This window comes from Sander lucioperca, chromosome 5 (genome assembly GCF_008315115.2).
Source record: "Sander lucioperca isolate FBNREF2018 chromosome 5, SLUC_FBN_1.2, whole genome shotgun sequence".
Lineage (NCBI taxonomy): Eukaryota > Metazoa > Chordata > Actinopteri > Perciformes > Percidae > Sander > Sander lucioperca.
Genome location: NC_050177.1, coordinates 941,666 through 1,064,009, shown reverse-complemented (window position 1 = coordinate 1,064,009; position 122,344 = coordinate 941,666). Strand labels below are relative to the sequence as shown.

General features: G+C 40.2%; 3 protein-coding genes and 1 long non-coding RNA gene across 12 annotated transcripts; 2 read left to right on the top strand and 2 right to left on the bottom strand.

Moving 5' to 3' along the window:
• Positions 1-15,399: 15,399 nt before the first annotated feature.
• Positions 15,400-56,082, top strand: pak4 (p21 protein (Cdc42/Rac)-activated kinase 4). Of its 3 annotated transcripts, none has more exons than XM_036001031.1 (11): positions 15,400-15,554; positions 41,676-41,912; positions 44,552-44,754; positions 44,995-45,208; positions 45,551-45,769; positions 46,528-46,986; positions 47,964-48,097; positions 48,855-48,981; positions 53,016-53,141; positions 53,239-53,373; positions 54,979-56,082. In XM_036001031.1, the coding sequence occupies exons 2-11, from the start codon at positions 41,712-41,714 to the stop codon at positions 55,132-55,134; spliced, it is 1,974 nt and encodes a 657-aa protein (XP_035856924.1). In that variant the 5' UTR covers positions 15,400-15,554; positions 41,676-41,711; the 3' UTR covers positions 55,135-56,082. The 3 variants fall into 3 exon arrangements, with proteins under 3 accessions (XP_035856924.1, XP_031160058.1, XP_031160059.1); XM_031304198.2 differs by lacking the exon at positions 15,400-15,554 and adding an exon at positions 31,451-31,743; XM_031304199.2 differs by lacking the exon at positions 15,400-15,554 and adding an exon at positions 40,844-41,014.
• LOC116053229 lies at positions 48,895-49,761 on the bottom strand. The gene is made up of 2 exons (XR_004105778.2): positions 49,634-49,761; positions 48,895-49,005 (listed from the first exon to the last, which is right to left on the bottom strand). It is a non-coding gene; the product is annotated as an uncharacterized LOC116053229 (long non-coding RNA).
• A 7,417-nt stretch (positions 56,083-63,499) lies between the features above and the next one.
• Positions 63,500-79,930, top strand: zgc:152863 (uncharacterized protein LOC562658 homolog). Of its 6 annotated transcripts, XM_031304221.2 has the most exons (6): positions 63,500-63,814; positions 71,390-71,496; positions 73,962-74,165; positions 75,705-75,707; positions 77,208-77,349; positions 77,937-79,930. In XM_031304221.2, exons 2-6 carry the CDS (start codon positions 71,403-71,405, stop codon positions 78,238-78,240), a joined length of 747 nt encoding a protein of 248 aa, XP_031160081.1. In that variant the 5' UTR covers positions 63,500-63,814; positions 71,390-71,402; the 3' UTR covers positions 78,241-79,930. The 6 variants fall into 6 exon arrangements, with proteins under 6 accessions (XP_031160081.1, XP_035856935.1, XP_031160085.1 ...); XM_036001042.1 differs by lacking the exon at positions 75,705-75,707 and having other exon boundaries at positions 71,394-71,496; positions 77,205-77,349; XM_031304225.2 differs by lacking the exon at positions 75,705-75,707.
• Positions 79,931-87,236: 7,306 nt separating this feature from the next.
• On the bottom strand, positions 87,237-115,781 carry hif1al (hypoxia inducible factor 1 subunit alpha, like). Of its 2 annotated transcripts, none has more exons than XM_031304192.2 (15): positions 115,632-115,781; positions 103,896-104,086; positions 102,665-102,825; positions 101,897-101,981; positions 99,568-99,683; positions 98,893-99,077; positions 98,608-98,714; positions 96,244-96,391; positions 95,835-96,121; positions 93,545-93,726; positions 93,318-93,419; positions 92,628-92,788; positions 91,454-91,565; positions 90,898-91,021; positions 87,237-89,387 (listed from the first exon to the last, which is right to left on the bottom strand). In XM_031304192.2, exons 1-15 carry the CDS (start codon positions 115,664-115,666, stop codon positions 89,320-89,322), a joined length of 2,064 nt encoding a protein of 687 aa, XP_031160052.1. In that variant the 5' UTR covers positions 115,667-115,781; the 3' UTR covers positions 87,237-89,319. The 2 variants fall into 2 exon arrangements, with proteins under 2 accessions (XP_031160052.1, XP_031160051.1); XM_031304191.2 differs by having other exon boundaries at positions 93,318-93,422; positions 93,548-93,726.
• Positions 115,782-122,344: the final 6,563 nt, after the last annotated feature.

Genomic DNA, 122,344 nt, shown 5'->3' with positions numbered 1-122,344 from the left:
CCTGATGGGCTCAGGTTGGGTATCCATCCTCTAATTGATAACACCCCTAAACCAAGCAGGTGCCTGCTGAGCCAGGCCAGTCCACACTGAATGAAGCAGGATATGTGGGCAGGTTTTGCATTGAACTTGTACTGTATGTAGAAAACTCACAACACCAAGCCCTACCTGACCTGAGATCATTATATAGAAGCTTTCAGAGGACCAGTTTGGAGGTCCACGCTCAGCTGTCTCAGGAACAGGACAGACGTGGATTTCTGTGTTTTGGCTGGAAAATAATCACTTCATTAACGATTGATTGGATTAATTCAGCCTCTTAACTAGTGCCAGCTTGTTAACCATAGCATGTGGCGACCTTCTGTCTTGTTGTAAACACGTCTAACATATTTAATAGAAGCCTGTGTTAATAGCTGCTACTACTGTAGGTATATTTTTAAAGAGTACTCCACCGATTTAGCGCTGAACGGCAGTAACGTTACCCACAATGCAATTTGACCACTGATAAGCGGTATCACAGATTATCAGATTTCGTGCAGCTCCCCCCGGAGCCAAAAAAGGCTTTATAAAGCTTTTTTTCCACATCCCCAACATCTGTAAACAGACTTTGATGTGTAATATCGGGGGAATACCTTCATTATTAATTACGTTGCCAGTTTTTGTCTGTTGGTTAATTAGCTAGATTACAAATCCCAGTGTTGGATTAGAGACTAAAACAAGACAGCGTGTAGTCACTCAGTTTGGCCTAATGCACCAGTTTTAAACCTAACGTAATGAAAGACCTCACATCCTGGTTAGCTATCGAAGGTAGATGTTTTCTTAATTTGTCGATGCAGACAGACAATCACTCGTAGGAACCAGCATACTAGCAGCATAACTAAATGCTACTGTAGCACCTAGGAAACAGTGAATGCAGCATTGGTGTTCATGATGCAGAGATGGGACTCCAGCCTACATTGCTCTTTGGTTTTATTTTGTGGCTCATACTTATTGGGACATGGAAATACTTTTTTATATCAGACCCACTGACACTCATATTTTTACTTCTAAAGACATCTGGACACACTAAAGCTCTTTCAAAAATAAGAATCTTCAGCCTGACTGTTTACATGAGCTTCGCAGCAGGTATATCCTGATGTTTTAAGTGTAATTTATTTGTCAATGTTTTGCATTAGAGCCAGCTGTGCAGGCCTGCTGTTGTTGAATAACTGACTTCAATGATCAGACGTTCATCAGAGATGTTCTCACCCAGATTAACTGATTAAGATGTGTTGCTTGAGGGCACTTTGCTACAACATCCCCCTCGTCTCAAATCTATCAAAATACCTATTATGTACTTAGAGGCGGCGGTCCATTTGCTGTTTTTAAATTATTATTTAATTCACAATCATGATTACTAAAAACGTGACTTTGATTTTCTGTGACGCAGACTGCGCTGTCATTTTGTGAATCATCAGTTCTAGAGAGAAATCTGTTCATATCCGTCTGGGAAGAGTTCCCCTCTCTCTATAGGGGACACACTGCCTTTTTAATTGTTTTTAAAATCAAGGATCTAGCTTTACGTTATGAGTGTTTTGGGCTTTACGTTAAATATATACATTTTTATTTAACAGCCATGTTTTGAGGAGATAACTGTCTCTTATTTAGAAAGACAGGCTTGCGTTAAATTAAAGTGCAGTAACATGAATTACTACTTGAGTAATGAGCCGTTTATTTTGGTATGAAAGCCTTTACTCATACCTCAGCAGACCAAGGGCTTTTAGGTTGGTTTGTTTTTGAGTGTGTGCTTGGTTTCTGCAAAGTCTTTGAATCATGCCTGTGGACACTGGGATAAATGGGTTGCTTTTAATGTTTTTATGTTCTGTATCGGAGGAATAAAAATGATGCATTTGGATCAAAAGGAACGGCAATATGTACAGTTTGTAAATGGAAATGAACATTCCACCTTTGGGGCAAAGTGTAGCCTGTGAGCTATAAAAACATTTAGTTTTTTCATATGGATATTTGTCTTTCTGAGCTTCGATGACTGATTGTAACTACGTCTTCCTGTTTGATACATGAAATTGCTGAGAACTAACAAGGTGGCTGTTTTCAGAAAGATTATCAGGACAAGCATGATTCCAAAATTTTAGCTTTTCAATGTTATCAAAGCCATTGATTAAATAAATGTCCCCAATATCACATCAGAGAGAGCCCTAATGTTTTTACCCACATGAAATGTAAAGCACGCAGTTGCTTTAGCAGTTTTTGTTTCTCTTATTTAGCCAATAAATGTATTTCTCTGATGTCTGAAGTCTGGTCTGATTTCTTCTGTAGCTGTGAGACCAGTGGCGGACTCAGGCTGTCTGAGGGGCGAGAAAAATAAAAATAGCACCAGTTGCCTGCAGTGGGGCACCAATGTGCAGCTGTTCTAGCATGAAGGGCAGCCTATATAACCTGACACGCCAGATGTTTTTTGCACAGAACCATCTAAGAAGCTGCATTGAAAACGGTCATGCACTTTGAAAAAAACACTTGGCTGGAGATTTGATGAACCGCCTGTTAAACTCTGGCCGAAGCCAGTCGGGAGAAGAACAAAAACATCTTTTCCATCAAGAAAAGCCTTTAGCCCCGTTCATTGCTCTTATTTCAATGAAGAAATTATTTCCACTTCTAATATAACTGATGCTATTGTAGCATCTACGCTAACCTCTTTAGGAGCTGCTGTTGTGAACGAAACGGTTGCCTCTCTATGTCGCCACACACACCGAAACCCCGCAGTAGTTGCCAGTAGCTCCTCACAGGATGCTGATTGATCCGAGCCACGGTTGATTTGACACAAACGCATTACCTGAAGCCTGACAAGATGGATCTTTGTGTGATATCGTAAGAATCCAGCTGCCATGCAAGGTAACAGCCTATGTGGCATTGCGTTATGTTTTCTCCACTAGAAAGGCGCTGTATAGGGCTCGTCATCACGTTTTCTCCACTAGAAAGGTGCCGTATAGGGCACGTCAAGACGTTTTCTCCACTAGAAGGGCGCCGTATAGGGCACGTCAAGACGTTTTCTCCACTAGAAGGGCGCCGTATAGGGCACGTCAAGACGTTTTCTCCACTAGAAGGCCGCCGTATAGGGCACGTCATCACGTTTTATCCACTAGAAGGCCGCTGTATAGGGCACGTCATCACGTTTTATCCACTAGAAGGGTGCCGTATAGGGCACGTCATCACGTTTTATCCACTAGAAGGGCGCTGTATAGGGCACGTCATCACGTTTTCTCCACTAGAAGGGCGCCGTATAGGGCACGTCATGTTTTCTCCACTAGAAGGGCGCTGTATAGGGCACGTCATGTTTTCTCCACTAGAAGGGCACCCTAGACCAGGCACTGCATGACATTTTCTCCACTGTGAAGACAGTTCAGAGGGCACATGATTACGTTTTTTCCACTAAGGGCATCCTAGACGGTGCACTGACGGTGCGCCATATGGCACATCATCACATTTTCTCCACTAAGGGCACCTCTTTCCCCCACAGGTTGTGTCAAATGGCAGCCCACCAAGTGGCAGGGTCTGCCTGAGGTTTCTCCCTGTTAAAAAGGAAGTTTTTGCTTGCTCTTGGGGGAAGTGTTGGGTCTTTGTAAATAATAGTGTGGTCTAGACATACTGGTTCTGTAAAGTGTCCTGAGATAATGTCTGTTATGATTTGACACAAAATGAAATGTAATTGAATTGACTCGTAGAGGGTACATCATCATATTTTCTCCACTGGAAGGGCATCCAAGAGGGCACTTTTGCAGCATTATTTTTTTTAACATGGTGGGCTCCAGTGTGTGAGCCACTCATTGTCAGGTGGAAGGTTTTTAAAAGCTAGCATGCATCCATGTTGGATTACAAATGCCTACAAATGATTACATTCACTATGTGTGCTGATAACCTTGCTGCTTCTCTTTTCATCCATTTCACAGAGACACATGAATTTATGTCCTGCTCACCAGGCAAGTGTGTCAGTATAAAACCATTCTGCCTCATGCACATATTGAATATGTGAATTCTGACCTTGCAGGCTGCTGCAGGACAAGAAGAAGAATGGCCCCATAGCTCTTCTTTCAATCCTGTGAACAGCGCTCAATGCACACCCTAGCCTACATTTTATGGCTGCAGCCGGTGACTCATCTGTGTAGGGAAAGCTTTTTTTGGGGTTTTGATGTCTCGTTTATGGGCTCTCGCGGCCCGCTGCTGTGCAGATTTAGCAGGCTGGAGAAGAAATCAGAGGCAGTGATAATTTGTGGATGAAGACTGCATCTCTCCAATCTTCTGCTGCGGGACGTTTCTCTCAAACTATGACCCAATCGTTAGGTGTTGCGCACTTTCAGCCCCTCCTCGTCCGAAGCTGCGTCAAGTGAGACGGAGACACGATGAGCGGCGCCGGAAACATGGTGAGTTTGCCTTCAGAATAAGAGTGGTTTTCCATTTCCTCCCCCATACCACTTAAGTAAAGTACAAGTCCCTTAAAATTGTACGTGAGCACAGATCATTAAATGCCATTATTAGTGCACTTTACGTTTGTGTTGACAGATACTTTTTCTCCAGGAATGTAAGGACTGAACATGATCATACTGCATTCTGTGTTTTATGTCTTTTTTTAAGCACTGCTATAAAGAATAAAACACTTTTAATGATTGCACTACTGGTTATATGTAACACTGCATTTCGTTGTACTGGTTGTCTTTACTTGTGCAATGAAAACAAAGTTGAATCTAATCTAATGTAACAGTTGAATGTGAATCGGTTAAAATCAATGTAAATGTGTAAAGATTACCACCGGTTGAGATAAAAAAAACTGAATCGCGATTCAATGTTTAAACGGCCTAGGGCGTAATCTACTTTTGATTACACTTGTTTGGCTTCAGACTTGGCTACGTGTTTTTTAGTTTATTTATTTGAAGAGATTTCTATTATTTAGTAATTGTGATGTGGGATTTGTTTTAAAAATCAAATTATAAATTTGTTATTATATTTTTGTTATTTAAGATTAAAAACAATTTCAGTTGCACTTTTGATAAGAGGACACATCTGTTGTTTTGTTTTGCACAATTTAGATGAATAAAGGAATATTTTTCAGTCATTTGTCTGCAGCTCATTCTGTTAAATTGTGAGAATATCATATTGAATCATGAGTTGAGTGTATCGTTACACCCCTAATAATTTTCTATTTATGTTTTTCTATTCTTATTTGAGCTTTATACACATATATTACCTTTTTATTTCTTATCTACATAAATAATACTTTTAGTTCATCCTGCACTAATCTATTCAGTCTCTTTTTCTATTTTTTTCTGAATGTAAAATAGTTATATGTATGCTATTTGTTTCTATATTTATTGTTTGTTTATTTCATACTAATATTTATGTATGCACCAACAACCAAGGCAGTTTTGTAAGTGCTACTTACTTGGCAATAAATCCTTTTCTGATTCTGATTTCTGATTCTGATCATTTGTGTTCTTGTAGTTACAGTTCGTTTTATTTTGAAAAGTCCCACCGGAAACAGCCTCTCTAACCGTGGCTAGCTTGACAGCGGTCCCATCCAGCTGATGCCGGAGACAGCCTCCTTGAGTTCAGTTTGTCCGGTGCGCACGGAGGACTCAAGAGGGCTCAGCGATCTAACAGTCCTGCGGACACGGAACCGGAGGAGGCTGCGGGACCCGAGTGGCTGCCCTGCGGTTTAGACCGCATCCTATTCCCGGACCGGAGGAGAGGAGAGCCGTGGAGGGGAGAGGGGGGGCATCTGGCTCTGCTGTCCGGACTCAAATGAACACACAACACTCCGCAGAGGAAAATCGTTGGATAAGGTTATAGCGGCAGTACCAAGATGAAAGCGGCCGGCAGGAAAGCGACCGCGACCGCGGAGAAGCTGAACGGGGATATGAAGCGGAGGCCGAGCTATCCCGGGGAGCTGCGAGCCAAACACGTCAACATGTCAACTAAAATTTGGGTGAAAGTGGCGATGGCAATCGCCTATTTCCTCTGCGTGTCAGTGGCTGCGTTCTTCCTGGTGATTTACTATGTGTTTTTCTGGACACCGAACCCGGTGTCCAACATCACAAGCACCGAGGCACCGAACCGCACCGACTGCTTGTTGACGACGTTAGGACACTAACTACAGTCATCTGCACACGTTATGTAGGAGACTGCACACACACACACGCACGCACACAGCTGGCATGCGGCTGCAGCAGGGACGGATCGGAGCGGACAGGGACATGACTGCATCCAGAGTTTGGGCTGCTGACTGAGGACAGAGGGGGCAGGTGCTGCCGGGATGCATCAGTGTTCTGCAGGATGCAGATGGGGAGGGGGAGAGACTGTTGTTAAATGTTGCCAGCTTTACCCAAACGTCCTGAGGGGGTTTATATGTTTTTAGTGTGTTCTTGGCACCAGAGCTGAAGAACATTTTTTGCTTCCCTATCCAGTAAGAGACCTCCTTAAAGCAATGGTTTTTTTTTTTTGGTCTTGACTTAATGTTTGAATATATGTGTGTGTGAGGGATAAAATGGTGGTTCTTCTGAAAGTCATACATCCTTTAACTCATGCACTTTTCCAGTGATTTAAAAAAAGCCTAGGCTATAATTTCTGCCTCCTCAAGAAACCCAGTTGGTGTCTCCTGTGAACCCACACAAGAACAACTTAATACACTTAAACCCCCCTTAAGAACCCCTGATCCCCCCCACCCCACCCCTTAAAACCTCAAGGAACATCCCCTGGAACTCTCTCAAGAACTATTGAACCCTTTCAAGTACTTCATAGAACCTTAAGAGCACCCGTATGGAGGTCTATAGCCATTGCAACCCCTCAAGAACTCTCAAACCCCCAAATAAATCATGTAACCCCTGAAGAATCTCTTACGACCCCAAAGATCCTACTGCACCACTGAGACCCCTCGAGGACGCCCCCCCACTCCCTATTTTTTAAATATGCCTATAGATGAATGGTTGACTTTTCTTTTGTTTCCACAGCAGGATGCTGTTTTTATTCAGGTATCTAGAGGAACTTAAAGCGATACTGTACTGTAGCAGAAGTAGCCTAAAATTGTGATCTCTGGTAGCTAGCTGTATGAAATGCAAGGCGATCACTCAGTATACTCTCGGTAGTTGCAGCAATTTAACCTTTCTAGAGCAACTTTTGTCTTGCAGCTCCTCACAGAATGAGCATAAATATTCAATGCAACGTCACGTTTGTACCTCTTCTTGATGACACGGTTTGTCCACCTCACTTCCTGTTCATAATTTAGGCTACACTCCCTCAATCTACTAGACTGTTTTATTTACAATGTAGCCTTGAGAATTTATTGTTATGATATGATAAACTATGCATTTATTCCCATGTGTGGGTGTCGTCATTCTGACTGCTGTCAGCAGATGAGGCGGTGCAGGCCGTGTGATGTTATTCTGTGCTGAAATACCAGACGGGCATTTCACTGGAAAGGCCACGCTGACATCAGGTTTACATACTTCTAGTGACAGATTTTCATCCCCTTCCTGTCCAGTGAAAACCATGTATCTCCAGATGTGTTGATGTTGAATGTTTGTGATAAACTGAAGGATGAAGTGTTTATTTACGTGTTGAGAAAGTTCTCCTACTTCTTAAACTAAATAAAGTCTTTCAAAAGCCTTGTGGATCAGCTGGAAAATGCATCGTCACAAAGCTGGAAACAGGGCCGTTTTTCTGACAAGTTTTAAAACATTTTAGAGATACGTGGCTCTCACAGGACAGCAACGCTACAAACATATGATGATTATAGAATATGATGCATTGCTGCAGATTAAAGTACCCAACAGTAAAGGAGTTAAAATGAGCACAACCTTTAACATCTACAGCAGTAAAATGCAACATACACATTAATGCAGCAGGAATATTAAAGGTGCAGTAGGTAAGACTTATAAAACTATCTTTCTGTCATATTTGCTGAAGCTGACCCTATGTTCTAGTAGAACTGTATGAAGCAGGTATTTAAAAAAAAAATCCAGCTCCTCTGGCACCACCTACAGCCTGTAGTGTGATTTGCAAAAATCCACAGCTCCCTGTTCAGATGCACCAATCAGGGCCAGGGGGCGTGTCTAACTGCGTGTCAATCACTGCTCATGCACACACATTCATTCTCCCTTGTGGGGGGGAGGGGCTTAGGAGACCGTGTTGGGCTTTAGCAGAAAGGGGGGGAGGGACTGAGAAGTTGTTGATGTTCACATTTTTTGGCTAAATCCTGGATCTTCACAATCCTACCTACAGCACCTTTAATCCAGAAACATCAGATATAACAGGAAAACAATGGCAGGGGACATTTACATTTTACTGCACAAGGGGTACTCTTACTTGAAGCCCTTTGAGTACATGTTACTGATAATACTTGCATACTTTTACTTAAGTAAGGTTTTGAATGCAGGACTTTTGCTTGTAATGGAGTATTTTCAGTATGGGATTAGTACTTTTATTAAGTTTAAGTAAATGATCTGAATGATTCTACCAGCACTGAGCTGCAGCTCTTCTGTCCGACAGAAACCTGCTCTGCACCTGAAACAGTTGCAGTTCGGAGGCCCTGAAAATGGAAATCAGCTTTGTGTTGATTCAGCCACTTTACTGCCGCTACTGCCTCAGATGAGTCCATGCATCTGCAGCGCAGGAGATCAGCTCGATGACATCTGGTGCTCTTGCACTAGATGTCATCAATGCACAGTTCACAAAAGAGTCAATCCACTGCTGCTGTAATGTTACTAATTATCATAAATTATTCGATTTATTTTTACGAATAAAAAAAAAGAGAGAGAGAGAGAAAGTTCCATGTTCTCTGGTGGTAGAAAGAAATGACTGCAGGATGACCTGAGACTAATGAAGCTTAGCGTAAGTTCATTCAGGAAGACTCCTGAAAAAGTAACTAAAGCTGTCAGACAAATGTAGTGGAGTAAAAAGTACAATATTTACCTCTGAGATGTATCGGAGTGAAAGTGTAAAGCAGCACAAAATGGAAATACTTAAAAAAATCAAGAGTCAAGTTTATAAAAAATAGTCTTTAAAGGGGACAGATGTTTTAGCCAGCTGTTTTATAAAACGTACAGCCTCCAACAACACACTGTAATGCTTCATCTTTGACCTTTAACGTGACCTAAATTCAGTTCACATCCAAACAAATTCATATTTACAATAATAGCTTTTGGGAAAGATTAACTATGTTCAATCACACAAAACAACTTTCTGCAGTGAAGAGAAATGAACTCCCAAGAAATCAAACATGAACAGGCAGAAACATGCACACAATGTTAAAGGACAAACATGATCCACAGTGTTAAAACAGCAAAGTAAACACGACAGGGACATAAAGCTGGAAAAGAGCAAGCGTGCTCAGCAAAAAACATCTCCACGGACAAATAAACTTTGAGAATGTACACAAGGAATTAGCTGCTTCAGCACATTCAGACAATATTGATCTTCATTCCCATGGTGATAAGAAGAAAGTCGCTGATACTTGAGAATCGGCAAATTTGCATCCACTGCAGGATCAATTGAAATGAAGCCAGACAATTAAAGGGCTCATTCTCAAATTGTTTTATACCCAAATATACTCAGTAATGATCTATATGAGAACATTTACATGTACAATTTCAAAATAAAACTCTTTTAAGGTTGTAAGAATGCATTTTAAAGTTAGTATCAGGTTTTTGTCTCCAGATGTTTTTTGGGTACTATTTTCTGAACTTTTTCATGTTAATGAATACACTTAAGACTGCAATAATCATATAGTTAAGGGACCTGATCTAAAATTTGGTTCAGTATCAGTGAGGAAAGAAACGTATGATCAGAATAGTTTTAAGTTACAAACATCTCCACAAAACCAAATGTGGAAGTGAAGTTTGAATACCATGTCAAAAAATTGACATATTGAGGATTTATTATTTATAAATTATATTATTATTATATTAGTTATAAATGTACAAAATGAAAGTAAGAAATGTGTTGGCTTTTTTTTTTTAAAGCATTCTTATGCTTTAAAAAAAAAAAGCCTGAGTGTTGTAGAAACATTAATTATGAAGTTATGTGAATGTCATCAAGACTTTGGTTGATGTTCAGAAGCCTTCATGTATGTGAGCAGAGGCCTTCACTGCCTGCAAAGCATGCGTGTGAGGAGGCTGTGGGTGTCTCGAGGTTAAGATAAGACGTGGACGTAGATTTTCCTGACTCCAGCAGTGTGAGCCAAGGGTTACAAACAGCTTTGTTATGTTTCCTCCAAGGTGGCGTGATTACACGTGATTTGGTAAGGCGTGGCACACGCACACACACACTATGAGGCTGAAATGATTGTTCTGTACTTGGTATGACTGTATCTGTGCATGCTGTACCAAGATCTCTTCTCTGGCCACATTTGTGTTGTACTAAACTTATATATTCAAGTAGGGACAACTGACTCTGAAAAGACTAAAGTCTGACTTCATCTCACATCTAAAGACAATCTGTCATAATGTCAAAGACTGGGGATCTTGCAGGTTCACAATTTGCAAGACTACTATGTAACTTAACTACAAAGACTTCAAATAATAATATCAAACATGTTTGATTTTGCCAGAACATCAAGACGGGAATAAAGACTAACTTAAGACAACTCGGAATGACTTTTATCACCACCTTAAACCAAACGATTGAGATGACGGGAGCGCACCCTAACTTTAGCAAGACTCTCATGATTTCATTCTGATATCAGAAATATGTCCGCGACAGTGGAATCGCTTAAAAAGTCGTTTGGTGTAATGTCGGCATTATGAAGACTGACCAACTGTACACATTTCTATAGAAAACAGAGGATAAAAATAGGTTATGATATATAAAATCCTTGTCATTTTACTTTAAATAGTTTACAGACTATTCATTTGTAAACAGACACAAACATACATGTGACATAAACTGGTGCATACATTTTGAGATTATTTGTTTATATTTGTATATTATTTTTATATTCATTTAAGGCTGTGTATTTATTTCATTTGGATATCTCCTGAGACATTATATGTCCTAATCATATTTGTATGAGATCAGTATATTGTGCTGTCTAAATAATTCACTTCTAATGACATATTTCTTTCTTTGAAAGATGTCATCCTGCACACACTCTCTTTAACCTCCTCCCCTCTGGCAGGCGCTACAGATCCCTGCGCACAAAAACAACCAGACATAAGAACAGCTTCTTTCCCACTGCCATCACTCTCCTGAACTGATAAGTGGGGTCATCCCCACTTTAGCCACTTACCCACTTCTCTACACTTTACATACTTATCATTCCAATATGCATCTTGCACATTACTTTTCACTATTACTTTTTGCACTTTACATCCCACTCCATGTGTACTTGTCTTGATATTTTTGTCTTATTTGTATTTTTGTATATTATGTTGATATGTGCCTATATGTATATTGTTGTCTCTATTGTACAGTATTACTACTACATGTCTATTTGTTCAATGTATAGAGAGTTAACACCTACCAAAGTCAAATTCCTTGTGTATGTAAGTATACTTGGCCAATAAATCTGATTCTGATTCTGATCTTTCTTACTTTGAGACAAATGATGTCTTGAATAAACTATACGTCCTTAAAAAGTATGCATTTTCCTATGGTATTCAAACTACATTTCCACATTTGTTTTCTGGAGATCATGTTTGCATTCTGATATATTCCCTACTCACTGATACAAAACCTAAAAAAATCAAATTAAACATAGGTGGATTGGAATATTTATTAACATGAAAACAAATCTAATAACCTGACAAAGAGTTTTATTTTGAAATTAAAACCATTCATTCATTTATACACATTCCCTCATTGGGCCAATAGAGAACATTAGTGTGAAACACTGAGCCCCTGGATGTGTCTGTATCTCTGTTTGGAAACTACGGGGTCCTTCTGGCATTACAGAGCAGGTATACCAACCCCTTTTTACTCTGTCATACAAGTTTGAAGGCCTATTAAGATTGTTGCTTGTTTGTTGTTTATTTTCTCCTTTGTCTTTTTGTCTGGCGAAGACTCTAAGCCATGTCACATGGTGTTGGTGTATACGTGCATGTATCATGAATCAGTGTTCTTGATGTGTGTGTGAAATTATCGATAGATAAATTGTGTATATTGCATTGGCGTGATTATTTTCTGTATAATGCTGCCTGGAGAATGCCACTTCTCAAGCCCCTGGAGGGTTTTTAGGCAATTCTCCTTCACATTCCCTTGCAAATTATTTAATATATCTTTTGATTTTTGATTTTTTTTTTATATTAGTAAATAAAGAAACAAAATGAAACAAAACAGTACGTGTATTTGATCACTAGAGGTCAGTGTTGCACAGATTAAACTCTGCAGTAAGACTAAAAGCTGTTATATACAGTTATATTGGCAGTGGCGGAAAGCAACTAAGTACATTTGCTCAAGTCCTTGTACTTGTATTTTAGGGTACTTGCACTTTACTTGAGTATTTCTATTTTGTGCCACTTATATTTCTACTCCGCTACATCTCGGAGGGAAATGTACGTTTTACTCCACTACAAAAATAACTAAAGCTGTATTATGATTGTAGTGCAGTAAGAAGTAAAAATATTTCGCTCTGAAATGTAGTAGAGTAGAAGTATAAAGTGGCATGACATAAGTCAAGTACCTCAAATTTATATAGGCTATGTGGCCGGGTTGGATCAGCGGGTAGAGCAGGCTCACATATACTTAGAGGTTAATGCCTAAACGCAGAGGTCCAGGGTTCGAATCCGACCTGTGACGATTTCCTGCATGTCTTCCCCCCTCTCTCTCTCCTTTCTCACCTAGCTGTCCTGTCAAATAAAGGTGAAAAAGCACCCCCCAAAAAAAATGTATAGGCTACAAATTTGAGGTATACTTGACTTATGTTAAGTTACTTGGACACAAATCAAATATGTTTTTATGCCTAAATTATTTGATAAATAAACTCAAATGGTTCAAGGCAACTGGTTTCCTCAAACAGTTTGAGTTGAACTAACTCATCAGTACTGCTGTGCTGCCTTTGCAGTGTGATTAGAGTGATTATTTGTGTGTCTTGACATGTGTGACACTTCAATTTGAAATCACAAGCAGAGTTTACGAGCAGCACTGAAGGCAGCACTATTTCCCACTGCCCATCACTGTATTGATCCAGTCAACCAGGAAACAGGCAATTAAATTAAAGCCGTCCTGTTGACCTACAAAGGCAAAAAAGAGTAGGGAAAGGGGGGCGAGGGGTGTCGTTGGGTTGTTTTTTAACCCACATGTGGCCGGGATCCAAAAGCCAGATGGCAAGTGAATGTTCAAATTTGACCAGCCACTCAATAGATCACCATTGATTTTTGGCTGGTGAGTGAAGCAAATCTACCAGCCACTTGCATATTTTACCAGCATTGGGCAGGTAGATGGTGCTAATTTTGGATCCTGCATGTGGCATTAGCAATAACTACACTCACCTAAGATTACTAGATTATATTTCCCTTTAAAACTGTTTAATTTGTGCAGGCTGCATACTTTTTTTTACCAAATACAACTGCTCTGAAACAATCACTCAAACTCACACAGCACCCCTTGCCATCACCTTCATCCTCAACCAGCAGTTCCTCCAGATCGGAGTCTGATTCTTCCCCAAAGTGGAGTCTCAGTTCAAGAGCGGTGTGACAATAAAGAGCCCTGCATATGTTCCAGGAGCCTGGTGTCCTATCTCCATCTCTGTTATTCTCACCTCCTCTGACTTACTGGCTTGTATCAGAGAGCAGGGCTTAGACTGGACTCCAAGAAAGGTCTCCCAACTTCTCTGCCCTTATGTGGCGACATAAATTCTCCATCATCCAGGAAACTGGATCCTGATCCACCCTGGAGCAGCAGATGTCTGAGAGTCAACCACCTCCAGAAACCACTGAGAGGTTTCTTGGTTGATTCGTTGGAGTTTGTAATAATTTTAGAGATTTTCATAGATAGATATTTCCTCTTTATCCTTCTTCTCCAGACTGTTCTGACTCGGCAGCATGAGTGGAGAGTCAGGGTGCAGCGTGGTGTCATCGCTTTCTGCTTATTGCAGGATGGTAAGCATGCTGTTGCAGCCCTCCTCCTCTTCCTCATCCTGGCAGAGCAGCAGAGCGTTTGGCATGACTTGTTTTGTCAAGAGAATGGATAAAGAGACAGGAAGCAACTGGAGGAGAGGTAGTATGATTCCTCCAGGTCTCCTCACTCTCACTTTGCCACTCTCACTATCTGCCGCCGTCAATTTTAGGGGCGTAGTAGGGGTTACAGATCAGATGCTCGGCCCAAAGCAGGTAACAGCCTGAATGATCTGATTCAGGGAGAGATTGTTGTCCACACCCAGGTTTTACAAACTGACCCAGAATTGTTCCTCTCTCGTCCCCAGTCTCAGAGGGCCTTGCATCTCTATCTGATCATGGATTGTCAAGCTACTTCTGCCCCTTCTCATCTCTCCTGCCACCTCCTCTCTGCTCTAACCCAGCTCCTGCAGGAGAACCTGCTCTACAGCGCTGTGTTTCCTGGCCGGGCAGCATGTAGGCCTACCAGAGGGGTGATGCCACCATGACGGCAGTGTACATCAGCAGCATCTGACCCTTCGCTGTCTCTTCTGGTGAAACAATAACCAGCCCTACATTTTTTTTTCAGCTGAGCTGTTGCGTGTTTGACTTATTGAAAGTAGAATATAATCTACTATCTGAACTTTCTCTCGTCACGGTCTGGAGAAACTCATGCAGTCTTTGGACCAGTTTGGTCCTTCTGCCTAAGGAAGAGAAAGGATTAATTGTCCTTATGACAACATGTGTATTTAGCCTTTGTGTAGGCTATTTGAATTAAACACGGAGAAAATGTATCAAATAGCCTACTTTCATTAGGATAACAAAAGATGCCTGGACAGTTTAACAGAGCTTCAACACTAATGATTTAAGTAGCCTAGCCTACACTGGGATAAAATCAAAATCAGGAACAGGTTAATTACCAAGTAGGTTTTCACCTTTATGTTTTGGTGCATTACAATAAACATAATACAAGAAAATAAAAAAGTAGTCTAGTTAGCAGCCCTGTGTTGAAGATTAGCACCGTGAATGTGTGTGAGAGGAGCAGGGCAAATCTATCATGGGACCATTGATTAGAAGGAAAAAGCTCCCCAGGCGTATACTGACCTCTAATCCCCATTACCCTCCTTATTGACCTGTTTAATGACTGTTAGCGCCTAATGGTCAGGTGACACAAAATAGCCTAGTAAACCACGTCTGTGTTGTTTTTTGAGAATGGTAGGCTTCAATGCTAAGTGGGATTGCACTCGTCTCCGTAGGGTAGCGGTAGCGACCCGTCACTCGGTTGCCATGGTGCTTTGCTGCAGTTTCCCGGATGTAGTATTATTATTTTTTTTTTTTTTCCTCGTTCAATATGGCGTCGGGGAAGTGAGACTTCGGCTAATGTTATTCAGTTTGCCCAAAGTTAGCGCGCGTCTGCTCTTTTAAACAGAGGAAAGTTTGTTCCCATACCGCGGTGGCAGCAGAAAAAGTTTTCCTGTGAGTTTCGGGGTGAGTAAGAACATTTGTGTTTAATAATCGTAGTTTGTTGTGTCTGTGCGTTAGCTTGTGGCGCGTCTCTGAGTTGCTAACAGCGGCTAATGTTAGCTGCTTTCAAGTCTGGGTTCGAGGTGACCAGAGAAAGCTCCTTTGGTGTGGTCTCAGTGTGTGTGTGTTGTTTGAATAATACCTTACCGTGAGGTGGAAAGCTTGACGTTTCCACGGTATGGCCAAGGTACAAGGCGGAGAGTCACTTGTGAAAGTTTTTAAACAATTAAAAGCCGCAGCTCTGGGAACAAGCCAAGCTAATTTTACGTTAGGACTGTGTTTCTTTGCGAAGACCCTAAGCTCGCTGGACGGCTTAATGGTAAATCCAGGAGAAAAGCTGGTTCTATTAACATTGACTATTCTTATCTATTCTTAGTCTGCCAGCGTGTGTTTCATGATAACACCGCAGCCAACTTGTCTTCATAACAGTGGTGCAGTGTAACCACTTATTATTAAAGTATTTTCCATGTTATGCAACTTTATACTTCTACTCCACTACATCTCAGAGGTAAATAATAAACTTTCTACTCCACTACATTTGTCTGACAGCTTTAGTTACCTTTTAGATGACAGTTTTGTATCCCCTCCCTGTCCAGTGAAAACCATGTATCTCCAGATGTATTGATGTTGAATGTTTGTGATAAACTGAAGGATGAAGTGTTTATTTACGTGTTGAGAAAGTTCTCCTACTTCTTAAGCTAATTAAAGTCTTTCAAAAGCCTCTTGGATCAGCTGGAAAATGCATCGTCACAAAGCTGAAAACAGGGCTGTTTTTCTGACACCATGAAAACTTTTAAAACTTTTTAGAGATACGTGGCTCTCACAGGACAGCGACGCTACAAACAGATGATGATTATAGAATATGATGCATTTGCCAAACTACCCAACAGTAAAGGAGTTAAAATGAGCACGACATTAAACATCTACAGCCGTAAAATGCAACATACACATTTGTGTGTGTGTGTGTGTGTGTGTGTGTGTGTGTGTGTGTGTGTGTGTGTGTGTGTGTGAGAGCCATGCTGTCTGGCCAGGCTGAAGGAGGAAAGAGGATATTGTCTGTCTGAGATTCGTTGCTCTCTCCCCTCCTTAACCCCACTTTTTATTGCAAGTCATTTCTCCTATCCTTTGGTCTTTAATTGTGTTCCCTCCCATTCCTTTTTCTCTAAGCTGACAGATATGTATGTGTGTTGTTCATATTTGTGCAGTGTGACTGCGTGCATGAGTGAGTGAAGAAGAGATTTTGCATGCAGTTAGTCAGCAAGGTTGTGCGATTAGTGCTGGGCACACCACACATTCCTGGGATGCCAGAGCTGTATGGAGGGGTCACTCTTCTCTCTCTTATATACAGACCATACCCCAGCAGTGAGTACTGAGTACTTATTATTAATGAATCCCCTTCTCTACATCATGCTCTGCAAGTTAATCAGCATCAGCAAGGATAACTGTGTCAGGAAGTAACTGGGTGTCAGGTTGAAAAATCACCGGGGCTAGCTACAGGTCAGATGAAAAAAGTTGCACTGGTAGATCAGCAGCATACTATCTGTATCAGCAGATTGCAGCTTTAAAAAGTTATGTATTTGTAAGGTAATATTATTTGTACTGCTGATATTTATCTCATTGGGAAACCGATGCTTTTGTGACCTTTTTCTGCTGTGTAGTGTAGAAAGAGTGGCTAACAGAGGTATAGAAACCTGCACAATCAAACAGGAAAAACAGGCTGACAGGTTAAACACTCCTCTATATACATATATAACTATATATTTGTATTTATGAGAATGGGCAAATAGTCTGGTGGGGTGCTGGCTAACCCTTCTAAATACATTGGTTAATTGGGCTGCGTGCTGCTGTTTTTTGTTTGACTTTATATTGCTCAGGGCACTGTGTGGTGTTTTGCATTAACTAGGGCTTCAATAGCAATATTCTCCTTTCTCTCCTCTTGACAGGAGGCTTTAATTATCTTTCTGTACCCCTCCCTGCTGTCTAGTAACAGTATTAACAGTGTAGGGGTCTGTGATACACTTGAGGCTGCAGAATGGACCTGAATGAAAACTGCTTTCTCCACTCTCAACACTTCAGCTGGTCCTTTTTTTAAAAAGAAGTTTAGTTGCGACTTGTCATGCTACCTGACAGGATAGACATTTAGCAACAGCTGATTTGAGTATTCCAAAAAACATTTCTTGTGGCTTATTGGCTAAGACACCGACTATGAACGGTTTGAGTCCGGATGGGGACTTTTGTTTCATCTCTGTCTCCCTCGTTTACTGTTATCTCTCGGCTGGCACTATGTACAAATGGCATACAAATGGCAAAAACAAACGGAGTAATACAAGTTAGACAGCCCTGCTAATTTTAGACAGTGACTAACTTCACTTTCTGAAATGACACCTTTTGCTGGCGGGTCTTAACACGTAGCTTCTGCAAATAACAGAATTGACAATAAATACCACGAAATGTCTGTCACTTTTTATTCAAAATTCAAGCAGGTCTGTGTTACATATATGGTTGGCTAAAGTCACTTGTATCAAATTTGATGACTCACATAGATATATAAAAGGAAAGAATAGGTCGTGCCTTGATCAGTTGCTACATGCAGTCCTATTTGATTTGTTTTACATTGAATGTGTTTAGATTCAGGATTCATGCACATAGAAGTAATCAACAGCAACACCTGGAATCCACTCGGGTTAAAGACACCCATCGAAGCAGGTTTTGGGGTTTTGTTCTTGATAGTAACTGAGTCCAGATTTGGAGGAGGGGGCGTTCATGGTGGATCACAGTAGGGAACTTGAGTCATTAAAGCAGAGACAATCAGGAAGTGTTGATGACTGTTGATAGACGTGTCCAGCAGGGGGCAGAGCTGAAGGCAGGACAGATGTTGTCGTTAGGTGACCTGAGGGTCCCTCAGAGAGAGAGAGACAAACACAGCTGCTGTTTAGGCGTCTTCCATGAACTCCAAACAGCTTTCACATCGCCATACGAGCCTAGGTGGAAGCTAGGCAAAAGCTGTGAAGGATCAATAAGCATGGAAAGCCAGGGACATCACCCAGCGCATTTAAGGCACCGTGTGACATTTTATTATTAAATTGTTAGTCTCATTTTCTGAGTCGTTATTGTTTTGTCCTCTTTGTGTCCTCCTCGCTGGTGGAGTTATGCTGTAGTGGATGAGCAAGCATGGGATCGTTAAAAGTCTCGTCTTTCTCCTGGTATCAGGTTGCATAGAAAAAGATGGCTTGAAGGGTGAGACAAATGGAGTGATATGGGAGAACGTGAAGAGAAAGAGGGAGAGAGAGCAGTGGATAGTTTTGATCTATGTGCAGGTTCTGGGTGTTTGTGAAGAGTCCAGAGAAGGAGAGGGCATGAAGAGGGGAGGCGAGGTGCAGAGCCAGCACTGGGCCAGATTCAGCTAAAGGCTCACAGCCAAACAACCAGATCTGTGGAGATACACTGCAAAAAAAAACCCAACCCTGACTCCACCTTATATCAGGGGAGAAAAAGGTTTTTATGTGGAGGAACTTTCATTCTTAGTTTTTCTCTGTTTTTCTGTGCTTTATTTTTGATTATTGTGTGGTTAGTTTCTTGATTTGTTTTCCTCAATTTCTATTTTTTTTGACAGGACCATACACATTAACATATCTTTTGTCCACAAGAGAAATCATTGGAAAATGGCTACAATTGCTTGTTGACTTTTGACCCGCAAAAAGAAAAACGTTTAAAAGTGTCTAGAAACAGAGGATCAAGCTAAGCTGACTGGTAACAGATTAAATAAGCCCTGGGTGGGTCAGGTCAGACCCTACATTATGATTCTTCTCTGTAACGGGGAGAAAGAGCCAGGCTTACTGCCTTAGAGGAAAGAAAATCCTCTCAGGAATGACTGCTGCAGCCAACATCAACACAGCCCTCTAGGTGCTCGAGAACACTGGACGAGTAGGGTTGGGTATCGTTTGGGTTTTTTCTGATACCGGTGCTAAAACTATACTTTTAAAACGGTCCCGGTGCCTAAACGGTGCCTGAACCGATACTTTTGAAAAGATTAAAAAAAAATATGTATGTATCCGAGCATATGAGCGGAGTGGAGTGGTGAGAATCTCAGCTCATTGCTCACGGGACTGTTCACCCCTCCGCTCCCCCGATCAAAGCTACATCAGGCCGTTCCGCTCATTATCACTCAGCGCTCAACGCAGTTTGCTTCGCACTCCACTCAAATCGCCCCCCGCTCGCTCCAAAAAAGGAAAAAAATCTACATGTATATCACTTTTAGCTTGGACCACAAGACAGATGGATTCTGGGTCAGGCTTGACTGAGCATGCTTCAGACTCGTGGTGTGAGCGGAGCGAAATTGGAGCGGGAAATAGAGCGATGCTCCGTCCTTTTAAAAATGCCGCTCTGCGCTCTGTCTAAGACCCGCCCGCTTGCACTCCCCGCTCGCTCCCGCTCCACTCCGCTCACATGCTCTGGTATGTATTTAAAAAAGAAAAAAGGACACATTTAAGAACGGCTTGTTTATTGCTAAGGCCGTATGGTCAAAATGAAATGATTTATTAAAAATGTAATAACAATAACTTCTAACAATAACCTATTTCACCAGTAAATTGCTGGTAAACGACAAAAACAACCACTAGATGGAAAAAGGGTATTTTACAATAACTTTGAATGCACCACGAGGCTGGCGAGTTTCAAGTAAACGCACCGTCTGTGTTGTTTTTCCGACAACGGCAGCTGCGGACTGTTACGTCTCGGTGTTGGAATCCTCTACAGTGAAATACAGTCGCACCGTTTAACGTTAGCTGTCAGCATTTTAACCGTTCTTAATTTATCCATGGTTTAATCCATGGCGATGTTTCAGTTGCCTCTAACGTCCGCTTCGGAGCGTCAGAGGGCAGCGCTGGCATTTCAGTAGCACCGAAATGAGGCACCGAAATCCGCGTTACTATTCGGTCCGGTAGATACCGGTTGTTAAGGCACCGGTGCCGTATTAACACCAGATGTCGGTACCCAACCCTATGTACGAGTAAAAGAAATATTCAACATCACAACAATAACCTATTTCTAAGACTTTACTTAGTTTCAGCCATCAGGTCGGGGTTTAGGCCAGCATTGTGTAGAAAAGAAAATTGAGGAAGAATTTCTTGCTCAAACATTTCTTTTGTTTCTGTGTCATCATACTTTGATTCAGACCAAACTTTCCAGTTATGTTTATATTTAGCTGTTATAGTTCAATTCATCCGTTGCCTTAAAATAATTTCATGAATGCGCAAAAAATATATATAACACAAATATAAGTCTCTCTCTTCTTTCCTTTTTTCGGTAAATACTTTCCTGGTTATTTTAGTTAATCAAGCTATAGCGTGTTTGTAAAATAGAGACTCTACTGACAGAGATGCTGTAACGACTTTCCCTTATACGGAAATGTTTTAAATCATTAGTATTCAATGGAGATATTATTATTCATCTTCTGTTCTGACAGAGATCAACGATTAGTCGATAAACCGGTAACTATTTTGATAATGAATTAATCGTTTAACGTTCTCTGGTTCCAGCTTGATTGATGATTTTCTTCTTTTCTCTTGTTTATATTACAGTAAACTGAATAGCTTTCTGTTTTGGACTGATGGTCGGACAAAACAAGCTCTAAAGACGTCACTTTGCAAAGTTGTGATGACATCTGGCACTATTTTCTGACATTTGATAGATTATTTGATGAATCAAAAAGTAACTGTCAGATTCATCTACAAGGGAAGTTGCTTCCACTGCTGATAATTGTTTAAATTGTACATACTGCTCTGTTTGTTCAGGGTAAACTCTGTGCTCTTGTGGTGTGTTTGCCCTCACAGCAACAGAGTGAGGAGTTTTGTTCTTGTGTTTGCATGTTTAGTTTTAATCTCGCCCGAAAAATCAAGCTTGGGCCTGCGTGTTCCCAATTGATATGGAGGTTTTACAAGCACACACACAATACAAAGAGAGTTCTGGATGTTGGCCGCATTTTACCCTTTTCATCTTAGTTGTACTGCTGTTGCAATGCCAGTGAATGGCAGTATGTTATAGTGGGGCTGCTTTTTTGTTAATGTTTTTTTGCACTCCCATAACTGTGGAATAGTCTGGATGACACAGGCAGCACTTTTGTTGCAGTGATCTCTCTGTAAATAAGTACGTTCTTTCTCAGGATCCTGCTGTTAAATCAGGAGCCAGTGCTGTGCAATGTTTAAGATGAACAAAACTACATTTAGAAATGTTTCTCTTAATTAACGTTTTATAGACTAGTGTAGATTTCCACAGTTTGTTCCAAGAACGAATTTCTGAAGGAACCACTGAGTGCAACTGGAATGTTTTTTTTTTTTGGCATGAAAATGTCCAAACTTACAACACAAAATACTTGTTGTAACTAGCCTTAATTTGCTCATGGACAGCCAACACATTCTCACTCCCATCGCATAAAGTACGGACGCTTGCTTGTGTGCCTTTGGCGTTGTTATTGACGCTAAAACTCTCCTTTAGCGTCAGATCGAAACGCTCTTTATCTAAACGCGCTGGGTCAGGACTATTGTCGTCACTTTTGACGCAGTTAGGTTTAGGAAAAGATCGTGGGTGGGCTTATAAAAGGTACGTTTATGTGACATTCGGGACAATAACGGGACAGTTGGGTTTAGGAAAAGAAGAACGGGACAGTTGTGTTTAGAAAAAGATTGTGGGTGGGGTTAGTTTCAGTGACACATGGGACACGAACCCTGGTCTCTGGGGCGAAAGTCCTGTGTTGTTTGACCCAGCCGTAGTTAGTTAAGCATTAGTTAGCAATAATTAGCCTGTGCCTATGTTATCTCCTTACATATACCTACGCTCTCCGTCTCTGCAAGATTGGGAATGATTGAGATTTCTCTTGGCACAGCTACCAGAAGACTTACAACTTTCAGACACGTTGCTCACGTCACATCTACGTCTTCAAGCTCAGTTGGAGGCTGCTCAGTAACGCTCAGCCATCACCGGAAAAGTGCTTCTAATATCCTTCACTGGTCTCCGTCCAGAGCAACAGGATCTGTTGGTCCATTTATTTTACTGTCTGTTGGAATTTCGGGCTATCATACTACTCACTACCGTTGTCGCTCTTAATACTACTTAATGCTGCTCTGCCCGGTGCGTTCCATACACACGCTGAGTGGTGCTTATTGCGTCGTATCTGACGCTGACAGCCACTGACCAAGCGTCCGTATTTTACAACTTGGTAGTGAGAACGGGTTGGGATAGCACTTATGGAAGGAGAAAAGTGTTTACGATCATATATATTTTCACAGATATGGTTTTTAACCAGCATCTGATTGATTTTATAACGATATCTTACCTCTACCCGTGTCTGTAGTCTGAATAACCTTTACTCTTCTGCTGTATGTGGCTGAACTTCCTTGCAGAGAGCAAATGACAAATATTGACAGGGGAGATTGATGCCATGTTTGACCTCTTCACAATGACATCACCTCATTGTGTCTGTTGTTGACAACATGCCAGCACCATGTAATGATGGTACTACACTGAGTCATGTGTTTCACAGTATGTTTGATGTTAAACATGACACTAACGTTGTGCAATAGCACCAACAAGTTATGATGAGAGTAGTTGAGTACAAGATGATGTCATTTTCTTTTTTGGCTGTTAACTGAAATCAGATTTTACTGATCAGCTTGTCTGCTGCTCTTGATTTAAAAAAAATCCGGATGTATTGGCTGAAAAGATCACGGGTACATTCAGATGAAACATTCAGGATTTTACTTGTCTCAACATGATGCTTAGGCAATATGTAATGTGGTGAGTGGGCGGCAACAACTAGACACCGTCTTGCTTACGTTGATTATTTATTTCGGAAGTTGGAGCTTTGCCTAAACTCCAAAAAATGCCTGCAGCTTCTTGTCTCACCTCTTAGCTACTCTTAGCTACATTGGTGGCCGGGTTGGTTCAGTGGGTAGAGCAGGCGCACATGTACTGAGAGGTTTATGCCTCGACGCAGAGGTCCAGGGTTCCAACCTGTGACGATTTCCTGCATGTCTTCCCCCTCTCCCTCCTCTTTCTCACCTAGCTGTCCTTGTCAAAAATTAAAGGCGGAAAAGCCCAAAAAATAATCTTTAACAAAAACATTGAACTAGCTAGCTACATTGAACTCTGTGGCTGTTAAGCTCACTGCTTTGGGCAGCCTTAGTCAGTTGGTTAGTAGTTTAGCACTCCAGATGTGCACTGCTGGGATAAAGCCTGACATGTCCCTCCCATCCCGCCATCTCCGCTATGTATTTTGCAACGGCAGCGTCGCTGCATCTGGGGCTTAGCATCACCCAGGACGGTTGTGATTAGTTTAAAGAATTCCAAACCAGCCAGATCGTTTTATTTCCCCCTATCCCAGAACAGATAAGCGGTGTAGCCGGACCATACTCCAGGGCTGACGCAACGCTGTGGAGATAGGTCTGATGATGCAAGACCAGTTGGTTAGTGACCAAGCCAATTTATAAATTATTTGCAAATATATCGATTTGAAATGTCGCAGAAGGGAAGAATGAAAATAATGCAGTCAGAATAAGATAAGTTAAATCAACACTTAGGGCTGGGGTAAAATAATCAATTATAAAATCGATCTTTGTTCGAGTGATCTGATATTGATTAATGAAACCACCAAATATGTGTTTTAATATGTTAAATCTGTTAATATAATGTTAGTCCTGTTAAGTTAAAGTGACTATATGTAACCTTTAAATGTTTCTGAAACTGTGTAATGTTTCATCTGATGATTGTAAATGACCTGTAACAGCAAACGAGACTAACAGTGAAAAGAACACTCTTTTATATAGTTTTTATTAATGCCCCTGCCCGGGTCAGATTTTTCCCTCAAAGTGACAGAATGATTTACGGCAGGTAGACGGCGCTATAGAGCACACATTCTGACGGGGCGCAGATTTTGGCTGAACACCGGAAAAGCCGGTAATGTTGTACTCAGCCAGGTAAAAGGTAGCAGGAGATTTCTTTATATAGACCTAATTGTATTTAAATTTTATTTTAGAAGCTATCTGCTGTAGTTATGGCTGATACTGGGGCAGGACCATCACAGAAAAGAAGGAAATTAAACGAAGAACAACTAAAAGCTAAAAGGGAAAGTGAAAGATAACGGACGAAATCCGAGTCACACACCCCTCAAGTACGTTTTATTCCTTTTACTCTGTGTTTGTGTTGGCCTACTATTTTCTTTTCACTTGTCCCCCTGTACCTGTGTAAAGGGCCCTTGGGTTTCATGAAATGCGCCATATCAGTCTAAGTTATTACTACGTTGGTTGCTACAACAAACTCTTAAATGTCCCATGGCATGAAAATGTCACTTTATGAGGTTTTTTAACATTAATATGAGTTCCCCCAGCCTGCCTATGGTCCCCCAGTGGCTAGAAATGGTGATAGGTGTAAACCGAGCCCTGGGTATCCTGCTCTGCCTTTGAGAAAATGAAAGCTCAGATGGGCCGATCTGGAATCTGCACCTTATGAGGTCATAAGGAGGAAGGTTACCTCCCCTTTCTCTGCTTTGCCCACCCAGAGAATTTGGCCCGCCCATGAGAGAGAGACATCGTGGCTTTCAAACGAGCAAAGTGGCAGTTGGTCAAGGCCACACCCCCACCCTCCACCTTGCCCCCCCCCCCCCTCTCCTCCTCAATAGCTACAGACACAGAAATGGCACATACTAAGGAAAGCTCATTGTGGGACTGGCTCTAGTGGCTGTAATTCTGCACCAAGGCTGAATTTCAGGAAAGAGACTTCAGATACAGTATTAGGGGACCACTAAGGTCTATATAAAAGAGACTTCAGATACAGTATTAGGGGACCACTAAGGCCTATATAAAAGAGACTTCAGATACAGTATTAGGGGACCACTAAGGTCTATATAAAAGATACTTCAGATACAGTATTAGGAGACCACTAAGGTCTATATAAAAGAGACTTCAGATACAGTATTAGGGGACCACTAAGGTCTATATAAAAGAGACTTCAGATACAGTATTAGGAGACCACTAAGGTCTATATAAAGAGACTTCAGATACAGTATTAGGGAACCACTAAGGTCTATATAAAAGAGACTTCAGATACAGTATTAGGGGACCACTAAGGTCTATATAAAAGAGACTTCAGATACAGTATTAGGGGACCACTAAGGTCTATATAAAAGAGACTTCAGATACAGTATTAGGGGACCACTAAGGTCTATATAAAAGAGACTTCAGATACAGTATTAGGGGACCACTAAGGTCTATATAAAAGAGGCTTCAGATACAGTATTAGGGGACCACTAAGGTCTATATAAAAGAGACTTCAGATACAGTATTAGGGGACCACTAAGGTCTATATAAAAGAGACTTCAGATACAGTATTAGGGGACCACTAAGGTCTATATAAAGAGACTTCAGATACAGTATTAGGGGACCACTAAGGTCTATATAAAAGAGACTTCAGATACAGTATTAGGGGACCACTAAGGTCTATATAAAAGAGACTTCAGATACAGTATTAGGGGAACCACTAAGGTCTATATAAAAGAGACTTCAGATACAGTATTAGGGGACCACTAAGGTCTATATAAAAGAGACTTCAGATACAGTATTAGGGGACCACTAAGGTCTATATAAAAGAGACTTCAGATACAGTATTAGGGGACCACTAAGGTCTATATAAAAGAGACTTCAGATACAGTATTAGGGGACCACTAAGGTCTATATAAAAGAGACTTCAGATACAGTATTAGGGGACCACTAAGGTCTATATAAAGAGACTTCAGATACAGTATTAGGGGACCACTAAGGTCTATATAAAAGAGACTTCAGATACAGTATTAGGGGACCACTAAGGTCTATATAAAAGAGACTTCAGATACAGTATTAGGGGACCACTAAGGTCTATATAAAAGAGACTTCAGATACAGTATTAGGGGACCACTAAGGTCTATATAAAAGAGACTTCAGATACAGTATTAGGGGACCACTAAGGTCTATATAAAAGAGACTTCAGATACAGTATTAGGGGACCACTAAGGTCTATATAAAAGAGACTTCAGATACAGTATTAGGGGACCACTAAGGCCTATATAAAAGAGACTTCAGATACAGTATTAGGGGACCACTAAGGTCTATATAAAAGAGACTTCAGATACAGTATTAGGAGACCACTAAGGTCTATATAAAAGAGACTTCAGATACAGTATTAGGGGACCACTAAGGTCTATATAAAAGAGACTTCAGATACAGTATTAGGAGACCACTAAGGTCTATATAAAGAGACTTCAGATACAGTATTAGGGAACCACTAAGGTCTATATAAAAGAGACTTCAGATACAGTATTAGGGGACCACTAAGGTCTATATAAAAGAGACTTCAGATACAGTATTAGGGGACCACTAAGGTCTATATAAAAGAGATTTCAGATACAGTATTAGGGGACCACTAAGGTCTATATAAAAGAGACTTCAGATACAGTATTAGGGGACCACTAAGGTCTATATAAAAGAGACTTCAGATACAGTATTAGGAAACCACTAAGGTCTATATAAAAGCATCCAAAGAGCACCATGTCATGGGACCTTTACAGCTTTGGCTCGTGACACAGTGACAGTGATACCTGGTTTAGCTCATATACATCCAAAGTAGGCTAAGTTACCGTATAAAACACTTGAAATGCAACGATGCATCTTAGGGCTGCAACTAACGATTATTTTCTGCTGCTAAAATCTGCTGCTGGATATTTAATTTCCTTCAATAAAGAAAAGTCTAAGTCTAAGTCTCTCTTTCATAGTGGATTAATCTGTTGATTATTTTCTCAATTAATCGATTAGTTGTTTGGTCTCTAAAATGTCAGAAAAATGTGGATCAGTGTTTCCCAAACGCCCAAGATGACATCCTCAAATGTCTTGTTTTGTCCACAACTCAAAGATGTTCAGTTTACTGTCACAGAGGAGAGAAGAAACTAGAACATATTCACATTTAACAAGCTGGAATCAGAGAAATTTTACTTTTCTCTTAAAGAATTACTCAAACCGACTAATCGATTATCAAAATAGTTGGCGATTAATTTAAAAGTTGACAACTAATAGATTAATCGATTAATCTTTGCAGCTCTAATGCATCTGTAAACGTATTATCTTATTGTAAATTAATTATTATCTGTCTGAGCAAAACATTCATCGCAACTATATGACCTCCCGGTAACGCTAACTCCTAGGCCTTTACGACAGCAAGTGTGGTAAAAACACTTCCGCTTTTGTCCGAAGGGGGCGCTGAAATCAACACAAACTGAAAGTTACATAGAGCCACTTTAAACAAACTTTTTTTGGGGTCAATTCTTAATGTAAACATCAACCCGTTGCACTCTAAAAAATAGTGCTTCTTGCTTGTACAATTTACAGCATAAAGTTCTCTGAGAATCTTTTTTATATATCCAAACTAAATAGGTATTGTGAAATGTCTAAAGACAAGCGTAAAAGACTGTCAAACTGCCGTCTGTATTTTGGATGCTTTGTCTTGGCTGTAGACTCAAAATCCGTCTTGTTGGTTCTTTTTTTCAGGCTGCACCCTTATGCATACATTGTCGTTTTGTATGCCTGATCTCTCTTTCTCTTTATATGTTTTGTGTGTGGTGAGATTCATACTTGAACTTGTAGTAGGTAGCTCATAAACTCCTATAGCCTTGATATTTCTAAGTGTGTGTGTGTGTGTGTGTGTGTGTGTGTGTGTGTGTGTGTGTGTGTGTGTGCATGCTTGTTTTACTATATTGGTGGGGTCCAAAAACCGGGGAATACAGTATACTTGTGGGGTCTGCACAGCCTTGTGGGGCTCAAAATGCTGGACCCCACAAGGTTAAAGGGCTGTTGAGGGTTAAGACTTGGTTTTAGGGTTAGAATTAGGTTATGGTTAGGGTGAGGGTTAAGGTTAGGCATTTAGTTGTGATGGTTAAGGTTAGGGTAAGGAGCGAGGGAATGCATTATGTCAATGACGTGTCCCCACAAAGAGTGAAACAAACTTATGCGTGTGTAAGTGCAGGGCAAACAAAGGTCTGTCTGTGTATGTGTGCCGAAATATGTGTACGCTAGCTTGTGTGATCTATGTAGCGCTCTCTTTATCATTGACCTTTCCACATTCCACAACCTGCTTCTGGAAGTCAGCCCTCATTGGCTGCAACACTGCTTTATTTGAACTCAGCCTTGGGATTGGCAGGTTTGTGTGTTGTCTTGCTCTGATACGTTGAGTGGACCTGTTCCTGCTGTATTTTTACTCTCAAAGGAATGCCAACAGGCCTTTTCCTTATTGAGACTGACACCTTTCTGTCTGTTAGATGATAGATAATGAAACAAGTACTCTTAGCCTGGCTTTGATAAGGGACACAAATTATAAACTGTGTTTTTATGTATGTTTTGATAAGTTTTCTGATGAAAGTAGAAAGAATATATAGGGTTATCATTAAGATTTTAAAGCAGCAAGTGTATTCGTTCAGTGACTAATTCCCGTAGATTAGGCTGAAACAACTTCTGTGATGTTTGTTTTAGACATTATGGCAACAGGACATTACAAACAACTAGTATACTACATTTTAGGAGAATAGGTCTGTCTAATCTTCTAAAACTTATTAAGTATCCCTCTAAAATAGGTGTTTAATCACCTGTTTTGATATGTGGTAAACTATGCAGCTATTTGTTTAGATTGGCAAAATATTGTTATACCTTACATATATTTTATATAGTTTTTGAGCAGCATTTACTGTAAGTATGTGATAAAAACAACAATACTGACACCATTCCTTGGCCAGTGTTGCCCAAAGTGTTGTTGTGTTTTGGCATTTAGCCTTGACTTACTATCTGTGTGTCCTTTTTAATGTCTTTGGTGATGGATCTGTTTATATTAGCACACAGACATGGTATTTCACAGTAGCCTGCCTTAATCAGACTGCTATAACTGGCAATATTTTAAGCCATACTGTCAGAGTCTGTTGTGCCACAAAGTGAATCGTATTGTCATCTGATGTCATGTAAAAGCTAATCTGTAAAAAATAATATAGATCCTCATGAACCTAAATTATTGATTAGAGATGCAACAAATAGGAATGTTTCACCATCCACCCTCTTAATGTTTCCCAGTTGATGTTTCATAGAGTAAATAATCACTCAATTAATGCAAATATTCACTTAATATTTGATTAAAAATTGATTAATTGGTTTGAGTAATTCTTTATGAAAATAAAATAAAAATGCTGTGATTCCAACAACTAATCGATTAATCGAGAAAATAATCGGACAATGAAAATATTCGTTAGTTGCAGTTACATGCAAGGGGGTAAGCTTCTCCTCGGACCGCGAACCTCCTATTGCGCCATTTTAATGCTACAAAGCGATCACCCCCCGTTAGCATCCCATTGACTGCCATTCATTTTGACGTCACTTGAATAATAATAACATCTGAATATAAGAATAACTTTACATCTGAAGCGTTTAAAGACTTTATTTGTCCGTTGTTTATTTCTAAAGAAACACGACAATGTATAAAAGGCTCCATTACCTTGTACCTCACGTTATGACTCCGTAGCAGTCGTTTTTGTAAAAATAGGCTAAAGATTGTGTCATAACCACGCGACTTACTGTCGCATAGTAGAGGAATTACCATATAGTACAGGAGAAGCGCGCAGGCAGTTTCGTCTCACATTAGCTGTTTAAGTGTAATTACTAATGTTAACTATCATTTTAGTTAGCAGTAATTAGCCTGTGCCTATGTTATCTCCTTACATATACCTACACTCTCCGTCTCTGCTAGATTGGGAATGATTGAGATTTTTCTTGGCACAGCTACCAGAAGACTTACAACTTTCAGACACGTTGCTCACGTCACATCTACGTCGTCTCTCTCAGTTGGAGGCTGCTCAGTAACGCTCAGCCATCACCGGAAAAGAGCTTCTAATAAACTTCACTGGTCTCCGTCCAGAGCAACGGGATCTGTTGGTCCACTCTTATATACAGTCTATGGTTACATGTCACCACTGTTTCTTATAACTACTGACATTGACCATTTTACTGCAGAGGTATAGGTATTTTTACTTCTAGTCAATTTTACTGATACATACTTTGACTTGAGTAAGCTTTTGAATTCAGGACTTTTACTTGTAGTGGCGTATTTATAAGTGTGGTATTTGCTACTTTTACTTTACTAAAGGATCTGAATGATGCCTATTGACAACTGGCCGGCGACTACAGCTGGAAGTTAGCCTTAGAGGCTAAAGCGGCTCCTTTTACTGTATAGTTAATTAAATAGGATTCTCCACGACATTATAAACTAATAAACTAAACAACGAATACTTACATACAGGTAACTGTCTAAACGTCTACACCTGTGACAGGCAGATGTATTATATGTAACAGGAAGGAAGGAAGAGCGAATAAAAAGATTTTAGCTTCTATTTGACAGGACACAAGGTTGCTAATAAACACGTTCATATTTTTCTCCCTCTCTCTCTCTCTCTCTCTCTCTCTCTCGCTCTCGCTCTCGCTCTCGCTCTCTCTCTCTCTCTCTCTCTCGCTCTCTCTCTCTCTCTCTCTCGCTCTCTCTCTCGCGCTCTCTCTCTCTCTCTCTCTCTCTCTCTCTCTCTCTCGCTCTCTCTCTCTCTCTCTCTCTCTCTCTCTCGCTCTCTCTCTCGCTCTCTCTCTCTCTCTCTCTCTCGCTCTCTCTCGCTCCTCTCTCTCTCTCTCTCTCTCTCTCTCTCTCTCTCTCTCTCTCTCTCTCTCTCTCTCTCTCTCTCTCTCTCTCTCTCTCTCGCTCTCTCTCTCTCTCTGTCTCTCTCCCTCCCTCCCTCCCTCCCTGCGGTGACGTCATGATACTGGGCCGCGTTTTGCTGAAACCATAGGAATGCGACACACTTTGTATTTACAGACCAAAGCTGCAGCACTTTTATATATAAATACATATACATATATTTTAAACGCCAACAGTCGTTATCTGTCACCGGGTCCGCTTCAGGCTTTTTTTTTTTTAATGACGACGTAACGACGGTTTAATTTCTTTCACGGAAACAACTTTGTTGCTGCAGGGAGTCTTTTTTTTCCCCCCTTCGTCCTCAGCTGCGTTTCCGACATGAGATCAGGTGGATAGTGTGGTACCGTACCTGTGACTAAAAGTGAGTACTCCCGACTATAAACAGAGAGCTTTATACACGCCTGTGTCACTGTATTATATTGTAACTCCCTAGTTTTGTCCTGAGTATAGCAAGTTAAAACTTCTGGTAGGCTGCTATGACTGAGCGAAAGTTAATCTGGGCCACACAACAACATTCTCACAGCATGGATTAACTGTGAGTCGGGGAAAAAGCATAATAACTTTATTGTTTGCCTTGTGTGAAGGGAGGGAGTGGATGATCTGTGTAGACAGCCCCGTTGGGCTGCTGGGAACTGACTGTCTGTTTTAACTCTCCACTGACTATAACCATTCAAACCTGTTACTACATACCGACTGCTCATATCTGTGACTGTCAAGGCAGCTGTTGGACTCCTGGTCATCTGTCTTTTTTTGCACAAGTGTTGCTGACACATGAAGATGAGGGGAGGACAGATTTTGGTAGAGATTTGTTGTTCGTCTTTGTGTTAAGGTTAAATCTTGGTAGGAAGTTGTAAGTATATTTTTCAGTAGTTCTGGCATTTTTTTTTAGCTTTGCTATCTTATTTTATGTTATCTTATTTTGTATCTTATTTATTATTTCTAGTATATTTGTGTGTTTGTATGTGAGTGAGTATATGTGTATGTCCTTGGTAACTTGTACTTGCTGCTTGTAACAGAGTAATTTCCCAATTTGGGATTAATAAAGTCTATCTATCTATCTATCTATCTATCTATCTATCTATCTATCTATCTGTCTGTCTGTCTGTCTGTCTGTCTGTCTGTCTATCTGTGCTCTTTTTATGCAGGAAGTTTGTTTCATGCATTTTATGTTATTTATCAAGAGGGAGTAGTTTGGAGTTCCAAGTCTGAGATATGCACATAGAGGGTGGTTTTGCCACTGCTTGATGCATTTTATGCATTTTTTTTAGTAGGGCTGCAACTAACTAATAGTAGTTTGGTCTATAAAATGGTGAAACATGTGGATCAGTGTTTCCCAAAGCCCAAGATGATGTCCTCAAACGTCTTGTTTTGTCCACAACTCAAAGATGTTCAGTTTACTGTCACAGAGGAGAGAAGAAACAAGACCATATTCACATTTAAGAAGCTGGAATCAGGATTTTTCACTCAGATTATCAAAATAGTTAGTAATTAATTTGATAGTTGACAACTAATCAATGAATATTTGCAGCTGTAGTTATGATGAGTGTTGAAAGGATAGAAATCTCTAGTTTAGGGATTTCTAGACATATTTGTTATGGATCCAATACCACGTTGATAAAATTCACAGATTCTGTAAAGTCTCACAAATCCTTTGTCCTAATGTGCTCTAATGAAATGACTGAAATCTGCTACCTGTTACCTGTTGTCGCATTTGAGATCTTATCATGTTAACGTCAGCTGCTCTTTGCAGCTTCATGTCATGGGAACTTGTGTAAGTGTAACCCCCAGTTCTGTATCTTAACTACCTAATTTACTTTAATAGTTAACAGATGTTAGCAGGCCCACTCAGTCTTGTATTGAAGCTGAGGCTGCCCCACTTACAGTGTTGTGAACCTGCGGTGGAAGAAGTATTCAGATCTTTTACTCAAGTAACGATACAACAATATAAAAATACTCCATCACATCCCACAAAAAACACAAGTATTATCAGGAAAAATATACATACTTAAAGTATTAGAAGTGCTCATTATGCAGTAAAATGTCCCCTGTAACTGATATTTATATCATTAGATCAATTACTGATCCGCAATTATGTAAGAAGTATGTTATTGTTGTAGTGGTTCGAGGGGGAGCTAGTTTTATTTATATACAGCCAGTGTCTAGTCCAGTGGAGTACAAATATATGGAAATAAATACTCAAGTAAAGTGGGAGTACCTTAAAATTGTACTTAAGTACAGTACTTGTGTACTTTACACCACTGTTGTGAGCAGTCAGTAGCTCCAAGGTCACACAATGTACAGTGTGTTTGCACAGTACTTTATAAATCTGGGAAACGCTGGGAGAAAGAGGTGCTATCATTAGATTGATTGATTGATTGATAGATAGATAGATAGATAGATAGATAGATAGATAGATAATTTATTGATCCCCAAAAATGGGAAATTACAGTGTTACAGCAGCAAAATATCAGTCACACAGCACAGAATATACATTAAATACTAGGATAAAATATACATACATACAATATACATTAAATAATAATAGGATAGAATACAAGAACAAATATTTAAAATATATACAAGTTGGGAATACAAAATGTACAACTGCTTAACTAGTAATGATGAAGATGTAGATAAACCTATTGTGCAAGTTGCACTTAGTGCAGATGTGATGTCTAAGAGTCTTATCTAGCACCCAGTGATGAGGTGTTAAAGTGTTATTGCCTGTGGTAGGAATGATTTCCTGTAGCGGTCCGTGCGACATTGAAGCTGTCGGAGCCTCTTAGAGAAGGTGCTCCTCTGTTGGACCAGTGTGGGGTTAGCCATGATAGATAACAGTTTGTTCAGTGACCTCCTCTCCACCACAGCTTTGTGTGTGTGTGTGTGTGTCTGTGTGAGACTGTGTGAGACTGTGTGAGATTGTGTGAGATTGTGTGTGTTTGCAGTAGTGAGAGAACAGGCTATTAATTACCACCCCTGATTTAGCACCAGCAAGCTAATGTAAGAACACCACAACAACAATGGTAAACTGAATACGGCTGACTGCTTTTTGGCATCTTACTTTTTGAATCAGTGTCTTTGTCTCAGTGAAGAGCTAGTACCTGTGTATTCATTTCTTAGCTTTAAAAATACTCTTAAATAAAAATCTAGCGTGAGAAATGCATGCCTGGTTATGTTTTTTTTGTGTGCCTTTGCTGATAACTTTGTGTACTATATTAGTTGTTCTGGCAGGTAAGCAGCCATCATTCAGAGCAGGGGTGTCAAAACATACAGCCCTTGGGTCAGAACCGGCCCACCAAAGGGTCTAATCTGGCCCACTGGATGACTTTGCAAAGTGTGAAATTTGTAGAGAAGTCATAAAGTCCAAATGATCAATATTCCTATTTGTCTACTGGGGTTCGCTTTCTGCTGCATGCAGGTGCCGCTGGTGGAAAATGTCCTTGTCAAAAAGGAGAAAAACACAATTGATCAGTTCCTATTTCTTCACAGAGGTAGACTAAATGGGAAGCCAGTGTGCTTGGTGTGTTCACAGCACCTTTCAGTGCTCAAGGAATACATCGGACTCATTTCCTTTTCCATCCTGACCAGAATACAGTTGAAAACGGAAACATTTTGTTGAAATTGCACTTATGTTCCTAAAGATTTCTCAGGCTGTTCATCATCTGTTCTGTAAATGATTGTTCATTATGTACTTGTACCCCTTTACAGTAAATAAAAGGGACACATTTGGAGTTGTTATTAATCGGTTATTGTGCAATGGTTTTTAGTGGTCCGGACCACTCGAGATCAAATTGGGCTGTATGTGGCCCATGAACTAGAGTGAGTTTGACACCCCTGATATAGAGGCTATTTATTGCCTCAATTCTGGAAATGTGGTCAGCTGTTAAAAAAAAAAAAAAAAAAAAAAGGGGGATTTATCACTGGACCTGGTCAGCAACATTTATTATGGCCTCCAACTTGTGGTAACTGAATAAAAGTGTTCGTAAAACTTAAAAATACTAAAGTTAAGCGTCATTATTCAGCCCATGAACTTGTAGGTATTTTGTAATTATTTGTTTTTATACAGAGTACATTTATGCTTAACAAGAGCAGGATTGGATGGTCGTCTTCACAGATTTGGTTTTTGCTTATTATATTTTATCATTAATCAACTGCAAGCTAACAAGTAATTAAATGAGTTTATTTGCCGTGTTACAAGTTGGTATTAAGGTCAAATCTTCTACACCATCTCTGAAATGAATTATCTGGTGCCATAAAGATTTTTTTGGACTCTTTGAAGTGTGTTTACATTGGCTGAGTTTTGTCATTGTCTTTTTAGGAAGATGGTTATGCAAGGTAGACCTATGTCTCAATGGAACAACAGACAGAAAATCATTAGAGCGGAGGGAGAAAATGTGTGATGCATGCTCTCTCTGTTGTGGTCGATGCTGATGAGGTGTTTGCAAAGTGATGGTGTTTCACTTATTGATCCGAGGGGTCGATAATACATTTTGTAATGTTCAGTTTTGTGTCCTGATTTGAGCAATAAAGATGAAATTCATCTGCCGTGCACTGAAAAGCTCCAATTACATTTAATATGTCGACATCTTTACTGCTAAAACAATACATTGGAGAGAACTAAGATTTTGCTCATGTAAAGTAGGCTATGTACTGAAAACATCTCCAGTGTAAAAGGGTTGTAGAAGGTGATATTATTTTTGTTTTATTCGTAGTAGTTACTTTTTTTTTTTTTTTTTTTTTAAGTGTATATCAGTGTTGGAAAATCATTTCTGTTGTACTTATGATTTCAACCATATCACCCATCTCTCGTTTGAGGTGTTAAAACATCTTTTATATTTGTTTTTAAATGACATCATTTTTGTGCGACATTTTTTGTTCTCATCGAAACAATTCTGGCCATATTTGAGCAAGAAAAGAACCCAAATTATGTTGAATATTTAAAAACACCCCAGGGTTTCCCGCAGCACTTTGCAGCTTGGGCGGCCGCCTAAGCTGGGGAACCCTACCGCCTTAACTAGGTCGTCAAAAAAAAAAAAGTCCGCTGCACAAAAGGCCGTCAAGTGCATCTCGGACAATAGCGCGGACGCGCTTCACACCGCGAGCGGGCAAGCGCCCCACCCACCCGTCAGACGGCAAACCTACCACCTTAACTAACACATTTTCTGCGGGAAACCCTGCACCCTTATGAATTTAGTTCTGGTTTCACTTTAGAACTGTTTCATCCCTAACTGTATAATTGCAGCTACAGAAGGCTGTTGTTGTGACTGACGGAGTCTTTTTCCGAGTGTCGACCACCCATGCACAATACTTGAATCAGGCCAGAGGACAGCAGCTTCATCCATGCGTGCGTGGAGAGCATCAGTATGGACACTGTTTGAGTAGGTGGCAGGGTGCAGCAGTGTGGCTCTTTTACTGTTTTTATCCTCAAGTTAAGATTTGTCTGTCCAAAGCCATGTCCTATTTGCAGAACATGATTTATATTGAGATCAGTGGCCACACATTTATATTTGAGCTGTCTGTGTGGACCTTTGTTAGACATTTGGACAAACACTGCTGTCTTAAAGGAACAACGTATTTTTGTATTTTTTTGTTTTTAAGTCCTTGTTCTACTTCATAGTGGTTGGGAACAGGGTGGCTGCATGTCTTGATAGGTCTCAAAAGTATTACATACATTTCAATTCATCCTGTAAAAAGGGTGCAAATATGACTACATTTTTTATTCTTACAAATTTACATTTTCATCAGTACAATAATTTTTTTATATGAAAAATCTGTTTGCATTGTCACATCTCACTATTTTATGTTCGGATGATATTTCTGTGAAATTTTAGTTGAAGATCTTAACAGGCATTAAAAGAATATGTATATACCGAACATGCAGAGAACTGTAATTAATGCTGAGAGAAATAGGGTAGTTTAGTCAGCTCCAGAAAAAGGGATTGGTGAGTACATGATTTGTGTGTTTTGGTGTCTGACATTAAATGAAACCAATCATCTAGTGGTCAGGGAGAGCAGACACCTGTTTTAGCTATAAATCACTGTCCTTGGCTGTATGGTTGGAGTTCACCTGTTCCCCTAACACCTGTCTGACTCTCTGTCTGTCTCTGTCTGTCTGCCGGTGCAAGGCTTGTAAGTATGGGAAAATATATATATATATATATATATATATATATATATATATATATATATATATATATATATATATATATATATATATATATATATATATATATATGCTTTGTGTATTTTAATAATGCATATATTTGACAACTAAAGTAGTAATGATTTTCAGGCACAAATAATAAACATTACTTTAGTAATCTTTCTTCTTCATTCTCATTTTAATAGTGTGCAAAGGAGATTGTATAACCGAGTTATTAACATCACATCTCCGTTCTTATGATATCCTGACACTGCATGCATTTTATCAACCACAGAATTACATCCCTCACATTGCCGTGTAAAGGCCTCCCACACAGTTATGTTTATTCTAGTACAAACAAATACGTGCCACCTAGTGAATAAAGTTCTCTCTCAAATCAAACTCTTTTGAGGACAGAGCTCTGTAATTCTCTTTGCCGCACGGCATTGGTTACATTTTAACTTCGTCGTGTCTTGGCTCCTGACAGCAGCAGTAAAAATCTTGTTTTTCACCAACAACCACTCTAGCTAAGAGTCCAACATATCTCAAGATGGAGCAAAAAAGCTCAGGATTTGAAAGCCACAATCCTCCATGATTCACAGCCAGACCACTGGCTGTGACTATGAGACCCTCATTGTCATTCTCAATCCTCACATGACTGTTTTTCAAACTGATTTACAGTTTGTTGAAGCTCCTTTTGCTTTCAATAAGATATTATCACTCAAGCCATTTACTGACAGTCCTAGCTATTCCTGTCTTTCCGGTAATAGATCTAATCATCAGGTGCATGCATATTGGTTTATGTTATTGTACTCTATAGGTAATATGATTTATCCAGCCACCTCCTCCAGTCTTCATTAATTTTATCCTTCCTTAAGGCAGTAATTATGTGAGTTCAGATGCAATGATTGACTGTGTTGCTGTCTCAGTTTTACACTGATGATAGGCCTCTGCAGTGATTTACATGCCTCCTCTCTGTTGTCACCAGCCTCATTATGACTGGAATGAGGCATGTATCACCAGTGTTGTAACCACGCTGTTATGAGATACTTTTGCTAATGGTTATAAAATCCAGAGTTGTTCGTTGGGTGGAGTAATTGAACATGTATCGTAATGTGGTACTGTAGTGTGGATGACAGCATTATATGAAATCACTTTTCCACTTTAAGAATACTGCCACTACATCAAAAGTAAAAAATCTGATTTGATGTATTTGAAAAAGGTCTAATTAATGTGATAAAAGATGCTTAAAAGTAGCTTTATTCACCAAACATTCGAGAGTAAATGTGACGGCACGATCTGGTAACGTAAACGGTAAATGTATGGGAATGCTCTGTCACTTTTAAAAATTAGATTGGGATTCATGTTCTCATTCTATGTTGTCATTAAAAAGCTATGACATTAGATAGTAAATTATAAGGAAAGCTAACAATTAAGCTACACGATAGGCACATCATGTCCGAGGATGTGAGTTGTGTTCTTCTATCCTAATCAGTTTGATTTGTGTGAAAACAAAGTGGAAAAAGGGCACTTGTGCATAACAAGTGGATTGGTGTGTAGAATACTGTCCTGCTGTCTTTGCACAATGTAATTACAATTATTCAGTATCCATATTAGCAATGTATCTAGGGCTGGGTTAAAATAATCAAATCTCTGAGTGATCTGATATTGATTTATAAAATTCTAAAATCAGTCTTTTATTATACACTCACCTAAAGGATTATTAGGAACAACATACTAATACCGTGTTTGACCCTATCCTATCAATATGGGCCAACATTTCTCCAGAATGCTTCCAGCACCTTGTTGAATCAATGACACAAAGAATTAAGAAAGTTCTGAAGGCGAAAGGGATCCCCCACACCATTACACCACCACCACCAGCCTGCACAGTGGTAACAAGGCATGACGGATCCATGTTCTCATTCTGTTTACGCCAAATGACTTTACCATCTGAATGTCTCAACAGAAATCGAGACTAATCAGACCAGGCAACATTTTTCCAGTCTTCAACTGTCCAATTTTGGTGCGCTCGTGCAAATTGTAGCCTCATTTTCCTATTTTTAGTGGAGATGAGTGGTACCCGGTGGGGTCTTCTGCTGGTGTAGCCCATCCACCTCAAGGTTGTGCGTGTTGTTGCTTCACACAAGGTGGTGATGGCGCAGTGGATATGACACATACCTTTGGTGTGGGAGACCCGGGTTCGATTCCCACTGCGATACATCAACCAATGTGTCCCTGAGCAAGACACATAACCCCTAGTTGCTCCAGAGGCGTGTAACCTCTGACATATATAGCAATTGTAAGTCGCTTTGGATAAAAGCGTCAGCTAAATGACATGTAATGTAATGTAACAAATGCTTTACTGCATGCCTCGGTTGTAACGAGTGGTTATTTACTTCTATCAGCTTGAATCACTCGGCCCATTCTCCTCTGACATCTAGCATCAACAAGGCATTTTCGCCGCATACTGGATGTTTTTCCTTTTTCAGACCATTCTTTGTAAACCCTAGAAATGTGCGTGAAAATCCCAGTAACTGAGCAGATTGTGAAATACTCAGACCAGCCCGTCTGGCACCAACAACCATGCCACGCTCAGCGTTGCTTAGATCACCTTTCTTTCCCATTCTGACATTCAGTTTGGAGTTCAGGAGATTGTCTAGACCTGGACCACATCCATAAATGCATTGAAGCAGCTGCCATGTGATTGGTTGAATAGATACTTTCCTTAATGTGAAATTTAACAGGTGTTCCTAATAATCCTTTAGGTGAGTGTATGCCTTTTCAATCACTGTCATCACTGTTGATGGTTTCTTCTTGCTTGTACAGTTTACAGCATAAGTTCTCTGAGAAAATCCAAGCAAAATTGGTGTTGTAACTGAAATTTCCCTAACCTAATTGATATTGAATTGGAAATGTAAATCGAATTGGGACCTTGTAAATCGGAATCGATTTTGGGGAAATCATTGGCGAAACCCAGCCCTAAATGTATCCTGATTCCTTTGTTTTTAGTGTTGCGTTGAAGCTCTGTGTTGGTGCTGTGAACCTCACTTTTTTCAGTGTGTTCCTGGGCGGGTCCTGCTAGACTTCAAGCTTCAAACGCTCCTGCTGGGAAAGGCTTTATTAACGCTGCAGACTGTAAGCTCAGCAGCATGACTCATGCCCTCTAACCCATGACCGGCCCAGATTGCCCTTGCACCCCTATCATAGCCCTGCATCTTTTTCATTGTTTTTTTTTTTTTTACTTCCCCTGTTTTTTGTTCTTTGGTACAGTGTTTTGTAGAAAAACAAGAAGTGAAGAATCTGGCAGAATTTAACAGGCCCCCAGCATTCCTGTAGCCCCTCTGGTCAGCTGCCCAGCAGGGCCTGTCCCGCTTTATAACACACTGATCAACGAGCCTCTGTTTGACTACTGGGAGTGTCTCTTTTGATACCCACTGAGAAAGCAGCAAGGTTGAGAGAGAGACTATTCAGACCAAAGCCAAACATGGTGAGCAGTGCTTCGCAGGATAGTTAGTAAATTCAGAAATATTCCACAACTACTCCTACAAGTTTTTATTGCAGCCAACCACAGTAGATGTTAATGTTTTTACGATGGGACGTCTGTGATGATGCACTTAGTGCTTCTCTTTCTACTCATGCAGTTGAAAAAACTGCATTTGAGAATGCAATACTGGAAACTTGCAATGGTAAAATTGAAAATCAAACTCAAAAATCCAGTGACGACAACAATACCAATAGAACAACATATCCAATACAACAGAGTTTTGCGAAAAAGGACTTTTTTATTTATTTAATCTACCCCAGTTTGGTTGCTGCTTCATAAGCTGTCAGTCAGTAACTGAGAATTTTGCAATATGTGGTTTAAATAGTTTTATTCTGTGTCAAACATTTGGTTGCATTTGATATGGAAACACACACCAGCCTTTCCAAGCTTATTTTAAATGTTGATCAATATATTTTATATACTGTTTGGACAAGGTGTATTTCAATGTTCCCTCGAATGGATTTTTAAAAAGTAAAGACAGTAATTGAGTGTTTTCAGAAGTTGCTTTCTATGCCTGTCTACATGCATGTGTGGTATGTTTGACATACGCCACTTTGAAGTCTTTCCTGCTAACCCTCCTCTCTTTCCTCCTTCCTCCCTGCAGGTCTGATGCTAGGCTACAGCTGCCACAGCCGCCATCATGTTCACCAAAAAGAAGAAGTCTCGTATCCAGATCTCCGCTCCATCCAACTTTGAGCATCGCGTACATACAGACTTTGACGAGCATGAGCAGAAGTTTGTCGGGTTGCCGCGGCAATGGCAGTCGCTCATCGAAGACACAGCCAAAAGGCCCAAACCCTTCATCGATGTGACTGTCATCACTACTGTAGAGCCACGCAAGGTGGGATAAGCGAAAATCTAACATTATTTTTATTAACAATCAAGTTGTTAGCTAAGGAAAATAATGAAAATCAATGTTGTGAATTATTATTTTGTGAATTTAAAACAAGCTGCTCGTTGACTCTGAATTATAACTTAAAGTGCTCATATTGTGCTTTTTGGCTTTTCCCCTTTCCTTTATTGGGTTATATATCTTTTTTGTGCACATTATAGGTTTACATAGTGAAAAAGACCAAAGTCCACCCCAAAGGGACTTACCATCTCCAACAGAAAACACTGTTCACAAACTGCTCCAAACAGCTCTATTGTAGTCCAGCCTTTACTTCCGTGACGAACGTGCGTCACTTTGTAACACACGTTATAATGCTCGCTAGCTAGGGCTGTGTATTGGCAAGAATCTGGCGATACGATACGTATCACGATACATGGGTCACAATTCAATATATTGCAATAAATTTCAATACTTGGGCGATATATTGGGATTTTTTTAAAGTATGATTTTAGAAAAACTAATATTTAAAAACAGACATGATGTGCATAAAAGTCAAAGAAGTTTACTATAGGTAAACAATTCAGTACACAGAAAATCAAACTGCCAGTTTGGGATTGTGGTTCACAGGTTCTTAGTGAGCTAATTTGTATATGCTAAAGCAGGCCAAAGTTCAGCCATAGCTACATTGTTAGCTTCTAGCAAAAAGTCAGGCACTGCTAGGCACTGCTAGACACTGTTAGGCACTGTTAGGCACTGCTAGACACTGTTAGGCACTGTTAGGCAAGGACACTAGTGGTGCGTCTCAGCATAGCCATCTAGCGCTAGGGGGTTTAAACACAACATAAACGTGAACCACTGTCTTACATGAATATTTTTGCACGTAAACTTAAAAAAAAATATATATATATGTTTTTGAAAATCTATACAGTATTGCAAAATAAAATATCGCGATACTCAAGTGTATCGATTTTTTTCTTACACCCCTATTGCTAGCGTGGCACGCCCTCATACTCTGCAACTGACAAGCTAGCAGTCCTTACTGCGCATGTGCGACTCCCAACAAAGATGGAACAGAAGTGAGAGGTCTCACTCTGTAGCTAAAACAGAGAGCTCAACACACAGGGTGAAAAGAGGAGCTGCAGCAATGTGCAGTACAACAAAAATATGGTGTTTTCTGAAAATCATACCACATAAACCTATTCTGGTACAACCTCTAAATACAATTATGAACCTGAAAGTGAGCATAATATGAGCACTTTCATATACTGATGTGTGTAGCTACCCAAGACTCACTAGAGCAGGGGTGGCCAACCTGTTAGGTATAAAGAGCCACAAAAAAAAAAACGCACCATAGCAAAAAGCCACACAACACATGCACGTCCACACTACAACAGCAACAGTGTCTTCCAGATCTAAAGACAGTCATAATACATAGCAGTTTTCATAGTTTTTTTTCTCACTTAGATTGACTCAGTGGGAAACCTGACAGTCTTTGTTATCCACAATCCTTTTCAGGTCTTGCTTGAACTCGGTTGTGGCCACTCGAAGCAACTTTCTCAGTCATTTGTCACTAAAGGGGCTTTCAAACAATCGGATTCAGCAGTGAAAGGGTTAACGAGGAAGGTGATCTGTGGCCGCTGTTTTTCCTCAGGTTGCAGAATCTGTCCTCAAAACTCTGCTGCATTGTTTTCCATTTTAGAATAATTGGCAAATGTATTGGCAGATGCATTCAAATGTGTTTTTTTTTTACTTATCTGAAATACTGTATGTTTCAGAAAAGTTAAAAACAACAATCAACCAATGACACAGCCTCCAGCCACACAATAAGAGCCTCACAGGAGCAGGCAAAGAGCCGCATACGGCTCAAGAGCCACAGGTTCGCCACCCCTGCACTGGAGCATGTGAATGGCGTGGAGCGGAGAGAATTTCCGCTCCCCCTCTCAATATCGCACCGCGCTCAACTCAGATGTTACCTCGCTCCATTCAACTCGCTCACCATTCGCTCCAAAACAAGAAAAAAAGCTGTGTTTATTCATTAGATGAGTGGCACTCACCCTTCCTTCATGCCCGGAGCTCCGCCAGCAAAAAGTCTGCTGGATGACTGGCACTAAAGGGAGAGCGGGCGCCGTTCATCTGCATGTACTTTGTTGCAGTAACACAGGGACAGGCTCGGGCATGCTTTGAACTCATGTTGCGGAAATGGAGCGGGAGAGAATGCAACGCTCCAACATTTTAAAAATCCATTCTGCAGTCCATCAAAATCTTCCCACTTGTGCCCCCCTTGCTCGCACTTTGCCCCACTCACAGCAGTGACTTCATCTTCACAAGCCACATTTCTTTCTTTCTTTGTCACTAATAAACTTGGTGGCACTGATTGAAAGTCCTAGCTGGATTAGCTGGACAAGGTGATTCTGTAACTAAGTTGAAATTGAATGATAATATAACTACTGATAATTGACTAAAGACAAAAACTAAATATTTCAAGTACCCAACAATTTATAAGCACATTCACACTTTTACAAGCACTTTTAAATGAATAAATGATTTGGTTAGCAAAGCGGCCGATTGGTATGACAAGCTTTGTATGTGTGGGCGTCTTATCTTGTTCAGTATCTACTATAGTCCACCTTTTTCTTGTTAATCTCCAGACAATTGTACGAGGCAGCAAGCTTGGAGTGGATGGCTCTCTGACCTGGCTGTTGGATGAATTTGACACAATGTCTGTGACTCGCTCCAACTCCCTGCGACGAGGCAGCCCTCCCACCCAGCCTCGCAAGGACTCTAGCTCTTCAGGAGGAGGAGGGCAGGAGAACGGAGATCCTCACCACAGACACTACTCACTCTCAGACAGGTAAGTAGTTAACCTTCAGCTGCAGGTGGCATAAGAGCACAGATTTTTGAACAAAAATAAGATTTAAAGCGGTTGATAGTTATGCATTTACTCTCTGCTTGTTTCTGCAGCAGCAGCATGTTACACAGATGTTGTAGCATCATTATTTTATGATGGACACAGGAAAAAAAGCAGAGATGTTGTCAATACAAGCCAATGAGCTGTTCTCTTTTCTGATCTTTGCATCGCTCTGCTTCCCAGAGACCGACCCAGACCAGACCTCCAAAAGAGTGGAGGGGACCCCCGCCAGAGTCAGCATGAGCACCGTCCTCCTCAGTGGGACGAGGGAGTCCAGGGTCGGCCCCAGCAGCAACCCCGGGGCCAAGAGCCCAGCAGGGCCCACAAGGACAGACCAGGCTCCGTCCCTCCTCCTCCTCCCCCTCACAGAGACAGAGAGCCTCGTGACCGGGGCCAGGTATGGACTGAAGATGTAGCCTGAACCCACTCTCTCAGTTTCATATTTATTAATGATGAGATCTATTATTTGGACATTGCTGTTCACAGGAGTCTCTTTCCTGCAGTCGTTATCTCATGGACCAATGAATTAAGTTGTAGCCTTGTTTGTATTTACCACATTGATATATCCTTACAGTAAACAAAATGGCAGCTAATGTTAAGGTTTTGATGTCATTTTAGTTCATTGTAAAAAAAGTTTGAGTATCATTGATTGGCTTTAGCCACCTTTCTTCTATCCATTTTTCCTTTTATACTTCCCAATAATCCCTCCATCTCTCACCCAAACCCTGCCTGTCTTCAGGTGGATCAACCCAGTGACCACAGGCCAAAGTCCAGCTACATTGTGCGGGATGGCAGCCCTCAGTCTCCCAGGGACAAGAGGCCTCTCTCTGGGCCCAACATCCGCACCCCAAATCTGCCAGTAACAGAGGGGGTGATGAAGACTGCCCAACAGACCACACGGCCGTTTAACACCTACCCAAGGACGGACAGCGAGGGAGGACGCAGTCCCACAGGACAGGTAGGGACAACAGCATAAACAGAGAGACAGGCAGGCTTTTGCTAGGACAGGCAGAAGGAGAGATGCTGTCTTGCTCTAAGGGAAACTATTGACTGAGAGAAAAAGGCAGACCGGTGCAAATTGAATCGCTGGCTGATGGATGATAGCTGTTATCACCTTGCTCCTTGTTCTCCAGGTCAGATTTAGCCGATTCTGTCCTCTGAAAGCTGTAACCATAATGTCGAGCAGTTATTAAAAAATAGATCAACTTTGTGCCAAAGTGCTTTGCAGAATCATGTAATGAAAAGGTCCAGGCTTGGATTTCTGTTTTGTTTGTATTATTGATGTACAGTAAATCAAAGATTTTCCCACACCATTTATAGTGCAATAACCTACCCCTTTAATATCTCTGTATATTAGGCCGTTGCAGGCAATTTTGCAAATCATTGAGAAGGACTGCTTTATGGTATTATTGGATTTTGATCATTTTTGCATTAATGTGATGAAATACTTTTTATTTGCTACATTAGGCAGAAACTTACTTTTCTATCTGGTAATTTGATCCAGAAACACTTTCCCAAAGGATTTTGCTGAGTGAAATAAAATGACATATTCTGTGATAGAGAATTTATTCCATATTGCCCCCTCCTACTATATAAATGTGGAAAAAATATTTTTTATGGTGTTAATTATTAATACATAACTTGTTGCAGCTCCAACCCTGAAGAGATAGTTTGCTCTAGATTTATTAAACGTTCTGACGACGCTCTTTCTTCCAGCCGGTTCGACACCATGAATCCTCTCCTCAAAACGGGCCCTCTAGTGGCTCCAGCCGAGGTTCCTCCAGCTCCAAGCCCCCTATAAGCCACCCACACCCTCATCACACTTCCCACCCCATTCTGACCCCTGAGGCCACACAGCACCCACACACCCCTCACCCCAGCGTTCCAGCCCCGCGACCCCCGGTGCCCTCTGGGCCCCCAGCGTCAGTTGCGCCGACCCAGGGCCGCTCACCGCAAAGGGAGCCCCAGAGGGTTTCCCATGAGCAGTTTAGAGCGGCACTACAGATGGTGGTGGATCCTGGGGATCCACGGACCTACCTGGACCACTACATTAAGATAGGGGAGGGGTCCACAGGGATCGTGTGTATCGCCACAGTGAAGACCACCGGGAAACTGGTCGCTGTGAAGAAGATGGACCTGAGGAAACAACAGCGCAGAGAACTCCTCTTCAATGAGGTAAGAGTTCATGATCTAGTAAAGGCTGTGATTCAAAGCCACTTCATGACTGTACTAACGTTACAGCTGTAGCGCGCTGGGTTTATGTTTTTACAGGTAACGTTATATCTGGCAACCCGGCCTGGCTGTCAAACTGGGCAGTTGATAACAACACACAGGCCAAAACACAAACAGAAATTCCATCACAAAACGGAAATTTCAAAAGGAGAAAGTACTTGCATACACCTTTACCTGTTTTTGAGAGGCTGCGAGTCGAGCTGCCTACTCCTGATTTGCATAGCCTGGATTCAACTTTATGTAAATAAGGAGCGGGCGACTCAACGCCCCGCTTCTCCAAAGTTCCTGCGATGCTACCAGAATGCATTGCATGGTTGCTCACATAGACAATGAATGGGAAGCGGGGAAATGACGCTTTATGGTGGACAGGTACCATAATGCAATCAAATCAAACGGCTCTGCCATAAATTTGACCTTTTTAAGGAGTTATTGAACGTCAGAAAAATGTGTAAATTATTATTTAGGTCATAGTTGAAGGTGGTTGTAACCTTCACAAGTCTAAAAAGTACATTCACACTTTCCTGACACTAGCAAATTTTGCAAATATAGATTTCACATATAAAGACAGCAGAGCAGCAAAACAAGGTATCACACTCATCACACTATTAAACACCTCTCATAGAACGAGTCCAGACTGCTGTCAGTATAAATGAAAGACTTCGACTTTTATGTAAGTGGTAAAGCACCCAGCTTCATTTCACACTGCCATTAGTTGCTATTTGTCACTTTATATTTCAGACACTAGAATCCGCTTATGAGTAATGAGGCAGGACCGTGTGTCCAGCTGCGTTAACGGTTGTTGATGGATCACAGCATTGACTCTACAGACACACGATCGTCTCTTTACCTGCAGTTCTTTTGAGTCCAGTGAGTCAAGTAATTATACCGTCTGTGTCCTTCTGATTCCGTGATAACTACAGGTTGTGATCATGCGGGACTATCACCATGAGAACGTGGTGGAGATGTACAACAGCTACTTGGTGGGAGACGAGCTCTGGGTCGTCATGGAGTTCCTGGAGGGAGGAGCTCTCACTGACATCGTGACACACACCAGGTGTGAGAAAAGCTTTTATGTCTATCAATAGGGATGGGAATTGATAAGATTGTATAGATAGATACCAATGCCATTATCGATTCTGCTTATTTACCTGATTCTTTATTAATTCCTGATCAACTTTCTGTGTGGAAAAAAATCCTCTGATTCCAGCTTGTTAAATGTGAATATTTTCTAGTTTCTTTACTTCTCTCTGACAGTAAACTGAACATCTTTGAGTTGTGGACAAAACGTTTGAGGATGTCATCTTGGGCTTTGGGAAACTCTGATCCACATTTTTCACCATGTTCTGACATTTTTAGACCAAACAACTAATCGATTAATTAAGAACAAAAAACGACTAGATTAATGGACAGTGAAAAGAATTGTTAGTTGCAGCTCTAGTATATGACCTTGTATTCCATGAAATCAATATATTTCCATGTGATTTAATGTCTAGAGTCCTTTTTATTATTACTGACTTTTATTAAAATTTCCATTATTAAACCCTCACCCACCAAAACTCCTTTTTTTCCACAAGGGGGCAGTGTTACCTAATGTGCACAGAGAGATATACCACCATGGCCTGTGTCATTTCAATTCTCTTTTTTTATTAATTTATATGGCAGTTTTTTTAGATTCTTGCAACATTTTTGTATGACTATCTGTATGAAACATAGACACAAAGCTTTAACCAGAAAAAAGCAGTACTAATACAACCGCAAAAACAGAAGTGGTGAAAAGTCTAAATCCCTCTGGTGTCTTCTTCCCTCTGCAGGATGAACGAGGAGCAGATAGCCACGGTGTGTCTGTCTGTCCTGAAGGCGTTGTCTGTCCTCCACACACAGGGTGTGATCCACAGAGACATCAAGAGTGACTCCATCCTCCTCACTCACGATGGCCGCGTATGTACCACAAACCACACATTGCTTTTTTTCAACACAACACCAGAAAAAATAACTTTAGTGCTTTTTAGGGAGGAAGGGCAATTAAGAAAAAAACAACTAAACCTTAAAGCTGTCAAAAAGCATTCCATTTTAAAATGTCAGAGTGCAGAACATTTGCTTGTGAGCTGACCAGTCACAAGAGACAGGTGTTCAGTATGTGGTTTCACAGAAACAAAGTGAATAATGTAGTTCACTTTTCAAATTAGTAGCAGCACACATCTTTTAAATGTCAAACCACAGCACTGTGGCTGAGGCAGCACTTTAGCAGCATAAAAGCATTTTCTCTTGGCAGACATCTTGAGTCATAGCAGGACAAGCACAGGTGTCACTAATAACATTAATTATTTGTGTCCATTTAAATGATCCAGTAGGCCATCATTATTATGCAGTGCTCATTAATGTTATTAGCTACATCACCTATTTCCTTTCATGACATGTCTGTTGTGAGAAAGGCTTATGGTATGCATTTGTTTCACCGGATGCACAAACTCAGCACAGCACTGCAGCCACTGGCAGAACTTCACCCAGTGTCACAAGAATAAAAGTACATGTATCGTCAACTTAATGCCTCTCTATCAACCACTGCTACCCATGCCAAATCACTTCCTACCTGTGTTGATAAACACGTTTCTCCTTTCTACAGTAAATGAAACCAACATGGTTGCACAGCGAGACCAGGGAAAAAGGGAACTTGACTTGAGTCACAGTCAACACCCACATAAGTGGCTGATAAGTTGAGGCAAGCCTTCTGCTAAATGTTGTGAGTGCTTTGGTCTACCTTGTGACTTAGTCCACATTGATCATATTATAAAGATCACATATTTTGTAAACGATTTGGTGGATTGAAAGGCCTTGAACACCCACACAGGTGTTTTCAGTTAATGTGGCTGATTAGAGCTCTACCCAGAACTGTGTGGGTGTGTATAGACTGGTAGAGTGACTCAGCCTCCTGTGTTGTTGCACCTGATAGGGCAGGACAAATGACAGGTAAAAAGAATTTGTGACCTTACAAGTTCGCATCTAAGCTCTGGCCCACATTCAACATGAGCAGAGGTCTAATCAGCCATAATTACTGAAAACACCTGTGTGGGTGTTCAGAGGATCAAACAAACATCAAACAGAGGTCATTTTCTGCCTACAAACGACATCCCTTGTTTAATTTCCTTATTTTAATGTAAACTAAATCATCCTGCGGCTTGATGCAGTTTTTTTTTTTTGCTGCGTCACTTGCACAAACACTCAGCCATTATACGGCTTAAGCAGTGTGCCTAGGCCATGTAATGGCTGAGTCGTCCCCCCCTCCTTTTAATGCAAATGGCAATTCATATGAACGTATGAAGTCATTTGCACCCAAGTGCTTTTAACAACCCAGGAAAAAACCTTGCAACATATCCTGTATATGCAAAGTCACACATGTGATGCTAAGATGAGCTAACACATCAGCCACAGCGTCTCTGATAACAGCTGACTGTGAGTGTATGTGGTATGTATTTATGAGCTGTGGTCTGAAGCGGTATGCATGGCCAGCCATTGACACTGAAGTGCTTCTTCTGCATGGTCTGCTCTGTGAGGCAGAAAAAAAGCACCTGCAGGGTCTGATTCATAACGCTCATACTTCTGCCAGTGAGTTTCTCAGACGACACTCAGTGTCATTCTGCTCTACGATAAAGTGATTTCAGTGAAGCTGTACGGACAGAAATGATTAAATCAGACTATTTTGGTAGATATAATGATCTTTATCACTCTGGATGATGTGGGAAGGTTTGTTTTATTTTTGTTTCCCATCAAAGGTGTATCAACTCGTTGACTTTTCCAATCAAATTAAGTATTTTCAGATGCAGACTAGGGGTGTGAATCCCAATGCATCACAATGCGTCACCTCCTCAATATTATTATATATTGCTACACATGGTTTTCATCAACAAATTCAAGCAGTCAGATTTTATATATATATATATATACAGTCATGTGAAAAAATTAGGACACCCATGCTAAAGTTGACTAAAAAAAGGAATAAAAAAATCATCTTTTGCAAATTGGCCTTTGGAATTAAAATAGCCCCACATCATCACATCCCCTTCACCATACCTAGAGAGTGGCATGGGGTACTTTCCATAAGATCATCTCTCAATGTAAATCAAACCAGCTATTAGGATAACTGAAATAAAACCATGCCAGTCTCTAGGTATGGTGAAGGGGATGTGATGATGAGGGGCTATTTTAATTCCAAAGGCCAAGGGAACTTTATCAGGATGCATAGTATCCTGGATCCATGAAATAACTGGCCTTTAAAAATAAACATCTGCCTGCCTCTATGGGAATTTAACATAGGGGTGTACTTACTTATGCCCCCTGTATTTTAAGGAAGAACATTTATTTATTTACAATACATTATTCATTCACAAACAAAATTGGTGTCCTTAAAGGTTGGATTTTCCTCTTTTTTTTTTTAATCAATTTCCAAAAGATGCTTTTTTTTTATTCCTCTTTTTAGTCAACTTTAGCATGGGTGTCCTAATTTTTTCACGACTGTGTATATATATATATTACTGTGTGTATATATCACGATGCATCAATGCAATGATTAATTTCAACACCCCTATTGCAGACACAGCATGAGTCTAATGATAAAGTCAAATATACACAAGCTTTAAAGATGGTAATCTCACAGCATGTAAGAGTGATATGTGTCAATGATTACATATTGAATAAAAGGAATTATCTGTGTGCACCAAAGAGTTAAAATTCCTTAACACTTTACACTGCAGCTCACAGTGTTTCTTTATGTCCTTATGTGTTCATACAACTTCTGGATGTGCATTCATTTTAATTTGATCAGAAATGAAGACCTCTGAGTGGTCACACGCTCACACAGAAAGCTTCCTGCTAGTGTTTTAGCGCTGGGTTAGGTTTGAGTTGCTGCTTTCGGTTTGGCCTGGCAGGGGAAGCAGACTCGACCAAGCCTGAAGTGTTTCTTGTCAGTAGGGTGTGTTTGTTGTATCTGAATGCAACTGTGTGCTGGGTAAAGCTTTTGCTGTTGTCTATGAAGCCCGGTCCAGTGGCTGTCATCACGTTACATGTCTATGTAATTGTTTATACGCATGTGTGCACCGGTTCTCATAGCAAGTTTGTTTCATTTCTCTCTCCGAGCCATCTGAGGCTGGCAGTCGGCCCTGTGGGCAACATGAAAGGCTGCTTCTCTGTCTAGATACCCAGCCATGCACAAACTTTCTCAAAAAGACGGGTGGATGATAGCGAGGAGGACTGTCATGAATCACAAATTTCATGGACTGGATTACTCGACTATTGAAGTATAAGCTGTGCTTCAGATCCCCAATTTGAATATAAATTTTTGGGCTGCTGCTTTTTTAAAATGTTTTTTATTTACTTTACTTCATCTGTCTATAATCAAATGTGAAATGTACTATACTGAAAGAATTTATGATAGTATACATTATGAATAAACTCGTGTCGAACCACCTGCACTGCACATTACTCCACACTTTGGACCATTTAGCATCCTATTCTTCATATGACGTTTACAGACAACTGTCTATACTGCAATTTTACTGTGTTGGTTATTCTGTAAACATGACATCTATTTCCTGTCTGTACGTCCTGCGAGAGGGATCCCTACTTTCCTGAGGTTTCTAACATTTAAGTTTTTTTAAGGGACTTTTTTTTTTAATCTGAATTAAGGGTCTAAGGGCAAAGGGTGCTGTATGCTGTACCGATTGTAAAGCCCCTTGACGCAAATCTGTGATTTGTGCTATTAGACTACATGAAATGTACATGACTTTGTTTTTTAGCGGTGTAACAGCATCAGGAACAGCTTCTGACTGCTTCACAAATAAAGTAGATGGAGAGAGTAATTGCATTTCTCGATCCTTGCAAACACAAATGTAATGTTAAAAACTCTTTGTCACTATGTTTTGTACTTTCTGTGAAAAATAATCTTGCGGCTTTTTTCATCTATCTCTTTCTGTCTCCAGGTGAAGCTGTCGGACTTTGGTTTCTGTGCCCAGGTGTCTAAGGAAGTGCAAAGAAGGAAGTCTCTGGTGGGAACACCATACTGGATGGCACCAGAGCTCATATCCAGACTGCCTTATGGACCAGAGGTAACACTCACACTTCCCTCCGGATTTAACTGTCATTTGTTATTTGGACATCTAAACAAGCACATCCCTTCTTGTTGTTGACTGTCTCTGTGTCCAGGTGGACATCTGGTCTCTGGGTATCATGGTAATAGAGATGGTGGACGGGGAGCCGCCGTACTTCAACGAGCCGCCGCTCAAAGCCATGAAAATGATCCGAGACAACCTGCCTCCCAAACTGAAGAACCTGCACAAGGTACAAAGAAAAAGAACTTGAGTTTTACCGAGCAGTTTGTGTGAAGCACCATTAGCAGATGTCAGTTATCTTTTAGGAATACTAACGATTATTTTCATAATTTCATTCAGTTGTCTATAGTCTATAAAATGTTAGAAAATAGTTTTTTTAAAAGTCGATCAGTGTTTCCCAAAAAGCCCAAGATGACGTCCTCCAATGTCTTGATTTGTCCACAACTCAAAGATATACAGCGTACTGTCCAGAGGAGAGAAGAAACTATTCACAGCTGCAATCAGAGAATTCTTTTTTCTTCATAAAAAAATCACTCAAAGCGATTAATCGATTATCTAAATAGTTGTAGATTAATTTTATAGTTGACAACTAATCGACTAATCCAATCTTACCTAAAACAACAAAATCAAATTCATATAAAATCACGATTGTTGTCTATTACAACATGAATCCCTTGCTTCTACAAGAGGAAAAGACAACTTGCACTTTAGGTGCCTGGTGTTGAGAAGTGACACACTACATTAAAGGAGTGTTGAGTAATCTATGACTTTTTATTAACTTCTTCTTTATAGGTTTCTTTGAGCAACAGTGACGGAGGTTATCTCCACCCTGGCACAGATCCCAGCACTACTGCCACCATCTTGACTACTGATAACTTATTACTGATTTAATTCACAAAGGCACCAAGATAGCTAAATAAAGCCGTGGTCAAGGGGAAATGTGTGGCATTAAGACCAATCAGTCAATTTTATTTGTCACATGCAATTGTGAGGCACAGTTCCAGTGAAATCTAACACCATCCGCTCCTTCAGCTTGTGCATGATTCATCATAAAGCAGAATATGGCCGCCAGATCGGCACGCAGAAAAAGAGTCACCCGGTTGAATGGCGCCAGCACTCCAGGATCCAGCCAAGTCTCGGTGACACCACAGCTCAGAGTCAGCCCAGTCACTGGTGTTTGCTCGCCAAACAAAATGATTATAAGTAGTGTTAGTTTAGACCTGAATTTATTTATAGCTTTCAACAATTGCCTTATTTCTTAAATAGAAACAAAATGTCTGATTCCATTTCTTAGTGTAACACAGATTAAGACGAAAATGGTCAACACAGCAAGAAATGTGGTGGAGAAATGTGGTTTATATCATGTGCACAGACATCATTATTCAGAATGATTCTATCTAAAGCCAGACTAGAACTGATACTAACATTTATATTATATAACACATGCACACAAAGTCTGTGTTCCTTTCTACTTTAGTCCAAATTCTCTGACTAGAAAAGAAAGTTATTTATAGTCTGCACCGTCATATTTCACTGTAGTCGAGAAATCTGATCACTGATTAAAGAATTTTACGGGACCTCCGGTTTTACAGCAATCTCACTCATGTGGAGCTCATGTGAAACTGTTATCCACAATCACCCGGTTGGTAAAACCCAACCATCTGGTTGATTGTGTACATGTGATTTGATTGATTCACAACGTTGTCATTTCCCCATTTTGTGCCAAAGAGCAATACAAACGTGACTGATTGCTCCTTTACGAGCCTGCATGGTGGTATCATTAACACCTGACTGACTGGATGCTTTCTCTCTCTCACTTCTCGCCCTCTCCCAGGTCTCCCCTCTGCTCAAGGGCTTCCTGGACAGGATGTTGGTGCGGGACCCGGCTCAGAGGGCCTCGGCCAGCGAGCTTCTCAAACACCCCTTCCTGACGAAGGCGGGTCCGCCGTCCTGCATCGTCCCACTGATGAGGCAGAACAGGATGAGATGAGACATGTAACAATAAGATCTCCAGACTGTGGAGGCCAGCGTGTGCAGGTTCAGATGGAATAGAATACTCCTGCACACAGAGAGGCGGCCCTAAGAGGTCAGAGGTCATAGATGAGAGGTGTGTGTTTCGGGCAAAACTCTCAGAAAGAGCTGTGAGCTGCAAAGTGCGAAGCAGGTGTGCAGGAGTATTCTTTTTTTCTTATGTGAATCACTGAACTCTGGGGAGTGTTCTCCCTTAATAAGAGGCAATAAGGCTGTGTGTGTGTGTGTGTGTGTGTGTGTGTGTGTGTGTGTGTGTGTGTAAGTAAACATGTTGGCAACACTGTTATTGACAGTGTTTCATGGCATGTGTGGGAGAAGAGAACACAACTTGCCCTGTCGAGTGATTTTAGCCAATTTCATATGAACATTTTGTTTTAATTGAATACCTGGAAAGATTGTTGCTGTTTTTATATTTCCATTTGGACCTCGACTGGATTTTAAGCGTGAAGGTGGGGTTTTGCACACCAAATGGATGCTTTTGAAGGAGCCGTGAGCCCATTGGCTGAGAGTGGCGGAGCGACATTTTAATCCCACTCTTTGACGGTTTGGAAGCCGAATTTTCTCACTACAAAGACTTGTCCCGCGGACAGATCCAAGACTTGGACGCTATCCTCATCACAGCCAGAACTTACTACTGAGGGAGGAAGTCTTTTGACTCCGAAATGAGTCGGACGGACTTTATTTTGTAGCCATATAAATACTAGCTTCCTGTTGTAAACAAGCAAACATACACATACACTAAGTCAAAAGGTAAACACTGGAGTTGTGGTCTTTTTAACAAATGAATTTTCTCTTATTTCCTCCTTATTTTCCTGTGTAAGTACAATGAACATAGAGAGATATATATCAGTTTGATGTTTTGCTATCTCTATTTTGTGATTGTTTTATTATAATTATTATGATGATGTGTTTTCTGGTTTATTTTAGAGAAAGATGTGATGATTTTTGAAGCACTGTCGACGAGAGATAGAAGCTGCACTCCCGGTTGATTCCAGCATAGACACTAGACATATTACTTTGGTTTTGTTCTAAACTCGACCAGATCGGACTTGTTGACCATAAACTTTAGTGGTCAAGATGTCGATCTGACGAGCAGGAAATGTTTTGCAGAAACATGAAAAGACAACAATACATCTTGTTTAAACTAAATGGGTATAAAATCTTGCCGAAACATAAAAATCATACCCATGTTTTAGCATATTTTTCTTTTTTTCATTTTACCATAGTGTTTTTAGAAGAGTAGACTTTTCCACATCCTGTTTTTTTTCTTTATTTAACTAACTCACTTCACAAACTAATGGTTGTTCTTTGGTAGAAAATGAACATGAGCTGCTTTTTAGGCAATTAGCGGGTTGTTTTTATTCCGTGTTGCACGTCAGCTTCCTCATCGTCATCGCTTTCCTTCAACAAACACATGACGGCTGCTGTTTTCAGTAAGCATCCTGCTGCTGAGCGGACGAGTGCTCATTGTGTTCTACTATTGAATTGATTCATGTTTGATTTCCTAGCAAATGCATCGGGCAGATGGCTCTTAACTGCTCCTCATAGTGCGTGTGGTTTATAAACGATAAAGGAAAACACTACTCGGCCCGACACACAGAAAAGAGTGTTACAGATAGGCAAGGAAAGCGCCTTTGTTTAGATTTATAGCTCCCATTAATAGAGCTCTTCGAGCTCTTAATGTATGTCTGAAGTAATGCTATTTTTTTGAGTGTTTGCATTTTTGTCAGTGTGTACGTGTGCTCTGGGAAAGTGGACCATTGAGCAGATGACAGAAAGATAACAGAAGTACTTTGAAGGCAGGAAACACTTTCATGAAAATCCACTCTGTACACTAGTGAGTAACAGCTGCTGATAATGCGCACACACACACACACGCAAGAGCTAAAGTAATTATCAGACCTGTGTTGTTATGTTCTGGGCAGCACTGAGCGGGAACAGTTTTCCCTACAAACATACTCTTAAGATTTGGCATCAGGCCTTAGTTAATTTCATCACGATGTTTAACAATAGCAGCATTCTGTTGGTTGTCAGACACAAGTTCTCTAAATGGGCTGAAAACAGCTTTCATGTTGGACTTAACTCGTGTAACTCGTTTTTTTCACATTAGGACATTCAGATCAGCCACTGCAAATTAAATTCACTTTCAAATACCCAAAGGCCGCCTCAGCAGGCTGAATGAAACCATAAATAATTAATTACAGTTCAGGTCTGGTTATTATACACTCACTTTGGCCCTTCGGTCTTTATCAGCAGACATCTGTAGTTTCACACTGTACCTTGTAGCAATGAACAGTCATTTATACAGAAGATGACATTCGAGATAAGGCTCTGTTATGCGACACAGGGATGCACATAAACACAGCCTGCAGACACATTCTCCTCTCTCGGCCAAGGCTGCTGTTTCCATGTTGTATGTCTTCCAGTTCAGCTCCATCTCATCAGTCAAGTTTTTTACGACGTGTTTTCTTGAATACTTCCCGCTGACCTGGTGCTCCTTAAAAATGAACACAATCTTTTAGATGCTGTCTTCTGTCACTTTTTCCCCCCACAAAAAAAAGTCAAGACTGCAAATAAACAAAGGGAGGGTTGGGTGCCGTAGCACACTCGCTGTTTGTCATGAACTTTTCTACATGCATATATACATACTATACTGCAGCTGTATATTATACTGCAGATGCACTGTACTCCTGCTGATTCAGTGAACATTTTGCTGGTTCTTCATGTGCGAACCCAACAACTGTGAGGCCTTGTACGAAGACTTATAGAGTTTGTTTTCTAACATTGTTAATAATTCCTGCAAATAACAGCTAGCTAGCTAGTCAGTGAAAATGCTTCTTCCCAGGCATCGTTGTCTTTAACTTCAAGCTGTAGTCATGTTCTGGACTTGTCTTAATGCCCTCCTGCTGTTTTAGAACCAGCATAGGAAATGTAGTTTCCACTTCCTAATGTCCATGTCCCCGGGCTGGAGCAGGTTTGAGACACTGCAGGCTGAAGTTGGTTCACCATAAACTTGCCACTTTGTTTTCTTCAGAAACATTCACTCAGAAGAAATATCTGGTAGGCGTTTTTGTACTTTGTCTCCTCGGCTGCTTACCAGAGAGGACATTGTCAGCTAATGTGTCTGTTTTTGTCTGAGTAAGGGACAGACTGATAATGACTCACAGATTACGAAATGTGTTGTGATGTTTCATGTTTATAATCATCGGAGACATGGCGGCTGAGCTGAATGACAATCAGGTGTAGTCGAGCTAATTCAGTTTGGGCTGTGATATTTTAAGACACTTTGAATTTTTCAATATTTTTTCACAGTCAGAATCTCAAATTACAATAATCAGTCGGCACATTGATTCATCACTTACTATGTTTTGAATAATTACAAACGTTGTTGGGGATTGAGTACAAATAGACTTTATAATGAAGGCAAAAACCTGCCTCCTGCTCAATGCTGGTAAATTGCATCTGGTTTGTTACCTGGTGTAGTTTTTGAGAGGCCCCAAGGCGGCCGGTGACATGGTTAAAATGACCGGCTGATATTGTGATTTATATGTTTGACAGAGTATTGGGGTCACTGTTTTGGAAAAAAAATAATAGTAATCTTAAAGGTATAATATCTAGTGAGTATCGCTTACTGTTTGTAAACAGCATTTAAAGTTGGCCCCTCCTCCCCAGTTCAGAGCCAGAGAGAGAGTGCACCAGTGGTCGAGTGAGCTAGAGAGTGAATGAAGAGAGGGAGCACAGAACAAGTCAGTAAATCAGAGGAATAAAACATTATTTTCTGGTTGTTTCACGGCAGAAGACCTTGTCTCCGTCACGTCACCCATAGGTTTCTAAAGAGACAAAATTAAGCTCAAAGTCAGCAGCTCCCGGTGGCTCCGGCCATCGCCATCTTGGCAGTGCCTAATCCAAAAATGAGCAAAGAGGTGGAGCGTTGATGGAGCTAAGGCGGGCTGATATATATATATATATATATATATATATATATATATATATATATATATATATATATATATATATATATATATATATATATATATATTAAAAAGTAACCTCCTAACCATGAATTTAGCTACAGAGCACAAAACTGTTTTTTTTTGTACCAGGCTGTAAACATGTTTAATTCTGCTGTTAAATTGGGCATTTTAACATGGGTGTCTAAGGGGATAAACTCCCTTTTGGAGCCAGCCTTAAGTGGCCACTCAATGAACTGCAGTTTTTGGCACTTTTGCATTGGCCTCATTGTTCAGCACGGGAGGTTGTCGCTTGGTTCTAAAGCACAATTGAACACACACCTCTAGCAGGAAGGTTCCACATTTTCGGATTATGAGTGAATGCAGAACTGTTTCTATTGTTGACAGTTAAACTTGTGGGTCGATATGAGATGCTGAGAAGCAAAGCGGTTGGGAATGAGAACAGGCTGCACAACCTGCACGCTGTTATTTACTGGGGGTTACACAGCCATGTGGGGCCAAAGGCTCTTTGCTGATGCCCATTAATGTCCTGCACTCAGAAAAATAAGAAGAAAAGAGAAAATACAGGCAGAGGACAGGGTGTCTGCAGATACAGACACCACTACACACTTCTAAGTGATGTAGATTATTTGTGCGTGTGTTTGGACCCCGCTGTGCTCCAGCTGCTGCTTCCAAACAAATCCAGTTATTTGATTCATATAACATTCACCCTAAAACTTTATACCCTGCAACTTCAGGTTATCAAAATCACTCATTTGACACATAAAGCTGAGACAACTTTCAGCAGTTTTTTTCTCAAAATATGAATTTTCTCGTAAATTTCTTTTTACTTTATTCTCCAAATGTTGCAACTTTTGTCTTGAAATATTTCGACTTTATTCTCAGATTTAGTTTCCTTATTGTGGCCCTAATACTCTGTTGTATATAAGTTCCTTTCAGTGTGTTGACCTTTGTCCTACCTGCCTTAGTCCAGGTGTGAACAAACACACTATCTGTGGTATTACAGACTTGATTATCAATGTGAAAATCCCAAATCTGTTAACTAGTGGACTGATTGGTTATCTGGTGGACTGCAACTATATTTTTATGGACCGGATTCGTGTGTGTCTGTGTGTACATTCATGAGTTCTTGCCTTAACATCATCTTCCAATCACTACTTGATGGATTATTATGGTTCTGAATCGACACTACGAGTGTGAGAGATGGAGAATGCAGACTTCCATGACGCTTCTCATCTCACAGATCTGAAGAAAAGTCTGTTTCTTTGGATCTTTTTGGCCGATGCGTTAAAAAGTTGACGGTTTTGATTAACATTTCTGCTGAGACTAATTATTATTCGCTAATGAGCAGCTCCAGTGCTGCTGTTCAGGGTTTAGTGCCTTGCTTTGTGGCATCTTGACAGACATTTCTGGGGATTGTCTGGTTAAGTGAGGAGTCCTGCAGGACTTGTATCTGGTTTCCACTGAGATCCTGTGGTTACGGAAGCTCATTGACCACAACTGACCAACCTGCCTGCGCTATAAAACAGATTGTCATAATTATCATTGACTGGCTTCTTTTCCTCTAAAAATTGATTTTGTTGCAATGTTGACATGTTTTGTCAAACATCGGGTCCCAACAACCGTTCCCGCACCATCTTATTTTTGTAAATTTCACTGGTATTGTAAAAAAAAAAAAAAAAAAAAAACATAGACTTCACTTTTGCAAAATTTTTTTGTTTTTGCAAATACAGATTTTGTAAAAGTCAATCATGGTGTCTGTTTTCTGTTCTACTTGTGTGTTTTGAAATAACGTTGCTCTCAAAAGAGGCCAGCAGACAGAAGAGGTGTAGCGACAATGTTTTTGTTCTTGAAGAAGTAAATAGTGTGGTCACACATTAACAGGCGCATGCAGAAAAAGAGACTCTAATGAGAAAAATGTCCAAAAATAGCATTTCATTGCCGCTCTAATGCTCATCACACACTAAAAAAAAAAAAAAACATTGTGGGATGGTTTAAAATGTGTTAAACCTGAGGCTGATGCCAGAGGAATAACAAGTCCTCCAACCCATATGATGATGTACAGTAGGTTGTTTATTCCTGCGCTCTAATTCGACCCACCGGAGCGTTTCATAGATTAGCTTCCCTAGCGGTGGCAGGAATACGACCCAGAGGAAAAGTTATCCTGTAAATCAAGAGGGTTTATTCTCCGTACGGTGGCCTTTTGGGACATCTCGGTCTCAGTCTGAGCTGCACTCATGCTCAGAATTGAATGCTAATGCTGATTTGCAGACAGGTAACATCTGTTGGATGTCAACATGAAACCATCTAGCATAACATTTAGCATGTTGTATCTGACTCTCTGATGTGTTTCTCTCTGTTTGATTGCTGGATGCCCGTGCAAAATGCAAAGCAGCCGTTTCCTCTTAGATTGTGAAGGATAAACCACTAAATAAATAAATGATGTTTCAGATCACAAATCAGATCTAAAACAACATATTGACAAATATTGTTGCTGCCTTGTATTCTTTTAACACCAAGCCAAATGGTACACAAGAGATGTTTTTGTTAAATTTCATTTACATCTACCAACCCACCTCTTCCTTTAGAAATACAGATGCACCGTCATCATCAGCATCCTGTACTGAATGCTGTGTTCAGAAAATCCTGCAATGCTCTTTGCGAGGACTTAAACTCAGTTTTTAAGCAAGAAGATGTTTAGCAACATGAATTCATGTGTTTAAAAAAATAAGCCTGACTGACTTAGAATGATAATGATTTGTGTGGCATGCACTATGATATTGAAATGTTCAGATCAGAGTCAATTGTGGTGCCTGGTGTTGTTGTTTTGTATCCACTGTTATTAACAACAACAACAGGCCTAGAAATGCAAAAAACTATTTTGATACTTAATTTATCGGTTTGAGTCATTTTTTGTGAAAAAAGGTCATAATTCTTTGATTGCAGCTTGTTAAATGTGAATATGTTCTAGTTTCTTCTCTGTGACAGTAATCTGAATATATTTGAGTTATACAAAACGAGACATTTGAGGACGTCATCTTGGGCGTTTGGGAAACACTGATCGACATTTTTCAACGTTTTCTGACATTTTATAGACCAAACAACTAATCCATTAATTGAGAAAACTAATGGACAGATTAATTGACAAAGAAAGAGATGTTGAGGCCTAAATCAAGTGTCATCGACTAATTCCAGCTCTGATAAAGTTGCCACATGCTGCCAGTGAGCTGCTGTATTTTAACCATTAGGGGAAACCCTGAATAAACTCTTTTCTCTGCTGTATCACTGAAGCACTCAGCGCGTTTGTATTTTTAGCACTTCCGTCGAGTCAGTGGTGAGCAGCAGCTCTGCAGCTTTTACCGTAAACTGTCAATCTGAAGGGTGGGCCCCTCCAAACAATGACAACAAGCACACACCACAGGACAGCTGTGTTTGTGATCCATCAGTGTTGTGTTATGGACCTCAAAAGGATAGAAAGTAAAGAAAAAAAGCTGGTGGTTCTTCATTTCTTTTAGTGGTAGAGTTAAATGTATCAGCCTCATACGTACTTTTTGTTTGGTGCTACATAGCCAGCGGTGGAAGAAGTATTCATATATTTTGCTTGAGTAAAAGTAGCAATACCACAATGTAAAAAAACACAATGTTACAAATTAAAGTTCTGTATTCAAAATCATATTAAAGTAAAAGTACAAAAGTATCAGCATCAAAATGTACTAAAAGTACCAAAAGTAAAAGTACTCATCATGCAGAATGGACCATTTCAGAATCCTATATTATAGGATTATAATTACTGATGCATGTTCATCACTTCAGTGTTGCAGCTGGTAAAGGTGGAGCTTATTTGAATTACTTTATTGCTGGGTAGTTTCACCTGTAATAATAATAAATCATTATTTATAAGTTTAAATGTGTTAATCTGAATCTGCAAAGTAACTTAAGCTTTAAAATAAATGTAGTGGGGTAAAAAAGTAGAATAGTTGCCTCTGAGATGTGGAGTAGTAGAAGTATAATGTAGAAAATGGAAGTAGAAGTAGGCCTTCCTTAAAATTGTACTGGCAGAACGTTAGTAAATGTTGCAATGGTTTCCAGGAAGTTATTTATCTATTTACAATCATCTGTAAGTAGGTATTTACATTTTTGGATAATTTTATTTTTAAGTTGGAACTGACCACAATTTCCCTTTTCTGAATGTGTGTGTGTGTGTGTGTGTGTGTGTGTGTGTGTGTGTGTGTGTGTGTGTGTGTGTGTGTGTGTGTGTGTGTGTGTGTGTGTGTGTGTGTGTGTGTGTGTGTGTGTGTGTGGGGTGTGAGAATGTGTCTGTGGTGTGAGATAAAAAAAAAAAAAAGAGCGTTTCCAGAATATGACGGAGCCGCGCAGGTGGGCGGTACTTGGCGGCTCGCAGCGGCCAATCGGAGGCCTGGCTGTTCGGTGTCGAACACAGCTGATCGATGAGTCAGGGGGCGAGAGCAGCCGAAAAGGTCCCACTTGTTGCTGAGCAGGAGCGGCGACAGGAGCTTCAGCTGACGGAGGGACTGAGGGAAACATATCGATCCATCTTCGCTTCACGTCCTCCATTCTGTCGGTAAACACAAGCAGGCGCTCCTCTGCAGGCTCCACGGCCGCTTCAGTGCTGACATACCCCGCTGCTGCCTCATCCGCGGCTCTCAGGTGAGACATTCATGCGTTATATTTAGTCCTTTCGTAGAGATTTGGAGGCGTCGGTGTTTCTACTTTACCTTCCGGTGATTTTAAATCAACAACGTATCGATGATTCCGCCATCTGATCCAGTATGCGCGGTGTTTTTTATGTTTTGGCTATTTGATAAAATAGATTGAATTCTTGGTCTTGTAGCTTTAAGTTCACATAGAGATTTAATTAACTGTTCAGTGCCTATTAATTATTGATGTTACAGTGATAAAAGAGGATCAGAAACTGCTTTATTGACCTTGTTTGTGAACACACACAAGGAAATGTCTCAGTTTAAGCTAGCCTACAAATACATGCAGCTAAAACATGGACAACCAAGCAGGCTAAACATAAAAGTAGCATATATAGTAAGACAAGAGTGCCAAGGGTGCTGGAATAGGCTACAAATGAACTGCATGCTTTATATACATGAGGTAGGTGGATATACATCTGATATTTATAGCACATGTTAAACAAAAACTGTGCATTTAAACTATAATGTAATTTACAGGTAGGCCTACAGTGGGTTAATTGTTCCTGGTAGTTAATAATCACAGGAAGCTTCCACTAAGGAACAAAGGAGCTTTTTCATAATAACTGTGTTGCTATCTAGCACCGAGGGGATCCCACAGGTCTTTAACTGACAGGGTCTCTGGAGGTTTTAAGGGGAGACGAGGTTTCGTAGGTCCCTGGGCTGTTTGAGTGTATTCCAGGTGTTTTAAGAGTTTATTAAAGAAGGTTTGAGGGAACTTCAGGTTTCTTAAGGAGCTTACAGCGGCCCTTCACTGCGTCGAAGCAGGTTTCAGAGGTTGGTAAGAGTTTCAGGGATGTATTTTAAGAGTTTGTTTTCACATCCGTTAGCTCTAGAGCTGAAATGATTAGTCGGTTAATCGATTAGAAAAATAATCTGCAACTATTTTGACAGTCATTTTCCGGCAAAAGCACCAAATATGCTCTGGGTTTCTTCATCAAATGTGAGGATTGTAAACTGAAGATCTCTGGGTTTTTTTTTTTGGTTGGTCAGACAAAACAGGCAATTAAAAGATGTCACAGAAGTAGTTCTTCACCTTTTTTTGGACATTACATAGACCAAACAATTAAAAAAAAAAAAAAAAAAATGTCAGTGAATTAATGATGAAAATAATTTTCTCAGCTTTACATTCATAAAAAACCAAACGTATGTTCCTGGAGGTGTGTAACCTGACCTGCCGTGACCCTCCCTTACCTCAAGTGGCTCTGCTTGACCCACAGAGATAACACTCAAGTTCTCCATAGCAACACTGGGTTGCCTTTTAAGTGCAATTCAACACAACTTTATTTATCTCTGTGAGGGCAAATGTATGCAGCAGCTCACCACCAACATCAGAAAAACACACCCAACTAAAAACATTCAAAAGCCGTTATAATATTAGCACATTGTTGACTTCCAGTTTTCCATCATCGCGTTTATTATGCTTCTGTTATTCATGTTTATTAGACTTTATAAGATAAGATAAAACTTTATTGTCTGTTCACACAGAAAATGTTCTTGCATCGTCTGCTCCAACAGTCAACAGATAACATTAAAAAACAAACATAAAAACATCTGTATGGTCACCCAACAACATCTGACACACTTTTCCCACACGCACGCGCGCGCACACACACACACACACACACACACACACACACACACACACACACACACACACACACACACACACACACACACACACACACACACACGCGCACACACACGCACACACACACACACACACTCACTCTATGACTAAATTAGTTTCTGGTTGGCCCAGCACTGACTTTGAACATGAAATGTTATATGGATTTAAGTCGTAAAACCAAATCTGTTGCAGCCCATTGTAACAGAAGCTGCGTCCCTGTGACCTGTCCGGCAACATGCAGCATCAGCACTTCCACTGTGTAGCCTTCATTGTGTACTCTGGCTGTTCAAAGCATTAACAAAGCCCCGACCGCCCCGTCAAACACACACAGCAGGTGGAGGTTACATGCTACCCCGTATATCATATGTCATTGTAGGCCTGGGCGATATGGAGAATATCAGATATCACGATACTCTTGACCAAATACATCGATACCGATTATTGCAACGATATTGTAGGGTTGACAGTTGGTGCTTCCACAAAATATTTTTTACAATGAGATTTTAGATAATCATTAATAATGTGGTAAACAGTTTCAAGTGAAATCATATACTGACTATGTTGACATGCATGCACAAACATAATGTGATATTCACAACAAATTTGCAATTCTTCAAATGATATTCCCTCAAAATGTTTCACAACAGATTTTCTGAGACAATTGAGTTAGTATGTGCTTGTTATTATCAATTTAGACAATGTGATTGTATATCACGATATCGCAATATAGGATTTCATCACGATATGATTCCATCGAAAGACCATAAATTATCATATTGAATTATTGCCCAACCCTATGTCATTATAATTATTTCAAATAAAGAGGAAGTTTTGAAGGTGTGGTCTGTGTGTGTAAAAAAAAAAAAAAAAAAAAAAAAAGGTTTACTTCCTCACTGCTGTAAAAAATTACAACAATAGTTGCAAAATACTTTCCTTTCAAATGCTTTTTTAACTTTAAATCGAACCTTGTTAAAACCCAGTATGTAGAAAAGTGTTGACATGTTACTTATGTGTCTCAGACTTCCAAATATATATATATATATATATATAGTGTTAACACCAAAATCTGAAAAGTATAATTCTCTGAGACCCCAAACAACAAACTAATGTGTCCATCATCAGTTCAAAATCATGTTTATAACATCATTTCATAACATTTTTATCATCATATCAGTTGCGATTAAAAACAAGAGTCAGTTCTTCATGAAAGAAAGATAACCTTTTACTACAATTAAAAAGAAAACCTCTACAGGGTTTGTACCGGTTGGTTTCAGAAATAATATAAAGCAGCAGAGCAGAAAGAGCAAAGTTCAACATGGCAGAGTCGCCAACGCAGCTACTCATCAACCAGACTATCAGATGTGGTTCGGTGGCTGAAGACATTATTTACCATGACCTCAGTGCATCCTTCAGCATGTTTTTTTTTTTTTTTTTTCTTTCCCAGTGGGAGTTTCTGCCTTTGTCATCACTCCTACTAACTACCAGCTCCTCTTCTGTTGTCACCAAACAAATGGCTGTTGTGGCAGGAAACATAAAATGCATCACTTCCTGTATGCCTGGAAATATTTCCAAGAAAGACACACAAGAAAGAGTGTTTACAGCTGCAAAATGTTACTTTACGTCGTTTAACATAAGACATCATGTTTGACAGCTTTCATTTTAATTACCACTGAAAGTGCGTACACAGAACCAGAGCAGGCTCCTGAAAGTGCTGTACTTAAGTACTGTTGACTTTATACTTTATATATTGTACTTTTTACTTCACTACAGCTTTAATTACTTTTCAGATGACCGTTTTCATCCCCTCCCTGTCCAGTGAAAACCACGTATCTCCAGATGTGTTGATGTTGAATGTTTGTGATAAACTAAAGGATGAAGTGCTCCTTTACGTGTTGAGAATCTTATCCTACTTCTTAATCTAAATAAAGTCTTTAAAAAGCCTCTCGGATCAGCTGGAACACAAAGCTGAAAACAGAGCTGTTTTTCTGACACCATGAAAAGTTTGAAAACTTTTTAGAGATACGTGGTTCTCACAGGACAGCGACGCTACAAACATATGATGATCTTATAGAATATGATGCACTGCTGTAGATTAAACTTCCCAACAGTATATAAAGGAGTTGAAATTCACGAGAATGCGTTGAACATGCACATTAATGCAGCAGGAATATTAGTCCAGAAACATCAGATGTAATATGAAAACACTGACAGGCAGGGTTCGAATTATGTGGGAGCCAGTGGGAGCTGAGCTCCCATAGAGAGAGGATGAGCTCCCATGAAAGCAGTAAAATCATACACCTGTGGGGGTCTCTAAAAAGCATCAGCACCATTATTTAAATGACAAATAAAGCACTTTTCCCAAACACACGGAGCTCTGAAGCAGACCTGTGCGTGTCCACTCTCGCTGTAAAAATAGAGATGAGCAGCACGCCTTCCGTCCGTAGTCTGTGCAGCTTCAGGTTTATAAAGGACGCGCTCTGCTGTGGACATGCTGCAGCAGATGTGTCCCGTTTGCGCTTTGTGTATTTCTGCTGTTGTTTTGGGTTTCCACCTCCGATGTAGAGCAGCGTACAGCCACTTCCCTAAACGTTGTCTCATTCAGAGACCAGAGTCTCAAACGGGGCTCTGAGTCTGTCAGAAGGTCTGAGATCTACTGTATCAGCAGAGCAATCACGTAATGCACAGCAGACTATGGTGCAGGTAGATTATTTTCTGAAGTATAGTGACTTTATTATTGTAATAGCCTATTATCACTTTATTTTTCTCAAAATATCACGACTCCTCCAAATCACAGAGAGCACAGATGGGATACATTTTGAATGCGCACAAGTCTTGAACATGAGCAGAAATCTTGCTCAAACACATCTGAAATATTACAGTCCATGAGGTTTATTAATCCATTAAAATGAATTCATGTATCATTGAGGTGAATAATTGTCATATGCACATTTAAGGAGGTTATTTCCTCAACAAAAGAAGCAAAAGAGAAGGGAGGAGTAAATGATGCTAGGCTACATGTGTGGTGACTTAGATATAATTAGAAAAGTCGATCTACAGGAGAATACATAGCAATACAGAATGCCTGAGAGCCTTACTGTAATATATTCCATTATGTTTTTATATTTGGATTGTAATCTATGTTTGCCTTTACATAAAGATATTTGCCGCATACATTGATTCAGAAAAAGGTAAATAGGTGCATAAAAATTCACCAGAATGCGGGAAATGAAATGTTTAATACTCAAAATTTGCTGCTCATAGACTACTTTTTTTTTTCTTTTTTCTTTTTTTTTAAAGAGACCCCCACAAAGATGAAATCATAATTCGAACCCTGCTGACAGGGAACACTTTACTGCACAAGGAGTACTTTTACTTTTCATACTTTAAGTACATTTAGCTAAGACTTTAGTTACTTTTCAGATTATTAATGCAAAACATAACCTACTGAGTACTTTTACTGGTAGTACTTTAAGTACATTACTTTTACTTAACCACTTCTACTGAATGTAATAAAAAAAGATAATCAGACCTTGATTTAACAGCATCACAACATTACGTTATTTTAATTAATTAAATGTATTAAAAGAAGAGCCATCTCTATTTTCTGTGGTCGCGATGATTTTGTTTGCAACTTGACAAACATTACAGCTAAAGATATAATATAATGGAGAGCTGTGATGACTAAGATGCAGATCTCCCACGCAGACTGTGGTCACATAAGAGTGTGTGTGTGTGTGTGTGCGTGTGTGTGTGTGTGTGTGAGATTGGCATGCTGAGGCTGGGGGGGGCCCTCCCTTGCTCCCTCACCACTCCAGAGATGACTGGCATCTCTCCTGACATGAAAGCACAAAACACATACTAAAGACAGAAGCTACACCTACACATATTTTCAGTCACTGGCATTTAGGCTGACACTCCAGCTGAGGTCTGGCTCTGTTGGCACAGGAAGTTGCGTCTCTGGGATTAGCGCTGTGCAAGTCATCTGGAAAAAGAGTTTGGGTTGCTGTGGTGGTCGTGGTGGGTTTCTCTTTTGTTTGTTGCTCAGCTGCTGCACTGTCAGGAATGAGTGTATATATATGTATGGTCAGTGTTGAAACCGTAAACAATGGGAGGTGACAGTTTCACTATTCGCTTGACTGAAAAGTGAAGGGCAGGTTTACAGTGGTGGTTTGATCGGAGATAACACAGGAGAAAGGTCCCATATTATACTATAAGGGTATTTTGGGTTTCTACTAGAACATGTTTACATGCTTTAATATTCAAAAAACACTATTTTTCTCATATTGTCTGTCTGAATATATCTGTATTCACCCTCTGTCTGAAATGCTCCGTTTTGGCGCCTGTCTCTTTAAAACCCCTCCCGAAAATCATCTGATTGATAACGGCACTGTAGCGGCACTTTATACCTATAGATATACTGTGCAGTGTTTCCCACATTATTGTAAACAAATTAATAACATAACTAATTCCACTGGTGGGACTGTTCAGCTCTGTTTCAGACTGATACCTCCGGTTCAGGCTGGTTCTCATCCTCAACACGTGCCTTTTTCAGTCGCGGAAAATACTTTTCAATACTCATCTGGATTGAAGCAGCAAACATTCAGTGTATAACATAACATTATTTATAATAAGTTTATTTGATTCTGCTATATAGTGTTTTGACCTCGACAACCCAACTGCATTTTACCGCAAACTTGCAACTAGTTAACTTTCTAAAGCAGGCTCAATCGCTTGTTTGCTAAGGGTCAGGTCGGGACTCCAACATTAACACACTGACAACATTGTATTCAGAATATAAAATATTTTTATAGCACTTTTTAATGTGTGATTGTGTAAAGGTGTTCACGCGATAGATGCCAACCTTTCGTGAACTTGTGAATTTCGCCAGCCGTCTTCTCTCCTTTTATGCAGACAGCCACTGTGTGCACGGTGGGAGGAGTTGTGTATGTGTGTATGTAAGTGAGACGCAAGTGACAGAGAGACGGAGGAGAGCAGGGAAAGGAAATGCAGCTGAACGTTTTTTAAATAGCGTTAAAAAAAAGAATAATGAAACGCAATGTGCGGCGGCCGGTGTTTATAGTGTGGCGCATATATTTGCGTGCATTTCTCTATGGATTGAGTATTTTAAAACTTTCACAGTTTTTATATAGCACCTCAACCTGCTTTTATAATAATAATAAAAAGAAATCTCACTCTTTACAATATGAGACCTTTGAAGATATAATATGTCACATTTCCGCATTAAAATGTCTAAAACCAACTTGACCTATGTTATATATTTTGTTAAGTTGTGTATTTACCTCAAGCCCAAATGTTTTTTACAACAATGTTTAAACACAGAGAAATCTGTTATTTTATTCAAGGTAACGTGTTACATTTGGTTCGATGGGGTCATATCCCCTTTAACCCCTTTAAGGTGTTACATTAATTAGTCACACACTGATGAGAAATGTAAGCAAACACAGTCTCATGCATTTCAGTTATTTACATCAAGGCACTTTTACATTTTAATAGTTAAGTTTTATAAACTATTATAAACTATAAATTCTGTGTTTGCATGTTGAATGCTGCTGAGTTTAGCCTGAAGGAGACGAGAAGAGGTTCACATCTTTTATTTTGAAAATCAAAAGGAAGACTTTGATCAATGGCCGACAGGTGTGGTGGCACTCAGCAGCTGACAGGTGCGAATGAAAACAACAGCTGGCGGATTCACAGCTGAAAACACATTTAAACTGAAACAAAAAACAATTTTCTTAACCTTTAAATCTTTTAATCAGAGCTGCTTGTAGTGAGAGAGGCGTAACTGTTGAAGGATACTTTGACCGGACATTAGTGTGTGTGTGTTTGTGTGTTTTCTGCTTTTAACTCTTCATCTATTTTTTTTTTTGTCTTAAGGTAGTCTGGTTTGATGTCTGCATCAGTCGTGAATGCATCGCTGTGTGGACGCGTCAGTCTGGTCTGTGGACTCCTCCTCCTGGCCTTTTCACCGCTCCTCACAGCAGGTACGACCTCTGACCCCTCCAGGACACTCAAACCCCAACATTAATGCATTTATTCATTCATTTATTCATTTATTTATTCATTTATTTATTAAAGACCTGTTTGCACAGGACTAGTATTACCAGGGGACCGCATGTGATTTAGAAATACAATACAACCCCAAATCACAGAGATCCTGATTTGCACGGGACTAATATTATCACACACCCTCTGTGTTTGGCGAAATATGGTAGGTCATTTGCAGTGGAATTTTTACTTGACAAATTACAGACGTGGCAGAATTGACCAGGAATAATATCACAGACGACCTCCGCAATTATTACAAATTCCTAGAGGTCCCCTCGGTAATACCAGTCCCGTGCGAGTAGGGGCTTAAAAACTCCCAAAATCCTTTTGACTGTTTCTAATCATTTATTTGAGATGTGCCACAGCAGTGGGAGACTGACACAACTTTGTGAAACACTAAGTGAACTTTAGGCAGCGTGTTGCAGGATGTAGACACTTTCTGTTCGGCTGTTCAGTCTGTTTAACCCTTGTGTTGACTTTGGGTCACATTGACCCATTTTAAATTTTGTTTTGTTTTATATCAGAAAATATGGGATGTAGAAATAAGCGCTGAAAATGTGTAGAAGAAAATTTGTGTGACTGTGAAAAAAAGGCATCAAAAACGTCGAAAAAAACTGAAGACGTTTGACGAAGTTGACGGGAAGGCAACACAAGGGTTAAGAGGTTCAAAACTGAACTGTCTGGTTCTTCCTCTCCTTATCAAAACTGTACAGTTTATATTGTGATCAACTTTCTGGAGCTACAGTTATTAATGTAAATTTAATCTGATTTAGACCTTTCTGGGTTTTTTTCAGTAGTTTCATTTCTAGTAAATTTCCACTCTCAGTCTCACACCTGACTCTTCATGGGTGATGATTGATGTTTTGGTTTAAGGAGCTTACGGGGGCAGTGGAAACCATAATTCTGCAGATGCAGACATTTAAGATGGAAGGTGAAGAAATAGCGGAAGTGGGTAACAGTGTTGGTTGCTCTGCCCATTGGGTAACACGGAGGTGGTTGTGGGAAACGTTTTAAAGATGGAAAAGAGCTCCGAGTACGCTGCATTCATTTATGTATAAATATAAATATCTAAACCAAATCCTAACCCTCTATAGAGCTCTTAATTAGCTTTGTTTATGGGCGCCTAGGTACCTCATCTTGTAAATGCGCGCCCATATATACAGGTGTACTCCTCGACACAGCGGCCGCGGGTTCGACTCTGACCTGCGGCCCTGTGCTGCATGTCGTCCCCCACCCCCCCTCTCTCCCCCTTCATATCTTCAGCTGTCCTATACAAATAAAGGCCAAAAATGCCCCAAAAATCATCTTTAAAAATAAATAATAATTAGCTTTGTTTACAGTAACAATATGACAGTAGTAAAATGCAACATACACATTAATGCAGCTGTAATCCAGAAACATCAGATATAATAGGATGACACTGACAGGAAACATTCTACTGCACAATGAGTTTTACTTTTCATACTTTAATGTACATTTTGCTGATAATACCAGAGACGGTTTAGAACTGAGACGGCTCAACTCAGAGTAAAGGCAGCTCCTGAGTGATTCCAACGGGAGAAGTGAACGTGAACATAAATTATGACCGACTCTTTCACCCCATAGCCACCAGAGTAAACATTGGACCCATTTTTCCACAAGCCAAAAACTTTGTGACACTAAAATGGTATTTTTCAGACGGACAAATCAATTTCTGTCTCAGGAACAAACGTTCGTGACATCTGGAACCGCGGATAAGCTAACGCCAACTAACGTTCGTAAACGCTGTAACAAAACTAGATTTTTTTTTTAATGCTAAATATGTCTTTTAGCTGCGTAAATATCTAATATGTCAGCAAAAGAAAATATGAATAAATTTATACAAATATAACTTCATCCATCCACACACTTTCAAAAAAAGGCCACGCCCATTTAGAAGACAGAAAGTATGGACAGTTTCATACCATTGGGACAGCGTGTAATGCGCTATCTTAAGTCATAGAGAATCTTTGATAATACTTACATAATTTTACTTAAATAAGGTTTAAATGCAGGTCTTTTACTTGTAGTGGAGTATGTTCACAGTATGGTATGAATACGTTTACTTAACTAAAGGGTCTGAATACTTCTTCCAGCACTGCTTACAGTATAATGATACAATTATCACAAACAACTAGCCTCCCCTGGGATTTCTTTACAGCACTAAAATAGAAGCTGGCAGTGGCAGAGAGATGTTCATTCTCTTCTTTAAAGCCAAAAGAGAACAAATGTATGAGGAGCAGAGTTGGCGCAGGGATAATAATAACAAACATTTTCATTTTCAGAAAACATTAACCAATAGCAATCATGTGAGGAAGAGTCTATTAATGATCTTGAATTCCACTGCACAAAGGCAACATCACTGTGTTTTGTGTCTGTGCAGGCCGACTGAGTAACTGCAGTCACCCTCTGGTGCCGGAACATGGAGGTTTCCGATGTGACCCGTCACCGTGTCGAGGTTTCCCCCATAAGAGCGCCATCCACGTCTTCTGTGAGCCGGGATATCACCTCAGCAGCAACCTCCGTGTCTCCCGGTGCCGCCACGGGAAGTGGCAGCCTCCGATACCTGCCTGCATCCCCATCAGAGGTAAGACTTCAGAAGACTGAATTCACTGGATTCTCAGTACAAACACAGGGTACTTCACTTGAGTGATTTCCATTTTAATGCAACTTTGAGACTGTCCTCCCACCGTTTCTCAGTTATCACCAGGGGCGGAGCGGAGGGGTGGCTTCCAGGGCTGCAGCCCCAAATGTTTCATCAAAAGCACTAAATCTTTTACGTCTACTACTATTCTAGTCCTTAAATAAATATAATAGAATATATGCCCTTTTGGGGATCCTTGATTTATAATTAGTATTCAAATGTAGCAGATTTGTCAGCTAAACATTCATTCTGTGAACTCGGCATAGAATAACAAAACCATGTTCCAAAATTAGTACTGCTGTTCATTCCTACCCGTGTTAGGTAACTTAAAAATAGTAACATCAGACAAGTTTTGCCTCTTTTAACTTCAGAATGATGAAGACAGTTGGAGAATCATATAAAACAGGATGTCTGCTTGAGAGGATGATTCTTTTTCCCTGGCAACTATCTTGTTTTTATCAAACCATGTTTTTTCCCAAATAATGTACATATATTAGGCATTCTTTTATCTCAAATGGATTGAAAAAAGCTGCCAAAAATGTCCCTGGGGGAGCATGCCCCAGGACCCCCGTAGGTTTGGGCCGACCCCCCAATGTCTACAACTTCTGGCTCTGCCCCTGGTTATCAGCTCAGTCTATAATCATATGCCGTTTATATGGCTAAGTGAGTGTGAACACATACAAAGACTTTTTACTCCGACTTTTTGTTGCTCTTAAAGTACACACACAGAAACCGACATACAACTAAAAACGAGGACAACACAAAGGTAAACTTACAGCTCTGTGAGGATTGTAAACCGTAAGACAAGAGGGCAATGCAAAAGTGCAAATGGTGCTGGAATAAATGAAGAAATAATTATGTTACAAACTATTCAATCTACTCACGACTCGGCGCAGCTTTGACCCTGACACTTTAAAGAATGATTAGTCATTTTATGACACTTACTTATTTTTTTGAGTGTTCAGGAAGCAGATGTCGAGTCATTGTTTGGTAATGAGGTTTGATTCAAGGTGGGCTTACAGACTTAAAATACTTGTTAAAGGTTGATTCCAGACATGAGTAAGCGTCAACAAAAAGACTTTATATAGAGAGGCCACTGGGAGTTTGGTAGTGCAGCCAGTGGTGGGATGTAACTAAGTACATTTACTCAAGTGCTGTACTTCAGTACAAATTTGAGGTCTTTTCTTTTCATGCCACTTTCTACTTCTCCTCCGCTACATTTACAGTATCTTGACAGCTTTAGATACTTTACAAGTTAAGATGTTTGCACACAAAACATATGAAGTTTATAAAATATGGTGTGTTGTTGTAAATGTAACAGCTGAGTCAACAGAAAATCGTTAAATCGTTAATCATTATTTCATATAAAAACATTTCATGGTTCCAAATTTGCTGATTTTCCTTTTAATAATGTTAATAATGTTAATGTATTAGTAATGATGGTGAGGTTTGGTCTGTTGGTTGGACAAAACAAACATTGAGATGGTGTCACTTTGGGTAATTGTGACAGCATTTCTTACTATTTTCTTTTTTTTTTTATTACAAACAATGAATCGAATAATGGAGAAAATAATCAGCAGATGAATCCATAATGAAAATATTATTTAGTTAATAGTTCAAAAAGAGCTCCAGCTCAACCACCTACAACAGTCAAATCCTGATTTTACATGAATACGTGAGTAATAATAATCAAATGTTAGAATATATAATAGTATAGCAGTCACAGGGGACATATTTATACTTTTAATACTTTAAGTACATTTTCCAGATTATATTTATGTAGTAACTTTTTCAATGCAGGACTTTTACTTTTTTTATGTTTTTATTTTTACAGTGTGGTGTTACTACACTTTTATCTACATCACTGCACAGTAAAAGCTAACACTGTAAATCTGAAAAAGAACCACTTATTTGTAATCTTTTGAATATTTGAATTGTATTTTTGGTTTGTTTTCATTTTGTTGTAGCTACAAAAACATCACTTCCCCTCTGCAATCGATTTAAACAGAGTTTTTCAGAGCTTCTAGGGACTGAAGCCTCTAATGCAGACACAGCAGCAGCAGCAGCTCGCGTTCATCCCCTGACCTACTTAGAAACACTCAGCGACTCTCTGCAGCGGAACTAGAAGCTTTACTTTCCTCAGACCAGTTCCGACTTCCTCTGTCGCCATTCACTCGAAACGCGCTGCGACAGGAAGTCAGAGCGCAGAAAGAGGAAGCGGGCGATGCCACCATAATAACCATTAAACATTTCCTGTGTGTTGACGCTGTCAGAGCCTCATGGAAAGCTACTGTCGTATTATCACGGGCTCAGAGAAACCACATAAGTAGATAAAACAATTCCTCTCATAGATCTTGTGTCTGATAATCTGTTTCTGTAAAGGGCATACCTGATTTTTCCCTGAAGTGGTGCCACACAGGTGATTGTTTCCTGTCACAGCTTCAGGTCATTGGCTCAAGTCTATTACATTTTTAATATAACCACCAAATCAGCGTTTTCCGTGCTGGAACTCCTGCCTGTTTCTCCAAACTGGGGACGTGCCAACGGCAATCCTCTGTAGGTAATAAACTGGATATGCCTCTCATACAACCCCATTTCAACAAAAATTTAAAAAAAAAGAACTATCCCTTTAATTGAAGGTGGAGTTGAGGAGTCTGAGAAAAGATGATTTATGATTAAGATTTCATCATTTAATTAATTGAATGTCAAACCATTTAGTTAATTTAGTTATCTATAGTTTCTAGAACCCAGGTTGACGTTTTCAAAATGCTTTTTGTTTGACCAACAGCCCAAAACCACCAAAATATTCAACGTACACTTGCATAAAAAGGGGAAAAAAGGCAGCACATGTTCCCGTTTGTGAAGCTGGAACCAGCAAATGTTTGGTCCAGGACAGATACAGCCGATATTTGTACAGTTTCAGGTGTCTGTTAGTATCTAAAGTTGTTGTTTCTACGCTCAATATTTCTTTCTCCTCCTCTGAAGGTCCAAACATGAACTCTGACGACAGAGTGAACGACTCGATGCCCAGCATGGCCACAACAGCGGTGGGCGTGTCCATCTTCCTGCTCACCACCACTGCCTGCCTGGTCATCAAGTCCCGCCTCTACCCCTGTCGATCACGCAGGTGAGAAAAAGATCATTTACCGCACTGATTCCTAAACCTGTCACCTGGTAATGTTTCTGCTCCATATTTAATAGAACTGGGACGATATGTGTTTACCCGATTCGATTTTTTCACGATACATGTGTGCTCATTCAATTTGTATTGCGTTTTTTAAATACATTGCGATTCTAGAAGTATTGTGATTCGATAGTATTGAGTATTGCAATTTTCTTTTCCTTCTTTAACAAAAAAAGTTGAGTCATACACTTCTAGAGACAATATATCATGAGACATTTCTAAAAACTGACAGTTTTCTAAGAAGAATGCACATGCACATCACATGTCAGTCAGACAGACATTTAGAAGTACATGACATGAATTTTCTGCTTTCGGTCAGTTTTTTTGGAAACGGATATGATGTAGTGGCAGTCAGCGGTACCGTATAAACAGAAAATATTTAGGTGAATCATTGGTTAAAAAAAACAAATTCTGGGGAGAATAATCGATTTAAAAAATAGTCGATACACACGTGAATTGATATTTACTGTGAATGACTGAGGTCAGAGGTCAGTGGAGTCAGTGTGTGTAATTATGTGTGTGTGTCCCAGCAGCCGTCGCTCTTCAGACCAGCTGGACCTGATGGTGGACGGACTTCCTGTCTCCCTGCCCTCCTACGAGGAGGCGGTGTACGGCAGCTGGGGGCAGCGCCTGCCCACCTGCTCGGCGCCGGGGCCCACCCAGCTCCTATTGGCTCAGGAGGCTCCCGGCAGTAACCCGGTGTCTCTCAACAACCAACCGGACAGCAGTCGCCGCCCCCTCCTGTCCAGTCCCGACAACCCCCCGCCCCCTTACGACGAGGTCCAGTCATCACACCCCAGAGACAGGGCGAGTGACGCGGACAAGGACACTTGACTGACGGACTGCGGCGTTCATATGGGACTACAGGAAGGGGTTCGATTGACAGCTGCAGTGTTTACTCTGCAGATGATGAAACGAAAACACAGACTGACAGCAGACTTCTGCACTTTTCCTGGTTGGCCGCAGCTCACCAGCATCAGGACATTCAGTCCAATCACGCGCTAGTTTGGACGAAGCCGATGAGCTCTGATTGGCCAGATGTTAGATCACAAAGACCTGACTGAAGAGGATATTTCTACATGAAACGTTGATTGTAAAGTGCATTGTATGAATGTAAGTGACAGAGAAGGGAGTTTACGTGCAGTCTGGTGAAAACCTTTATAATCTGAATGCCTTTTTGTTAGTGATAAATATATATTTCAATGTTTAAACAATACGATATATTAAGTTACAAAATAAAAATCATCACACAAGCTAGAATAATGAGGTTTTCACAGGACAGCGGTCGTATAAAAGTGTGTGTGTGTGTGTGCGCGTTTTCAGTGTTGCGTTTTCAGTGTTGCTCTGGAGACGTCGTCCATCCTTTCCCGTCAGTGACGGGGCAGATCGCGCGGTTGCAGAAACCCTGTGTGTTTCCAAGGCAACAAACTCTATTCCACTTCTGTCTGATTCTACCTTTTGTGCAGCGTTTCTTTCGGCGGTGTTGATTTGAAGCCAGCGTGGTGCGCAGCAGTGGTGGAAAAAGTATTCAGATTTTCACAGCAATGCATGATATTCCATAAGATCATCATGTGTTTGTAGCGTCGCTGTCCTGTGAGAACCACGTATCTCTAAAAAGTTTTAAAACTTGTCATGGTGTCAGAAAAACAGCCCTGTTTTCAGCTTTGTGACGATGCATTTTCCAGCTGATCCAAGAGGCTTTTGAAAGACTTTATTTAGTTTAAGAAGTAGGAGAACTTTCTCAACACGTAAAGGAACACTTCATCCTTCAGTTTATCACAAACATTCAACATCAACACATCTGGAGATACATGGTTTTCACTGGACAGGGGGATGAAAACGGTCATCTGAAAAGTAACTAAAGCTGTCAGACAAATGTAGTGGAGTAAAATCTACAATATTTACCTCTGAGATGTAGTGGAAGAGCATAAAGCTGCAATAAATTCTGCAAGTAAAGTACAAGTACCTCAAATTGGTTACATTCCACCACTGGTGCGCAGTAACTCTGGTAACGACAAACAGCATGTTGTGATGTAGATTTTGTGTGCAGCGGATTATATTTAGAGACCTGAAAATGCTCAGAAACCACACGGTGTTTCAGAGGGTTTCTCCAGTGTACATTCAGTGGTAAATGACACGAAACAATAATAATATTTTGATGAATTTGAATGCACAGTGAAAAGAATCTGAAATAATGTGTACATTTATTTGCCCTGGTGGCATCGGTGCAGACACACAGAGGTGCTTTTAAACGTTTTCATTCCACAACCTGCAAAAAAAAAAATAAAATAAAATAAAACCTACACATGTTGGACCAAAAAAACATGAACTAATCAAACCGTGTCCTCCCTTCAGCTGGCCGGTTCCCTCTCTTTATGCCTTCACAGACCTTGAATGTAATTTATGTTTCATTTTGTGGCAGCAAATCTTGACCATTAATATGGAATTGTAATATTTACAGGAAGATTATTTGTATTATTGCACAAGATTATATGATAAATAAATGTTGAGGTGTTTGACATAATTTGACGTGTGTGTGTGACTTGATTGAAGTTAATTAGCTACACCTGGGTTTGCCAGTGTTGCCGCAGCATGATGCCAGGCAGGACACACAGCAGACAGACACAAACATTAGCCTCGTTCGAGATGAGCTGCACCTCCCCTGCAAAGTGGACGAGAGCAGGCGGCAGCAGCCGGGGGCGGTGACAAAAATCCGCTGTCAAGTTGAACAGTTTACAGCCGATTCCAGCGGCCTTCAGGCTGAACAGGAAGTCACAGAAACACTCACATCCTGCTAGGTCCGATTCCGATTTAATAAAATGTTATCAGACCCATATATCAGCTTGTACACAAGACTCCAGTTGTTTTTATTAAGACAGAGTAGCTGTCAAAATTCTCTACATGCGATCTGTTGCTAATTTTAATTAACACACTGTAGATGATCTGTAATCTGAACGGATTTAGTCTCTCTGACTTCTAAACGTCACTATCAGCCACATAACATGTGGTTTGTACAGAATAAGCCTTTCAATCAGACAAATATAAGTTAAAATCACTCCAATTCAAAATCAATAAAAAAGTTTATATAAAACGTCATCCTGTTGAGTCGATTCTGAACCAATCAGCTGTTAGATCAGCTGAGAGGCCAGCGTTTCCCAGCATGCCCTGGGTCCGCCTGGGTCTTGCCAAAGAATTTCTAATATCCGTAGACGGGCTTTGGTCTTGCCAAGGGGGTAAGCTTCTCCTCACAACGCGTACCTCCTATTTTGATGCTAACAAGCACTCACCTCCTGTTAGCATCCCATTGACTGCCATTCATTTTGACGTCACTTTGACAGCGAATAACTTTACATCTGAAGCGTTTAAAGACTTTATTTGTCCATTGTTTATTTCTAAAGAAACACGACAATGTATAAAAGGCTCCATTACCTTGTACCTCACGTTATGGCTCCGTAGTAGACGTTTTTGTAAAAATAGGCTAACGATTGTGTCATAACCACGCGACTTACTGTCGCATAGTAGAGGAATTACCGTATAGTACAGGAGAAGCTCTCAGGCAGTTTGGACTTACATTAGCTGTTTAAGTTTAATTACTAATGTTAACTAGCATTTTAGTTAGCAGTAATTAGCCTGTGTCCATGTTATCTCCTTACATATACCTACACTCTCCGTCTCTGTAAGATTGGGAATGATTGAGATTTCTCTTGGCACAGCTACCAGAAGACTTAACAACTTTCAGACACGTTGCTCACGTCACATCTACGTCGTCTCTCTCAGTTGGAGGCTGCTCAGTAACGCTCAGCCATCACCGGAAAAGTGCTTCTAATATCCTTCACTGGTCTCCGTCCAGAGACACGGGATCTGTTGGTCCATTTTATATACAGGCTATGGGTCTTGCAGTCGGTGAAAAGCAACTGCGCTGCCTGCGTCTCAGAACTGCGGCCCCCTTGATCTTGTGAGGTTATCGGGCACAAATCTAACCGGCACGCATCGGTCGGCGATCGCGGTGATCGATTCTGCGCAGACCTGGCTCATCTCGAATGCGCCTATTCTCTCTCCCATTTTTATTCCCCGCACTTATAATATTTGTTTAGTTCGTTTTAGTGTTGGAGATTTAGCAGCATTTGCAGAGCCGTGGCCCAAGTCTTGATTCGTTTTTGTATTTATTTATTTTTTTACACAATCCTCAAGCAATTCATAATTTTTCTCAGCTGAAAAACAGCAATAATCTACATAAAACCATGGTTTGAAATGTTTTTTTTTTAAAGTCTGTATTTTGCAATGATTTAAAAAGAAAAAGTTTTGCTCTTTTTCAGATCCTGCCGAGACAGTTTTGCTGATCTGATGGACCTTCCCCCCACCCCCCCCACACCTACTGCAGGCCAGTCCACACACACACACACACACACACACACACACACACACACACACACACACACACACACACACACACACCACAACCACAAACAACACTGAGTAATAAAGTTAATGATTGTTTTTTTCTGTGTGTTGAAGGAAAGAGAAAGTGAGAAACTCACAGTTCACCTTCCCTGTGTGAGCAAGGTTTAAAAGATGAAAACCTGATGAATGGGATTGAGTGTGGTCAGATGATTTCAGATATCAGTGTTTAAGATATTTAGACATTTTAACAGTGGTGAAGGATGTATTCAGATCCTTTACTTTAATGCCACACTGAGATTATTCCACTACAAGTAAATGTCCTGTGTTCAAAACCTTAAGTAAAGTATGTAAGTATTATCTGAAGTATCAAAGTAAAGTTATTCCTTGTCAGGGGCGTCGGACTGGGGGGGGGGGGGGGGGAGGGGGACTGAGTACCCAGGGCCCTCATGTGAGGTAGGCCCAAAAAGATGCTAGAATAAATAGCTGTAGATTTGGGGAGGGGCCCCTAGAAAATGCCTTTCTACAGGGCCCAGAATTTTGTGCTACGCCCCTGCTCTTTGTGCAGTAAAATGTTCCCTGTCAGTATTTCCTGTTATATCTGATGTTTCTGGATTAATATTCCTGCTGCATTAATGTGTATGTTGCATTTTACTGCTGTAGATATTTAAGGTTGTGCTCATTTCAACTCCTTTATATACTGTTGGGAAATTTAACCTACAGCAGTGCATCATATTCTATAAGATCATCATATGTTTGTAGCGTCGCTGTCCTGTGAGAACCACGTATCTCTAAAAAGTTTTTAAAGTTTTCATGGTGTCAGAAAAACAGCTCTGTTTTCAGCTTTGTGACGATGCATTTACCAGCTGATCCGAGAGGCTTTTTAAAGACTTTATTTACTTTAAGAAGTAGGAGAACTTTCGTAACACGTAAAGGAACACTTCGTCCTACAGTTTATCACAAACATTCAACATCAGCACATCTGTAGATACATTTAGATGGAAATGTATATCAATTTATTTATACAATCATTTATTTTCAAAATTGTTGCCGATTTAAATTTCTATTGATCTATACTATACAGATAATGGCTTCAGCTCTAGTTGGTTTGAACTGTGGAGTCAAAGTCAAAAGTCAATCTACTGAGCCAATAAAACTGTAGACAGACTATTATTATATTTACTGCTACAAAAACAACATATAGCACATGAATGCCCCAAATCCAAATATTAAGTCAATATTTGCACTGAGTGATTATTTATCAAGTGAGGGAAATAAAAGGGGTAGATGGTGAGACATTCTTATTTGTTGCATCTTCAATCAATCAATTAGCTTAATAATAATAATTTATACTTTATTAAAAAGTTTTTTTTAATGTGGGTGTATTAATACCGCAAGGGAAATTACTATGTTTTCATTCTGTTGTTATTATACACATACACATACACACAGGCCTAAATTACACACACATGCTCAGTACCTATACATGCACTAATGGAGAGATGTCAGAGTGAGGGGGCTGCCCATGGACAGGCGCCCTGAGCAGTTGGGGGTTCAGTGCCTTGCTCAAGAACAGCTTGGCAGTGCCCAGGAGGTGAACTGGCACCTCTCCAGCTACCAGTCCACCACCATACTTTGGTCCGTATGGGGACTTGAACCAGCAACCCTCCGGTTCCCAACCCAACTCCCTACTGACTGAGTATATATATATATATATATATACTAAATTTGTACTGAGTAAATGTACTTAGTTACTTTCCACCACTGCACCACCGTTTAGTCCTAAAGATAATCAGTGTGTCCTGTTGTGTCTTTTTGCCTTTTTGTTCCAAACAATCTGCAGCTGTTGCTTCCATAAAAACACTTTCTGTTACCATTCACTCTGTTGCAGAGCGGGGCTGGTGATGATGAAGGGTTAAACGAATGACTTCCTGCTTTAGTGTGTATGCTGGGTGTGTTGGAGCAGAAGTCTGTTGTTAGGAAATAAAAAAGGAGAAGTGTGTAACCAGTCAGCTGTGGTTACAGTAGGATGAATGGGTGGATGTTGAATCATTGATGAAGACAGCCCATTGTTTCCCAAAACCAGTGGTTGACAGTTAGTACACTTACTCAAGTACTGTAGCACAAGTTTGAGGTACTTTACTTGTGTTTTTCTATTTGTATGCTACTTTATACCTCACCTTCACTACATTTGTCTGACAGGTCGAGTACTTTAGCTAGTACTTTGTAGATTTAGATTATTAATATAAAATATAAATTAAGTCACGTTTATTTATATAGCACTTGTGCTTCACAATACAATGAAATACAGTAAATAAAAGCCATACAACAGCCCTTGTCTAACTAAAAGCCTCTTTGAATAACAGAGTCTTCAGCTGCTTTTAAAAAGAGTCGAGAGAATTAAAAGAACGTAAAGAGAGGCCAGGCTGGATCCCCTCTGGTCTTAGAGTGAGTGTGGGGAGCCGCTAACGGCCTCTGACTGATGAGCTAAGACTGGGCTGGGTGTGTGAAGATCTATCTTGTATCTGTAAAAGTAGGCTATGTAAGAATCATCAGGAAAATGTACTTAAGTTATCAAAAGTAAAAGTACTCGATGCAGAAATATCTTCACATTTTAGAAACTGGAAACGATCCAAACTGTTCTGTGTTTAATCGGCTAATCGTTCCAGCTCTTCCTGTAGGCTGTTATGTTTTGTGTGCAAAGATCTTAATTTGTAAAGTAACCAGTAACTAAAGCTGTCAGATGAATGTAGATGAGTAAAAAGTACAATATTTCTCTCTGAAATGTAGCAAATTAGAAGTAGAAAGTGGCATGAAAAGACTCAAGTAAAGTACCTCAAATTTATAGCTACTTAAGTACAGTACTTGAGTAAATGTACTTATTTACATTCCACCACAGGATATATTATTATAGTTTAAACTACCCAGCAGTATATAAAGTAATTAAAATGAGCTCCATCATTACCAGCTGCAGGATTTAAGTACTTTTGGTACTTTCGGTACATTTGATGCCAATACTTTTACTTGACTTTGCATGCAGAACTTTTACTTGTAATGGAGTATTTCACACTGGTATTACTACTTTTACTCAAGTAGAAGATCTGAATACTTCTTTCACTTTTTTTTTGTTTTTTTGTGACTACTCAATGATGCGTTACAAGCACGTTGACTCTCTAAGAAGCAGAATCGTGTTATTGTCGTGTTGCTCAATTTAAAGCTTTAGTGCGTAACTTTTTGATATTAATGAACGTCCGTTACATTCAAGCCATTGCCAAATGAGTTGCTACAAAGCTAATTAAGACTATCAGCTCCACACAACTCTCTCTGGATTTCTCAGTATGACTTATGTTTATGTCGTCCGGTGACTTTCGCGCCGTATGGTCCCACATTTCTAAGATTTTTTTTTCACTGAAAATTAGGCCCTATGTTCCCACATTTCTAAGATTTTTTTTTCAAAATTAGGCCCTATGTTTCCACAGTTCTAAGATTTTTTTTTCAAAATTAGGCCCCATGTTCCCACAGTTCCCACATTTCTAAGATTTTTTTTCCAAAATTATGCCCTATGTTCACCTAACTCCTAACCCACCCTAACCCTAACCCTAACCCTTGAAGGGAAATGTAGGAACACAAGACCTAATTTTGAAAATGTCCTAGAAATGTGGGAACATAGAGCTGACCCCGACAGAACTACGCACTACTGTATAGCTTTTTCTTTTCTGATGTACAAAATGTACTTCTTCTCTCTTCTGGTATTTTCAGTTGAGAAATTGAACTCTGAACAGCTCATGAGTCATTTATCAACCAGCGTGGTTATGTAATCAGGACACCATTTACCTCCACTGGCCGCCCGGTGTGTGAGGACATCACTTCGCAGACAGGAAGTCAACTTTGAACACTGAGAACAAGTGACTGAGTTACACAAGTTTAAACCAGAGGAAACACGGAAACCTTTACCAGAAACGCCATGCCGTCCCGTACAAATCTTTCCAAATGGTCTGATTGTAAGAAGGGAGGGGTCGGAGGATTTCCCTCCCCAGTTCAGATGTATCCAGTGGGATGTAACTAAGTAGTTTTACTCAAGTACTGTCAGGTGTAGAACAGAGAGCGGCTGAAAAGTTGCCACTTTATTCTATTCTCTTATTATTAAATCCCATCCACCATTTGAGAAGGTTACATACATCGTTCATGCAGCGGAGGAAGAAGTACTTGAGTACAAAGTACAATATTTCCCTCCTGAGATGGATTAGAAGTACAAAGTAGCATAAAATGGAAATACTCAAGTACATGTAGCCTACCTTACATTTGTACTTGAGTTAATGTACTCAGTTACTTTCTACCCCTGATTACAAGTAAAAGGGAGTAATTGTTCGTAAAATGTACTTAAACTATCAAAAGTAAGTGTGTGATGCAGAAGATGGCCTCTGTGATCCAATATATTATAGTATTGTGATACTATATATTGTATTAGAATACTACTGTTGATGCATTCCCATGTAAGTACACATCTCGTGTATTGTCGGTTGTTTAAACTTTAAGAATGCACCATCTTTTAAGTTTTATGTATAATTATTCCGATCTTATGTGTAAATAGCAAAAAAGTAACGATGCTTTGTGAATTGGTTAAAAATATGCTGTGCCGAAATAGTATGTCGAAAGAAGTCATACAGAAGTCATGAAATAGTGGAGTACCGGTCAGAAGTTTGGACACGTTTTCTCGTGTTCAAACGTTTGTCTGGTACCGTATGTCGAAAAAAGTCATAAAAAATGTAGTTATTTTGATGTGGGATTTGTTATTTAAGATAAAATACAGTGCCACTTGCACGTTTGTGAGACACATCTGTTGTTTTGCAGTTTATATGAATAAAGGAATATTTGTCAGTACTTTGTCTGCAGCTCATGCTATTAAAAAAAGTGAGAAAATCATATTGTGAACTTAAAATCTTGAATCGTAAGTTGTGTCATTACATCCTGAGTAAATAGTTACTAAAGCTTGCAAATGTAGTGTAGTAGAAGCAGGTTTCAAAAAATAGAGTAGAAAGTTCCTCAAATCTATACTTACTGTGGGAACAGTGCTTGAGTAAATGTAATTAGTTACTTTTCACCACTGTAGACTGATGCAACAAACCAAGATGCTGCACATTTGATAGATGTTTATTTAAAGTTGACAGTTTGAAGTCAAACACACTGTTTTTAAGTTTCAAACTAAAAGCCTTGGTGCACATTGACAATAAGATTATTTCTGTTTCAGAGCTGCACTGATGTGAAGAGAAGCTCCTGTTCCTGGGAAGATCAACATTCGCTGATGATCACCTACAGATGCAGGTGAAAGTTTCATCTCTGCACACAGATCATATCATATATTCATAGATCATAGTCTATACTATGACCTTTTTTTCCTGACATTTACCCCCTCCCACAGATCACACAGAAGCTTGTGCTTCATCAGCTTTATTTAGCTTTAGAATGCAAACAGGATAAAACCGTAACAATAACTGAAAGCTTATTCTAATTTCAGGCACAGAGAACTTGTCTAAAATAACCCAAAACAGACATTGAATAAGGACATAGAGTTGAAAGACTAAGGCCAAATAAGTATAGTAGCATCACAATATTTAATCAAACACTGACACTGAAAAATACAAGTTTACTCTCGTTATCTCATATATGTTGAGCTACAATTCAATTACAAGTCGTAAAATCTAACTCATTTGACAAAACATGAATAACTAGTGTTTTAATTACATTTCTAATATGTATATAAACAAGCAGATGCTATTGTTTGTACTGCAAGTTATTCCAATTTATATATTTAAAATTATGATAAAACTGCATTTTATTTATTTATGGCTTGTTTTAGTCCACTTTGATATCAGACTGAATGTTTCCACTGTGGTAAACACAAACATTTCACAGTCAGTGATGTCTGAAATGTGTTAATTTAATAAACTTTCCTGTGACTGATCGCCTAATGTTAGCGCATAGGGAGTGTTAGATAAGCTAAACCCCACCCACCTGGCACCGTGGGACGATTAAAACAAACGGCAAGAGTAATGCGAACATGATAACAGTAATAACAGTTCTGAGTGTATAAAAAGACGTAAAAATATGCCACTGAAATAAACGCTGCCACTGATATTCGCAAGTTTGCGTGTGTGTGTGTGTGTGTGTGTGTGTTGGATGTATAATTAGTCCGAGGGTCGGCACCGCCGCTCTGCCTTGCTTCCAATTTTTACCACTCGCGGTACTGACACCTCAAACTGCATGCTAGGTCAATCATGATTTTTATTATGAATTTGTTTTTAGCTATGGAGGTTCTAGATTTGTAAATATACACAACACACACACCCCTTCAGATAATTTTCTGCATTAACACACTTATTTAAACCCAAACCATGAGTTAAGATAAGGTACACGATAACCCTAACCATTCCTAAAAACAAACATAATCCTAAAAATAACCAAGTAGTTCTTGTGCCTAACCCTAATCACATTTTTGGCGGCTTTAACATAACCCAACCTGACCGTTTCGAGGGCGTGTCCTGTAGTACTGTGGACCCGCATATAGTTCTACTTTGTACCGGGTGAGTAATTCCTATTGGACTGAATAGAGCTCTATATTGTGGTTTCGAAAGTGAAAAACCCCATTCATTTTCTCCATAAGGATTCTGATTAACCGTGATGTCTGTTTTAAAAGTAAAATGAAGGTTTCTGCTCCTGTGGAAGCTAAAGTCCATATCAAAATGAACCTTGTTTTAAGAAACACATGGTTGTACTGCACTACCCACAATCCTAAAGCATAACAGCGACATCTGATTGGAACTTGCTGTTACCATGGATAGGTTTACTGCACCTATAAACTGCTAGCAAGCTGCTACCACTGAAGTCTATGATCGTTTATGAACACAGGCTTGTTGTACGTTGTGACTTGTTTCAGTTTTCAAAATGTTTTTTTTTCTTTGCGCCGAATCAATTGTTATGGTCATGATTCACCTCGTAGCTGGTTGGCTTGGTTCCAGGCTTAAAACTCATGAAACGTCAATGGAGATATTGAATGGGGAAAATCACTTCCAGAGCTGTTCAAAAAGTGGGCGGTCACTATTGTGGGCCGGTCTCCAGTTCTTAGAATACACATCCATGGTCTGTAATTTCACAAAATTGCAGTGAGATTGAAAAAAAATATTAAAATAGAGCATTATGGATTTGACGACAAGACTCACTGCAACGGATTAAATGTGATAAAGTTGAAAGCTGCAAAGAGAAATATATTTGAAAGATTTGGCTCACTGTGTAGGATTTAAAAAAAATGTAGCACCACCTGCTGGTTTCTCACATTAAAATCAGTGATGACGCGTAATGTTGAAGGAACACAAGCAACAACTGGGCAGCACCTTCCACCTGCTTTATAACATGTTATCACTTCTTGTTTCAGCTACAAGCAACAAGGTGACGGTTCGCAGCGTGAGTCTATTATCATGTCCGGCGTTGAGTCGACTCTTTGATTGGAAAGGAGCTCCGTCAAGTCATAGGTGAGAGAGGCGGCGACAGGTCCGGTGGACGAGGTGTAAATATGTCCCTCATCAGAGCTGGAAGAGAGAGAGAGAGAGAGAGAGACACAAACACTTCAGAAGTGAGATGACGGCCTGTTTGCTAACATACACAGGGTGTTTGAGACTGAAGGCAGTTACACACTGACCAGACGGCCAACCCTCGGCAGAAAAGGCAGTTGGACTGATCAGTGTCCCCGAGTTGGTCAAAAAATGCCTCAGAACACACCGAAGCGACGAGACGTAATTCGTCTCCATAACAGCAGGCGGCGCTAATCTGTATTGTCGCCCAGAAAATTAAAACCGGCAGGTTATGGCAACGCGACACGTGGGTCTGGTTTCTCCGGAAATTCAAAGACAGACTGTCACGGCGGCTACGATTTCATATTGTACTAAAATAGTTCACCGAAACGTGTTTCTGAAAACATTTTAAGCGAGAAATAGGCCGTGCAGTTGCTGAATCTGTCTTCATTATTGATCGACAAAGTTTAAAAGACTTTCATCAGATTTTGAGAGACTTAGTCACACTGATTCCGCTCGCCATTTCCGGGTGAGTCCCGACTGCCCTGTCTCCGACTGAGCGCGTCAGGTCGGCCAAAATGAAGGCCGACGGCCCCTCGGACGGACGACAGTACGGAACACACTGAACAGACTCGAGTCACCGACCTCGCCAGACTGTCTGACGGCCAATTATCGGCCCGGTGTGTAGCTGCCTTTAGGTGGAATATCCCTTTAAGATCTCATTTACACCTGATTTTAACATGCAATCTGGATTAGGAAATTAAATTGATAAGATGTAAATTTACAGAATGATTGGACCACCTCCAGATGTAACTATAATAAGTCACATTATTCAAAAAAAAAAAAAAAAAAAAGGTCACCTAACTCCCCCTCAAGCTGCCTGGTAACAAGCTTTCCTTCCTCGGCAAAGTTACAAATAATTAGAGGCCATACAGCAGCATCATCATCCTCCTGGATCTGCCACGCAATCTGTTATATGCTCTTCTACATAATATATATCTACCTAATTTAATGATTTAGATGCAAATAAGAAAGATTAATAAATGTAAATGTCAGTATTCAGATACAGCTCATGTTAACACAGGGTATATGCAGGAATCCTGAAGTTAGATTTAATACATTTTTTAAGAACCTTTCCATACTTCTAACTGGTTACATCAGCGACAAACTAACATATATACAAAAGAAATAGTATTTCATAAAAAGTCATAATAGTATGTTGTAAAAAAAAGTCATTTATATTGTAAATGTACTACACTACCTGGCTAACAAGCGTGTGTCAGGTTAGGAATTTCATCTTGAGAAAGTAGAAAGCTACTGGTTTAGAAACGTACTGGTTGCATGGCGACATGTTTTCTTAATTTGCAGTGCATTGAGTTCTCAGGGCCACAGTAGTCCAGGAGCCAACAACTAAACCGTTTTACTGTCGGACACATCAAGAGATGATCAGAAGGATTTATGACTAAATCCCTTTTATGGTTTTCATTTTAACTCCAAACTGTGTGGTGTGTGTGTCTCTCTGTCTTACCTGCAGTATCACAGAGTCCCTGAATGCCTCCTAAAATAGGGTCTCTGTCTGTGAGAAGAGGATTTTTTCTGCCAGGACCCGAGTCAAGGAACAAATCTGATTGGTAGGTTTCCTCCAGAGAGCCCTGAAGATGGAGAATAAAAACGGTCAGAGGGAGCCACAGAAGCTTAATAAAACTACCAAACATCTTGAGCAGTTTTTGTTAATTGGGTGAAATCATTCTATGAATTTTTCAGCTCCATTTTTGAAAGATATTTCACTAACTGTTCCGTGCTTCCTGCCTGCTGCTTTGTCATTTATAAAGCGGAACTATTCAGAGTGAAAGCCTCATAATGATCATCGGATTTTACTGCGAACTGAATTCAAGCTCAAAGCAAACTAACAGGGACTCTTGTTTCATGTGAACATCACTGCCGTGTTCTCGCTGCACTGCAAAAAAGTATCTTCCTACAGATTCTTTTTCTGGGTAAATGTTGAATCATTATTGAATACATTGTCTAACACACTTTGTAAACTTCTTTAAATAAGGTGCTGATTAACATTTCCTTCCCCTCACCAGAAATCTGTGGCTGAGGAGAAGTTCCTCTTCGATTGAGGAAGGATCTTGTTTCTGTCTCTTGTCCTGAATCATCAGCTGGGACAGCACCGCCTCATCTGGGTTTCGAGTCCTGAAAGAGAGGCAAAGAGATTGTAAACATTTGTTGTTGTTTTTTTATGCAGACTTTTTGAGCCCTGTATTATACATTTTGAGTAAATAAGTAGCTAATGTTAGCATTCAGCCTAAAACTATAGCTGAGCTTGATAACCTGAGTCTGATGCGTCCAAATTTGTCCCAAACTGGCCACCGTACAGAGTATAACCCTTTTTATCTAGCTAACAACATGGTCTTTGCTGTGGCACTACCCTCAGGACAAACTTTACATTTTGTGTCCCATTAAATGTAAAAATCAGAGAATAGTAAAGTTGTCTTTATTTTTCATGAAATCATCCAACAATGTTGTGTTCTAGAGTGTAATGAAGATTACAGCTTCACATTTAACATCTATGACATAAAGTCCCAACTTATGAAACATTGCCTGCAATATTTGTATATGTATTTATATTTGTACATAGTAGCAAAATGTTACTCAGTTCTTGTTTTTAGCCGTATTGTGTGATTACACTGAAAACACAAAAAGCGGAGTTAAATTGTACACACTGACTTTTCCATTAAAGCTGATTCGGATTGTGAAGGTTAAGTGTGTGATGGAAATTACAGCATCAGAATTAAATGTATTAAAAAAAAAAAAAAGGTGTGCTTACTATACTTGTTTAACTCATTTTGGAGTGAAATATTTGACAAGCAAAATGTCATGAAGGCTGCTCAAAAAGAAGCCAAACCTGTTCCGATTTCTGCTGCTCCACTTCTCATCCGTCTTTCACTTTGTAAACATCCTTTTTCAATTAATAAAAAAGGTGCAATTTTTTTTCTCCCTCAAGTCTCCTAAAAATTAATCTAGTAATATTGGACTGATTATCAAAAGGCTTGTACACAGGCAAATCAGGACAGATGTTGCATCCTTTCAGATAGAAAATATTTTGCATACTTTGCATTAAATACGTTTCCTCTTTTAATTGTTTACACTTTTACCTATTTTCCTGATCATTTGAGGGTAGTCAGGACTTCCTTACACTGCTGACAATCCTTAAAAACGTACAGTAAGTGTGCAGAGTGAACTAGCCCATCATACCGTTTCCTGCTCACTGTGACTGCAGGTGTGACAGTTGAGGGTTCAGACGAAGAGGATGGAGGTTTGTCTGCTTCCTCTGGCAAACTGCTGAAGACGGTCAGCTGGAAGTCATCGTCCATGGAGATATAAGGAGCCAACATGTCCAGATCCATCATCTCCAGCTGAAAAAAAAAGAAAGATACGGGTACCATTTAGTTTTGTTACCCACGGAAAACTGAAACAGACATTTGTGAGATTTCATTTTTCAAATTCCTTTGTATCGTTGATAGTTTGTCATTTGTATTTATTTGTATCAATCTTACATTGTCTGCACTTTAGACTTACATGTAAGATGTTTATCACTCTTTGTTTTTGATTATTAATGTTACTAAATACTCCGATTTTAGAAACAGATTAAACAAACTTCCTTACGAATGTATGCCCCAATTGTGGCATCTGCTGGTCAGAATATAGATTCCACTAATAGACGGTGAACAGTTTGTCCAAAATACAAATAAGCAGCTGTTCTTGTGTAAACAGTTATACAGAATGTGTTTGTGCGGCAAGCGCTATACTTATAATCTGATTTATTTTTATTTATATCCTAAAAAAAATAAATAGTTCAAAACATGACATTAGACGTGGAAGACTTAAGAACCGACAAAAACATGGTCTTCTAAAAGAAGACTGTATACATGTTACTGCGGTTACCTCCTGTGTTTCTCCTTTCGGCTGATTATCTTCTGGCCAAACGGCAAAGAACTGCTCCACCATGCTGGTGTCAGTCACCTCTTTCTCCTCCTTACAGGGGCTCTGATGGAGGTCGAGAGACATCGAGAAACAAGAAAACAAAACAGAGAGAGAGAGCGTAGATGGTTTAATCAGACAGAGAAAATAATACTTTCAAAGTTTTAACTGGATTTAAGGCCTGCATTTACCATCACTGGCTCAGGATCAGGTGAGGAGGCTGCTGATGATGATGATGATGATGATAAAGGTGGAGTGAGAGGGCTGAAGATGGGGGAGAGGAGCTTTCGCAGCTGTGGAGTGCACAGGTCCTGAGGGTGGTCTGGCACTGACACTGGACTGGGAGGACTGGCGAACGACAGCTCAACTAAATCTGAAAGAGACAGAGAACATGAAAAGACTCTTTTAAAATAGTTTTAAAAATTAAATTCAAACTGTACGTACCTGTAGCTCTTTGATAAACGCACACGATGAGCCACATATAAATTAAGTTGAACTAAATATTTTATGGCAAAATCTATTCACTTTTTGTGTGAATGCTGATTCAATTTTCGGTCGCCTACTACTTCTGCATACTTTCAGCTACAAAAAACATTCAAATATCAGAATGTTCAGCTCTTTAAGGACATTTGTGCTTGTATTCAACTTTTCTATACCATTTATAGTTTTTAAAATATTAAGCTTTTTCCTTTTTACATTGAAAGTCAATGGAGATGTCTTTAAATCCTCTTCAGGCTTCTTCCACTTCTAAATGCTACTCCTCCCACATACTTTAACCTACAGGCGTCAATCAAACTTTGAACTGTTCACAAAACCTTCAGCTATTAATGCTTAGTGTTTAGTGCTTCTTTAGGCTTCTTCTGCGTTTTTAAGGGCTGCTTAGTGTGGGTTATGTCACAGCTACAGTGCAGAGAAGAGAGAACATTGTCTTAAAACAACTGTTTAAATGGTGTATGAGAAGTAAGAATTGTGGCCGTAAGAGCAAGTTATACGTCAAAACGTAGATATACTTGTCTACTTTCAGCCAATGTGCTCTTGAGCAATAGGACTTATACATTTGGCTCATTGAGCCTCCAAATGAAAAGCCACAATTATTCCTTCATTGACAGCTGTTCTAAAACATCCTCAACATTTCTGGATGAAAGCACTGGGAAGTATAACTTTTTAATAACTTTTTTCAACATACTATGCTATTACTGCAGACTCTGACCAAGGTTCAACCCTGGCCCTTTTAATGAGGTTTTTGTCAACATACAATACTATGATTTTTTTCGACATACTATACTTTGATTTTTTTTTTTTTCAAACATACTATAACTTTATCACTTTTTTCGACATGCTTTACTATGACTTAACTTTTTTTAACATGCTTTACTATGACTTAATAACTTTTTTTTTTTAACATTTTGCTTTTAACTATGACTTTTTTATCACTTTTTTCGACATACTATACTATGACTTTATCACTTATTTTGATATACTATACTATAATTTGTTTTAACATACTATAGGCTACTATGACTATCACTTTTTTTCAACATACTATTCTATGACTTTGTCATCACTTTTTTTCCCCACTCTGTGGGTTGCACCACTTCAACAGGCAACCAGCGAGTAGTCATAGCAGACTTTGACCCAGGTTCAATTCCTAGTCCAGGCTGTCCCTTTTCAGGACTTTTCAATAAAATACTATGACTTTAGTGTAAATGTTGATATTATTCAACATTTCAATGAAATTTGTACTAATTGAAACCATTGACACTTTTCCAACTGTTCTCACTACTTCACCTTCTTCTTAGGCAATTATGCCAGCAATCCAGTTTAGCTTTAGCAATTTAGCTTTTCAGCATTCAAAAGCATTTTCTGCAGGAAATGCATTTTCTATTTAGCAAATGTTAGCAGGCTAACACTAAGGTGATGAACAAAAAAACCTTCTTAACAGCATGTTGCATGTTGATAGCATGTTAGCATTCTAATGTTAGCACTTAGCTTAAAGCATGGGGTCATCCCTATGATAAAAAACTAACATTGTAAGAGATTGGTAAGGGCTAGCCTCACAGTTCAAACTGCAAAAAACCAAAGGGATATGGACGTTACAAATGCCGATTGCCACTGCCAGCCACTGTGGAGATATCAACATCATCAGTAGGCCGTAAGCTGTAGGTGGGTGATTTCAACATAGTGACCCAGGGAAATATACATTAAACATTTGACCAGGGGAAAACACATTGTTGATAACATAAAACCCCTTTGAAAGGTCTCCTTAATGTGTTATAGTAAGACGATACTGAGCTGGGGAACATGGAACCATAGATACACTCCAACTAAGTGCAGCCTTAGCTGTTAGCATAACTGCAGACTATTAGTCTTGTTTTTTCTTAACAGCAGAAGAAAGTAAAACTCCAGTGCAGCCAACATGCTTTTTAAGAAACCCTCATCACTGGTGCTTAAAGTAAATAGAATGATTTTGGTTTGTCTCACCTCCTATCAGCGGGACAATGCCATCTCCGGCGGCAGGAGCCAACAGAAGAAGCTCCTCCGGCTTCTCCTTCAGTTTGTTGAAGATCTCTGCAGTGCTGCTGGGATTCAAATCTTCGTCCTCAGTCTGACTGGAGCTGCTGAGATGCTCACTGTCGGGGTCAGAGTCACTGAAGTCAGATGTCCCACAATTCTCTGGTGCAAGCGCTGGTGAGTTGGGTTCGGCTTTAGGCAGCTGGCCACAACGGATCTGCTCCACAGAGAAAACAACGTCTGGCTGCTCCACGGCACTGCAGAAGAAGAAGACGATGTAGGAGACGGAGTTTGTAGTTTTCTGCATCCATTATGTTCCCACATCTTCTGTTACAGCACAGACTTATATGACATGAGCTCACTGCTTTTTTTAAAGTACCTGAGTATGAAGTTGAGGCAGACGATGGCCTCTGGCTTCGACATCTTGCTGCTGTAGAGGACGGTCGCCTGAGTCTCGGCCCAGACAAACCCGCCGCTGTTTGCCAGGAAACGGTAGTGTCTGGTGCTCACCTGACCTTTGGACAGCACTGCACCGGACAGCGACACAAACAGGAAAGAGATGCGGGGGTCACAAGGTACACAGAGGAAGGACCAGAAGATTGTAACTTTGACAAAATCCTGCTCCTGTATGTCCTGACGCATTCTCTGTCTAGTTTGTTTACAGAAGTCTCTCTCATGTTTCAACTTCAAATAAAGATGTTTCCTCCGTGGGCTTAAATAATCTACAATCCTTGAAAGCATTCATTAAAAACTGACCAAATGGGGTTGAGCGTGTGCATCACACTAAGGCTCAGTCCTTCCCACAGCGGCCCGGTTTCGAGCCCAACCTGCGGCCCTTTGCTGCATGTCGTTCCCCGTCTCTATACCCCCCCTTCCTGTCTTAATCTGTCTTATCAATAAAGGCCATAAAGCCAGAAAAAGTTTATATTTTGAAGACAAGGTTCAACATCGATTAAATGTTGTGTTTCAAAAGTAGGTCTACATGTTAATATACAGTTGTGTTCAGAATAATAGCAGTGTGATTTAAAAAAGTGAATAATGCTCAAAATCCTTAGAATAGCTTTTAATTCCATAATATCAATGCATTGGGAACACTGCACATTCAATTCCAAATCAAAACATGACCAAAATTGATCAAGTTTGTGTAATACCTTTACAGAAAGTGAAGAAAAAGGAATATTAGGCTGTTCAAAAAATAGCAGTATTTGCATTTTTCTTTACAAACTCAAACATTTACTGTATAAACTGAAAATGTCTCAAGGGTTTGCTTTACTTTGAATCACTGCACTAACGTTTAGTTGCATAACTATTATTTCTGAGAACTGCTTCACATCTGTGTTGCATGGAGCCGACCAACTTCTGGCACCTGTAAACAGGTATTCCAGCCCAGGACGATTGAACTACATTCCACAATTCCTCTGCATTACTGGGTTTTGCCTCAGAAACAGCATTTTTGATGTCACCCCACAAGTTTTCTATGGGATTGAGGTCTGGGGATTGGGCTGGCCACTCCATAACATCAATCTTGTTCATCTGGAACCAAGACTTTGCTCGCTTACTGGTGTGTTTTGGGTCATTGTCTTGTTGAAAGACCCATTTCAAAGGCATTTCCTCTTCAGCATAAGGCAACATGACCTTTTCAAGTATTTTGATGTATTGAAACTGATCCATGATCCCTGGTATGCCATAAATAGGCCTAACACCACAGTATGAGAAACATCCCCCTAACATGATTTTTGCACCACCTTGCTTTACTGTCTCCACAGTGTACTGTGGCTTGAATTCAGTGCATGGGGGTCGTCGGACAAACTGTCTGCGGCCCCTAGACCCAAAAAGAACAATTTTGCTCTCATCAGTCCACAGAATGTTGCGCCATTTCTCCTTTGGCCAGTCAATGTGTCCTTTGGCAAATTTCAACCTATTCAGTACATGTCTTTTTTTCAGCAATGGGACTTTGCGGGGGCTTCTAGCTGATAGCTTGGCTTCACATAGCTTTCTTCTGATCGTAACAGTACTCACAGGTAACTTTAAGTCTTCTTTGATTTTCCTGGAGCTGATCATTGGTTGAGCCTTTGCCATTTTGGCTATTCTTCGATCCATTCGAATGGTAGTTGACCGTTTTTTCCCACATCGTTCAGGCTTTGGATGCCATTTCAAGGCATTTGAAATCATTTTGGCTGAGCAGCCTATAATTTTCTGCACTTCTTTATACGTTTTCCCCTCTCTAATCAACTTTTTAATCAAAGTCAGAGCAATGTCTGGAACGACCCATTTTGCTGAGTATTTCAGTGTGAAATGCACTATAACCAGCATGCACAACATTTGCTTCCTTCCTTCCTTAAATATGGGCCATAACTGACACCTGTTTCTTCACAGAATCAATCACCTCACTAATTGAACACAACACTGCTATTATTTTGAACATGCCCCTTTCAATTACAGATTCAATTACACAGAATGAGCAGCATGCATGTCATGACTGTTGGGTCTGTTGGTTTTCTATGACTCTACAACACTTACTAGTAAATTATTTGCCATGTAGAAATATCACTTCTATCAAAAAATTAGATTTATGAGGTTAGTGAGGTTGGACTGCTATTATTTTGAACACAACTGTACATTGTTAATACTGTTTTCAGGTAGTTTTATGGATACGTATATTCAAGTAAAATTAAAATCACACACACACACACACACACACACACACACACACACACACAGAGAGAGAGAGAGAGAAACTCACATGTGTGCAGGCTCTTGTTGACGTGATTGGAGTCGAGTGCGTGATAAAACTCGTAGGCTGAGCGGCCAATCAAATCTTCAGGTTTGTATCCCACCAACTCGGTCACCCTGGAAACGAGAAGAAGAAAGAAAAACAAAGGAAGAATTAAAAGCACAAAACATAAAAGATTCAGAGATTTCCTTTCCTCTCTGTGACGTGATATTCTGGAGGAGAAGCTCTCTTTTCTCTTGCCTGCCATCCACAGACAGGTCAAAGGTCAGTTACAGGACTCAGCAGTCTGCCTACCTGCCCTCGCAGTGTGTGAAGCGCAGGTCCATGCTGTGGCGGGTGAGGAAGGTGCACGTGTCCAGGGGGAACTCCACGCTGGACGGGTGAGGGATGGGTTCACACAGCAGGGTCATCACTCTGCCTACAGAGGGTGACGTGGAGCCGCCAGCCAACTGACGCATATGACCGGTGCAGTGGAAAACCTGCAGACACACAGAGGGAACAGTCATTTAATTTTAAAAGAAGATTTTTTTTAAGATTGATTTATTTAAGGATGGGCAGTTGGAGTCTTAGATCCAAATTCAATAAAAATCCCAACAGACTGCCTAGTGTAAAGTTTCTAAATAATGTAAATTATTCTTTGTGTGAATGATGTGCAGCCAGAATTAGTATTTTTTCTGTTGTACCCTTGGGGAAATGTATTACTGCTTCATCTGTTTTCGTCTTTCTTTTCTTACGTTTATGTTTTATGCCTTTATAAATGTATTATACTGCTCAAAAGACATTTAGGAGCTATTCCTGCTTCTGGCAACGGTTGTGCTTGTTAATTTGAGATGCGAGACTTGCAGATGAAGTAAAAAATGAGCCCACAGTTAGTAACAATGTGACAGGAGCCAAAAAAAACGCTCAGAAATGGCTTGGTGTTCAGATTAATTAAGAGATACGTTTATACAATCTTTGGTAACACTGAACCTTCCAGGTAGCAGACTTGATGTTGACGGTGCGCCCCCTGCTGGTCAGAGTGCTCTTCATTCGCAGGAAGAAGTTCCTCTCACTCGGCTGTTCTGCCAACAGTTTCTTACTCGAACCTGAAAGCAACATGATAAAGCTATAACAGAAATGTATCATTCTTAAAAAGTCAGAAGTATAAAAAAACACCTTCCTGTTCTGCATTTAAAATGACTTGTTACTGCCAAAAACAGTGGATGATATCTGAGAACTAGTTCCGTATTTTGACGTCAGTGTATGACGAAAGATAGGGAAATTAAAAAGCATCTAACCTTCTCACAAACCCAAACTATGAACAAATAGCCCAAAGCAATAATTTCAATTATTCTAGTGCAATAATTGCATCCATACCGTGACATGTTTACATTACAATCTCTTATTCCAGTGCAAAATTACATTGGATTTATTTATTTTACTTATTATGTTTAAACCTGTGGATGTTTTGTCTTTGTGGTGTTTTTCCTGGTGTCTTTTATTAGACTTGATCCGGAGTAGCGTGCTTAATTTTGTTGTATTCTGTGACAATTAAGGCTTCTTTTTCTAAAAGTGTGTGTGTTTGTTTAACATTAACACAGGTCCAGGATTTATGTTACAACTCCAGAGGCCTGTACTACGAAGCAAGATTTAGCGTTACCGAGGTAACTTCAGGTTCAACCCTGGGTTTTGTGTATCACGACGGTGGATCATTTGTTACCGGGTTCAATCGCCGTGGTAACTTATGCTGAACACCTAGCCTGCTCAGGAGCAGGTTATGTTGGAGATTAGAGATCAACCGGTGTAAAAGCACCGCCTACTGACCAATCAATACTTGGTTGATAACAGCGTCACCGTTCTTAGAAGATCAGCTGGAGCTCGGTGGGCAGAGAGAGAGAGAGAGAGAGAGAGAGAGAGAGAGAGAGAGAGAGAGAGAGAGAGAGAGAGAGAGAGAGAGAGAGAGAGAGAGAGAGAGAGAGAGAGAGAGAGAGAGAGAGAGAGAGAGAGATGCTCTCATGTGCTCATAAAAGTTAAAACATTTAGAGACTGACAACCCCGTTAACATTCCCTGATGGGTATCTTAGGAAAGATATAGATTTTCAGCGCAGAGAATTATATATAGGCTATTTGTCGGCTTCTTGAGTCGTGTGTTGCCAATGCGCACATTGGTTTGAATTATATTTTTATATTTTTTTATTTTCTCTCATGATCGCTTCCCACTGCCAGGGTTGCAACTGAAATAAAAGGCTAAAGCAACGACAGTTTATGGAAAGCACAAGTGTAATTATGGTCAGTTGTGCCTGACTGATGGGGAAGTGATATTGATAAGCGTTGTGATTTACACATAACAGCGTCAGCTATTTTTTTGCCAGCTGTCCTCCTGTTTTAGGAAGCAGTGACTGTATTGCGTTTTGCCTGTAAAACCGTGTCTGTGTTCTTCATATTCATGTAGAATTATAGTTTGCCCTTCTTATGTAAAATATGCAGCTCTAGTAGAGGTTTGCGATTGGTCGTGCTGTGTGAACGCACGCGTCACTGGATTGGGAAACCCTGGGTTGACTGAACTAGTTGTTAACCACCGTCGTGACACAGCTTATGCGGGACCGCGGTTGTTAGGTTAGGTCAGTGTTTCTCAAATGGGGGTACGTGTATCCCTAGGGGTACTTTGAAGGACTGCAGGGGGTACGTGACCTCTTTTGCAAAATGTTTTTCAGTTACAAGGCTGTAGTTACTTCTACTGTCATTTTTCTCCAAGTTTGTTGCTTTTTTCAAAGTTTTTGTCGCTGTTTTTGAACTTTGTCACCTTTTTTTTGAAGGTTTTGTCACTTGTTTTGACCTATTCTTGCCTTTCTTCCTTACTTTTTTCTACTGTCTTTTTTTCTTCAAACTTTTTTCGAAGTTTTCATTACTATTTTCGACCTATTCTTGCCTTACTTACTTCTTTCTACCGTCTTTTTCCAAGGTTTGTCAGGTTTTTTTTAAAGTTTTTGTTTCCAGGTGCAAGGCTGTTGTTTAGTAAATCTATCGCCGACATCGCTGTATTGTTCCTCTTTATATTGATCTTATATTGATATCTTTTTTTCTACCAAAAATTATTTGTGCTGGTTAGGGGGTACAAGGCTTAAAAACTGTTTAAAGGGGGTGCATTATTGAAAAAAGCTTGAGAGCCACTGGGTTAGGTGAAGCCGGGTAACTGAAATAATCCAGAGCATGCTGATCTTGATTCGTAGTACAGGCCTCTGTTTGGGTCTGAGAGGAAATCTTGAGCATGTCGTTGTGCGAGAGGATTTTTGTTGTGATAATACATGGTGTGTCTGACCTGGACGTGGAGTCAGCAGGTCCCGGAGCTCCTCCTCATCACAGGCATGAATAAAGTCATAAATATTCTGACCCAGCAGCTCCAGCTGTTAACCACAAACAACAACTGTCAGTACCAAACACAAACACATGCATCAGTTTGAGGTTGGAAAGTTGCTGCAACTGAAATACTTTTCACTATACCACTATGTATGGTATGTGTATATTTCATGTACAATCATGTATTCAGTATATTTGGTAAGGGTCCATCTGTATTCACTTTTTTCTTTATTACAAGTTTTTATAAAAAAAACACTTTACTTTTAACAATGTGTTGTAGTGCTGTCAATGTTAAATTAATCCAAACAAACTAAATCAAATTAAATCATTGGCAGGAGTTGGAGAATCTTTCCTGAAGGAACAGACACTGAATCCGATCACAGTTGGAATAAAATCATTACAGCTCTACATTACATTTCACTCTGTATTTCTGTATGCACGGATCACAAGGTAGTTGTGTTACAATGACAAACCCGATCCCCAACAGAGCTAAGAATAGTTTTAATGGATGGCTTCTCTCTGCTCGAGTCACTCAGAAAAGGTCACGTACTGTCCCAGAGGCTTACAGTAAACGCTCTGACTCAGAACAGGTGAACCAGACACATGAATGGAGAATGGAGGGGGGAGTCTGAATATGTGAACATATTGGTTACTGTGTGATCTGTGTATATAATGTTTTTTTGTTGTAATGTTGCTGAAGCTGAACACGTCTGTCCTGCAGGGTGTTTACCTGCGTGATTCCGAGATATTTGCTGACGTTTTCCGTCAGGTAGATCATGTCTCCCTCCTCGGTCATCACCATGACGAAGCCCGCCAGCGCCTGAGGATAGAAAGCATCCATTGGATCGTCCTCCTCCCCCTCCTCTTCAGACTCCTCTTTCTGATTCTTACCTGCGGTAAAAACGACCAGGCGATTATTACGGCAGACAGAAGAGCCTTGGTTGAAACTTTAATTGCCTGTTGGGTTTTCATGAACCAAAATATTTTCTGACCGCTGCCTAACTGTAAGTCTGCATCATTCGCGGATGATGGTTTACTTGTGTTAAGCCTGATTTATACTCGTGCGTAAAATCTACACCGTTGCTACGTACGTAGGAACGTGGCAACACGAACCTACGCCGGACCCTACGCCGTAGCCTGACGTGCGCCTCTCGAAAAATTTAACTACACATCGCGGAGACGTACGTCGCTCGGCCGTGGCTTGGTAGCATTGCATTCCCCCCCCCCCCGACTCATTTCTTGGTTCTCCTTTTCCATAAACATGAAATCGAGGAAAAGGTTAACTTTTCCTGCTACAGATTTCCCACCGGGGTCAGAAAGAACAGGGGAGACACTTTGTTTCTCTCATTATGACTCTAGAGTCACTACTCGTTCCGAAGCTAATCATCATCACTCTCTCACTTTCTCCCTCGCTCTATCACACACACACGCACGCCGGGTCGACGCACACGCCAACGCACAAGTGTAAACATCAGGCCACTTACGTAGGCTACGGCGAAAGCTCTGCGTGGAGCCTCCGCAGAACCATAAATCAAGCTTTACTCTCTAAGTAGTCTCACATTGCCAGATCTTCCTCCACAGCGCTGCGGAAAAGGGTCTGGCTAGTCCTCACAGCATTCTGGGATGGGAGAAAAACGTGCTCTGGTTTATTGGCATTTCTTTAAACCGATCACAATCGTCTTGGGTGGCGCTAAGACTCAGATTGGACAGATAGTCTAGCTAGCTGTCTGGATTTACCCTGTAGAGATCTGAGGAGCAGTTAACCATAGTCCTCAGAAATCCACCGGAGTTTAAAATGGAACGTCATGGATATAGACTACTCTGTGAGTAAACCCATTCTCCAGCGAGCGGACATAATTGCGGCCATATTTTCAGACCTTTGTCTCGTTTATTTCCACTACATGATCTGGGACAATCAGGTTCTGTGCGGACAGACGGCCATCTGAAGAAGCGTTTCTTACCGGGTCTGAGGAGGTGGTGCATCCGCAGGAAGCTGAGGGCGACTCTCATGATGGCGGATTTGTCCAGGTGGGTGCAGACTCGACGGGGGAGCGGCAGAGTGCTGGCAAGCTCATAAAACACCTCCGTCTCCTGACTCCGCCTACTTCTGGCTGCATCACGAGACCGCAGCTTCCTCTGCTCCGAACCGGTCCTACAGGAGGAGGAAGGAGGAGGAAAAATAGAGGGAAAGGACATAATTAACAGATGACATCAAGGAAAGAAGAAGATAAAAAAGGAAAAATATAAAAGGAATGAAGCATGTAGATGACACAAATAGAAAGGACGCTGAAAAGTCAAGGATCATGCCACACTCCTTGCATTCTCAGCATATTTTAAAGGTTTCCTCAAAAACTACACAGAACTTCATTTGCGTTATTCAGGTTATGAGGTAAAGAAATTGGAGAAACCCTGATCAAAATACAGAAAAGACACCATTTTTGTATTACTAATTTACACTAGGAAATTAAACTTGCAATCTTAAACCTTGGAGTTCTGCTGCTCCTCCAACCTCAGATTTCCTCTACAGCCCAGTGTTTTAAAAGTCCCATATTGTAAAGGTTTCCAATTGCCATGTCTTTTTTTAAAGCAGGTTGAAGTGCTATATACAGTATCAAAACGCTCAATCCACTGAGAAATGCACACATATTCAGAACCTGTGCCTTTAAACGAGAGGTCAGGACTTCTGTATGCTTGTGATATCGCAACTTTACTACAAAAAGGTAGAAAGTGCCGCTACAGTCATTCCCCGGCTGCAACGACAGTACAGAGACAGAGAGAGCACAGATCCGGAAGAACCGGAAACACTGACCAATCAGAGCAGACTGGGCTTTTTGGGGATTTTTTTTTAAAATGGAACGTTTCAGACGGAGGGAGAATACAGATATATTCAGACAGACGGTATGAGAAAAACAATGTGTTTTTTGAACATTAAAGCATGTAAACATGTTCTAGTAGAAACCCAAAATACAAGTTGAACCTTAAAATTAACATAATATGGGATATTTGAGTCTCATTTAAAGGGTTCAATGATTCCAGCTAAAGATTCCAGAGTTAAACGCCCCTTTGGGATTTCTCTGACTCTACATTAGGAACCACAGCAGAGCCCCATTCGTCAGCCCTGTGTAAATTGATCTCTGGTGTTTTTATACGAGAAATCATGACCAGAGAGTTCAGCTCTTTCAACATTCCTGGGTGTTTTTTTACAAAGTGGAAACAGCGCTGATTGCAAAAATAGGGAAAATGTCCAAAACTGAAGAGAACAGAATGTTATTTATTTTAGCTTCTGGGAGACTGTCCAGATCCTCCCTCCCTGTACTTTCTTCCCCCTCTCTTCATCCATCCCACAATCCGGCCTGAACTGCTTTGGCCACTACCAACAAACATGTGCTGACAAGTCAAAAGCAGGGTTTCATTTCTCTCTCTAACACACACACACACGTCAAAGGCAGAGCATGCACACACACACACACACACACACACACACACACACACACACACGTCAAAGGCAGAGCATGCACACACACACACACACACACACACACGTCAAAGGCAGAGCATGCACACACACATACACACACACACGTCAAAGGCAGAGCATGCACACACACACACACACACACACACACACACACACACACACACACACACACACACACACGTTAAAGGCAGGGTTTCATTTCACTCACACACACCTTTATTGATCCCTAAAGAGGAACGTTTGTTGTTGTAGCAGCATAAAGACAGCAATACAGATAGGCCTGTCCCGATAGTCAATAAATCAATTAATCGCATGACAAATAAAAATGAGCTCGATAATTTTTCCGGCCGCGATAATTTCGCGATAATTTGCATGCTTGTTTGTTTTCCTCTGCCGCCACCAGAAATAGGGCAGACTCACAACAGGGTTTCCGCTATGTACACCGCGCACCGCCACTCCTTCAGCTGTTTATGAAAAGTCATAAAGTCGTAATTACACGACTCTGCAGAGCCGTCTGCTCTACTGAACTCAAGCGAACTGTCATCCGCTCTCTCTCCCCTTTAGGGTGAGCAACTGTAACAGTGACAGGAGGTCGTCAATCGCGAAGTCATGGCAACCAAATAAACAACAGGGCGAGTACACTTGTCACTCAATCTTAGGCAAAGTGACAAACAGCGACGAAAGCCGCGACGTGAAATCCGCACTCACGCGGGTCCCGTGAAATATGACAGCTACAGTTCATTGGAAAATAGCATTGTGGACACTGAAGTCGATGAATTTACTGTTTATCACACCACAGATGAGACAAGAAGCTAACGTTAGCGAACGCTGCGGTGACGGCCCCTCTGCCTTTGACTCCCCGTTGCAGGAGAACGCTGTATTCCTCCGACACGCTGTATTAACATTACTGTTTTAAAACCGTTTTCCAGGTTAATAGGGGCGCATACCGCTCAAAACCAACATGAAAAACATAGTAATGTCCACTCAGTGTTTTGTTTCGTTGTTAAACTGTGTGTAAAATGAGCGGTGACGTTAAATCACCAGTTTCAGGTAACGGCACCCTACGGTACCGTCTATTTGCTGGATGCTTTCAAGCTAACGGCCGGTAGCTAACATTAGCAGATAAGCCTGTTGACAGCGACGTTATTGTTCATATTTTGGCACAATTTTTCTGACCGTAGTAGTGGTCATAGTGACTGAAAGTGTGATGTGAGATGCTAAAAAGAAACTACATGCGGTTTTCAGGTAACGTTAACGTTTTGATTGTGTTTGGTTTTTATTCCAGTGCATTTTTTGTTAACAGAGACAGAGTCCATTTTATTTATTGTTTTTGGTTGTTTTGTTCATTTATTGTGGATATTTAAAATGTCAGTTCCAGTGTTAAATATTCTTTAGAAATAAAAGTTTATTGATCTTTTAAAAGGTGTACCTGCATTATTATGCCATTATCATCGGTCTCTCAACGACAATATTTATCGCAATAATTTCTGGAACAATTTATCATCCAGCAAAATTTGTTATCATGACATGCCTAAATACAGACAAATAGTGAAAGAAAGAAGAAGAGAAGAATTACAAGGTAAAGTGACTGAGTGATGTCGTTAATAGCAGCAGGGTCAGCAAGTCTATGTTAACAGTGTACACCACCATGATTAATGGTTATAGTGTTTATCTGTATCAATATAAAGCGGTAATGCCCTAGGTCTTGTGGTATCTGACTATTTACCATTGTGATCTAAGTCTCTAGTCAGTGGTTGTAAAGTTTCATGAGACTGTGATTATCATCGAGGTCACAACTGGTCATTCTATACAGTGACACAAGTTTAAAAAACTACAACGAAATGGCTCCTTTGGTGACTAACATTCCACATTACATGAATAAAAGTGGGCTCATTGAATCCACAAGAGTCTCAGCTTTCCAGTCATACCCCATTTATGCAACTCCAAGACTGTAAAGAGACCCCACCCAGCATAAAGAAATATTCAAATACCCCATTTTAGAATAGGAGAAAATAACACATTTGTACTGCATTAGAAAAAGTGAATGTTTTACCTGTGTAAGTGTATGTGTACTAGGGCTGGGCGATATGGAGAAAACCAAATACGTCGATAACGATACCGCAATGATATTGTAGTGTTGACTATTGGTGCTTTCACAAAATATTTACACAATGAGATTTTAGATAAATAATCATCAGTAATGTGGATATAACGACTAAGTGGGTAAAGGCAAATAATAGAACAGTTACAAGAAATGTTCAGAAAATGACATCCCTTTACTGTAATGCAGCCTTTAAAACCAGGAAAAGACAACACTTATGCCATATTACGATATTCAAAATCTAAGACGATATCTAGTCTCATATCACGAGATCGATATAATATCGATATATCGCCCAGCTATAATGTGTACCCATTGAAGCCATTTTGATTCGGATATCTTGCGGTCAGAGGTTTTGAAAATGGCCATGCCAGTTTTTACCTCACCAAAATGTAGCCTAAAGTTAGTTTCCCGACAAGCTAGTATACTCCAGTAGGCTGCAGAGAAGAGCAGCAAGCATCAGAGCGGACCCTACACACCCTACCCTCAGGCAGGCTCTTAGGGTCACGGGGGCGCGGACAAACCACATGAGAAATAGCTTTGTTCCTAGGGCCATAAATGAGCTGCTGAAAGGCTAAGCTAAGCTGGACTTGAACCATACTGTGTTGATAATGCACTATTTTTAATACTTTTTTTTTTACTCCATTTATCTATTTATTGTTGCTGACACTATCACTTTTTATCTTTATATCTTTTTGCTGCCAAGTGAGCGATTGATGTCATCTTAATTTCACTGTGTATTTAATTTTTATGGCACCGTAGTTAAGTGAAAGTAGGTCAAATTGTAATTACTGCTCCTACCAGCAGGCGGCAGCATAGCCATGTAATACTGTCTATTTACAGAGGACATTTAAATGTATGTCTGATCAAACTGTTAGCTCCATAGTAGTAGAAATAATATTTATGTAAAGAGATATAGTAAAATAAAAAAGTGCTTACCCCCCCCCGCCCCCGACAGCGATATCATCGTCCATCACAATGTTTTACTGTAAACATCATCAACTGGCAATTTAGGGGACATCGCCCAACCCTAGCGAGCATTATAACGTGTGTTACAAAGTGACCACGTTTGTCTCAGAAGTAAAGGCTGGACTACAATAGAGCTGTTTGGAGCAGTTTGTGAACAGTGTTTTCTGTTGGAGATGGTAAGTCCCTTTGGGGTGGACTTTGGGCTTTTTCACGTTGTAAACCTATAACATGCACAAAAAAGATACATAACACAATAAAAAGGATAAAGGAAAGGGAAAAAGCCCTCTTAATAAATTTCCCTGCTCCCAGCGTCGCTACTTCATTGCTCCTCGAGGTGGCGCTCAACACATGAATGAGGGAAACTTGAACACAAATTAACGAGCCGAACAGGATGGCGGACAGCAGTTTGGGGGAAAATAAGACGCCCCAGCCACGTTTAAGTCCAAAGTCTGGACCCATAGTTGCTCTATAGTTCTGTAATTTTAATTATACAGACTGGAAAACACGTGCTGCAGAATTGCGTTGTTTTCTAACAGTTTGGACTTGCAGTGAATAAAGAGATAAAACCTGCACTTAACCTTTTCACGGCATTTTGTATTCATAGTTAGAGCGATACCGCGATGTATCATTGTCTAGCAATATATTGACGAACGGAGAATTGCTGTATCGTGATATTATCGTTATTGTGAGCCATGTACCGTGTATCATATCGTGAGGTACCCTGCGATTCCCACCCATAGTCACTTTACACATTAAAAAACGATTTTCACCTGATCCAGGAGACTTTGTTCTCACAGTGGCCTCACTGACAGATGATTCAAATCCTAAAGGCTGGTTGATTCTGCAATGCAGTGGATGCCAAAAAACACTAAATTGCCCAAACTCAACTGCCGACAGCCTGCCAAATGAGAATATATGTTGGTTTTCTCAGCCATCTATCTATGAAAGCAAGATGTCACCATGGGCTGTGACATTTTTCACTATTTTCTGGCATTTTTTTTTAGACCAAACAATCATTTGCTTTATAAAAGGAAAATAATCAACAGATTAATGGAGAACATGAATTATTGTAAGTTGCAGCCATAATGGAGCACTTGTGTTTACAATGTTACAAACTATAAGCAAACAAATACTAAATATGACTGGACAACTGATTGAAGCGATTGAAACAGAAGGAAAAGGATTTTACAACAAAGTCACACCTTGTTTATCTCAGATGGCTTCACACTCAACACACACTACTAAAACTAACAATACTACTGTACTACTGCTACTACTCCTGTTAATGTTCTACTACCACTGATAATTATACTCAGGGTTTATACGCATTTTAACCAATACTTTTCCATGACTTTTTCGGCAAATTTCCATGACTATGTATTCCTGAAAATGTCAGTCGACATTATACAATAAGAATAAAAATCTGTGTTAAAGTTTGATAATTTGCATTTTTCAAATTCCATAACCTTTCCAGGTTTTTTCAAAACGTATGAACCCTGTATACTGCTGTTAATAATAACCCAAACACATAATATATTACACAATCTCACACTCTTACACAACAACAAGTGGGCCAGCTGAGAGGAACTTTAGAGTGTTCTTCGTCAGTGAGCAGAATTGCACGTCAGCGCTCAACGTGAGTGTGTTTCTGGGAGATATACGGCCTGGTTGTGCATGCATTACAGCCCAAAGCATGTGTGTGTGCTGCAAAACAAACTGTGCTCACTGAATGTAAGCAGCCGTTTATTAGCAGTCCTGTGAAAGCGTTTGAGACAAAACACACAGACCACATAAAAGACATTCAGGCGCACACGCGCACACACACACACACACACACACACACACACACAGGTGTGATTCTTCCGGATAATTCCGGAAATCCGGCTTTTCTGACCTGAAAATGAAGCTCTCGTAAATCATGCAAATCCGCTTTTTTTTTCTTTTCTTTTTTTTTTTGGGGGGGTGTCGCAAGGCACAGGTCGGGGGTATTGGTAAACATACTCTGACTCATGTCTTCATATCACTCCGCAAGTGGTCCATTAATTTGTCACGATGTAACTTCATTCAAAGCAGAGCTTCACCAAAGAGCCTGCAATCGTTGCGGAAGGTTATTTGAATAAGAATTTTGGACGTGTGGGGGCGAACTATCTTCTTAGCTGAAGCCGACAACGGGACAATATTGTTGCATGTTGGCAATGCAAGCTGAAGCGATGTAGCAGATGACGTTGAGAAGTTGCAGTGAGGAATATTTTAGGAGCACCATTTTCGGCAGTGCAGAAAGGTAGTGGCCCACACTATCTTAGTGAAACATGGCTAAAAGAGCTCTACAGCGAAAAGATGTGCTGGGCGAGCCGTCAGTCGGTCGAAGCTAACAGAAGCTAGCTGGCGTAAGCTGACAGCTGACCAACGCTACCAAGTGATCGGCGGAGACAGGGAGTACATGTATTTGAAAGAGTCCGGCAGTTGTGGTAGACGAAGTCGGGATATTGGATGGAGAGTCCACTGAAGTCCACTGCGGTCTGAAAGGCTAATCCTCGCTAGATCACTAGCTAGTCGGGAGGTTGACAGCTAACGTTAGCCAGCTGAAGCTAAGAGTCGATCGATGGTGAGTAACGTACATTACACAGGCTGGCAGCAGCACAGAGTCCAGAGTTGATAAGTGTGTGTGTGTGTGTGTGTGTGTGTGTGGGGGGGGGGGGTAGAAAGGTGTTGAGAATGACCAACACCTAATCTTAAACTTAGTGTAGCTACTTAATTTGCTACGACCCGATAGAGGTTACTTAAATTGAGACGTTCAGTCAAAATCAATCATGTCACCTTCAAACGGGATCTCTGTTTGCAGGGTTCAGGCTGTACCGGACCCTCCCGGTGATCATGCTGCTCTGGGGGACCGGCTGTACAGTGAGAAGCCGCTGCTGACGGGCGCAGAGCTCTACCGGAACTCCGACTGCTGTCTGTCCGCGCGGCCGTCTGACGGCATCAGTATTAAATTGAGACAGTTTCATTAGCGGTTAAAAACGTCTCGCGTTAAATAGTAGTCTAATTCGGTACAATTGGTTTTAACGCCTGATGCAAAGTGTAGGCCTATAGGAGTACACATGAAAACCCTGAACAAGCAGCGTCGCTCTGCTCTGTCTTTCTGCTGTGCCCCATTCACGTAGTAGTTTTACACTATGTAGATTAAACTCTGCAATTAATCCGCGGTTCACATGTATGTATGAACTGTGGTGGTCCGTTACACTCAAGGCTATATTCAACATCACTGATTAAGTCGCCTAAGTCAATCCAACAAACAACTGGACTTTAGGGTCAAGTGTTGTTGTATCCGGCCCATGTCCCGGATGTGAAAGCCTCCTTACTGGACTACTGAATATAATAATATTCCATTATATTTTGTATTTTGAATTGTTACCTGCCACCAGAATTTTGTGATTTCCTTGCAATAAATATTGACATTTTTACCATAAATTGGTGCCTAAAAACGTATCAGAATACAGGAATTGAAGTCATTGACCCTCAGAATTTCCTGGGGGAGGACACCCAGACCCCCTCCCCCCCCCTGCTTTGTGTGTTCCCGCAAAGACAAATTCTGAGCAAGGAAAAACCCTGAAGTATAATCACAGACAGCCATAAAAAACATTTAAATTGCAGAGTTAGAGTTATAACTTAATATGTACAGTGTCAACAGAGAAACACGGACAATTGAACAGACAGTGACAACATACATACTACATACCTACATACTGTAGAGAATGACAGTAACAGCATACAAACGGCATAAATAAAAATTTGTTATAAACGTGTGCTCTTTAAAAAGTAGAAAGCATTGTTTGCCAGTTACATTAAATGTTTAAAAATCCGTAAATGTCCGTGGGTGGGGCTGCATGGGCGTGGTAATGTGGGCTGGTGTGGGTAGGTGTGGGTGTGTGGGTGTGGGTGTGGTAGTAAGGAGAAAGAATAGGAGAAGGAAGTTTGTGTGAGGTGGACCTGGTCACCACAGACCCAAATCTTCTCAGCTGTTGCTACTGTCATATGCTGCACTGTCTCTTCATGTGGCACTATTATTTATATTATAACAAGGTAATGCAATGTGTGATCAAGTGATGACTGATTAACAGTAATGTAAATGCTAAATGCCCTAATACCTACATATCATGTAAGACTCAATTTCTCCATTTCTTTGCACAAAACTCTCCAGAAAGTGCCATTTAATGGTTTATTTTTTTTTTTTAAATGAGGGGGGGAGGGGGCTGTCGCAGCGTCATGGGTGCGCCGTATATTTTCCTGCTTTTTTGTCCTTTGCCAATCACACCTATGACACACACACACACACGATATAACCAGCAGGTTGGCCTTATTTACAGAGAACACAATATTCTACTGGCCTCAACCATGAGGGAGAGACAGAAACATAATTAGTGTGTCAAGAGGCAGGCCTGCGTGCACACACACACACAACTCTGAATAGCACATTAAGCTCGGCCTTGTTTGGGTTGGAACATACTGTTCACAAAAACAAAGAGTGTCGAAACACAGGGATGTTTTTTTTTTGGAACCCAAGAGAGTGCGACAGCTTCACTGCTGCTGCGTTCAAACAAAGTACACACACACACACACACACACACAAACACAACACAAACAACACACAACAGTTTTTTCCCACCGACACTGGACGGCAATGATGTCAATATACTTTGGACTGAATTAGCAAACAGTCAATATTTGGTGATATTCAGTGTCTTTAAATAAGTTAATGTTTTTTTTACATTAGATTCAACTTTTACACGGCACGGAGTAGGCAGTAAAATGCAGGTGACATTTCTCCATTTTTACAAAACACATTTCTATAAAATATAGCTTTTGGACACTTGTATGTACAAATGTACATATGTAATTTACAAACATCTAGTTTCATCGTCTACATTGTGAGGATTTGCTGTTTTTCTTTGTCTAATGTGATAATAACGGGAATATCTTTGAGTTGGTCAGACAAAACAAGAGTTTTGATGCTGTCAGTCACCTCGGGCTGTGGGAAACCGTGACAGACATTTTTGGTCACAGACCAAAACGTGACCCATAAACAGCAAGCAGTATGCATCAAAGTGCACAGAACACATACGTTTGTTAAATCCACCCCCTTATGCAGCTGGTTTTAACTTCCTGCTGAGTTGGGGTCCTCTTAGGTCATGCCTGTAGAGGCATTCCATATGTTGGACAGGAAGAAGTGAGTCCACTCCCACAGCTATTTCTGACTTGGGCTGCAACTAATAATTGTCATTAGCGATTAATCTGTCGATTATCAATTCAATTGTATGGTCTGAAAAATGTCTGAAAATTGTAAAAAATGTCAGTCGGTGTTTTTCAAAATGTCTTGTTTATTTCCACAACTCAAAAGATATTCAGTTTACTTTATTATATGTAATTAAAGTAAGATTTTCATTAGTGGAAGAAGTAACCACTTAAGTAAAAGTAGAAATAATACAATGCATAAAATAGAAATACTCTGTTACAAAAGTCCCGCACTCAAAGTTTTATAGGAGTGGGAATCACCAGAGGCCTTACGATACGATATCATCACAATACGATATTATTGCAATTTTAAACATATTGCAATATTCTGCGATATATTGCAATTCATTACCTTTTTTCCAACTTCAAATTTTTCCCAATTTCAAATCATGTCCCCAAAAGGAAACTTTGTCAACATCTGTTTTTATCTAAAAAGATACATTTCTCTGTTTGTTCATCTCACTTCAATTGTATTGCTCCAAAATGGGATTGTCAAGCAGACAAACTGACCAACACATATATAATAAAAGATCGATACTTGGCGTCTGTGTATCGATACAGTATTGCCACGGAAAATATGATACTATGCTGTATCGATTTTTTCCCCCACCCCTACAGTTTTACTCAAGTAAAATTACAAAAGCATCAGCATCAAAACATACTTAATGTACCCAAAGTAAAAGTACTCATTACGCAGAATGGCCCATGTTATAGTAATGTTTATTATATTGTTAAGAGTGTAGTTATTAATGCACGTGTGTGAGCATGTGTTCATCACTTTAAAGCTTTAGTGCTTAACTATTTTTTTTGGCTATTTTTAGGCCTTTATGTATAGACGACAGCTGAAGACATGAAAGGGGAGTGACAGGGGGAATGACATGCAGCAAAGGGTCGCAGGTCGGAGTCTAACCCGGGGCCGCTGCGTCAAGGAGTAAACCTCTATATATGGGCGCCTGCTCTACCAGATGAGCTACCCAGGCACCCATAATGCGTAACTTTTTAATATTAATAAACGTCCAAATGAGTTGCTACAAAGCTAATTAAGACTATCAGCTCCACTCAACTCTCTCTGTATGTCTCAGTATGGCTACGTTCAGAAGATTGTGTCGTCCGGCGACATTCGCACGCAGAAGCTCGAGTGAAGATAGTTACCTCTTCTGAAGAGTCCATTATGTTTTTTTAATCCTCCTCAATTATCCTCGGCTACTAGCAACTGCGTGGGGGAGGGGTGGGGCCGTGTGCTATCACAGAAAGCTTGTATTGTGTGGACGACAGTTTTGTTGTCATTACTTAGAATTCCTCATGGGGCGACAGAAACTACACACTATAGCTTAAAAGTTGCAGCTGGTAGCTTGTGAATTTCTCCCCATGGATCAATAAAGTTCTATTTTAATCTATTATATTACATCGAGATGTATTTGTTGATTATATTTTGTATTATTCATCTGAATAACTAGTAACTTTTAAGTTATTGTGCAGTAAAAAGTAGACAATATTTGCCTCTGAAATGTAGTATGTAGCATAAGTATAAATTAGCATAAAATGTAAAGTACAAGTAGCCTACCTGTACTTAAGTAGCCATAGTAATACTTGAGTATTACTACATTTCTCACAGCTGTGATGTGAAAGCGACATTAATCAAACATTTAAAACACAAACTCTTAACTAAAACACTCCATAATGTCGCTGTGAACACAAAGCACAGCCTGCATTACGTTCAGTCTGCATTCCGCAGTCGCTGTTGTGTTGTGTTAATGGCTAACTGGAAGTCGGGAAGTTGCAGTGAACACACGACACACTAGCTAGTCAACTCGGAACAAAAAACACATTAAAATGTGTATTTCCATAAATGAGTCTCACCGCTTAACCGCGACGGTCTCCTCTTTATCCTTCATGTTCAATCCACGCTGAGCTGCGACTCTGCTCTTTACTATTGTTTCTGTTTATGGTTTATACGGGCAGGACAACGCTGTTGATATCAAACCCTCAGCCGTGTCGACTCGAGCTTCCGCCTGAAAGAAAACGCGGTTTCCGGTCCTATTTACAAAATAAAAGTCTTCCTGAGCTCACGTTACTGGCTTCCAGTTAAGACCAATTTTAAGTTGCCTGTCTAGCTATTTGGCAGTGGTGGAAAGTAATTAGTACTGTAAATTACTATTGCGATAACTTTTTCTCCACTACTAATCAGTTACTCAGACTTTTTTTACTCCACTAGGCTACATGAAAGTTTAAGTTACTAACTACTTTACATATTTAGATTAATAATACAAAAATGATAAACAAATAAAATAAAATAATGATGTAATATTAAGTTACCCAGCAGTAATTAAAAGTTCCACCTTCATCAGCTTGAGCATTACAGTCAAAAAAAATGACTAGACCCATGTTATTTACACATGTACGACCTATGCATACGACTCAGTACTCAAAGTTGAAAGATCAACTATGCGGGCAGCGGAAAGGAAATGGAGGAAATCTAAACACCCAGGTGATCTACTAACCAGTCTCTTCTTTCCTCCTTCGCTGCCTCTATTTCTGCAGCAGAACATTTATTTTGTTATATATTTAAGTTTCCGGCGTTAATCAGTGTCTGTGGCTTGACGCAGCCGACATCCCGCCACGTACGAACCGACGTTCGGACGCTCCGCCCCCAGTCGCGTACACAACCTTTTGTCCTTTCTCGGCATAGTTTCTCGGCGGTGTTATTAGGCCCGCCCTTCAATAGCATTCACACACTACCATTGGCCAGGCGTCCATGCTTACGTTAGGTAACGTAACCCGATTTGTTGAGGTCCTATCCCCTGACCAATCGGCTATCCTAACCTTAACTACTCGAGGTCAATGCCCAACTCCAACCAATCGGGCTGCTTCGTAGGGCGGGACTTGCCTAGAAGTCTCTCGGCTTCGGCTCATGTCGTTTAAAGTCGGCTAGGTTGTTTTTCTTCCTCCAGAGGTGCAGAGAAGTAGTGAAGCTGACTGTTTTATATGAAGAGCCCTCTATCGACTACTAGGGAGATATGAAATCAGGACGCAGTCTCACTTCAAAAAAGTTGCTTAACATGACATAGTGTAGCCTATATTAATCTTTTTTTTTATTGTTTTAATGCTTATTACTTTCATTTCTGGAGTCCATTTATGTCTGGTATGAGAATGTATCAGCAGATCGGAAACACAACTTTGATTACATTATTGTAAACTCAATGTTTGATCACACAACTCAAATAATTTGCTAGACTCTGCCAATTTATTTAATAGCTACTATATGGAAATTAAAATTAAGGTAGCCTAAATATTGCACTTTTACTCCACTACATTTGTCTGACAGCTTAAGTTACTTTTTCAGATGACAGTTTTTCATCCCCTTCCTGTCCAGATGTGTTGATGTTGAATGTTTGTGATGAACTGAAGGATGAAGTGTTCCTTTACGTGTTGAGAAAGAGAAGAACATTCTCCTACTTCTTAATCTAAATAAAGTCTTTAAAAAGCCTCTCGGATCAGCTGGAAAATGCATCGTCACAAGGCTGAAAACAGGGCTGTTTGATACCATGAAAACTTTTAAAACTTTTTAGAGATACGTGGTTCTCACAGGACAGCGACGCTACAAACATGATGATCTTATAGAATATGATGCACTGCTGTAGATTAAACTACCCAACAGTATATAAATGAGCACAACCTTAAACATCTACAGCAGTAAAATGCAACATAGACATTAATGCAGCAGGAATATTAATCCAGAAGCATCTGATATAACAGGAAAACACTGACAGGGAACACTTTACTGCACAAAGAGTACTTTTCAAGCTTCATACTTCAAGTATATTTTGCTGATAATACTTAAATATTTTTACTTAAGTAAGGTTTTGGATGAAAAATTCACCAAATCTGGTAGAAGATACAGTACATGGTCAGGAAGGGGACGAACAACTGAACCTCTGAGATGTAGTGGAGTAGTAGTATATAGTATAGCATAAAATGGAAGTACCATCAATTTTAAGTACAGTTGAATATGTAAATGTACTTAGTTACATACCAGCACCTCCATCATACTGGATTTCTTGAACCAGTTTAATGTTTTGATGATACATATTACAGGACACACACATATTACAGGACACACACACAAGCTTAAAGCTTCAGCTTTTAATAACAGATCTCCATATACAAACTGGATACAGTTCTGCCGTTATAACTTCCACCACAACAGGCGTAACGTGAGTGAAAGCGTGTGTGAGTGTGTGTGTCTGTGTGTGGGTGATAACAGAGAATGCATATTCTACACACAAACACACAGAAAGAAACGTAAGTAAAGTGTCTTGTTTGAGCCTGAAATGACACATAAATATGAACAACATATTTGGAATGATATTTGTCCCTTGGTGCTTAACGTTTGAGCTGCTTCATGTGCAGAACGAGGCATTAAGAGCTTGAGGTTTTCAGTGTACAGGTACAGTGGCTATACTGTTTCTGCTCATCAACCGCCTGGACACAGCGAGGAATCTTTTGTTCAGTTTCTGTGAAGTTAGACTTAATCCCAACGTTTCTACAGCCAAGTTGTCCCTGACAAATAAACCTGAAATAAATAAATAAGTTAATGCCATCACCTTCCATGTATCTGGTATTTACCTCTCTCAGTTGGCTCTGGCTCGACAGGAATTAGGCTGAATGAAGCACAAAATTCACACAAAACGTAGTCGTTTTAAAGGCGCAGAAAGCAATGTATTCGGAATTGGAAAATTGGAAATTGGAAATGAAATTGGAAAGTGAGTGTTCAAGTAAAAATGTCTTGTTTTACCTGCTTACTGCAGGATGGTGTTTAATGAATCAGTTAACTAAGAAGAAGAATCATGGGTTACACTTTACTTGAAGGTATCTACATAAGTAACATGACATTGTCATGAACGTGTCATAAACATTATAAACAAGTCATGAATGTTTATGACATAACGCTTCTTTTAGTAAGTGTCATTCGGTTTTTGTCATGACAAGTTATGGTTATGGTTAGGGTCCATGTGTCATGACTGTGTCATGTGTTCATGACAGTGTCATGTCACTCTTATGTAGATACCTTCAAGTACAGTGTTACCGAATCATGTAATACCCTGTTTGTCAAGTTAAACTTTATTGATTGGACTTTTTTTTTTTTTTAGCCTACTGAGTGATTCTGCCTCTGACTACTTTCATATTTATTTCTGATATGATAGTCACATCTGCTCCGTTCTAAACCAACTCGCTCATCAGTTTATGGCGGACTCCGATGGCATCATTGTCCTACTACAATTTTCTGCAAGCCAACTTATGAAGTGATTTAAGCTATAAGCAGAGCTGTACACCCCACAGGAACATTTGTTTGACAGGCTTTAAAATGCAAAATAGTGAAGGGAGTTTATGGACATATTGAAAAACAAGAGATACATATTTCTTTCTGATTAATCATTTCTTTAAGTGCAACATACAAAACACACACACGCGCTTTGATCTCGTCACATTTGCTTCTATTTCAGCCCTTCAGTTCAGGAGCATCATTTTTCTTACACCTCTTTTTTTAGTGCCTGAGAAAATGTGTACAGGACTCACACATTTAGCAGGTAAATAAGAAACTGAGTCCAATTTGAGTCAAGGCTACGGAAGCCCTGAGTGAGAACTTAGTTTTTCTTCTGGTGATCTATTTTCTAAGTCCGATCTCTTCTGTGTTTATGACCTAAGAATATGTGGAAAAGAGTGTTGGCAGGTGTAAATTCTCTTTTGTCTAATTTTTGTCTAACCTGTGGCTGGTAATTGTTGTTGTAATACTCATTTCGGGCCCCAAGAGTCCACCATTATCCCAATTTTTTTTTTTTTTTTTTGGGGCATTTTAGGCCTTTATTTATAAAGGACAGCTAAAGACATGACATGGGAGAGAAAGGGGGAATTACATGCAGCAAATGGCCGCAGGGTGGAGTCGAACCTGTGGCCTCAAGGAGGCCTCCAGGTGAGCTACCCAGGCGCCCTAATTACTAATTTTTTTGTCACCTGTTTTCACAGATGAAAAAAACCCTGTACTGTAGGTACATTGTGAGAAAAATCTAGGGCCATGTTCATGCAACCTGGTATCTTTATTCAAATACGATACATCCTGATTATGTCTAAGACACCTGCATTAAAACGTGCAAATACACATACACACTCAGATGTATTGTAGAGCTAAAGAAGAGGACTGTGATCAGAAAAACTAAACAAAAAAACTGATGACATGATGAGAAAGAGGCACAATGAGAAGATAACTCACTTGGAGTTTGAAAGGTGTTGCATGCTGTATGAATATTAATATACTGACTTGAATGCAGCCAGGATCACATTTGCATTCAAACAACAAACGTGGACACATTTATCCAATAAAACACTCTCTGACTTAAGCTGCACAGACTCAAATGAAATCTGTCCGTGTTAACTTCGATATTTTAGGAGAAGGTCAACATTTTGCGGTGAATTATTCCTTTAACAGAAGTTTTTTTGCATCATGGTAAAGCATTAATTGCCCAGAGCCCATGAGCTCATTCAAGACACACTCGGCAGCAGAGATGGGTTGCAACCAGGGCTTGACATCAGCACCCGCCCACCCGCCAAATGCGGGTAGAATTTGGCAGTAGCGTGTAACGCAGTCACTCTTAACTAGCCATTTTGGCTAAGCTGCAGACATTCTTACGGTCGTGTCTCCCTCCTTCCCGTCTTTCCTCTCTGTGTTTTGGTCCTGGGACGTGTTCTTATGTCTCAGCATATTGTTTGTGATTTGAAAGAGCACCATGTGATGGTGCTCTGCCACCCTGTGTGACTGAATAAAAACATTTGCAATATATATATAATTTTATGTAGTCTTGATTTGAGTGTGTATACAGTGGTCATTTAGTAAATTGTAGCACACCAGTCAACTTTAATAGAATAAAAGCGTAATTTCCCACATAATTGTGGCTAGTGACAATGCTGAGTGGCTAGTAACTTTTGGAAACCACTAGCCCTAATGGCTGCTGAGCAAAAAAGTTAATGTGAAGCCCTGCCTGCATCAATGCCCTCCCACCGGCTCCGACACAGTGCTAGGAAACCTGGTGGTTTGTCTGCTGCTAGCTTGTGCTCCTGTAGGGCTGGAAGTTGATCTGCTATTTATAGGATGTAATGTCACACATGTAGCTCTAATCACTCACAAAAGGCTGATAAAAATCCTGCCGGCTTGTGGAACTGTGAGCTTCCAACTGAGCGATCACAGTTGTAAGTCAGTAGTTTGTTAGAGCTCAAAATAAGACAAAAACCAAAACAGACAGATCTTCAGAAAGCGAGCAGAAGTGAAAAGAAATAGTTTGGAGTGCAGGTTATCAGAGAGGCATCGAGAACTAGTTCTGAATTCGAATCAGTTCCAAATTATTATCAATCAATTTTTTTGTTATTTGGGGTGCTTTTTCAATTCAGCTTATCAATTCCTGAAAATAACACGTGGCTCTACAGTGCCATCACATATGCATCATGTTTACAATACGGCAGACAGGAGTGTCACAAAAGACACCGACTACGTTTACCTACATGCTAATATCTCAAAATTGATACGGGTCATGTAAACAGTAGATTTCTGAATTAGGCCTTATTCCGAATGCAGCATTTTTGATTAAGACGTGGGATATGGCGGTATTATTCCGGTTTTAGGAGCATTCTTTGGACAATTGTACTGCGCATTTGGAATATGCGTCTAAATTGGGGGGTTTTACTGCAGTTTGCGACAGTTTACGACCTGTTGCCTCTTTGCTCTGTGTGTTGTATACATAGTTAAATAAATGGACAAAGCGACAGCGTAGACTTGCAACGGAGACCAGTGAAGTTTATTAGAAGCTCTTTTCCGGTGATGGCTGAGCGTTACTGCGCAGCCTCCAACTGAGAGAGACGACGTAGATGTGACGTGAGCAACCTGTCTGAAAGTTGGAAGTCTTCTGGTAGCTGTGCCAAGAGAAATCTCAATCATTCCCAATCTAGCAGAGACGGAGAGCGTAGGTATATGTAAGGAGATAACATGGACACAGGCTAATTATTGATAACTAAAATGCTAGTTAACATTAGTAATTAAACTTAAACAGCTTCTCCTGTACTGTACGGTAATTTGTCTACTATGCGACAGTAAGTCCCGTGGTTACGACACAATCGTTAGCCTATTTTTACAAAAACGTCTGCTACGGAGCCATAACGTGAGATACAAGGTAATGGAGCCTTTTATACATTGCCGTGTTTCTTTAGAAATAAACAACGGACAAAAAGAGTCTTTAAACGCTTCAGATGTAAAGTTATTCGCTGTCAAAGTGACGTCAAAATGAATGGCAGTCAATGGAATGCTAACGGCGGGTGATGGCTTATTAGCATCAAAATGGCTCCATAGTAGGTACGCTTTGCGGAGGCTGGCTTGCCCCCTCGGTTGTACACAAACCAACAAGCCAACAGTTTGCAAGGCTGTTTACCATGTCCATCATCTTAGTTCAGCATGTTAGCATGCTAACATTTGCTTAGTACAACTGAGACTGATAGGGAGGTTATTAGTTTAGCAGGTATTTGATCATAAA

Excerpts from the sequence above, each read along its gene's own strand:
- zgc:152863 (XM_036001042.1), top strand. The coding sequence starts at position 71,403 with ATGTCTGCATCAGTCGTGAATGCATCGCTGTGTGGACGCGTCAGTCTG. Across the intron at positions 74,166-77,204 it reads TGCCTGCATCCCCATCAGAG|AAGGTCCAAACATGAACTCT; the intron begins GTAAGACTTCAG and ends TCTCCTCCTCTG. Across the intron at positions 77,350-77,936 it reads TACCCCTGTCGATCACGCAG|CAGCCGTCGCTCTTCAGACC; the intron begins GTGAGAAAAAGA and ends TGTGTGTCCCAG.
- hif1al (XM_031304192.2), bottom strand. The coding sequence starts at position 115,666 with ATGAAGGATAAAGAGGAGACCGTCGCGGTTAAGCG. Across the intron at positions 101,982-102,664 it reads AATATCTCGGAATCACGCAG|CTGGAGCTGCTGGGTCAGAA; the intron begins GTAAACACCCTG and ends TGTGGTTAACAG. Across the intron at positions 92,789-93,317 it reads CGAAAGGAGAAACACAGGAG|CTGGAGATGATGGATCTGGA; the intron begins GTAACCGCAGTA and ends TTTTTTTTTCAG.
- pak4 (XM_036001031.1), top strand. The coding sequence starts at position 41,712 with ATGTTCACCAAAAAGAAGAAGTCTCGTATCCAGATCTCCGCTCCATCC. Across the intron at positions 46,987-47,963 it reads GAGAACTCCTCTTCAATGAG|GTTGTGATCATGCGGGACTA; the intron begins GTAAGAGTTCAT and ends TGATAACTACAG. Across the intron at positions 53,374-54,978 it reads AACTGAAGAACCTGCACAAG|GTCTCCCCTCTGCTCAAGGG; the intron begins GTACAAAGAAAA and ends GCCCTCTCCCAG.